This window comes from Pavona decussata, unplaced genomic scaffold (genome assembly GCF_977016875.1).
Source record: "Pavona decussata unplaced genomic scaffold, jaPavDecu1.1 SCAFFOLD_143, whole genome shotgun sequence".
NCBI lineage: Eukaryota > Metazoa > Cnidaria > Anthozoa > Scleractinia > Agariciidae > Pavona > Pavona decussata.
In genome coordinates this window covers 3,046,594-3,149,918 of record NW_028145556.1, presented here as the reverse complement: position 1 = coordinate 3,149,918, position 103,325 = coordinate 3,046,594, and the positions used below count along the sequence as shown (strand labels likewise).

At 38.2% G+C, this 103,325-nt stretch overlaps 3 protein-coding genes across 3 annotated transcripts; all 3 read left to right on the top strand.

Annotated features, from left to right (window-relative positions):
* The first annotated feature begins 4,680 nt into the window (after positions 1-4,680).
* On the top strand, positions 4,681-19,229 carry LOC146466616 (sestrin-1-like). Its single transcript, XM_085127085.1, has 11 exons — positions 4,681-5,081; positions 5,168-5,233; positions 8,756-8,956; positions 10,591-10,620; positions 11,888-12,040; positions 12,635-12,974; positions 13,932-14,184; positions 14,803-14,908; positions 15,391-15,435; positions 16,162-16,236; positions 16,701-19,229. The coding sequence occupies exons 1-8, from the start codon at positions 4,815-4,817 to the stop codon at positions 14,858-14,860; spliced, it is 1,368 nt and encodes a 455-aa protein (XP_084983211.1). The 5' UTR covers positions 4,681-4,814; the 3' UTR covers positions 14,861-14,908; positions 15,391-15,435; positions 16,162-16,236; positions 16,701-19,229.
* Positions 19,230-21,602: 2,373 nt separating this feature from the next.
* Positions 21,603-26,114, top strand: LOC146466615 (fatty-acid amide hydrolase 2-A-like). The gene is made up of 2 exons (XM_085127267.1): positions 21,603-22,362; positions 24,872-26,114. Exons 1-2 carry the CDS (start codon positions 21,666-21,668, stop codon positions 25,819-25,821), a joined length of 1,647 nt encoding a protein of 548 aa, XP_084983393.1. The 5' UTR covers positions 21,603-21,665; the 3' UTR covers positions 25,822-26,114.
* Positions 26,115-29,039: 2,925 nt separating this feature from the next.
* Positions 29,040-62,862, top strand: LOC146466614 (unconventional myosin-VI-like). The gene is made up of 33 exons (XM_085127172.1): positions 29,040-29,243; positions 29,349-29,418; positions 30,659-30,732; positions 32,039-32,168; positions 34,508-34,567; positions 34,864-34,909; positions 36,415-36,476; positions 36,688-36,785; positions 38,284-38,448; positions 38,639-38,819; positions 39,559-39,688; positions 41,101-41,258; positions 41,777-41,868; positions 42,698-42,770; positions 43,089-43,216; positions 43,997-44,092; positions 45,088-45,291; positions 46,857-46,895; positions 47,644-47,810; positions 49,034-49,091; positions 49,586-49,663; positions 51,631-51,760; positions 52,468-52,558; positions 53,328-53,389; positions 53,628-53,716; positions 54,349-54,566; positions 55,019-55,127; positions 55,905-55,954; positions 56,415-56,528; positions 57,220-57,308; positions 57,804-57,944; positions 59,794-59,953; positions 60,415-62,862. The coding sequence occupies exons 1-33, from the start codon at positions 29,127-29,129 to the stop codon at positions 60,653-60,655; spliced, it is 3,720 nt and encodes a 1,239-aa protein (XP_084983298.1). The 5' UTR covers positions 29,040-29,126; the 3' UTR covers positions 60,656-62,862.
* Positions 62,863-103,325: the final 40,463 nt, after the last annotated feature.

Here is a 103,325-nt window from a genome sequence, read left to right as displayed (position 1 = left end):
ATAATAATAATAATAAGTGGGATACTAGTCGCTTAAGTCCACAGAGATTCTGTATTCATACACATATCAAGAACATATCATGGACTTTTGAAATGATGACTACATTTTTAAGGAACTCACATTCATGATTGTTAGAGATTATTAGTCACTAAGTTTTATTTATTTATTTATTTAGCTTTTATTATATATTTTGTACAAAGTCTAGAGAGATTCGCTATTCCTACACGTAGTTTGGGCCACGTTTAACGCCCCAGTCTATGTTTAATCTTATGGCATACATAAGTTTTTACAACTGTCATAATAATAATATAAAAAGTATCCAAGTATAAAGATCTTGAAAAAGGAATCACAAGAATGTGGCAGATGAAGACAGAAACAATCCCAGAGGTCATAGGTGCGTTAGGAGTGATTAAGGAAGGCTCAGAGAAGTTCATCAGTGAAATTCCAGGAAACATTAACCTACAAGAAATTCTATATTATTATTATTATTATTATTATTATTATTATTATTATTATTATTATTATTATTATTATTATTATTATTATTATTATTATTATTCGCCTCCTTATTTTGATAGCTTTCCATGCTTTCCATTCAAAACACAACATTGCTGGGAACGGCCCATATTTTTACGGAAGGTGCTATCTATCAAGTAACAACCAGGACAAAGCAACCCTCTAGTGCACTAGGTTCATGGTTTGGACCCGGCCCTTGAAGAAGAAATACTGTATCATGAACTGAACTACATAATTATAATTATAGTTTGAAGTGAATCGATTGCCTAGAGACGCCAAATTGAGTTATTCTAGATTCCCAGCTTTGAATTTTGCGGCTAGTACGCAAACCCCTTCATTGACAAGATCGTTTTTAAGGTGACGTTACACAAGGCAAAGTTTCGTGTAACTTGAGGCAACAACAAATTTTTCTCGTTGCGGCATTACGGGACAAGTTTATAGTTGCAAATTCTAATTCTTGCAGCGATTGCGGCAATGCTGCGAAGAGTTTTTCAAGGGTTGCGTAGCCTCACATGGCACAGGAAAACATTGCCTGCTGTTGTGCGACCATTTTTTCAGGGTTTCGGTCCTCATAAACTCTTTTAATTTCGATTCCAGAAGGCAAAAAGCAAGTCTGGAGCAAGCAAAAACTAATGTCAGGGAAAGGTCCAAAAGTTTTCCTTCTAGTTGTGCAGGCCATTACCTTTAAAAACTGGCCGCAAAATTAACTAAAATATTAATGCTATTGGTAGCACGAGAACTTATTCCTCATTTTGGCGATTGCGAGCAGAAAAGGGCGATTGTGGTTTCATCTCGGGGGTTTTCAACAATGGAGAGGAATGTAGGGCTGAAAGGCGGGCAAATTAAATACTATATTACATCACCCTACCCTACTATTTCCCATGTATGACTGTGAGAAAATTGCGAAATAACTCTGAAAGATGATCTTTGCGGCAATTTTGTTGTGAAATCTCGTTGACCTTGTGGTAACTGTTTTACTTGTACATGTGAAGGTCGATGCGAGTGGTGGTGTTGCGCTTGTCTCTGCTGAAAATTAAAGAAGCAGTTGGCTGGTCAGTTAGCTTAGGTAAGATAAACTTTTCTTGGATTTTATTTTTAAATTGAATTCTTAAGTGAATTACTCAATGCACTTTAACTTGAATGGAAAGTTGAATCAACAAAAATAACTCAGTTTAAAGGTTGTTTGCATAACCACAACACCAGCTTACAGTTAGTGAGAAATGGAAGCAAAAGGTTTAAGTCTTGAGGAGGGTACTGCATGTAATGAGTGCCTCAGGCCAAGCTTGCATAAAAGCGCAAGCACCACGTTTTGGTGGGCTCGAGCGGCGGGGAGGGGGGTGAAGGTGAGGGGGTAGGGTGGGGCAGGGGAGAGGTTCGGTTAGTCCATATAGTGGAGGGTGTGGGGGAGGCTTCGTTTGAAAGAGGTGCTAGTATTTGAAGGGGTAGCGAAATTTAAATGTTGAATATTTTGATGGGTCGCAAAACTAGACCCGCTCGTGAACCGAAAAGGTTACTTACTTACAATTAGTTCCAAGTGTTAGAATAACGAGAAATACCCGGCAGAAATAAAACCGCAACAACAACAACAACAACAACAATTTATTAAGGTATTCTCATATCTATACAAGGTTTTCCTATCTAAACTTACTAAAGCTCATAACATCATTTTTGCAACAACATATTTTGTCTACAAAAAACGTATAGAAAACCATACGCTTGCCGCCGAGAAAAAATGGTTAAAAAATAGACGGTGTAAATCTATATATTTATTTATTTACTCAAGAGAGGATTGTGATTTCATTATTTATTTATTTATTTATTTATTTATTTATTTATTTTTGGGGGGGAGGTCATTTGAAAAGAATATTCGTTCTGAAGTGAATTGGCTCAAGAAAAGGATTTCTTTTTCTCTCTATATTTTTTTTTGTTGTTATTTATTTACTTGTTTTTTTATTAGGTATGTCAGTGGGTATGTGAAAGGGTGAGCAGTTGAACCTGCGGTCGAGACCTCTCCTCCCCCCTCCCCTCCCTCTCTCATTGACATCTGTCATTCTGTGTTTCCATGAGAATGTATTACGTGACCAAGTGTAATTTCACTTTCTGCTTTGTTGCACTGGGGCTTCCGCACAGCGGGAAAAAAACATTTACTGAGCATTTTAAGTGATTCTAATGTTACCTGTTGGAGGTCCTTTCCGAATGTCATTTGCATGGTGGTCTATGTAATCCGCATGTATATTGCATGACAGGAAAGTGCTGACGTGACCCATACACGCACCTTCACGATCACGAAAACTCAGACTTTTCAACGTTAACTTTTTAAGTAAGTTTAAGATAAGTTGTGATGCACCTCGCCAACATAACAAAATCGAAGTAACTGCAAAAAAAAAAATGAACATTTGTAATATCTTTAAGCACTTGGCCACTTTTTGTAAAATTTATAATCTCTGTGATTGGCCATCCCCTTTATTTTTGGGTTACCTGAACTTTTCAAATGGTGCCGAATGCCCTCTGCCCTTGCATAACAGGGGCAAATTTCATACATATGACAAAAACGTGACTTCGGGACGACTTGCTTTTTACAATCCCTTGTGGTGAAAGAGCGTTCAATTTCCTGTTATGATCTACAATTGTAGGTTTGTTTGTACAAACAAACCGCGAGAACGAGCCAACCGACGACTGGGCAAAGGCACACTCAGGAATCCTCTGCTCGCTTACGAAGATTTTCAGTAAGTCTAAAATAATTGATCCACCAAAATGTGATTGGGAACATTTTGTTAACCAGCGATCAGGCGGTTCTTTTTCACGCTCCGCCGAAAAAAAGAACGCCTGATCGTACGTTATCACTTTGTGTACGTGGTAGGTTGTGTACGTACGTGATTAACTGAACACTTGTACTTCCAGGCAATTGCATTGATTGCGAACACTTCAAGGACACTTCCCTTTATATTATACGTGGGGTTACCCAACACGTAACCTGGAAAGCGTGACAAAATGCCTTTGTCATGCTCCACATTTGTCCTCAATCTAGTCAGTGGGATATTGGAAAATTTCCATAATTTTGTGCGTTATTTTTACAGGCTGAGTTGATGTCTCGGGTATTCTGCTGAATGCTGACGGATATCCGGTTTTTAGCACCATTTTTTACGTGGTGACCCCAGGGGGTCCCTCAGGGGTTTCGTGAATTTCGATTTCGCGTCCGTTCCAGTTCTGAGAAGTTTCAGAGTCGCCCGATTTCTCGGAAATTTGTGTTATACGTGGATTGAAACTTCAGTTGACATCTCTTGTGGGAGAGTATGGGTTTTCCCTGACACACTCCAGTCCAAGTTATGTTTTTTTTTTTTATTTTCCATGCTCGAATGGACACAGAAGTAAATGGAATACACGATCGCTGATCCCTGCTTTCGAACGTTTGAAATCCAACGAGGAAAGGCTAGGACTTGATATAATATAACACGTTCGATACGGAAATAATCAAATAATGCGTGATTATTATGTTTTTTCTCCAGCAATTCAGGGCTCACCCAGCCGCTCCTTTAGGAATGCAGATTTTATAAAAATATAATGCGACCATGCAAATAAGAAGTCAAGCCAAATTTAATTTTTAAAAACCTGAATAATTAACAACACATTCGTCCTTTATCATAATGTGAAAATTTTCTCAACGATGTGTTAAAATATTCTTCCATATTTTTTTAATCTTTGTTAGTACATTTCAGAATTATTGAATTTTTTTAGCACGCTCATGGAAAAAGAAACATTTCCACGAACGGATAAAGTCCAGTCATTGCAACATCAGTGCATGCTGCTGCCAAAATCTAGAACATTATTTTTTCCCATTTTCTATTCAAATTTGAATCGACAGTTCAATTGTATGTGATTCAATATTTATACAAAAGAAGGACAGTTGTCGGTGATAGCTTCTCTGAATTTTAACATGAGACCAAAATATTGAATCTTTAATGCATCTGCCCGAATAATATATAATAACCTAAATGTTTGGGAAAGAATTGGATTTTTGGCCGTGCAGATATGCACAGTTGTTAGCTTGACGTATTTCCTTGGATTTTTGTATAAAATACGAAAATACCTTAAGCCCTATGCCAAATATGGTAGTTTTGGAGGTGTGTCAATGACGTAAATACCGGCTTGTGCTCTGATTGGCTGTTGTAGGTGGTTTCACCACACTTGTGATTGTCGACAGTTCGACAGCTCTCAGCTTCTTGTCCAACTTTTAGATATGTTGTCAGGTTTATAAGGATTTTTCTTGGCTGTTTCGGGCCGAGGTTTATCCTGGAACGATGAGCGATGAAGAAGACATATCCAGTGAGATAGATTCGCTCAGAGATTTGTGTGGCTTGCAAACCAGGGACGAGAACTCTCGGCATCAGTTTCTTGAATCACTTGGAAAAACACTGAAAGCGTGGACAAACAGACCCCGAGAAAACATACAAAATGGATTTGAGAACTTCCCTTCGGACATTTTACCTTGTATTCTACGGCTTTCAGTGAGGAGTCCCTTCTCTGATATCAGGGAAAGTTGTTCGGCGTTGCTCATTGCCGTGAAGGTAACGAAACTTGGGCGAGATTAGAGCATTGTGTCCGTTAAGGAAAATGGCTGTTGACGTAAAATTTCCTCTTCTTCTTGTTTCAGGAAAAAGGAATAAAGGTTCCAAGGCCAGTTTACAAGGGACCTACGATATTTATTCCATCGAAAGAGGTATTTATTCACGTCTGTGTTAGTTGCAATTTCAGCAATTTTCAACGAAGTTGTGTTGGCATAGGATTTCGGGATTGTGAAAGAACATATGGATCCTACCAAATACATTTCCAACGTCGATTCAACGATGTTTATAAGCTTGCTCCTATTCATCTGAAGGTTACGGTAATATAAAAATCAATTTAATATGCTTTAAATGTATCAGGAGGGAGTCTGCTTCAGTTATTTTTCATTATTTTGTTGTTGATCCGAATCAGTTACGTTCAGCAGTTTTGCATCTTACTTTTCTTGGTCAACCTTTTTGTTGAGCTACCGTTGAGCTCTAATCGCAGTGTGACATTGGTTTGAGTATCAACAAATCGCAGGGTAGAAGAAATACCACTCGCAATGAAAATGGTTAATTACAGTTTCAATTCATTGTAACAAATGCAAAGTTCTCACATGTGAGATTTCGCTGCATGACAGGTATCTCATTATGCCATGTCAAGATAAGATGCGATTTCGCTTTGAAAGCATTGGAAAATCAAAACTTATCGTTTCAAATTAAACTAAAATTACCAACTTTTAAGGCCATGACTCTATTTTTGTTCTCAAAGATCAATTAAAATAATCATGCAAATTATCATATTGGACATGTTTTAATTGTGTTAAGGACAGTTGGTTCACCCTGGGGTGACAAGCTTGTGTCTTTGTAGTCAGCGAGTCTGTGTTTGTTTCGGAGCAATTCCTGATTACTGGCTGTGTTCAGAATACATGTAACAGTTTACTGAAAATTTTATATTTTAGATCGGGAAAGGCTGTTTGTTCGTTTTGCCTGTCGTGTTTTTACGGTAACGTTTATTGGGAGATTTTAGCAGATTACAAGGTGTCAAAATAACTTTCATAATGCTCTATCTATATAATACCACCGGAGCAGATGGTGTGAAGTTTTACTCAGTCGCATACTGTTATGGTCTCACGTTAATGAACAGCATATTCTTCTCTGAACAGGAGGAAGGAATTTTGAAAGATAATTCCTGCTTTGAAACAGATTTGTGTTCTGATTTGAACAGCGTGCAAATGTCATTTGCTGGGGGATGATGCAATCGTATTGTGTTCCCCTGGGGGCTTAAATAAGTGACCCTTAAAAGTGCCTTTGTTGAAATTCCTTGGCAAATGTTTACATTCTTCCCCATAATAATTCGTTATTGTTGAATTATAATTATCCGTTAGTTTCAAAGGCAGAATAAACTATAAAGTGACATTGCGGGTTTGCTGTTGAATATTCTTTGTTACACAGAAAAACGGCATTAGCACTAGTGCAAGTGAAATTATCATTCTAAACTTTGGCCTCTCTTTTTGGTTACACGTATATCGAGTTCCAAAAAAAAACACCCATATATCGACTCCATGGAAATTTATGGTGGGGAGTAGGGTCTCTAGCTTTTAAAATAGCTTGGACAGGAGAAAGCTAGATTGGAATTTGCAGGAGAGGTTGGTTGGTAGGGTGGGGGGGGGGGGGGGGGGAGGGTCCAAACTAAGAAACCCTCAGAGAAAGGGCATTTATACTTTTTGGAAGAACACAATAGATGTAATAAATTATAATTATTGTACAGTAACTGCCTTGTCATGTAAACATGCTATAGTCAACGAAAAGCCATAGCTTGTAAAAGACATCCCTTAAAAAAAGCTTTATTCACAGGATGCTTGTTAGCTTTTGTGTTGGTATGTGAAGCATGTTGGAAAGACCTTTTTTCACACACAAAACATCACTTTTGTACTTGTGTTTGGAAAGTGCCACACTTTGCTTAATCATGTACATGTGCACTGTGAACAGTTTGGTGGATTGGCATGTCATAAAGTCTTGTACAGAGATTGGCATATGTTTGTATAGTGGTACAGTGGCGCATTATTGGGGGTGAAATTGGAAAAAAATTGTCATTTGTATTTAAACTCCATTACTGTAATTAAATTTCAGTTGACAATTTATTGGCCCGTAGAATATCTTTTTGAGTTCAAACTCTTGTCTAGAGTGTGAGATACCTATTTCTGCTCCAGCTTAAAACCTGTTGTTGTACAGTTGTTGTTGTTGTTTTCTTTTCTTTTCAAATTATACCTGATAGATTTCTGTACCTGACAAAAGTGAGAAGCTTGCCTCTCTAAATGTCTTCTTCTATAAAATGCTGTCTAATACACTGTAGCTTGTGGCATTAGTTTTTAATCCTCTTTATGTTAAAAAATGTACTGAGTATTGAGGAGGGTCCGAGAGATGTATATAATTTAGTGCCAATGTTTGAGGTATTTCTCTGACTCGATTCATGATATTTTATATGGATTGTATTTTATACAAAAACCCATTTTCAAGAGGACAAAAGTTGCCTTATTTGTAAAATTTGTCACAGGTTTTCGAAATCCTTGTTATGATGAATATCCTTCTACAAACAATAACCTTTATTTTGACAGCCCAGTGAGAAAATGCCTTTCCACAACATTTTTGATTTTTTGATTATTGTGACTTGAGAAACTACAAATGAATTTGAAAAATACAACGTTTTTTTCAGGGCTGTCAACTCTCCCGGATAATCTGGGAGTCTCCAGATTTTGAACTGTATCTCCCGGTCTCCAGATTTATGTGTGTAATCGCCAGATTTTGAGCCATATCTCCTGGTCTCCAGATTTATGTCTGTAATCTCCCGATTTTGAGTCCGATTTCTCCAGATTTTTGTCTATAATCTCCCGGATAATTGACAAAGTTTGCTATTTGTCCTAGACTCGACTTTCTGACAAGAAAATCTGAAATGTGTAGCGTTGTTTCTGTTACTGTTTAATGTACATGTACTTCCCCCCCCCCCCCCCCCCTGAACCCGTGAATTTGGCCTTGATGCAACGCCTCTGTTAGGCGCTTTGTCATTGCTGGCCGGGGAAGTCATATTCTCCATATTTGAAGACATGTGAGGTTGACAGCCCTGTTTTTTGGTCATTTTCTTTAGTACAGGCATGTAGGTCCAATGATAAACAGTTGTAGGATATGTTCTTGTGATATTCACAAAGAGCAGTTTAGCTGTTCACTTAGTCACACACTGTTCGTTTATGTAGTAGGCCACAATGAAAGCATGAGCAAAAAGTTAAAGAAATGACAACTGAAGACAATTTTGAGAAGAACGAACAGTTGAGCAGAGTATAATTCCAGAGAAAAACATATTATTATGATACCAGCCAACAAAAAAATAAGGATGAAACACTTTTGTTGGGCCAATGTCATGTCTGAAGGTCATCAAAAAATTCTCTTGGATTATTTACAATCTATTGCCCATTTTTAGTTCTTCACAAATTCAACATGTCTGCTACTAAACTTTTTGAGATGTTGTGGTGGAAGAAAATGTTATCCTGTGCATGTTACCTGTACATTGTAAGCCATGTCAGTCAACAGAGTAAAGGGGGATGATCATTTTAAGGGGATGTCAATTGTTTTTTAAACATCTTATCACTCCTGCTAAGTTGCCAGAGAAAACGTCTATGTTGATATCTCTTTGTACTTTGCAGGTTATAGCCATGGATACTGATGACGAGCAAGTTCTTAGCTTGCTTGTGGAGTCTTTCCTGTTAAGTGGACGTGTTACAAATATTACTAGCCTGGTTGCCTTCCATCCTCAGTACCTTGAATTTTTTCTGAGGACTGAGTATTTCATGTTTAAAGGAGAAGGCCCCCTGCCTTTTGACTGGAGGTGTTACATTGCTATTATGGTAAGGGAATAATTTACATTTACATACTTTATTTTGCCACACAAATAAAATAAATATACAATATATTAAACAACAAGAAAAGGAAAGTGGTGAGGGGACCTAAAAGAAACTATAGAGAGCTTATAAGAGATCAGGCCCCCTCAAACCACGAACTAAGAGTTGATTGCAACAAATGAAACAAAAGATGGTGCAGAGTCAGTTCATTTTTCATAACTAGTCATTAGTTTACTCTCAAGTACGTTCTTAAAAGAAGAAATGGATGTAGAGTGAATAATGTAGAATTTCAATTGTGTAAGGGAAACAGTTTTGTTTTTCTGAGATTCTCACTGTTTCCTAGAGTAATTTTATGCTGATTCTTGCAAGACTCAGTTTAGCTAAATTTAAGGCTCAAGTTAAAACAAAACATATGCATTTCCAAAGTAAGCAATTCTTATTGTCAAGTTTTGATAGTGTAACTATTTAACTAGCTTGGGTTGGTTGGGAAGTGATGTTAGATTAAAGGGAAGGAATTTTTCTCAAACTTGAAGGAGTTTGAAAGAATTTAAAGGTACATGTTACCCTCTTCTGTGACCTGGATTTTTGTACAATGTATAAACTTCTGAATTTGCATAAACGTCAGTGGCACACAGCTCAACAGTGTTTAGCATTATTTTGTTGCTCAAGAATTGATAAGCTTCTTGCAAAAGAGGGGTGTGTGCATTTGTGGGTTTTAAACAGCCCTGTTTTGGCATAAAGATTGGATTAAAATCGTACATAGTTTCATATTTAGTTTTTGACCTTTTAAAGACCTCAAGTTAAAGAATTAGCTTAGTGTAGTCTTTTTCATGAAAATAGGAGTAAGGTGACCTGTGCCATTTGCAATGTCTCTGTCAATAATTAGTAAAAAAACAAAACAAAAGAACAAAATTTAATACCGAAACAATGCATCTGCAGGTTGTCAGGGTTCAGTGACTATAGAGCTTAGAAAGTTCGCAGGCTGACTGACAATGAGGCAGTAGAACTTTCATTTGCATTATCATTACAAAAGAAATCAACCACACATCAACTCCTTTGTTTGAATTGCTCATAGACAAGTTAAGGAAATCAAATAAAAATTTGAAGTTTAACCTCTTGAATTTAAACATTTAAATAAAAAACTAAATATGCAGCTCTTTTTCTAACTGAACGTCCAGTCTGTACACCTTAACAGAGCCGATTTGGAACAATTTGGATTTTGCATTTCAAGCCCAGAGTTGCACTTGTTAAATGATGTCTAGACTTGTTGGTGCCAATTGATAAACTGCTTGATTTTTTATTTTATTTTGCTGTTTAATTAACGTATCAAAGTGATGTTATTGTTATTATGTTTTGGGTTAACAACAGTTGAAGTAATTTATTATAAACATAAATTATTTTTTTCTTAAATGGAAACTGTGTGATAAACAATAATTTAAATATAAAGATGCCTTAATTAGTTTTTACAAGTGATACTTCACAAAATATATTCTAAAAATTAAATTTAATCAATACATTTGACAATCTTTTTCACAAAGAAAATTGTTGAATACTGGTGAGTTCTCTGTTTTGGTTGTTTTCCTCATGATTTGGGATTGCTGGTCAACAAAGCTAACTGAGTTGTCTATATCCATTTTTAGGCTGCAAGCAGACATCGCTGTTGCTACTTGGTATGTTTCCTCTTTCTGCATGTTCACAAATACAGATCCTTTTTAGGTGTATTGGATATCTTGTGATAGTTTACGTGTGGAAGCCAAGAACTTTCACAACTTACACTAATTTACATGTGACTGTGACTACAACTAGTGTACAATTTTAATATTTTAAAAGCGATTCCAAATTGCCCTTGTGAACTTCTGTCAATTTTATGGTGATTTGCTCTAAATGTTGCAATGAAATCATCACTGGCCTATGATCTCCATTTGGATGATAACCAAAAATGCTCCCTTGGCCTCAATTGCCCTCTTAGGGAAATTTCTTTCAATTGGTAGTTTCCATACAGGTGATTTAAGCCCGCAGAGTAGTGAGTGTCCAGTGATAAGTATTTTGTTAGGCCTGGTTCAGATGCCATTCTTCTCATGAATGGAATCAAATTCAATGAATTAAATTCATGTGAAGTGCAGGATCTGAACCAATTCGGAAGGGCTGATCTGATTTGGATTGGCTCAGCCAGGAGAAAGGGCTGTGGATCGGCTTTGATTGAGACGCTGTACTTCACATGAGCTGGATCGAACGCATTAATTCTTCAGCCACAGTATGCTTCAGTGATTTAATTTTGTTTGAATTAAGTTCGGCATCTGAATCAATTCAGCCGGGATTAATTAATTTTGGTTTGTCAATATTGGAATTTGATTTTTGCTCATGAATGTAAACTACTGAACTAGGCCTTTTTGTCAGAATTCTAGATTACACTGCATAACCATACATGTAGGTTAAGAGTGCAATATTCTCCATTTTGGAATTCAAATGCAGATTGGGAAGAGTTTTTTGAAATTGTCATTTAATCAGAAATTGGAATCCATCACAAGAAAGATCACACTAATGGGATTAGAAAAATTTAGGGACTTTCTGTGGATTTGGGGGATGCCATTTCAGAATTAGAGACATTTGTATGGAATGTGGGCAACCTTTGACAGGTCACAGCCTGGTTATTACGCAATGAAAAATAACTAAACTTGGTAAACTTACTACTCTTTATGTGATCTTTCTTGCAATGAGGTTCATTTCCTCATATGACCACAAATTTGAACAATGTGTAAAACAATTAGGGCCCAGTCCCTTTGTGATCTTCAGAATGGACAGTGGCAGATGCTTTACTAGATTTGTCTTGATGTACCTCTGTATTCTTATAAAAAGTGCACAAAAATAATGTTTAAAACATCAATGAAGGGAGAACATCTGCCTTAACAATAATATTTCATGTATCTGTGTTTGCAGGTGCAGTTGTACGAGTTGGAGTTCCTTAAACAGCAGGGAGACAAAACCTGGTTACATGGGATTGACAATGTTCCGGCAAAACTAAGAGCACTTTGTGAAATTAATAAAATCTTGGCACACCAGCCATGGCTTATCAGTTCAAGTCATATTGTGGTAAGAGAGCTTATACGATCTTGAAAGTGCAGATTTCTCTTCGCATTGAGTACAACTGGTATATTGTACATGTAATAGAATGTTTAACTTAACTTGCAATAGATGTTAATTTTTTCCAATTTTCAACAGATCTTCTCACAATCTTAGAATAATGACAATGTCAAAATATCAAGTTTTCAATTTTTATTATTCATATGTCTTTGCTTTAGCAAATCTCTCTTGAACAATATTTATACACTTGATATTTTTTAAGAACACTCAAGAAGTATAAAAAGCAATTTTCCTTGTTTTTAAAACTTCCTACATGCTTAATAGACATTATAATTTGCAAAATGACTTCTGTTCTAAATTATTCTTTTGTTTATAGTCAAATTAGCTCGAAAAACAAAATAATATTTCACCTTAAACAAGGCAAGAAGAGCTAATTTGAATGCAAACAATTGAATATTAAAATAGAATCCATTTAGGAATAAGGGTTATATAATTCAACGGCGCGTTCAACATGTTTTTTGCTTCAGTCTTTAACAATAATCATAGTCACAGCATACGGTGCATTGCTTGTTATTTTAAATTTTCTGTTTTCCAATCTAACAGAAACTCCTCAAAGGTGACGACAATTGGTCATTATCAGAACTGATCCAGGCCATTGTTATTCTGACCCACACTCACAGTCTGTGTAGCTTTGTGTATGGCTGTGGTATTACACCAGAAATAGACCGTGATGGAGGACACACCTATAAGCCCCCGTCAGTGTCCGATTCCAATCGTGGAAGCATGGATGGAGATGACCTTCCTGTTAATGGGATATACAGTCGATCATGCATGACTGAGTTAGTGGAGAAAATGAAAGAAGTTGAAGCGGAGCACGATGCCCTCATGGAAACAACCCAAGAAGAGTTGTTTCAGCAGTTTGAGAAAGTGGAGAGTGGAGAAGGTATGTAACAGGACGGGAGATATCAAGAGATCTGAGGAGCCTTCTTATCTTAAGAAGGCTTCATGAATCTTCAAAAACTTGTTAATAATCCATAAGCCCATTGACCTATCAAATGGTTGATAGTACATCACGTGCAGTGACTTCATATTGATAAACCTCCTCCTTATTACTATGCAGTATTTTATCAGCTGATAACACTCCATATTAGTATGGGTGCTTTATCAGCTGATAAAACACCCCTCATTAGTATGCGGTGTTTTTCTCGTATGCTAATTTCCAACGTTCACAAAAGTATAATGTTATGAACTTTATTGACACACACTCTTCCAGGAATGATTTTGAAGCCGCTCAAAAAACTCGCAGCACATGTTTTACCGGGGGTGCTTACCATTTACATAGAAAACCCGGAAATTCCAGTTGGAAAATCAAATGGTACGCATCATTCCATTTGGAGCACTTCTGAAATTGTGGGCTTTTTGTCAAAGTGATGCATTTTTAGTACTCCATTTGGGATTTACAGCTGATGCTCATACATTTTGCATGTTATCCATCTTCCAAGACAAGCTAAATCATTTCGTATTTATGCCGAAAATTTCCATCCGGGTGGTTTGCGTAAATGATAAGCACCCCGGGTCTAAAATTACTCGGCTGCACCTCGTGGTTTTAAACCTGATAAAACATCCGTTTTCGTTTTTTAAACATTACTTCAATCAAGCAGTCAATCTTTATTTCTAAAAAATGACATGAGTTAAGTGGGTTGCTTGCTCTGCTAGTTGAGGCAAAGCAAGACAAGCACAAGAAAATGACAATTGTAAACTACTATGACACTAAGTTTCACCTAGTAATGTTAAATTTATACAGATTTAAAGCAATAATAATAGTAAGAAGCTGTTTCTACTTGTTTTCTTTGAATTGCCCTGCATTGGATAAGAACCATGTTTTTGTGTTGTTGTTCAGTGGCTACAGGAAAGGACAAAGTAACTTCAGCTAATGAGACTCCACAGCCAGGAATAGCACGATACCTGGAAGATGCATCATTTGGTTACAGCGACTTTGCCAGCAGAGATCAGGACATGGGTATCTCAACATTCAAAGTCCAGGATTACTCTTGGGAGGAACATGGTTTCTCACTTATCAACAGACTCTACCCAGATATTGGCCAGATGCTGGACGACAAGTTTAGCTGCACTATTAACCTAACATACCACACGTGAGTTGTTAATCATCAAAATTAATTTTTATTTTGTGTTTGTTTTCTTTTAATGAACACTGGGAATCAACAACACTAACAAACAGTTTGGTAAATTTGTAATGTTATTTCATTGAATAAGCAGGTTGTTCCACTGGCATGCAGGGTAACAACAAAGGTCTTCCACTGCTGTCTATCTTAAGCGAGCTTCTTAATAGTGGCCCAGCTGTGGTTTAAGCTTAACAGCTCTGTCATTACAGTTTGTTGTCAAATATTCTTGGGCCTGCCATGCTTGCATCTGCCTTCTGATGTCCTAAAGTTACTCCTACCGTCCTACCGTACCTACTGCCTCTGTCAGATTAAGGCAGACTGACAGACATACAGAATGACTGATATACGGCAGGACAGACTAACAAACTACATGTAACTGACAGACTGACACAGATGTACTTGTAATCTGAATGACAACCTGACTAACTAGAGGTAGACAGAGTAATCTGGACCTAAGAGCAATAGGTGTTAAGAATGCCATCCAGTTCCATACATGTTCCAGTTTAGGCAATTAATTAGTGTCTTTGTAGATGTACTTTGTAGGGGTATTGATTATCTTTGAAATCTAACCACCCTTTCATTTTTCAGGCTTGGTAAAGTAGAGAATGTGGACACTACAACTTTCCGAATGGCCACGTGGAACTAAATCCATCTGATATTCGGTATATATCATGATGACTACCTGTACACAGAGGTAATTTGTCAAAACTCTTCTCCACAAAGTGTATGAAAAAGCTTGTGTTTTCATTACATATGCCATCAAGCTCACTGTACATGTAGTTTATTCACACTTTTACCCCTGATATCAAATAACAAGTTCTCCTATATTGTCCCATACTTTTCTTATAAATGTATTGGGGAGAAGTTATTAAAATATCAAGAAAATTCACCTAGGGTAACCATATCCTTAATTCTCATGACCTCAGAAGTTTAATAAGCATTGATATAATTACAGAAGAAATTTGATGCTGATCACTGTTAGGGCTTAGAAGGTTAAATGTTCCATTTGTTCTTGTTGTATCATAAGTCAATGTGGCCTAGCTAAACAGTTTTGTACCATCTGTGATTCAAGTGTTAGTCGTTAGGTACTTTAGTACTTTCATTACATTTTTAAAATTTTACAAAACAAAATAATGGACTGGACACTTGTGAAAGAGTTGAGTTTTTCTTTTATAGGTGAACAAGCTGTTAGAGAGGTCATATAAAAAATATATTAAAATGGTAAGTTTGGGATAAATTTCCAAGAAGTGGGGTAAGGGATGGGTAGTATTAATAATAATAATAATTATAATAATAATAATCATCATCATCATCATCATCATCAAGATCTCAAGCGTGAGAAAGCAACCACATAGGCTGTGCGAAAGGTTGAGGTGAAACCTGTTGGAAGAGCTTTGGAAACAATCTCAAATGTCTCGATAAGTGGCTTCAGAAAACTTGTATAAGAAAACTGCATTGCTACCACCTGCGACAATACTAAGAGGAATCCTTGAGACATGAAAAGAAGTAGCTAGACCCTCGCCACCCTTGTTTTTTTGCTCTCAAGGCAAGCTCCAATTGACCATCAAAGCTGTGTTTCTATGTAAATACATGTAATAATAATAATAACCTAGTAATATGCCTGCTTAAAATTAAAATTAAAATTAAAATTATCCCTGTAATCTATGGCTAATTAATCTAGTGAGATGTCTAAGATCTGCATCACAAAGTCTGATGACTGCACCAAAATATAACTAAGCTGTAATCAAAGAGTTTTTTTAGTTGCTGCTCTAATAATAATGGAACTCTCTTCCTGAAAACATTACACAGGCATACTCGATGAATTCCTTTAGATCTCTTTCAAAAACGTATCTTTTAATTACAGGGATAATTTAATTAGGTTATTTAAAAATAACGTAAGCGTGCCTCAAAGCTAGTTGATAATCAAATCATATCTCTTTTCCGAAGGTGGCTTGCTACCCTGAGAAAGTAGCTATAGACGATTACTTGGGGTTTATGCCAGATCTCACGCACTCAGAAAAGGTACATGCTATGTCTGTAAAATTAGTCTTAAAGTTTTTAATTATTTTGCGTTTCTATCAAAAATCAAACAAATGAAACAAATCCAGTCATCAGATCTGACCAATCACAACAGATGCTACACGTACTACTGCAAATAGTCAATTTCAAAAATGTGTGTAACTCAAATCACTGGTAATATTTAAGTTCCCTTGCTTCAGATTGGCTGGTCAGAGTATGTGCATACAGATTAGAAACTGGTAATCTAGCAACTGAGGTCTAAAAATGAGACTGCAGAGTGTTCAGGCGCACTGTCCCTTAATCACTGCAACACGTATAATCTCTAGGATAACCAATCGTTTGTTTTTGTCTTTGTTTGTTTTTTTCAGTTATTGAGCTATCTTTTGTGATCAACAAAGAAAACCGTCCTTAACTTTAATTTGAATGCAGTTTTAAGTTGAAGTGTTTTTTTTTTAATTTTTTTACAGGTTCATATCAATTTACTGTTACTTGAGTCACGCCTCCAAGCTGAACTTCTGTACGCTCTGAGGGCAATCATGAAGTACATGACGTAATAGTCATCTTATTATATACACAAAGTTAGATTAATAATAAAGTTTAGCAGACATAGGGGTTGACGCTATTGTTCATCCCAAATATATTTATTGTTGTCTTGGCGGTTTCCTTAACCCTATTCCTTCCTTGAGAACAATCATTCACTTGACAAAAATCACTAGGAATGACAGCCTAGCAAAGCTCTTCTCTGTGGCTTTCATTTGAACGCTCACATGTGGTTACAAATACTGCAGCTCCTAATAAAGACATGGTGCTAAAAGGCATATCTTTGTTGAGCCTTGTTAGCAATACATTGTGCAGCTCCAGAAAGTATCTATACTCTCCCCACAGAAAGTTTTTTGTTTTGCACCTCCACCCCCCTAGGAAATTCCAGTTTTCCTTCATAAAATTTTGGCTTCTAAGACCCCCCTCCCCCTAGGAATTTCAGATGACCTTCCGTAGGGTGGGTATGGATTTTTTCAGGAACTCAGCAAAGGAAAAGCGTTAAGTGTTTGAACCTTAACCAGTTGTGCTTTAAAATAGGTCTACTAGTTGAGGAAATTTTAAAAATAATCTGCCTTACAAGGAAGTGTTAGTATTTTTCTGTATTTTTTGTTTTAACAGCTCATGTTTAGTCTGAAATCACTTGATACTGCCACGTTCCTTAACACATTTATTTATATTTTTAATCATTAAGTGGGATTGCCTACTCATGGTATCGTTAAATTCTCATATGTTTTGATTGTTCAGTAAGTCACTGGGCTTTTCAATAACTCTCAAACTCTATTTTTGGCTGAGCAGTGAACAGCTTTCTTGTAGAGAGATTTACAAGTCTGTTGTAACTGTTTGCTTTGAGCCACTGGATGTCGGTTCATTCTATCAAACTGTTGCGTTTCATGTACATATTGTAGGATAATGCATCTTATTATTTGTGTCAGTGAAAAAAGCTTAAACGTGTTGACAGTGTTTTTATTAAGAATATTTTAGCCATTGTAATGATCATTGTTATCGTAGTCAATTAAGGTTAAGCTGGGATGTTCTCTGAAGAGCTATATTCTGTCATGAAAGATTTATTGTTTGCGGTAGTTGTTGTTGTAAAATCTATTTTCCAGAATTAATTTATGACAGCGGGTTTTATGGTAACTTTGTAACGGCTGTTGTGATTGTTTTCAAGCCCAATCATTATTGGCCACAAAACAGAAAGAACCAATCACAATTTGAAGGGGAACAGGCCAACATTTGAAGAAAAGGGCGGGAAAAATGCTGGAGTCGCAGCTTTGAAAATGGCGCGAAAATTTCGTGTGAGCTACATCGAATGGCGTTTGTCTTTTTTTTCTGTTGCATTTGATTGGTTGCCTTGATCGTCGTCATCTTCATTGGGATTGGTTAGAATCACAATAGAAGTTCTTGGATTATCGTAAAGCCGCTATTAAATGATGTTACAGAAGAGTTGGCAACCAATACTGTACAAAAACGTAAGAGTTTGATGGGCAAGAACCTTCAGCAAATCACTCCCGCGGTGAGAAGGCGTCTCGCCTGCTGGTTGCTCTTCTGTGATCTAAAATGTAATATTCTTTACGTTTATGATCAGGTCCTTTTGGTGCAGGTGAAGGCATGGTGGTTAAACATCTTGTTTTCGCTCATGTGTCAAAAGCGTTTCATTTTAAGTTTAGCAGTCGTGTGTTAGTCTTGGCTCATTGTTACCGGGAACAAAACAATTTCACTCTTGGGGGTCTTGTCGCTTAAGCTTTGGTGAAATTTGAGGTTTAGTTACAAGTTAGCTGACGCGATGGTTCTTGGGTTCCCTTAATTGTTGGAAGTTTAACGAAAAGCTTGTGGATTACCTTTATTGCCGTTGAATGTGCCTGTTTTAGTCTTAAAGAGAAAAGCAGTTGACTTATGTTGCAATCTTAAATTGTGACAAGAGATTTGTAACTTTAGTGCAAAATGGACGAAAAGTCTTCGTGTGTTTCTCAAACATTCTGCGGACGTTTTCGTGCATTTCCAACAGGTTGCAGTTATCCGGTGGAAAAAGTGACATGTTTGTTATATTTTGAGTGAGAAGTAGTTTACTAGGCTTGATCGTTAAATAAGTTAATATATAGTTATAGCATGCAGAAATGTTAATACATGGCTTTTTATTTCGTGGGAAAGAATGAAATGTAGAGAGGTCAACAAAACTAATCTAACTTACTGTAGACTCGTCCAGATTGTGATAAACGCATGCAGTTTATTTTTATATTTTTTGTGATTGTTGCATTTCGTTATAAAACATTTCACTCTCCCCACATAAGGAGCCATTACGTTAAAGTATTAAAGGACATTTTGTTGAGTTAATTCAATTAAATCTCCAATTGTTATACATATTTTTTATTTGAGACACTTGTGCAGCTTAGGAACGACTGAATAAGATTGTCTCTGTAAAGGTAGCGATGAAATATTAAAAAAAATTACAAGTGATATTCAAGCTGTTGTTGTTTCTAAAACCAAAACTCTCTTTTCCCAACATGTCTGGGAATAGAAATCAGCACGACTGATTAATGCCGATCCACTCAATTTCGCTCATGTCCCTCAGCTGTCTTGAGTTCTATTCCCAAATTTAACTGTTTCTCTAAGGGCACTTTCCCGCCAGACCGGTCAATTCGCTAACGAGGTGTGCCAATTTAAAGGATAAGTTTTATGCTCGTTCTTCGAATTTCTTCAAAACAGCGCGTACTGTTTTCCGAGTGATAATTTTTGAAGACTTGGAGCACAGTCGCCGGCCTTCAAAATGTTGCGTTTGATTTAGTGTGGCTGGTCTGGGTCCAGTTCTGGCCAATGGAAAGTGCCCTAATTCTCTGGCTAATCGCCATCCGATCAGGAATGGGTTGGTGAACCTAAGGAAATGAGACTATCACCTGCTGAGATAAATAATATCTTCCTCCGAGCCTCTGAAAAATACATTTATTTCCCTGGCCCCAGTTGTTCAAACAGCGGATAATTTTATCCACTGGATAGGTCGCTATGCTGCAGATGAAATATGTGCAAGAATATCCCTATAGCCCTATAATTTGTGTATAAAGTAAAAGAGTCTAATTTAAGTATGGGATTGTGTGAAAAACTTGCCACAAGCATTGGTTGGAGTACATTTTATCCGCTGGAGAGCAACTTATTCACTGGATAAAGTTATCCACTCTTTGAACAACTGGGGCCACTGGTCTGCAGCTGGGTGCTTCTGTCCTCGGCGTAGACCCGGAAATCCTAAAAGATATTTGCCTGGTCATTCTCTAAGACTTCTTAAACCTTCAAGTTGTTTATAAATGTATTGTAATTAAAAACGCGATGAAACACGGTAAACAAAATGCGCGAAATGGTTGAATCAGTTTGTACGTTGCTGGATTCAAGCAAGGCAAATCACTGAATTTATTTGGCTGCACTGCTACTCAGATCAACCTCAGCAAGTTTCAGCAATGCGACATACCACGATTTTTTAGAGGCTGCAAAGAAGGATTTCCAACTTTCCAACCACTCTTATTGGCCTTGTGTGCTCTAAAGCAAGCAAACAAACGCCTGCATGCCTTGAGAACTCTCAAGTGATGCGGCGTTCCTCCAGATCTATCTCCATGCGGTGTGTTGTCACTTTGTACCGTGGCAGGCCTCGTCTGGCACCCGTCCTTGACTTTAAAACTTAGTGACCAGATTGAAGACATTTGGCGTAGGGCTTATCTATCCGTGCTTGTCTTACCGTGAATGAGAAGCACTTGTCCAACTTAATTTACCTACACTTTACAGGAATAGGAAAATGTACAATTGTACAATGGTTGTTTAAAAAAAAAAAAAGCGTAAAAGCGTACGCGACAATGCCGAAAGGGCTTTTACGGCACTTTTTTTGGACAACCTTCGTCGAAACAGCTGTATACAGATACAGCTATTTTAATTAACGTTGTCGGATCAAAGTATAAAACTATGGCAAGACCTCAAGATTCTGTGGATTTTTTTTTATGAAAAAGGTCATGGAAATCAGCTATGCCTCGTCTGTCCAGTGAAGATATACGATGGCGAGCCAAATGGATGAAAGGAATGTTAGGATATCAAATGGATGAGGTGTCAGCCTCTTTGAAGATGACTTGAAGCTTTAAGCTTTGATCAGACAACGTTAATTGAAATAGTTGTATAAACATCTAATAAAGTTCAGAAGTTCAGGTCAATAAATCTGTGCGGACGTGACCACCAAGACTCCTATTATTTGGATAATTGGACAATAGAGACTGAATTTTTACCTGTATTATTTTATCCGTATTTATACTGTTCAGTTTAAAAACATTTGGTCATGATAAAAATGTTCTAAGAGATAAATATAACCTTTCTTTAGTCGAAACCCATGTTTCCTATAGCCATGATATGGTATGTTCTTAAATTTGAGTTAATCCGCTCAGCCTCAACGTTCTTATAAAAAAGGTTCTAATAAAAAAAAGAGTGTATGTCCATAAAATGCGAGAAAAGGTGATCAGTTAGCATTTTTGTAAAGCCAACACTGAACAGCTTGTAACTTCGAGGAGTACCGGATTCCATTCTCTTAAACTTTCTGCAACTTAAATTTTCGGCCAAGATATCCCAACATCCGCATGCATTTAAAAGGACAAAAAATTAAACGATCTGGAATTTATTCAACACGCTTTCGACAAGCTTTCGACATTTTCAGCACTTTCAACAATGCTGAACGACTTGCTTAAACGCTCCTCGATATTTGGTTCAACAAAGTGTTGAACGCGTTGCCAACCTTATATGACTGTAATGATTATTAAAATATGTTAATGTAATGCATATATTCATAATTAACAAGGGAGCTTTCACTATTAGCATTTTTGGCATTTACAATAGATAAATACGAAACGTGTCGAAAAGTGTACGGCAAAGCGATGGGTCTCATTAAGCTATGTTTATCCGTTTTCTCCTTGGCTTTCAAGGCATTAGAGTCTGTTGGAATTTTGTGGGACATTCGTCTTCGATTATCTGAGTTCATCTACGGGAAACACGGAGTTACAGTCCGCGGGCCGGCGAACAGTATTTTAAAATTACCTGCATGTGTTATTGCTCAGAAGATAAAGCAACGCAACCTGACATGCGAGGAAACAATTCAAGCATTTATCGACAGAATTCACCAAGTGAACCCGTTGCTGAATGCTGTAGTTGGCGATAGGTTTGAGGAAGCCCTCGCGGAGGCCAAACACATCGATAAAGTCCTCGATTCTACCGAGACAGAAGTTAGTCAAGAAAAATTGAATTTATTAAGCAAACCTCTTCTGGGAGTTCCAATCACCGTAAAAGAGTCTCTCGCATGCAAGGGATTCACGCAATCCGCCGGGCTGGTGGATCGAAAACACACGGTTGCTACCAAAGACGCCAGCGTTGTTGAAAATCTTCGGCAAGCCGGCGCTATTCCGATCGCTGTCACGAACTGTAGCGAACTGTGCATGTGGTGGGAGACGGAGAACAATGTGTATGGTAGAACAAACAATCCATACGACACATCTAAGATAGCTGGTGGAAGCTCTGGTGGTGAAGGTGCGATCATATCCGCCGCTGGGTCAGTGTGTGGTGTTGGATCTGATGTTGGTAAGTAAGTGCAATTGTTGTGCAACCTCTGCAAACCACTTCGGCATCAGAATTATTTTGCTCATTACGCTAAATTACTTAACGTAACGTGAGTTTGTACTGTTACAGCTATTATCTGATCACAAAAGATGTTCACTTCATCGTTAACTTTATCTTAAACCATTTTCTTATTTTCTCAGCCCCAAAGCTTCTTATAGCAAGTGATATTCATCTATCCTTACGCGCACGTTAATTAGATATAGGTGGTCTGCATTGCCGCCGTGTTAGTGGACAAAACAAAAGAAAATTTGTTCATAAAGTTGGCACAAAAATGGCAGTAAACTTCCAGAGGAGAAAAATCTTATTGTTCCTGTCCACCAACATGGCCGCCATGACCCATCAATGGTGATCATAGTACGCTGGGCTTCTCTTTAAACGAACAATATATATATATATAAAAAATTCGTAAATCTGCAAAGGCTGTACGAAATAAAACAGTTGAAACACGTTACGTGTAATTACAAACTGATCAAAACTGAATATTTTACAATTGAATGGCGTGAAATACGCTTTCCCAGATCCAATAAAACATTCAACCTTCGTCTGTAGCGGAGTTGAAGTGTCCGCGGTTCATTGTTAACTAGAAGGATTTTATTCGTGTCTCTAAAGATGCTTGAAATGATAAAAAAAAAAAATGAATAAATAAAATAATATGAATAATTTAAACTGGGATTTCAGTGGAAACCATGCTAAGAATAGTTCTGTCACTCAAACAGGTAAGTTATATCACGAAACCGGTTTGACTGTCCAACAGGCTTGAAAAATATGTGATTTGGGCCTCGTGCCCAAAGAGAAGAGATGTAAAATTCTTAACTTAATTTATCTCCTGTGTTTCGAGATCGTTTAATAGCGCCCAAACTGAACGAGTTTTATTATGTTAAACTTGCTGATGCAGCTGGTATAAGCACCCAGCAGTTCAGCTCGATGAAATATCTCTTCGAAAGGCCTTTGCCGACAAAGAAATAATTCGTGCTGAATCGTGATGAAAAACTGAAAATCAGTTTCGGTGCCAAAATGTCACCTCAAACTTTCGTAAAACTACAAAAATAACCTCTTTTGTTTTCAGATGGACAAAAAATACCTTCGACATTGTGAAATTCTGAAGCCAGCTTGCAGTTTCGGAAAGGCAACGGAAGCTTAATTGGAAATTCGAAGACTCAGGGCACTTTACATTTCTCAGAACTGGGCGCAAGCCAGACCGGTCACGCCGTAAACGGAATGTACCAATTTGAAGGATAAGTTTTATCCTACGGCTCTTCTGATTTCTTCAACTCGCCGTGACGTTTATTATAAGAAGCGGTTGAAACCAAAATGGAACTTTAAAAGTTGAAAGGGTTAAACTCGTAGTTAAAATTTCGGGACATATCGAGTCCTACGAAACTCACATTTATCATGATTCTTTGCAGAGGGATTTGTTAAAAATAGTCAGTTATACAGGAAACCTAACTTTTCCAGCTAACAATTAACTACTTTCAATTAAACCAACTGCTTCCGATTGGTGAATTTATTTATTCGTTTATTTATTTACTTTAAAGTTAATAAATAAATAAATAAATAAATAAATAAATAAACAAATAAGGGGAATTCCTTATATTTACCAATAACGGAAACCGGTTCAGTTAAGCAAGCTCTTCACAAAAATTTGACAGGAAAACAGCCATCGCATCCCTTTTTACCTTAATTTCAACTGACTGAGATAGTTAGGAAATAATCCGCACGCACACCAACAGTGATATTATATAAGAATTTAAAGATTATAAAATCGACGCTATTAAAAGAGTTTCAACCGTCGTTTCGGCAATGCTGCCTTCTTCAGGGTACAAAACTATTAATACTATATGAAGAAGGCAGCATTACCGAAACGTCGGTTGAAACTCTTTTAACACTGAGCGTCGATTTTATAATCTTTAAATTCTCATTTAATAACTACGCTGCGCAGTATTTCAACCTTTATTACAGTGATTTTATATATATTTGACGTTTTTATAGATACTAGAGACGCATAATCGTCTGGTTGAACTAGGGCTTGACGCACCGATATGTTTCGTGCGTCTGGTTAATTGAAATGCGTCTTGAAGTTCGTCTAATATAAAGGCGGCCGCAAGATGGATTATGCGTGTCGTCAATCTATCTGCTTCAGTGTGTCTTGAACGACTCACTTTCGAAGAGAGTTCGTCTAGACGCATGATTCGTCTTTGCCCATCGTTGTGCTGTACGAACTACGAGACGCATCTAGTAACAAGCTTGAGACGCACAAAAAGTTTCCGTACACTTTTAAATGTCGCAACCGGTTATGACTTGAACGTAATTTGGCAGTGTATATAAAAAAGATAACAGCTATTATAGCATCATCGTATATTTACTATTTATTCCCCATATTGAGGAGCTGCAAGCGTCTGCATGTCTTCCAGCTTGAAATATCATGCTGGCTTTACCAGAATTACACAAACGTTTCCTCTTTCCTTTGCAGGTGGAAGCGTCCGAATGCCAGCGTTTTTCAACGGAATATTTGGTCACAAACCCAGTCCTTCAATCGTCCCCAATGATGGGCACTTTCCACAAGGCAGCAGTGAGGCCTTCAACGAGTATCTTGTCATGGGGCCACTTTGTAGGTACGCGGACGATCTTGTCCCAATGCTGAAGGCCATGGCAGGCCCTAAGGCTGATGAGCTTCACTTGGATGAAGACGTCGAGTTATCATCTCTCAAAGTTTACACTATGCATGACTCTGAGTATCCATTTTTGACTTCACCTGTAGACTCAGAACTGTTGAGGGGCCAAAACGAGGTTTGTACTTTTCTAAAGGAGCAATTTGGTGCGACAGTTCAAGACGCCAACACGACGCTGTTTCGGTACTCGCCCCTTATTTGGTCGGCCATGATTCTCTCGGCAGAGAACAATAAAATCACCTCGCAGTTTCTGCAGAATGAAAGCGAGGCAGTGGCCATAAACCCGTTTTCCGAGATTTTCAAGTATTTTCTTGGATATTCAAAGTACCATTACGTCACTTTGGCCGTGGCGGGAATTGAGCATCTTCGAGATCCTTTACCCAACTGTTTACCGGATGTTGCGTCGAATTTTATCACGATGGGTTTCAAACTGCGTGAGCAGATCCACGACCTTCTTGGTAATGATGGGATTTTGCTTTATCCATCACACCCTAACACAGCGCTGTCACACCGAAGGCCGTCTCTAGCGCCCTTAAACTTCAGTTACACATCCATCTTCAACGTACTTCATCTCCCCGTCACGCAGTGCCCACTGGGTCTTGACAAAAATGGACTTCCGCTGGGCATACAGATTGTTGCTGCAAGAAACAATGACAGGCTGTCAATTGCCGTTGCTAGGCACCTTGAACGTCAGTTTGGTGGATGGAGCGAGTGGTATCCTGGGAAAATTTCAGACAAGAAGACATTGTAGTAAAACAATAAAATTTATTGAATCATAAGTGGGGATTGAACACCAAAAAATAAACTGTAAAGTTTACCAAACGCAATTATGGGAACTGAAATCTGTTTTTGAAACAGTATCTGTAAAAACACGGGGACGGAGAGTAAAATCGATCGCGAAACTCGGCTTGAGTCAGCTTGAAAAATTTCATAGCTTTTTGAATGTCTGGAAATTCACTGAAAAATGCCACTGAGCTATTTCTCAGAGTAAATATGATTTGAATTGTGTTTAAGATGTAATATATTCTCTTTTGCACAGACAAACGGTTGTACAAGGTTTCATAATGTTGAAATTGCATGATTATCATTTACTTTTTTTACTTGGTAAACAGATGCAGTGGAGGGCCTTAAATATTTTCATGCAGTTTCTGCCTAATGTGGCCTTCGCCTGTTAATAACTAAAATTTGATCATATAACCCCTGTGTTAAAAGTGCCACAATTGTATGTCACAATCTATAGTGTTTTAAGACCCTCAACATGTACATTGCAGCACCACGCTGTTATCAAGAACTTACTATAACCTCTCTGGGTCACCCAACGAGAACACTTAGGTAAAACGCATAAATTGTTGTCTCCAATGTTCCCCGAGATCGCTCTGCGGCCTTTGAAAGTCATGCTCGTGTAACCTTATTCATCCTTTACGGGTAAATTAAGAACTCACAATATGACTAGCTCCCAGTTGGCTCGATAGCTCAGTTGGTAGAACACCACACTGGCATCGCAGAGGTCATGGGTTCGAATCCCGTTTAAGCCTGAATTTTTTCAGGCTTTCTTTTCGCAACCGCTTAAGTTGCGTAGTAACTGCTAGGATCTTTCTTCCATTTGATCTTTCATCCGCAGTTCAAAATATATGTTTCATATATTTACATTTATTCAGTTTGATCTGCTTAGATATGTTTAAAAATTAAAGTTGCAGAAAGTTTTAGAGAATGGAATCTTACTCCTCGAAGTTACAAGCTGTTCAGTGTTGGCGTTACGAAGATGCTAACTGACCTTTTTTCTCGCATTTTATCGAAATATTTGCCCCTCCGAAAACACCAGGAATTAGTTCTCCAGTGTTATGCAATTTTAAATTGTAATTTTCGCGAAGAAAACGTTAGATTTTCTTTTAACTTGTGCGATTGAGGCCATTCTAACAGATATCCACCATAGTGAACCGCTGAGTGCCCCTGTTTTTTTGACGCTGTAAACTTTTAAACATATTTTTCACTCATTCAACCGGTTTAGGTTTAACTTTGTCATTTTCAGTACATTATTTTTATTGTGTAGTGCCATGTAGCACGTGACACTCTTGGTTTTTCTCGATTTAAGCGCTGCCTTTGATACGGTTGATTACGTTATCCTTCTGAGGGCCCTTGGCAGCCTTGGCATTGGGGGAACGGTTATTGAGTGGTACAGGTCGTATCTATCGGGGCGTGGCCAACGTATATCTGTTCATGGATGTACTTCCGAGAGGTTTAATCTAGACTGTGGTGTACCGTAAGGCGCCTGCTTTGGACCTTTGCTGTTCTCAATTTACACCAGTTCTCTGCTGAGTTTTGTCCAAGACCTCTTGCCTACAGTCCACTGCTACGCGGATGACAATCAGCTCTATGCATCTTTCAGCCCAGCAGATGAGAATGGTCAGTGTGATGCTATCGCTGCTATGGAGAGTTGTGTTAGAGTGATAAGGAACTGGATGCACAAAAATCGACTCCTGATGAATGAGACTAAAACTGAGTTTCTGTTGATTGGAACGAAGCAGCAGCTCGCTAGAGTCAATGTAGACCCTGTGATTTCAAGTCGGTAGTGCAGATATAGTCCCGCACTCACCAGTCAAAAATCTCGGAGTGTGGTTGGATTCGAATCTGTCTATGGTAGAGCACATTACTAAGGCTAGTTCCGCAGCGTTTTTTCATTTATATAACATTTGCAGCTGATTAGAAAATATCTTTCCAGGGAAAACACGGAAACCCTGATTCATGCTTTTGTATCTAGCAGAATTGACTATTGTAACAGTTTACTGTATGGTGTGCCTAACTGCCACCTACATAAGTTGCAGCGGGTACAAAATGCAGCCGCGCGCCTTATTTTTGAAGAAAGCAAATACTGCCATGTAACGCCGCTTCTGAAATCATTGCACTGGCTGTCCGTCAAATATAGAATCATTTTTAAAGTGCTTTTAATTACTTTTAAAGCTATTCGCGGTCTGGCGCCCGTCTAGAACTGCGAATTACTGAATCTCAATTAAAGATGTATCATTAAGTAGATATCGCTTGCGTTCAACGAAGTCTTTGACGTTAAACTATCCTGCATTGAAGTTTTTGTTAAAAGTAGAAATAATAATAATAATAATAATAATAATAATAATAATAATAATAATAATAACTTTTTTTAATAATAATAAAAATTTCTATAGCGCAAATTCAACTAAAGTTTTCAAATGCGCTTTACAATTAGTATTTATTAAACAATATATATACTATTTAAAAGTAAACTGTAAAACATAAAAATTAGATCTTGCCGAAAAACAAAACAATTTGATTTCCCAAGATAGTAAAAATTTAGAAACAATTATCACAAAAAAAAAAAAAAAATAACAACATGAAATCGCCAAATCGCCTTTTTTTTGCTTACGATAATGCATGCCTTGTTCGTGAATGTTCTATTGACGACCCTGAGTTTGAACATCTAGAGAGCTATAATACTGATTATATTCAGGTTTGCAACAGATATTCAGGCCTTTTCTCCCAACTTTGAAATTGAAGGATGACTTGTAATAAAAGTGATATTTTAGAGAAGCCTCCTATTGGAAACAATGAAATACGAAACTTGCTGAACTCTGAACCGGGAACTGGGTCTAAATGGCGCTCTGAGAAAACTAGGACCTGACTTAAACTTCCCAATTTAAGATCTAAATAAATGAATCATTGTCAATACAGCCGTTCCAGGAAGACAAAGACCCGACAAACATCCCCAGCTCACAAGCGTTTTCAAAAACTAAATCTTTTGTTGAATTTCTGTCATTCAAATTATCTAGTTGTAAGGTTGCATGTAACTTTTGTTGTGTTTGACTAATATTATCGATATATTTTGTAATACCAGTTCATAACATACACCCAAAAATTTACCGGTATCGCTTCAGCTTCCGCTCGAGGTTGCTATGACGTCATTTGGTTTTTCCACGTGACCCAAAGCAACCCGGCAAAAATAATAAAATAGAGTCGCTTGGTCGGTTGTATCGTTGCACCGGGTTCCACGTAGTGTTCGCCAAGTTTTTAAGCTTGTAGAACATTATGGATGGTGGAAAAAAAGTTTGGGTACCTGACAACGAGCATGGCTTTCGTTTGGGAGAAATTGTTGACCTGGGATCGGATACGATCACTGTTGAAGTCGATGGCCCGAAGGGAAAGGTTAGATCGTGCGACAGTTTCCATAATTTTGTTTTCGATTGTATGGTAAGATTTATTCCCTTTCAAAAATCATTAAGGGAGATAATATTTTTCTTACTCTTACAGGTTGTGACTGCTCCTTATGATCGCGTTTTCCCGTCGGAAAAAGATAATACAAGAGATTTTGAGGACAATTGTAAGCATTGAGGCGCTTGGAATCTAAATGGGGGGGAGGGAAATGTCATACTGTATTTAAGCTCGAGTTTTTAAGCATATAATTTGATGCACTACAATTCAGTACAGCGTTTAAATTAAAATGGTTTGCTGCTTGATATTGTTAGTGTCAAGGATTACTTGTGGATTAAATTTTCTCAGACGGAACAAAAGTTTCTAAAGTTTATTTTTGTTTAGTGATGCATTGGCAACCTGACAGATGTTTTGGCGAGATACTTTCAAATTCTTTGGCTAAATACGAAATTAAATTTTCCCATTCTTTATGCGTTTGTATGTGTGTTCACCAAAGATTGAGGCTTGCCTCAATTTACGTTTAAGGTCATCATTTTGTCTAAACGTTAGTGAAACATAAATCATTATGTAAGGTTCATTTATAGTGTGTTTCAAGTTTGGAAATGCTATTATAAAAAATTTATAGGGATATGACCGCTGATTTGACAGATATTAATTGTGGAGTTTCAGAATAGTTTATTTAAGTTTTAAATGTAGTGATTTACAGTAATCAACTTAGCTGTAAAGGTAAAAATGTTTTGCATATACACTGTACAACAAAAAGCCTCTTCCAACACGCAGAATTTGACAAATAGAACAATAGCAATGAGTCCCTTATTTCAAATCAGCATCACTTAATATGTTATATGAAATAATAATAATAATAATAATAATACTAATAATAATAATAATAATAATAATAATAGTAATAATAATAATTTAAAAATATAATAATACTTTATTAGTAGAAAAACAAACAACAAATACAGAAAGGTGATTAAAAATATCGGTATCGGAAAAAAGAGAAAAACGCTTCATAATTCTGCAGTTCATGCTAAGAATATCCATACAAAAACTTTTTCAAAGACGTTGATCGATCAAATAATATATACCAAGTTAAAAATCTTAAAAAAAGAAATAAAAACCAACATCAAATGGAAGGCTACCGAGAAAAATTAGAAAAACTAAGAAACAATAGCAATGAGTCCCTTAATGATAATAATAATAATAATAATAATAATAATAATGATAATAATAATAATAATAATAATAAAATGAATTTGTCAAACTTAACAAGATTTGTGTGGTACAGTACTTTTAGAAACCTGCTCCAAATTCTGGACATGCAGAATTTTGTTGTAAAATATTTAAATTTCCTAAATTGCTCAAGTGATAATTCAAATGTTATTTTACCTTTTACTTATTTGCAGGTTCTTTGATGTTTCTAAATGAAGCGACTTTGCTACACAACTTGAAAATTAGATACCAGAAGGATAAGATATATGTGAGTGATGTAACTTGGTTGACGTAAAAATGGTTGTGTATGCAAATTTATCTGCTCAAATTAAAGGGTAAATTTCTAACATTCTAATGAGTAGCACAGGTTGTATGAGCGTGTGGAGGGACTTTGTGACTTAATTAATAGAGGAAGGCAAAGTGGTTTTCAAGTGAGGGTTTTATAAAATTGTTAATGTATATCAAGATTGAACATCAATTTATAAAATAATGCTTTCTTTGTGCAAGAGGGGGAAGGGGGACCAGAAGCCAGTGGGTAATGCAAAAACTGACAACAATCTCAACCTACATGTGATGCTAAAGCCTTAGAAGATAAGCATATTATAAGGGCAAGCAAAATCATAAGAAAATGTATTTGTGAATCACAGCATTATTAAGTACACTTTTCGATTTTCTTGGGCTCATCTTACACTGTTTCCCACAAAATTAATAAACACAAGCATATTAGGCGACATAATTATACATGTGCAGTGTTGTTGAGCTCTTATTTTTATGCTTGTACGTAAGAACAAACAGTGCAGAAAGACAAACAAAAGTAAACAAAAGTTATAACATCACTGAGGGAAAGTACACCCTGATTGGTCAATAAAGTGACTGTTTACTATTTGCCCATTTATTTATTTACCAACGTAGCCTACCCCTGGTTGGTGTAAGCTACATTTAGCATTCACTCTGACTGTTGCATGTTAATTTTTGTTAGAAAAAAATTCTGGTTTAGTGTTGGTTTTTTTTCAATGTTTTGTTGGTTAGCAATCTCTCATTTGTATGCATAACCCCATACTGTACCCTGAGCTTTAAATTATTATTAATTTTGTTGATTTCTTTTCTTGTGCTTATGTTGTGCTTATTACACACCAGTTCACAAAATTTTTTTATGTTCATGTTTTTGCTATAAATGTTTGTAAACACTTTTTTGTCGCATAATTTGCACAAGTGTGAGTTAGGCTTAAGTCTGAGAATTGAACCAAGACCATATTGATGAGACAAGGGCCAGTACTGTGTCAGTGGAGAGTAGAAATGAATGTTTGGTTTTGTCCACAGAATTGATGAGATAATCTGGCCAGTGTAAAGAGATTCAAGTGTTGACATTTCGAATGTTAGCCCTTCTGTTTTGAAGAAGGCCTTATAATGTCTGCACTCGAATCTCTTTAAGGTGGCCAGTTATGACCTTATCAACTCTGGTGATAAACCGAAACATTGTTATTGATGAGAGGCCAGTAACCATGTCACTGTACTGCAGATACTGATACATCCAGCTATTATTAAAAAGTGAATACTTGTGTTTGTGCTTTCAGACTTATGTTGCAAACATTCTGCTCGCCGTCAATCCATACCATGAAGTCAAAGAACTTTACTCCAAGGAAAGAATTAAACAGTATCATGGAAAGTCGCTTGGCGTGCTTCCTCCACATGTGTTTGCTATTGGTAGGAATATTAACATCATAATCCAGCTGAAAAATCCTGAAAAAAATTGTTTTCCAAAGCAAAAAATCCTAAATAAATTGTCTGCACACATGCAAAAAAAATTGTCCGCAGGAAGATGCAGCCAGAAGAAAATTGTTTGTCTTAAAACAATTTCATTCCCCCCTCCAAAAAAAGTAATGGTCTCACCCTTAATACAGCATGATGGCCAGCGAAGTGTGACTTTTGTTGGATCAATTGAAGGGCTGGGAGCATAACCGACTTATGTCGAATTTCAGCCCGTTTTCCGAGTTTGCTCGGATTTGTCCGAATTTTTGCATGTGAACTTCAATTCGATTGAAAAACATTGTTCACTATTTTTTTCCGCCGATTTGTGTTTCATATTAATGCCATTGGGAATTGTTACCATCTTCTAAAAAAAAATCGATAACATTATAGTCACTATGGATGACCAAAAGGACAATGCATTGAGTATTAATATTTGTATTAAATAGGAACTTGTTGTCTTTGAACCACGGCACACGAAAGCGGTCTTTCTCGCGGGAGAAACGAAAAGAATTCTGTTACACTTTCATTTGATTGTTACAAACTACTATGTGCGTGACAGGAATGTAAGAAACGCACCTCAGATACAATACGTCATCAAAATGTCCGCACAGTTCTCGGCCACAGTTCTCACCACTAAAGTCATTTATATATGTTCGTTGGCAATGTTTTACCTTTGGCAGCGTGTAAATGCTTTGTTTATCATTAGATCGCCATGTTGAAATGCCTTCCTAAAGGTGTTTCACAGAGGAAATCTATTTTCCAACAGTTCTCACCCCATTACGTAAAAATAATTCAAAATTCAATTAGTTTCTTTATTGCGACATGGGCGAGAACTGTTGCCAAATTACTGAGATGCACTTTTGCTGTGATCAAAAGGGGTAGAATAGAGGGGCAACAAATCTGTTTTTCATTGAGAGAAAAGTTTATCTCGAAACAAGCCATTTCCTTTCCTGCAACACGATTTGAATAAGCGAGAACTGAGGGCGAGAACTGTTACGCATTGAAAGAAAACAAGTTCTATGTCACGCAATGCGTGACTTACGGCCTTACTGGCTTTCAAGAGACCGGTCTTTGTATGAAATGCAGTTATTTTCCCTTACGGTTAAGTGAAAAGTTACAACCATGTTAATGAAATAATGTGACAGTGTTGCTTGAAGTTCGTTATGCTACTAGTTGGTTTTATCGCCCCGAAAGGAAAACACAAAATTGGAACTAGCACTTTTTTGAAATCACGCGAAAGCTATTTGCGCCACACTTAACCTACGGCTAAAAAGAGTACTAACTTTCTTGACTTCGTTAATGCACAAAGCGAAAATATGCACCACAGGACTTGGTTGACCGAAAACCGTAACTTACATTCCAATGTTTCCACTTCCCAAATACGCATGGTTACCTTACAATAAGAACGCGCGGTCCGAGTCTTCTTAACCGACGAGCACGACGTGGACAACATCTCTAACAACATTAACCTTCCAAGCACGTTTACTAGTAAACAAGGAAACCACCACATTTCCCTTCCCCCCCCCCCCCCCCCCCAACTCAATGTTGTTTTCTGGGTCACGAACAGTCTCCTGGCAAGCATCACCTTCCAAATCAACATTGCATAAGGGGGAGGGGGGGGGGGGGAGGGAGAAATAACTGTGGTAGAATTAAGAAGAAAGAAACAGTGAGTGAGTGGTTTCTACATCTGTTTTCGGTTGTCATTGCATAGGGGGAGGGAGTGGGAGAGAGAAGTAAAGTTCTGTGGTAGAATTACAAGAGAGAGAAATAGTAAGCAAGTGGTTTTTGCGCTGTTGGTGTTTGGTTTTCTCAAGGAGTTTTGTACACGATTGTAAAACCGCGAAATGTTTTCAAAACCAGGGAGAGCAAAAATTGGGACAAATGCAAGCGAAATCGTAAACTGGGCTAAAATTCGACATAAGGCGGTTATGCTCTCAGCTCTTCAATTGTTAATCAGAATAATCACTTAATTACACTGATATTTAGTTGCAAATGTGAGTTAAATCAACTTGGCAATTTTAATGTACCTGTCATTGTGGGTGTGGGTTACTATGCATGTGAGCCACAGGTTACCCATGTGGGGGAGCTTAACACAGTTTCAGTGGCACAGGGATACTACTACCACCATGTTTCCCAGTACATGGGTCAAAAGAAATGATACAGATCTGTCAGTTTCTTGTGTGAAGAACAAGGTCTTGAACCTTTGACCTGTCAACTTCCATTTTGCTAACTACTACACCTGTTATTATCAATGGCACTATGTTAAATATTGAATTTATATATTTTATTTTTAGCTGACAAGGCATACAGAGACATGAGAGTATACAAGCAAAGCCAGTCTTTGATTGTCAGTGGTAAGAATCTTGTTTTTACATTCTGGTTTTCAACATGATTTTGCTAATACATCTTGCTACTTCAGTGATGTCTGCTGCTGTTAGATGCTGTCAGTAGTAAGCAGTATTAAACCAACAACTATTCTTTCTGAAAAAATATCATCAGATTTGTTAAAAAACATTACTTTTGCCTCTCTTCTCTCATGCGAGCCATTCAGTTTAATACCTCATCACTAATTATTATAGTTGGTGAGAGACCTGTTAGGTTATCTTTTATACTTTGGGAATTGAGTTTTCTGCTCTATTTTTGTTTTTAGGTGAAAGTGGTGCTGGAAAAACAGAATCTACTAAGTATATTCTAAGGTTTGTATATCAAAACAAAATTTTAAACCAAGTCTCACAGAGATAGTCAGATACAAAGTGAATTGTATTGTTGTCACACAAACCTAGTTTAATAGCTTTAAGCTCCCATGAGTCTCCTGTACACTGTAGTTCAGTGGTAGAGCATCAGGACTAGTGATCAGAAGGTCGTAGGTTTAATTCACTCCTATTGTGAAATCTCAGATTTTATTTATCATGCCTCAATCACTGACTGATAAATACAAGTTATATATTTTTGCTGTTTTTTTTTTTGAAGGAATTTGATGGCTGAACCAAAATTGGTTCTCTGCTTATTAGTTCCCTGTGCAGTAGAATCCTGCACATAAGCTCCCCCTTAATTCAACCAACTCTTTATTACAGCTGTTTTCTTTTGGCTGGACGTAAACTAAGTTATGCCTAAAAAACTTCATTACAATCAACTCCCGCCTTGTTGGAACCTCACTATTCCGGACACCCAGCTAAATCCCTGGCAAAAGTATATTACAGACGTTTGACTGAAATAAACTCCTGCTATTACAGACTCTCGCTTTTAAGGACCCGAGGGTGTCTGTAATAAAGGAGATGAATGTATTCTGACAAGCTCATTTTGTCAACCAAATATTTATGGTCAACACTGTGGTATTATTAAAAGGGCCGTTTCATGGAAACAACCCTTTTAGAGTTTATACCTCTACGAGATTGTAATGATCAACCATGTACACTGAAAAAAGCATATTAATAAAGATTATTATTGTTATTGTTATGGAGATGATCCTGTTTTTTGGTCAATTATTTGTGTAATTTATGTTTCTTTAAATCAGCGGTACCTTGCGCTTACATGGAGTCTTTTGATATCACCAGTGGAATAAAATAAAAGTGAATTTTCAAAGAAACAATGAGCTGCAAATTTTATGACTTTATGTTGTTACCAATTTGATCTTCATTAAACACAAAAGGAAAAAAAAACTTACAGCGCCAGCCTGATTTCCTGAAGTCGGTGTCCATTCCACTGTGGTCATTCATAGCCAGAAACATTTATGAATAGGTTCTGTCTACTTGAATAGCTGTGTTCATAGTTTTGATATCCATACTGTAATTAACTTAGTTTCAAAAACTCATTAATATCAAATGGTCGATAATACATCATGTGCAGTGACTTTATATCGATAAACCTCCTCCTTATAAGTATGGGGTGTTTTTTCAGCTGATAAAACACTCCACATAAGTATGCGGTGGTTTTCTCGTATGCTAATTTTTCAACATTCACAAAAGCATCATTGTTATGAACTCTCTTGACATACGCTTTTCCAGGATTGTGTTTGAAGCCGTTCAAAAAAACTTGCAGCACATGTTTTATCGGGTCTAAAACCACTTGGCCATACCTTGTGGTTTTAACTCCCGGTAAAACACTCCTGCTCGTTTTTTAAACATAACTTGAATAGCTGTAGTCATAGTTTTGATATCCATACTGTAATTAACTTTGTATAAAACTTTCTTTTTATTTCCAGATATCTGACGGAATCATGGGGGTCAGGTGACCAAGGTCGCATTGAGCAGAGGATTATTGAAGGTGCTCTTTAATATTTCAACTTAAAAAACTTTAAAAACTTGTATATTTGTAAGATGCAAATTTTCATAGTATAGTGAATGCAATAACAACAACAATGACAAAACAATTTTAACAAAAAAAACCATTAGTGTCTTTGGAAAAGAGTATCCGTATTTCTTCTGGAACAATGTATTTTTTGCTTACATCTATATGGTTGTGTTGGTCTTCACAGCAAATCCTTTACTGGAGTCTTTTGGAAATGCCAAAACTTTACGTAACATCAACAGCAGTAGATTTGGAAAGTACGTGGAAGTCCACTTTAATGAAAAGGTATCTTGTTTACTTTATATATTAAAACATTCTTGCCGGGAAGAAATATTATCCTCAAGTAACACTCAAATGGATTCGCTCTGACAAAGGGCTAACACTCGAAACATCAGCACTCGAATCTCTTAAATTATGGTGGCCGATTTTAGCACTCAAATGGCTGTGCTGGTCTTACTGAGCCAGGGCTTTTGTAGAAATCGGCTTCTGGTGGTTTAGTAGGTCCCTCAGAGATTTCAGAGGGGCTTTTTTTCACATGAGGGATGCCAAGATATTTCAACTTTTCATACAGAACATATTAAGAAATATAACATTCTTTTAAACAAACATTAATTCTGACTCTTTTAAACAAACATTGATTTTGACACTTTTAGAATTCTTGTCAACATTCTTTTAACATTTTTTAGTTCTTAATTTATGCGTACTGTTCGCTATATTTAAATTTCTTTATATTTCACTTTTCATGCATAATTTTTATCCATTGAAGGTATTAGACAGGCTACCAAAAACTCACAATCTTTTTAAAAATCATTTGAACCAGCGACTGCAGCCCTATACATGTATTATTTTGTTAACAAGAAAACAAATGTAAAAACATGTTACTCTTAAAATTTAAATACTTTTTAAAATAAGCTTTGAGATATAGAACTTTTTGTATTATATACATGTATAAGGTGCTTTGAAAGCAGATTAAATTTGTAACATACTGTTTTCAGATGTGCAGTACAGAATGAAATGAAAATGTTTATAAGAGTCATTGAAATGTTAAAACTATTTGAAATAGGAACATAGTCTTCTGTGAAACAAGTGCAACATGTTTGACGTGCGAGTAACAATTTTATGCACCTTATTATTATCTTAAGGATGGTGCCTACTTTTGCTACTGCATATGTCCATACATTCTGTGCATCTGGAGATACTCGGGTTTCCTATTGATGGTGCCTACTAATACAGGGATATTTTTGTGTGGTCTATGCAGAGAAAGAAGAACTCAGCAAGTGCTCTTGGTATCCAAAAAGAAAATTGGGGGAAACCATGCATTTTTCAGAGATAATGATGTTTCAATTTGGAAAAAAATGCCTTACATTGCTTTGTATTTTATGGCTTTTTAGAACAATTGTTGCTTATTTTAAAAATTAATATTATCTCTATAAAATGTGTGGTAACCCCCAATTTTGTTTTTGTATTCCAATAGCCCTTGCTAAGAACTGCTTTTCCCGCATAGTGGTAAACCGCACAAAAAATACTTCAGTATTAGTAGGCACCATCCTTGACTAGCAAGTGGTGATCTGATAATGGTGTACTGTAGCACAAACCCTGTTGACAATAAGTCTCATATTATTTTCCATTACTAAATTTAGTTTGTGATCTCTCATATATTGCAGTCTTTGGTTGGTTCATTAGCTGAAAGGGTTGGAAAATGTGGAATTTTTATTTAAAACCTAAGATCATGTGAGATTTATGGACAAAACAAAATAATTAAATATTTTTTTCTAATTGACAGGTGACAGTCGTTGGTGGATTTATTTCACACTACCTTCTGGAGAAGTCTCGTATTTGTAAACAAAGTCAAGGAGAGAGGAATTACCATGTGTTTTACAGACTGTGTTCAGGTGCACCTCAGCAGATGAAATCAAAACTTGGAATCACAAAGGCAGAGGATTTTCTGGTAAGTTAATTTAACCTTGAAACAGAAAAAGGAATATTATAGTTCACCATTAAAATTTCCCTTATTCCGATTGGTTAATAAATAGTAATCTTTAGACAGGGTATATTCATCGCAGTAAGTGTTTTTTTGAGTGGCGGTGTTCTGTTTGTGCAGCCTTTAATTTAATTTTCTTCTCATTTGTACACTTTAGTACTTAAAACAAGGATCAATCAAAGACAAAAATCTTGATGATACAGCTGATTATCGCAGAATGGAGGAGTCCATGAACAAAGTCGGTTTTTCAGAGGAAGAGAAAACCAATATCTTCAAAGTTGTTGCTGCTGTGCTTCATGTAGGAAACATTGGTTTTGAAGACAGTGGAGCTAAAGATGGTATCTCACAAATTCTATTCATGTATAATGTTGCTCCAATTGAAAATCCTTCCAAGTGTCATTTCTGTGTAAAACATGTTTACAATGTACTCATTTATGGTCAAGATGAGAATCAAGTACTGATCAACATCTGATCTACTTTTTTGACTACTCTCCTGTGGTGAATCCATAACTTTGCATAAGAGTAGGTTGGGGAGAGGGGGTTGGGGGGTAGAGTACAAACAGAGGGAGGTTGAGGGGGGGGAGGGGAATGCAGATTTGTGCTCTCTCTCAACAACCCCCCTAGAGCTGCTTCTGCTGCCCCTCCCCTACGCTCTACAGGAAATGTAGATTTTCTTGGAAATGTGTGAGACAACAAAACTGATTTCGCTGCAGGAAAGCACAATGATTACTACACACACTGTCTTTGTACTGATTCAATGCTTTGTAGCAATCTGCAGCATGTAATTCTCTCCCTTTTTTTAATTTTTTTTGAGTAGTAAACAATGTCTTTAATGTCCTTATAGTAGTAAGTTGTTTTTTAAATAAAATTTATCGTAAAAAAAAAAAAGAAAAAGATCCGAAATGTTGAGTATGTCAAAGGAATAATGTACATTGTTGAAAATAAAATGTTCCTGGTTATGCTGAAAAAAAAACAACAACAACAACAAAGGAAGAAACAACAACTTACAACAACAAAAAAGAAAACAATGATTACTCCGACTTAGTTTTAAAGATAGTTTCAATTTTTGTTTTTAAGGTGGCTCAGTGGTGTCTGCAAAGTGTAACAACTCGCTGAATTTTGCTGCCCAGTTGTTGGATGTTTCCCCAGAGGAACTAAAAATGTCACTAACGACAAGGATGATGTCAGCTGGCGGGTCTGACATGAGGTCTGATCAACGGCAACATCAACAAATATTGTGCTGTATCATTCCAATGGCTATTCACTACTAACCACAAACTCATTATTAATTAAAATAAATAACCTAACAACAGCAAAAGCAGCTTTTTGAATGCACTAATTACTGATAAAAGTAAAATACAACATTAATGTCATATCTAAAGTAAGTAGCAATGAACAACAATTTATATAATCTGCTAATTTATTTAAAATGCAAATTTCTAACTAAAGTAGGGGGAGGGGAGGGGTTTCTTGATGACTTCTTACTGATAAATATTAAATCACAAAATGTTGGATGGACCTGAAAATCACAGTTTGTGTCAATTTAAATATTGAACTGCCAAATCACAGACATCACTTAAATACACATCAAGACTTTTATGGCATTTATCTGACATTAATATATGCTACCAGATTGAAACAAAATATTGACAGAATTTTGAAATTCATATCTATATCAAAAGTACCTATTTCAAGGTATAAATACTAGCCTAAAATAGAGGATGCTGCTAAACTTGTTTACCTTAGTTTCCTCCATGCGAAACCAAAATTTCATTGACTCCTGAAATGCATAATCGCCTAATATGTAAGACTCAGTACCAGTGTATATATGACATGAAATGGCTCTGAAATGTTACACAAATCAATAAATGCAAATCCTTGAATTGTTCCTCTTGGTTACACAGGCCACCCAAAGAATCACAGGACATCACCAAATTAGGAAAGCATCAAATTATTTGATCACTAGGCTTTATTTAATCAGTGTTGGAGAAGGGGTTCTTTCTTGGAATTTGTTAGAGTTAAATGCAATAACTTACCAAAAAACGAAAATAATACAAGAAACTGAAAAACTAAACCAACCTCAATCTAATGTTAATGCAATCTTATTAATGTCAATGTAAACTTATTATTATTACAGTCGAACCTCTTTACTACGGACACCAAGGGGACAGGGATAAGTGTCCGCATTATAGAGGTGTCCGTTTTAGAGAGGTAGGCTTTATATGGATGTCTGTCTCTCAAGGACCAAGTGAACTGTCTGTAATAGAGAGGTGTCCGTATCATAGAGGTGTCTGTAAGGAGAGGTTCCACTGTATTAGACTTAAGTAATCTTGTAATCTTGGTGGCCATTTGCCGTTAATTACAGGAACTACTTACTATGGCAATTCTACACTGGTGCATGAAGAGACAGCAGTCTTGAAATGTTGTCACACTTCATTAGTTATACTAAAGCTAAATACTGACATTATAATACTTAAACATTAATGCTTTGTACGCAGCGAAGACAAAAATATGTCAAAATATTTATCATGATGATTTTACCACTTAGTCTTACCACAAAAGTAGGTGATTGCAGGGTAACTAACAAAAGCATTTTATTTTATTTTATTTTTTTTTCAGAGTGCCACTGAAGCCAGAACAGGCTTGTGCTGCAAGAGATGCATTGGCCAAGTCACTGTACACCAAGCTGTTTGATCATATTGTTAGTCAGATAAATCAGTGTTTTCCTTTTGAGAGCTCTTTCACTTTCATTGGTGTTCTGGACATTGCTGGTTTTGGTGAGTCAGTGGAAAGAGTGTTTTTCTGTTTTTCATTAAAGGAGCATGTGTTATACTTCACTGCTAACATTCGTAGAATTAAAATCATGGAAATCTTTAATGGAATTTCATATACAAAAAACAAAATATAAATAATCTATAAATAAAACGAATTGAATCCACTAGCTACAGTAGTTACAACTCACAAATGCATGTAAATTTATGTGCTTTTTAATTACTACACCTTTGCATTATCCAGATGCGTCACTTGTATTGTCAATCATTATTGGGTTGTCAGGCAAAGACCATGAAATACAGAGACCAACAAAGTGGATTGTGATCTGCCAATCAGAGCTCACAAATGTGTCCTGCGCTTGTTTGACTAAACTTCTGTGTTTTAAGAGACTTCCAAGTGCATTGTCTGTAACATACATAGCAAGTCTTGTATTTGATAGTTTAAATGTAATTGAAAGCACAGTAATTGTACGTCCAGCCTTGTACATCATATGTGTGACTTAGTTTGTTTTTGCTTTTGGTAGAATACTATGAATTCAACAGTTTTGAACAGTTCTGCATCAATTACTGCAATGAGAAGCTTCAACAGCTTTTTAATGACCGGATTCTTAAACAAGTAAGTACAAGTCTGTAGGAGTGTAACTGATTGAGTTGTAATTTGTTAGCAAGTTAATGTGTTAAACCACTGGTGTAATCAGTAGTGCCAAAACTGTAAGCAAGTGTCAATCATCCAACAATCCAATATCTGTGAATCAAACATCTGTCAATCAACTGTAAACAACTGTCAATCATCCAACATTCCAACATCTGTCAATCAAACAACTGTCAATCATCCAACAATCCAATATTTGTCAATCAAATAACTGTCAATCAACTGTAAACAACTGTCAATCATCCAACATCTGTCAATCAAACGACTGTCACAACTGTCAATCATCCAACAATCCAACATCTGTCAGTCAGACAACTGTCAACTGTCAATCATCCAACAATTCAACATCTGTCAATCAGACAACTGTCAATCGACCATAAACAAATGTTTATCATCCAACAGTCCAACATCTCGAATTGAAATGGGAATTCGTAATTAGATGTAGATGGCGAGAAGGGAGGCCCACCTGTGGTCATATGATGTCCAGACAGTCCAGTCAAATGCTATTTAGATGATAGAAAATCTACCTTTTTAACAAATATTTGTTCACATGTTAAACATAACATTACATAACAGTAATGCATAAAAAACAACAACAACAAAAGTTACAAGGGTTTAAATTTACGTCACACATGTTAATTGAAAATCTACCTTGAGTATTGTTTTGTTCGACCAAAACTGTTACTTACTCGGATATGTGTCCTTTATAAAGAGAAATACATTTTTGCCGCTCTGAATAACCGGTAAAATTGATTGTGTTTTCTTACATACTTGTTTTTTGTTGTGAAAACAGGAGCAAGAATTGTACGACAAAGAGGGTCTGGGAGTGAAAACTGTCACATATATGGACAATCAAGACTGTATAGGTGAGCATGTACACACTGAAAAATGTTCTCTTTTCTAAACGCAGAAACATACTTATGACTATCAGCTACTGTTTTGTTTATTTAAATTCTACTCGATTCTATTTTATTTCTCTCGTAATGTTGACCCGTTGAGTTCATGATGAATTTTGATCCACAAAACAAAATTCTGGTATCTTTTAGGGGCTCCTTTCAAAATCTCTGACATGCCCCCTCCCTTGCCCTGTCACTTTCTATTGCATGGAGTGACTCCAAGCATTGCCTCACTGACTTACTCAATTCAATGTCAACTAATTAATTATTTTCTCGAATTTACTGCAGACCTGATTGAAGCAAAAAAGACGGGAATTATAGACATTCTGGATGAGGAAAACAAGCTGCCGAAACCAACAGCAGAACATTTCACACGGGAGCTTCATCAGAAACACAAAAATCACTTTAGGCTGGCTGTAAGTCAACTTGTTGTCATTAAAATATGGAGTCTTATCTTGTCAGACAGAAATCAGCACACTTTTTCTTGTAAGGAATAGCTGCACTCAGATAACAGGTCGCTCAGATTTCAGTGGATCAAGCTGTCCGCGCCAAGAGCGCCAGTTTCGTGCGGGCTGTTCTCAGAATGGATACTCCAAAAGAAGGCTGGAAACCTTGTGGTGCTTACACAATGTAGTATTCTTGATCTTGATAGACAATTAGAGAACTGAAAGAATAGAGCTCCATTTAGGCAGAAAACATTCGTTCTGGGGGTTTGGCACTGAATCTACGCTATTTGGGCCTTAGCATTGCTTTAAAAACGGTTAGCTGTCATTTGTCGTCACGGCTAACTCTTTGAAATAAGTTTTAAAAAATTGCCATTTTCATCAGCTAGCCCTCTTTGGTCTAGTGGATATTGATAATAAACAAATGACCCGGCTTCGAGTGTGTACACTAAATTGATCTTTTAAACTTCTTTTACCGTCTGAAGTAAGATTCCTGTTGTGTAAATATCATAAGATGTCCAACCTTTTTTTGGAATATCCATTCTAGTAACAACCGTTTCTGGCGTGGTTGACCTCCCTCCCTCCCTCCCGCCATCATGACTCTGCTTTCGTAGCGTCATTGTGCACAGACTTCCGCCTCCTCTCTCTCCCTTCGCACAACCCGCTCCACCTCCACACGTAGCTTAAATAAACGAAACAACAAACCCGTACTTGATTGTTATGTTTAATTAATGTCTTGACGTTCATTTTCAGCTTCCAAGAAAGTCTCATCTAATGTACCACAAGAAAATGAGAGATGACGAGGGTTTCCTGATAAGACATTTTGCTGGAGCCGTCTGTTACTCGACTGTAAGTTCCTTTTTCGTGTGCTTTCCAGCGTTGATTGTATATTTCATTTTCCATCATGCTGTTATTACTTTCATAAAATAAAATTTTTACCTCCGGGCTGCTCCCTTTTGGTTTCTAAAATGAACATGGTTTTCAAAGACTTGGTGGTATGAAAACGGGTATTAGACAGTGATATGCTTTGGTGTGAAGTGGAGTCTGGGTTTGGAGAACCGTGTGGTACACATCTATAAAAGAGGAACTTAAAATCGCGAGTATTACTTCCTCCCCCCTCCCCCGGGGGTTTAATACATACGTTTTTGCTTAGGCTCAAATCCCATAACTCCTGCTGTGTTGTCAACTCCCTTACCTTTGGTAAATGGTTTGAACCCAGTAGTCATGTCCTAAGTACGTAAATTATTAATTAGTCATCCGGGTGAGTGTAGTCCTGAGAAGGACTGTTTGAGGTCACATTGACTGGCGTTTCGACAATCAGATCGTGAATTGGTATGAACTGTCTTCAAATTAAGAAAGAGGATGACAGTTTCACCGTTTCACGTTCTCCACAAAACCTTGAATTTGGTTATTTTCGCCGCTTTTTGGAGAGGACGGCATAGAAATGTATCCAAATTTACAGTGCACGTGTAGAGCGATTGTTTTGCTCATTAAACCTATTATTTTATACCATCAATGCTGTCGCCGGTGTAGTTTCTTTAGGGGTGCTTACCATTTACATGGAAAACCCGGAAATTCCAGTTGGAAAATCAAATGGTACGCATCATTCCATTTGGAATACTTATTGAATTATTGGCTTCTGGTCAAAGTGATGTATTTTTATTACTCCTTTTGGGATTTACAGCTGATGTTCATACATTTTGCATGTTATCCATCTTCTGTTAAGACAAGCTAAACCATTTCGTATTTATGCCGAAAATTTCCATCCGGGTGGTTTGCGTTAATGGTAAGCACCCTAGGTCCCTATTTACAGCTATTAACCGTCTTTTTGCGGTTGTTTACAGGCAGAGTTTATAGAGAAGGATAATGACGCTCTCCACAGTGACCTGGAGGAGCTGATACGAGACAGCAAAGATGTTTTTCTCAAGAGTCTTTTCCCTGGTGTCATTCAAAACAGTAAGAATATTGGCTCAATGACTTTTGGTGGACCTATCAATAGAGTGAGCAGCAAAAAACTTGGATTCATCAGTGTTGGAAGCAAGTTTAGGGTAACGGAAAAACTCTTTCGGTTTATTTTAGAGCGGTGTTCAATTGAGTGTTGAAAGTAATTCGCGTTTGCTTTGGTTTTGTATTACTGCGCTCTGCGATTCGATAGAAAAACTCGCGCCACTTTCTCAACCAATGGGAATCCAAACCAAAACCAATCGTGTTTTGGCCGCACGCGTTTTCCCGCGCTTGGCGTCGGTTACATGTATTTGCTTCGAATTCTGATTGGCTCGTTGTGTTGTTTACATCTGTTGCGATTGGCCAGAGTAACCACTTTGGTTGTGGTTTTACGACACTCAATTGGAAACCGCTCAGCCGCTCTAAATCACAGAATTACCGCTGCAGTGAAAGTTGAGGGGCTGAGGCGAACCCATGAATTCCCTACTGAGCACTAGCGCTGGGAGGGGAATGGGAAAACACACGAGGCAAAAATCTTAGACCTCGATGGGAGTCGAACCCTCGATCTCCGGGTTTAATCATACTCATGGTAGAGTATAATGATTGTTGTGTCGCAGAAATATTGGATCACAGAATTAACTCTGCAGATGACACCATTTGTGTGATAAGTGCTACTGCCATGTAACATTCGTTGTATCTTTTGTTTTATTTTCAGTGTTTCGTTTTGTTTTAATCCGTGTGAAGTAAAAACCAGCCTTGGCCGATTTTTTGTGTGCCCCCTACCTAGCTTGTTCCAGGCCCGCGTGTAGTAGGGGCGGCGAAAAGTTAAAATCACGAAACGAGCACCAAAATTGAAAATTATCTCCCGCTTATTTTTTGTCCTCGCTCTCTGATTTTAGCCCATCGCAAGCCTTACTGTGTGAAGCAGGCCTAGCCCCCTCCCCACTCGGTCCAGTCAATGCTAGAACGGTCGAAACTAGAAGAGCTGTGTTCACATTTATTTACTTTAGTTTATGTATGTTGACATTTATTTTCAAAACAAACAACTGTGAGCTAACTATTGACGCGGCGTAGCTGAGTGGTCTTGGCACTGGATTTGAAACCCCGGTTCAAACTCTTTCACCCTGCCACTAAACTCCTCTGTTGTGATTTGTAAATACCGTAACCTGCTTGTCTGCCTCTCACCAGTTTGGATTCTTAACAAATTTGTTATTTGTTATTTGCAATGTTTGATTCCTGATATAAAAGTGTCCCCAGCTACCACGTATGTGCTAAATACAGTGACATTAAAATAAAGTTATTGGGCTAGTTATTTAAACAGAGTCTAACTTAGGCCGCGGCTTAAGGCAATCAGTGGGCCTCTAAATTGTCTATTTATAAGTGGTCTATTTTAAGTAGATAAAAAGGTTTCTAGTCTGCAACGCAAGCCCTTCTTATAACCATCAGCAGACGACAGTGTTTAGATATGATTGTTGGCCAAATTGAAAATGGTTTAGAACGTGTTTTTGTCAAAAACCGTCGAAATTGTCTTTTAATAACTGACCCATTATTTTTAACTGTTGAACTATCATTTGCCAGGCTACCCTCTATTTGACCTCAGATCCCATTGACTAACTAATGCTACTATTTATTATACAACTATTAAAACCTTTTTTTTTTTTGCCAACAGACCCAACTGAAGCAGCTTATGGAGAAACTCAGCAACACTGTAAGTAAAATCGACATTTCTTCCAGGGTAGATTGTCTATCATTGACAACAGGTAACTAATTAACATCAAGCTACCAACAGGGCAGTTAGACAGTCGGGCAGTTACAGTTCAGTGCAGTTTCACCTTTGTCGTCATACAGAAAGCATACAACTGGATACAATAAATTAGGCCATAAGTTAGACAATAAATTAGGCTATTTCCAAGTTGCTTTGAACCTCAGTATGAAGTCACTTAGTAATGAGGTTCACAGCTACATGAAAATGGCCTATTTGTGTGAACTCTTCCTTTTTTGTTCTGTTTTTTTTTTTATGCCACAGATACAAACAAAAGTTGTGACGCTTTATTTTTCGAGCGAAAATCAGTGGAATCGAGGAAAGAAATTTATTTTTTCTGAGAAATAACTAAATAAAACATCCCCACTTACGCATAGTCCTCAGGCTTCCTGAAGCTGTTTCGAAAATATTTGTTCGTGTTGGAGTGGCCTTTGGAGCTTGTTATAAGTAAGTAAGTAATTTTATTTAAGGTGGAACTCCACTTAGCTTAAAGCTACTTTACAGGAAGCCCACTATAAAAATAATATAAAAGTAAAGTAAAATACTAACTAAATTGAAATGTATGTACACGAATTGAACTTAAATCTAGAAACCCAAAATTCTAAAATTCTATATCATATAATAGCCGTAATCCGGTTTTAGTAAAGTTTGTAGCTTTTTCCTAATAGTTTTTTTTTTAATCCTTTCACTCCAGGGAGCCAGTTTTATTCGCTGCATTAAGCCAAATGGAAAGATGATCGCCCGCGATTTTGAAGGAGGCTCAATTCTGAGTCAATTGGAGTGCGCTGGGATGGTGTCGGTACTGACGTTGATGCAGGACGGCTGGCCATCTAGAGCACCATTCAAAGAACTCTATCAAATGTGAGTTGGTGGTAACTATGACCGAAGGAATGAATATGAATATATGACAACATACAGCATATTTGAACTGCGTGATTAAGATAAAATGATTCAAGATTAAAGGCTTCAAATATATGGTTTCATATATTTATTTATGCATCCTCCACGGGTATACTTCTAATTCACAACATGACCATCTTCCAGTTGGCTCGATAGCTCAGTTGGTAGAGTACTGTACCGGTATCGCATCAGTCATGGGTTCGAATCCAGTTTAAGCCTGATTTTTTTCAGGCTTTCTTTTCGCCATTACATGTCATTACATGTTGAATTTTACTCCTTTGGGAGGCTAAGGTTTCTTTGCAGTTTAATACGTGACTAATTTCAGCCCTATTGCAAGGAAAAACTCAAATCAAGATGTCTAACGTCAAGTTTTGAAAATACTTGGGCCCCTTGTTCCTTCCACCTTAGTACTCCAATTTTTGAGCTTTGGGATGTTGTACCAGTTCTGAAGTTTGGCCTGTGCTCAAGTTTTCTTTGTGCATTAAACTGTCAAAGCTGTTTTTAGGATGATTTGTTTACCAAACCGGGGTTGAAATCATCTGGTTCAGCATCGGGTTCATCGGGTCCAGAGGCCTGTTTCTCGAAAGTCCCGGTAACTTACCGGGCCCGATAAGTGTCTCTGGTGATAAATGTTTGTTAACAGAAGTCAATTTTTGTTAGCTTTGAATACTAAATTTTAAAATCTTATAACTCTATGAAAACATTGGCCAAGTACCATGTCTGTAATCACTGTGTAATCGGCGAAAAAACATTTGTAAATATACTTATCGGGCCCTGTAAGTTACCGGGGCTTTCGAGAAACGGGCCCCAAGTCTGGCCTAGTGGTTGGGGCGCTGGCCTTGTAATCCGGAGGCCTGGGTTCAAGTCCCGCTCTGACCACTTGGATTTGTTTCACGGTAGCCAAATTTTCAAATCCAAGGCCACGCTTTGTAAATAGCTAACTGGTTTGCCTCCCACCAGTTGGGATTCAAGAATGTTATGTTCAGTTTGTGTAGCTAGTTCACTAATTTTTTGTGTCCCCAATTAGCACTACAGTGCTAAATACTTTAATAAAGTCATTTATTTTATTTTAACCATTTAGTTGTGCCCTAAATAGGGCAGTGTGGCATTTTCTTCCCGTATGAAATTATAACCTGTGGTTACAAGTGATCAAAAGCAACGACTCTTTTCCGTGATATTTCCAGGTACAAAGATTACCTGCCTCCTCGACTTGCAAGGCTTGATGCAAGGATGTTTTGTAAGGTTAGCTAAATGTTCCTCTGCTGTTTGTTTGCATCCCTGTATTAGCAGACTAACTGCTTATTTTATTTTCCAAGCAATAAAATTAAAAGATCAAAATTTACTCTTTAATATTGTAGCAAATATTTCTAAAATTTAATCTTACTGTTGTCACCTTACCAACATTAGATCTTCTTTTTCTTTTATTATTGTAAGTAAATCGGTAATACCATATAAGAGATGGGTATACTAAAATAAAGTTGTTGTTGCATTGCGGCATCAGGGTAGCATTTTTTGCATTGTAGAGTGCTTGATTCAGGAAAAATGCCAGCTTATTAGGAAACCCATAAATGACCACTTGTGACCTTAAATTGGTTTCTGGTAGCTGTCGTCGAATTCTGATTAGAGCGTTGATTGCACGAAAGTACGAGAAATAATTGCATCTGCTGTTTCGTTGTACTGTGGTATGTTTTCTCAAGACTGATCTTACTTTCAACTCTTTTCCTTGTTTAATTTAGGCGTTGTTTCATGCTCTTGGGATGGATGACAAAGATTACAAATTTGGTCTTTCCAAGATCTTTTTTCGCCCTGGAAAGGTAAGTACATTGTACAATGATTTGCGAAAAAATTCAAGTTTTTTTGGTGAACAAGACGGTGCATTTTTCATTCTCTTTCTTAACTTGAACGCCACTCCTACCAATTTGGTTCCTGGGTAGTTTGTCGTTTGTGTAGATGTTGAACGAGTTAAAATAACCGTGAAGTAGCAAAAATGAAATAAAGTTATTTTTTCAAGTGACGTTTTCGTCGGCGTTACCGTCGTACGCTCAGGGAACAGACGTCTTTGCGTCACGGACGGAAACCAGAAATTGAATTTTTCCCTTTTTGGAGCGTTTTCACGCTATCGCGTTTGTAACGTCAAGCCACAGTCATCAACAAGAGCCAAAAAAGGAAACATTCGACTTCCGGTTGCCGTCCGTGGCTCACGAACGTCAGTGCTTAAGCAACCATGACGGCGACGACAACGACAACGTCACAAAACAATAGGTGGCTTCACACTAGAGCTTGTAAGTATAATCTAAGTGCACTTGAAACTTACTTCGAGTGTGAAGGGGTAAAACCTACCAACTTGAACTTTACTTAGTGACCATGGAAACGTTCGTAGTTCAAAGAAGCCGAAGTACGCCGCCAAGTATGGCCAACACCACACTTGAGAAGGTACTTGACCAATAGGAAAAGGGAAACCAATTGAAAGCCACGTGCTGCGGTGCCAGAACAGATAAACATTTTGCCGTGAACTAAAATCAATCAAAAAAAAAAAAAATCAAAATGGATGGCTGGAGATACGCCTCGCAGTTTGAGGACTCCGCGTACCAAATCACACAAAGCGTTGAACGTTGGACGAGTCACGCGGAAATGCATTTTCCAAAGCGGATCCATGTCGCGGTTAGCTAAAAGTAGTTTAAACCAATTTTGTGGACGAGGCCATGCCCAAACCCTGTGGCGATTTCTTTGCCGAAAACCACGTTGCTGAACCATTCTCGACAAACACAGAAGATATCGCCTGTTCTTTTGTGTTGTCGCCAAGTTCTCGTAAACAATGAAGTACCTATGCATTTCCTGTAATGTTAAAACTCTCTGAGTTAATTTTAAAGACAAAAAACGAGTAACCAACATATTAAAACGTTTTTCCGTTGCAAAATCGCATTTCTGATTTTACCGCGAAAGATGATTGACAGCTTGTGCTTCAAGTGTATTGTGAAGCCAAGTTTTCTAAACCCCGACTTGAGATTTTCAAGTGCACTTGAATCAAGTGCCTACTTGAAACTAACTTAGCTTGTAGTGTGAAGCCAACAAATAGGTTTAAACAAAAAACAATCGCTCTGCACGTGCGTTTTACATTTTGGTACATTTCGTCGCTGTCCTCTGCAAAACAACAACGTGAAATGACCTATTTCCAGGGTTTTTGGAAAACGTGACCACACGACGGTGAATTTTTTCATTTTCTTTCTTAACTTGAACGCCACTCCTACCTATTTGGTTAGTGGATAGTTCGCCGTTTTTGTAGAAGTTGAGCGAGTTGAAATAATCGCGAAGTAGCACAAATAAAGTAAAGTTATGTTTTCGACTGACGTTTTTGTTGGCGTTGCCGTCGTCGCTGCTTAGGTCCCCCAGTGCTTAGTACTTCGCGATTTATCACAGCTCGTTCAACTTTTACAGAATCTGCGAACTACCCAGGTAGGAGTGAAAAGTGAAAAATATGCCGTCGTATGTTCACCTTCTCCGCAAAACCATGAATTTGGTCATTTCATGTTGTCGTTTTGTAGAGGACAGCAATGAAATGTACCAAAACTTTTAAAACTCACGTGCAGAGAGATTGTTTTTCCTCATTAAACCTAGATTGTTTTGCGGCGTTGTCGTTTCCGTCGCCGTCGTCGTTGCTTTGCATGGTATAGGGAAGCCAAGAGCCCATATTTTCGTTACCCCATCGTGTAGAGAAAACGTATTTTTTAAGAGCGATAGCTTCTGATCGATTGTCCTAAATAAAGTTTGCATCTTTCTTAAGTTTGCAGAGTTTGATGAGATAATGCATTCTGATCCAGAAAGCTTGAAGAATATTGTGTCTAAAGTTCTTACGTGGTTGATCCGAACACGCTGGAGAAGAGCTATCTGGGGAACACTGTCTGTTATTAAATGTAAGCCCAGCATCTTAGAACTTATACTAAAGTCCATCTCTGTTTTATTTCATCTTCCATCATCATTCTGTTTCATAACCAGGGAGGCGTGCTCCAGGCGAGCTTAAGGCCTGGTTCACACTAACAACATAAGCGGAATCGAAATCGGAATCGGAGTCCGAGTCGGACCCGGAATCAGAAGAATCTTGTGACACAGTTTGAATCAATACGAAGGAAGCAGAAACGGAAGCTTTGCTTTCGTTCAAAATGGCGGAAGGCCGCCGCCATGTTTTTCGTTCTGAATCTCGCGTAAAGGGATTTGAAATGAGCTATGTGATTGGTTGATTCTTCTGCTTGCGCTTCCGATCCCGATCAAACAGTTCACACTCACTTATGTCCAGAAATTCAGCTAACCCTGAATTTGGATACTTCATATAAAACAGGCCTTTTTGTCGTTTTCATATGACTTCATGTTTGACAGAATTATGTGTGTTCAGTGAGAATTAAGGTTAGGGGACACCTTGTGATGGCTATCATACAATTAATGAATCTCATTAGCGTGCATTTCTTCACACTCTATCGCAAGCGACGGAATCAGAAGCGGACTCGGAAGAGACTGAAGGAAACATTCTGATCCTTACGCTTCCGATTCTGTCGCCATTGTTAACCAGTCCAAACTCATCGTGACTTCTGAACGGTAAAATTCTTGTTTATTTGTTTTATTTCAGTGATGAAGAAGATTGCTTTCCGAGCAGAAGCAATTATCCGTATTCAGAAAACTGTTAAAATGTTCTTGGCTCTGTGCCGCCACAAACCTCGGTAGGTAGATTTTCTTTCTGTATTTTCTGAACATGCAGCGAATGAAGGGGTCATAGAGTGCTTGGAATACTTGTTGTGAAAATATTCTTTGGACCATAATCATCTGATAATCCACAATTGACTGACTCCGTGATTCGATATCGCTCGAAATATACTGTTTTGTGTTTTTAAGTATTAATGGCAAAACACGACAATACATTTTACTGTTTGACGATTCTTCAGTGAGTTTTGGTTGTACATCAGTCAATTCCAACAGTACATACCTCCCGGGGGCATCAGTGGGGCATTTTCCATCAGTCATTGTAAGTCCGGGGGGGGGGGGGGGGGTTGGGCTTAAGTTTACCCCATGATAATGTCTTCGGCAAAGACGTTAACTTTATGATCCTACATCTAAGGAGGATAAAAATGAGATGGTAGATTTACATAATTAACAGTCACTGGAGTAATATTGAGAAGTATGACTTAGTTGAGACGTAGTTTGGCTCAAATTAGTTTTGATTTGAGTCACTCTAAGCCAAATAAGGAAGATTAGAAATCAGCTTATTTTCTTGACTGTTCCGTGGGGCATTTGAGCAGCTTGTTTGCCCTGTCCAGGGGGCATTTACCCTTTTTTTTAAATCCTTATACCCGGGGATCAACCTGGATAGGGCTGGGGGGGGGGGGGGGGGGAGTACTGCTGGAGTATGTAACCTAGGTAACGCTTATGTTATTAAAGACCTGTCAATTTAGGGAAGAAAAGCATTGCCTTGGAATTTTTTTGTTTTAACAGATATCAAGGAATCATCAAAATCCGAAGATTACAGGTTCAACTTACTCATTTAGGAAAACTAGGTAAGACTCCTTTGCGCAACGGATATTTACATGTAGAGATATAATTAGTGGGCAATGCTACTGGTGGCCCTTTATCAGTATTGTCCGAGTGCGTGAGCGGCGAGAAAGTACTTAAAATCGCCTCTTCGCCATTTCCCTTTCGGCTCCACCGCCGAACCTTTGCCTTCGCCCAAAATCCCACCAGCTTCGCAAGCAAGCCCTTTATCCAACGTTTTATTAATACTTTTTCTTGTTGTAGTGGGATCTTTGAAGAAAGACCAAAATGTACTAAGTAAAGATGTGGAAGGACTGAGGAAGGCTATCGATGATGCTATTGCAAAAGTCAAGGTAAAACAATGACACAGTGAAGAAATGTAATTGGAATATGCTCTGTTACAACAAATTAACATTTAATTGTTTGAAATAAGTGTTATCCAACCCATCTTAAAACTCTTGGAAAGAACGTTTACAAAAAGTGCATTCGTGTATCGCCCATTTGAACTTGAGATTTTATGACGTCATATGGTTGCCAGTATTGTTAGGAAGATGGAGTTCTTGTGTGTGCTACAACTGGGCAACCGTATGACGTCATGGAATGAGAAATGGTGGCGCTTAATCCTGCTTTTCACTACCGACGCAAGCACAAGGGTTTAATCAAAAGCATAAGAGTGCTTATTTCACCGTGAAAACAGCTTGGGCGCAAGCTCAAGCACAAAGGTAAAAAATTTTCCTTCATTTGTACTGGCGCTTGTGTTTCCGTTCGCGTTGTGCTACACGTAAACAGAACATAGCATAAGCACAACGAACTCTATCATGTCAGGCCAATTAAAGCCCTCGTTCCAGCTTTCGCTCGTGTAAGCATCCCCTTTACAGGAAACAAAATGGCGGAAGACTCAGAAAGCTTTGATAATAAAATTTGCCGAAGGTGTACGTAACTCCGAGTGTTGTATAACAAGAATTTTTTTATTGGATGCCTACAGACTACACTGATGAAGCGAGACGCCATCGATGCACTGTACTTTGATCTCGTTGGAAAATTAAATAAACAGCTGAAGGAGGTCGAGCGGCGAGTGGAACAACAAAAGATTGAAGAAGAGCAGGAACGGCTGAGGAAAATTCAGGAGCAGATGGAGCTGGAAAGAAAGAGAAGAGAAGAGGAGGAAAGGAAGAGAAAGCAAGAAGAAGAAGAGAAGAGAATGTAAGTAGTAAGGTTGGCACTGTGAATTGAACTCGTCACGCAATCAGTTATTTTGTCACGTAATTTCTAAACGAAACGAATGCGCGAGGAGATGTTAGTTTCGCAAATAATAAAAGAAAACCAGCTCTTATCGAAACCAGTGAAATCAGTAAAGAGTTAAATCAGTACTCTAATTATTACTTTTAATATTTTCTTTGTTGTAATTTTATTTTTGAGCAAGAGTGAGTGCTAATAAAGATTGATTGAAGTTACTATTTTTGCTCAGCGAAGCAAGGAGGTACACGCCTTGGATTATTTTTCACATGGACCATTTTTCGATGATTTTTGGATAACTTTTTAATCATTTTTCGCATACTTAGAGTGCTAGGCAGGCTAAGGTATAGAGATTTTTCCCTGGAAGTACTTTTTTTAGGCGATTATGGCGTAAGCTATTTGTGTTTTTCGTCACACAGGCGAATGGAAATGGAAGCGAGACGCAAACAGGAGGAGGAAGAACAGCGCAAGCGGGAGGAAGAAGAACGAATAAGAAGAGAAAAAGAAGAGGCTGACAGACAGTTACAGGTGGGCAGACAGACAGACAGTAGAAAGAACATTAAGCGAGACAGACAGACAGACTGAAGGAGACCATTACGTGTGGCAGACCGACCGACTGAAGAGACCTGCCAAAGAAGTTGTCATTTTAAAAATAGTTTTTTAATCAATTCAAAGTTATTAGTGCAGTCCAACACACAAGCATCTTAGATTTTGCGTTCTGGGAAAATGCAAAATGAAATTATCACAAACTATTTATGCTGCCTGTTCATATTTATCGCTGTTGTGTCGAGGTTTGATATCTTAACGTCTTTCTCCATGAGCCGAGAGTTTCGGTAAGGTTTGTAAACTTTTGTAAATTAATCTTAAGGACGGTGCCTACTATTGTTACTGCGCGTACGTTCTGCCCATCTCGAGATACTCGGGTTTCCTATGGGTGGTGCCTACTAATACAAGGACAGTTTTGCGCGGTTTAAAACTACATGGAGAAAGCAGAACTTAGCAAGTGTTTTTGGCATCTCAAAGGAAAATTAGGGGTAACCATGCATTTTTCACAGATAATTAAACTTCAATTTAGGAAAAAAATCCCATACATTGCTTTATATTTTGGCGCTTTTTAGAGATATTATTGCTTAATTATCTCTGAAAAATGCGTGGTTACCCCCAATTTTCTTTTTGGATTCCAAGAGGCCTTGCTAAAATCTGTTTTTCCCGCATAGTCAAAAGCCGCACAAAAATACTTTGATATTAGTAGGCACCGTCCTTAAGCAATAGTTTATTTGAAGTTTGTCATGTACTGACCCACAGGCTCTTAGAGCGGCTGAAGAACAGAAAGCGAGGGAGGAGGAACAGCAGAGGTGAGTTGTACATGACAAAGGAGCAATCTCGTTATTTAGCATTGCACTCATTTTGTACTGTTTAAGAGTTTTCATTTGAATGGTCACACTGTAAAGTTGCCGGGTACCACGTTGTTTAGCATAATGAACAGCACTATAGGTAAGTACTGCTTTCATTCGAATGGCCACACTTTAGGATTACATCCACAGACTCGAACGTTCTAGCTCAATAGCTTTCATTCGAATGGGTAAATTCGAAGATTTCGTTTTCAGACTTTAAGCTGGACTATTTACACACTAATATAACTTTCTTTGTGTGAATTGGCAGATTTTGATTGGTTCAATCGAACCACGCCTCAGAACATGACGAATGCGTCGTTTTGAGCCATGGCTTGGCTACAGACTAACAACTTGAATTTACAGTTGCACTGTTCAGAGAATTGAGGAATTGATCAATGAAGTGTGTCTGTTTTGTTTTCAGATTGGCTATAATTGAGCAGGAGCGCAGGGATCGTGAACTGGCTTTACGACTTGCACAGGGTCCTGATGCTCTGGACGCAGAAGGTCAACAGGGACCCCAGCTTTCACTGCAGAGGTGCGATGGTAATTTAGGTCTTTGTGACGGAATATTCAAGTAGCTGTTATTTACAAATCAAAGGGACATCTTATAGATAGTGAGGTAGCACAACGCCAAAGAGGTGATTAATTTTGGTAAGAGTAGAAGAATATTGAGACAGAAGGCAAATTGAATAGCTTCCTCCCAGAGTTTTTTTTTTTCCTTTTCATTTGAACAAAATTAAGCCGTGAAGCCCTTCTATGGTTCGACGCTGCTTTGCGGAATCAGTTTCTTTTGACGAGGGGAAAAAAACACAAAAACTTCCGAGAGCAAGGGTGGAAAACGAAGAGCTCGTATTAAAAGACCAGCTTTGTCAATGAACACCAGATGCGGGACAGCTTCAGAGGCTGATGAGGTTTTTCAGCGAGATTATCAATAGTATCACGGCTGGATCATCTAAGGCGCGTTTAAGACGCTGTACCTCTTAGGCGACAAAATGGTTGGCAATACTTCGGCTCCAAAATGGTGCCAAATGCATCCTTGCGGAAATTGCTCTTTGGGGAAGATTTTCGTCCTTGTAAAGTCTAAAAAAAAACAAGAAACCTTTGTTGTCACCACAGAATGATTAATGGTTAGTCGATGTAAAAATGTATTTGTGCGCACTTGCATGAGAATCTCTTAGTAAATTTCGTTTTCAGTGCTAATGGTAAAATGCTTTTCTTTTGCGCAGAGCTCTGCCGCAGACAAAAGAGAAAAAGATGCATGATTTGACATCCTGGAAATACGCTGAGTTGCGCGACACAATCAACACTTCGTGTGGTGAGTTTCACTTCACTTTGTTGCTCTCTGAGGGAACTCTGCTGAGGCTGTAACCTTTGTTTCTTTACCAAATTAGTCCGTTTCGAGGAACACAGCAGTACCGCACTTACCACCACCTTTTCGCCTCGAAAACGTTTTGTACATAACCAATTGCCTGGGCCTCACTGTGTGAAGCCAACCCACTCAAGAATAGAAAATATTGTTAAAGATAAGTCTATTGATGATGAACATTTATTGAACACGTACCAAGGGCCCCAGGAATTAAATAGGCGATTTTTGATTTTGTGCTATTTGTTACAACAAGGATGCTCCTAACCAGAGATTTTCGAAAAAAACAAGCGAAAGGTAAAGTTTGTTCAAAATATGCCCCTTTTAAATTCGCGTCAAAAAGCTGCGTGATAGATGATTGCGAGGGGCTGGAAAAAAACTGCTTTTTACACCACGCATGCGTGCGGACTCGGTAATATTAAAGTACTCATTCCGCACTCATCCCAGATATTGAGCTGTTGGAAGCGTGCAGGGTGGAATTCCATCGCCGGCTGAAGGTTTATCACCAGTGGAAGAAACAAAACAAGGCTCGAGTGGCGGAACCACAAGGAGCACCACAACGAGCTCCTCAGGACATCATGCAGGCGGGTGAGTTAGCTCTGGGAGGCTTAACAGTGTACAGAAGTATTGGTAGATACTATATAGAGTTTAAAACAAACAGCACCACACGAAGGTGCCAACCGATAGGTTTGCTTTGAATGCTCGGACGTGACGATTTCATCTGAAGAACATCCTATCCTAAACGAATATGCATGAAACAAACATACCATGAAAATGTACTGTTCAGTAACTTTGATTTGAGTAATTATACTAAAGGATCTCATCCATAACTTCAAAACCTAGAGCCACCTTGTGCCGCATAATAATCAGCACCACAGGAAAGGACTGATCCAAGCTTTCAGTTGAATGGGGCACACTAAGGTATTTCATGCACAGACGTAAATGAAAGAACCACCTTGTGACATGTAAGCAAGCGAAAATTAAAGTTAATAGCCGACGTTTCGGCGTCATCGTGACACCATTCTCAAGGCAAAGTGGATACATTAATGCGAAGATTTGATTTCTATACTTTACAGTCTCTACAATTTAGCATATTAACAAAGGATCACAAGTTCTTCAGGTGAATACCTTTGCGCGAATCGAGTCTGTTTGCACGTTTAGGGATGGTTTAAGTTTTCTTATGAAAAGCATCTCCTTAATTAGGCAATCAAATTTGTTCGAACATTTAGCTAGCACGTGAAATTGTTCTGAAAGACAACGAGGCACGTTCGAGTTATGTTCGCTCAAGTAGTGTTTATAAATAGACGACGATTTTTGTTTGTGTCCATGAACGCGTTCGTGGAGGTGGCCGCGAGTGTAACCAACCACCTTGTGCAGCACAATAAACAGCATCACAGGAAAGTAATGCTCAGTAACTTTCATTTGAATGGTCACACCTTAGGATTTCATGCACAGACTCAAAACTTTGAACCACCTTGTACAGCGCAATAAACAGTATGACAGGAAAGTACTGCTTAGTAGCTTCCATTTGAATGGTCACATTTAAGGATTTCATCCACAGACTCAAAACTTTGAACCACCTTGTACAGCATAATAAATAGGATCATAGGAAAGTACTGCTCCGTAGCTTTCATTTGAATGGTCACACTTAAGGATTTCATCCACAGACTCAAAACTTTGAACCACCTTGTACAGCACGATAAACAGGATCATAGGAAAGTACTGCTTAGTAGCTTCCATTTGAATGGTCACACTTAAGGATTTCATCCACAGACTCAAAACTTTGAACCACCTTGTACAGCATAATAAACAGGATCACAGGAAAATACTGCTCCGTAGCTTTCATTTGAATGTTTGCACCTTAGGATGTCATACACAGACTCAAAGTTAGAATCACCTTGTACTACATGATAAACACTGTATCACAGGAAAGTACTGTTCAGTAGCTATCATTTAAATGTTTACACTTCAGGGTTTTCATAGCTGACGCAGACATTCCTATGTCACAGACCTTTATGGACTGCCAGGGTCGGTTCTTTTAAACAATTAAAGCTGTTAGTTTGCCGACCAATTTTGAAACACAAAATCCCCCTTTATAATAACCTCCCCCAAAGCCCTCCAGAAAACAAGCTTGAGCTAATGACTATAAGCCCAGAGCTTTTATTACAATTTTACTTTTACAGTAGCCAACCCTGATTGGCCAATCTCTGATTAGCCAATCTCTGATTGGTTGTAGAAAAATTGCAGCCTCGTCCTCACTCGTCCTTGGCGGGTGGCCGAGCGTGACGTCACCCGATGAGCTGATCGGAAAGACCCCCATATCGCGTTCGGTCCTAAAGCTTAAACAGCAGCCAGGCTCGCTTGAGTAGGCCTGGGAACGAGTCTGGAAAAAAAATTGATGTTTCATTTAGCTCACTGAGTTTAACGTTTTTTACAGCTGCAGACGCGCCACCCCTCCCTCCCCGACCTGGTGAGAGTGTACAAGTTGAGCCTTCCCCATCCCTCCCCCCGCGGCGCCCGCAGAGGTTCTTCCGCGTGCCCTTCATGCGTCGTTCGGAACAGTATCGGGGTAGTGACTTAAAGAAACAAGGATGGTGGTAAGTGGCGACACACCGAACTAAGAAACGATTTGAAAGATTTTGAAAGTTTTTCTGGAAACTTATAAAAAACAAGTGTTCAAATAATAATTAAGTCACCAACTTGGCATTAAGGTCATTTGTACTAGAGGAATTATGCCGCGATATTTTAAGTCGCGAGTACACGTTCACTGTTTATATGAAGCCTAGGTATTGTTACGCCGCGACCTAAATATAATTTGTCGACGCAATTAAACCCTAAGTTCGCGACTTTTAGCTAAGCCGCGGCTCAGTTCCTTGATACAAACGGTCCAAATGTGCACCGATCCTCACGATGCACAGATTTACGTATTTCTTGAATGCAAATAAGGAGACAAAGGTTTGGGGGTGGATTGCTTTTCCCGGGAAAACTTCAGGCAGTCGACTGTCTTTGAGGTGGGAATGTACTTTGGGGCGATATTAACGCATGTATTGTGTCTCAGGTATGCTCACTTTGATGGTCAGTGGATTGCGCGCCAAATGGAGCTGCATTCTGGTCGTCCTGCTTTGCTCCTGATAGCGGGAGAAGATGATCTGGACATGTGCGAATTAAGTCTCGATGAGACTAGACTCACCTTGCGACAAGGAGCCGAGATAACCGTGAGGGACTTTGAAATTGAGTGGCAGAGAAATGGAGGCGTCCCGCGGGATTACCAGGCAAAAATGTATCAGGCACAGAACTGATTTATGATATATTTATAGTAGCGGGTTGTCACGCAACGCTGAAATCACATGATGCTTGTTTACAAAAGTCTTCATTGAAAATCACCATTTGAAGCATACGTTTAAATTTACAATCATGTGTAAGTATAATCATTTTCCTTAAGTGTAAGACCGAATGCATTTCGCTATTTTAAAACAATACCGAGTATAAAAACAGTGTTAAAACAGTACAGTGTGCGATGCGGATGCGTGGTTACCGTGAGTTGTGATTTCGGTCACGTACCTTGTTTTTTTTTTGTGTAGCGCTTTTCATACACATAACGTATAACGCTTCTGCTGAGGTAACAGTGTTACGTGACCACCCAAAAACGCCTGCGAAGGAGTATGGGATTGTCAAGGTGCAAATTATATTTCTAGCATCCACACAGGAGAATTTTATCACGCCAATCGAAATTTTTCATTGGTTATATTTTTTTCAAATTCTCCTTGCTAATAAGTATTAATTCTGAGAAATTTGATAAACTAGAAGCAGGTATCAGGGCGTCCTCATCTTGGGCAGCTGTAGCAAGTTTTGGCTGCGTAAGAATGATTGTGAATCCTTGTGTAGTGTAGTTTAAGGTGCTAAACTTTGTGGTTTAGTGGTTAGTTTAGGAGTAAATATGCCGGAAATAAAGCCATAAACGCAGAATTAATGAAAAGGCACAATATCCGCATTTTACTCTCTTGGCTATTTTTCCGACGTTTCCTTCTTGTATTTGAATTTGCATTTCTTAATAATGTGTAAATTTTACACTATAGTTAGCTAGGATGGAATTTGGGTTTTCGAATTTTTGAGGAAAATAACATTTGAGAAACTAAATGTTTTAACTGGGAACTTTGCAACTGAGGCTATCATTTTGCATTCTGTTCATTTTACGTTTCAAAATTTTATGAGCTTGATTGAAAGTTAGTTCTGTTGTGAGTTTGTCCAGGAATAATCCGAGAGTTTGAGAGAACCGAAAACGCCTCAGTACCAGTTGATAGTTCCCAATACCAAAACGTGGAACACGATCGTTCATTTAAAAAAATGAGGTTTATTTATAAAGGGTGAGGAAATGAATGTAACCTCGTTAGAATAAAATGAATTCCGAATCTGTACCGTCAGAAAGCAGCTCTCTCTGTTATTCAAATTATACATCGTAACACTAAAAACGTGAGCTAACTTGTAAAATAAATCGAATTTAATTGTTTGCAATGTTCTATTATTCTCCGTGGTTCTAAGTGAAGGTGATAAAATGTTATCGACACGAGAGGGGAAGTTTGAGAGAACGAGAAACTTGTGGAAACGCGGGCCAAAGGCGAGCATCTCCGCTGCTATTTCAATTTCTCCCAAACTTCTTCAAGTTTCTCCGGAACTCTGTTTGTCTACAGAAGTGCAGAGAGAATGCCTTTTATTTCCTCTAGAAAATAAAAGAAAATGAATATTGTTAAACACGACGCGTTTATTAAGGTATTTTTTTTTACTGATAAAGGTAAGGAAGATAGCAAACAGTTGTTTATAATTTCGCCTGTAAGCTGCTCCTAGTATTTGTGGTAAATAGGTGGTGTGAATCGCCGCAATGTTGGTGGACAAAACAAATGAAAATTTTTTCCAGAGTTTGCATAAAAATGGCACCTGTCCACCAACATGGCCGCCATGACGTCACATGCAAACCATCAATAGGCCATTTCCGAGTTGCTGTGAACCTCATTATGAAAGCGAGGATAAGTGCAAAGCTTTTCACTGTATGAAAATTAGTTTTGTTTGCATATGAATGAAAACTAATTTTCATAATAAAAACTTTTCACTTAGCCTCGCTTTTATAATGAGGTTCACAGCAACTCGGAAATGACCTATTGTGACATATCGTCAACCTCGTTCTCAGGCTCTCTCCTCTTAGGGGACGGGAAGAGGAGGAGACCCTGGGAATGAGGTTGACAGATCGTTTGTATGAAGGTGGAAGTCATGTTTAATAGGTTATTTATTTCAATTTATTTATTAGTTCAAACAAGAACTGACGGTTATGATATTAACCTGTTACGGCTGGTTAAACATCTGATAACATGTCCTTTCGATCCAGTTCTTTTGTCGTTTTTCACTTTTAGTCGTAAATTAAAATAAGGTAAGCAGCTTCAGTTCATGGTTTCCTGTGTATTTTTGTCTAGGCTACTTTGAATATTTTGAAATAAAGAATGATTTCTTGCCCTGATTGATCGATTGCCTGATTAAAACGAGCATAAACTTTCATTTGAGGGATTCTCGGACATGTTTGGGCTCGCTTTAGGGTACAGCCAGTACGATTACCTGGGTCAGCGGATGTATTGGCTGATATTGGCGTCGAGGCTCAATCAGGAATTGTATGCGATTTGGAATTCAGCTTCAATATAGACCAATAACGCTTTACGTTTGTGTTGAGGTCGGACTCAACGGAACCAAGAAACTCATCACGGCTGTTCCGCAGCATGCACTTAACTGTTTTGCGCAAGTTTTTTTTAACTTCTTCCTTTGGAGGCTCGAGGGAGATTATTTCAGCTTTTCTCTTAATTAAGTATGGCACCAGACATCTAAGGTATGGGATTCCTTCCCTTTAGCCTCTTGGTCTTTATCCCATGCCATAGAGAATACAGCCAATCAGAAAGCTAGAAACCCGTTGCATATTCTGCGGTATGCAACGGGTAGTATTCCACGAATAAATCCAGGCGTTTCTCGCGGCCTAAAAATTTTTCCCGCCGAAAGAAAAAATTACTGTCAACAACTAAAACATGGAAGAAGAATACTCCAGTTTTGACTTAATTTTGAATTCCTGGAACCAGACGTCGAACAGGAAAATCAATTCAATGAGTGGCATGGAATAAATTAGTCATGCAGTGCTTTCTCATGGCATACCGTGAATATCTCACTTGTGACCTTGATTTTAGTCTGTCCACAAACTCGCCTAAAGGCTCGTGTGTATACTAAGTAAAACCAAGTCACTCGTGGGATATTTCACGGTATGCCACTCGAAAGCATTGCATAACTAGTATGTATATAGTCAGAGACCGCTACAAGAAACGTGTTTTTTCATTGATGCCAGTCAGTATTTATATCGTCATTGGCTATGATCGAAGAGGGGTTAATTGCTGACAGCAGACTCCTTTTGCATAATCGTAGAAAAATATCAGGGTTCTTGGTAGGGCTTTTATAAAAGTGTTAAACTGGAAAATAATGACGCTGTGGTTTGTAAAAAAAGCCCGTATCTTTTGAAAACAATCAGTGTCGGTTACATTGACACGGTTCGGCACGCTCGTGATGACAAGGTCAAGTACTAGTATGTTGTTGTCACAAGTGCGTTTTTTATTGAGTTGTGTCGAGATGGTCGTGAAGGGTTTCAATAAAGGCTAGTTCGTTAACACCCGATGCGCTGTCAATGGAGTACCAGAGGATGTCTGGCAAATTAAATCACCCGAAATTACCATATTGTCGAACTGGTCACAAACTTCATGCAGAAAATTATCGAATACATCCATCGAACTTGGGTCTTCATTGGGTGGCCTTTAGCAAAAACAGAATTAAATTCTTTGACCAGTAAGCGTAGTAATTTCGGCAAAAACGATCTCAAGCTGTTGTTGCTCGGCTTCCGATTCAGGTTTAAATTCTTCGCGGACAGCTTTGAAGGAGGCTGTTTTGATCGCGAAATAAGAACTCCACCACCACCTCGATCAGACTGAGTCTCCTAAATATTGTAAAGTCAGAATGTAATATTTCAGAGTTGCTGATATTTTGGTTCAACCATGGCGTTAACCACGTCCTGGTGGAAGCGATGGAGGTTACACACGGATTGCTAGTTTGTTGTGCTGTCTTTGTGATGACTTTTTGAGCTTCTGGCATTCATCACGAGGCAATTGATCTTTCTAGCAGTCGAAGCAGAAACCGGTCCAGGATTGTATTGATGTCACCAGACATCAAGAGGTAGCATCTGAGTTGTTGTAGTAAACGTGGCACATTTTCATTACATGGCACAGTAATAAGTGTTGAAAAATAGCAACGGCCTTCACAGAGCTCTTGGAGTGACGACTTGATTCCATTAACGATGTCAACAATCCATCGAAGGAGTAACCGTTTTCGGGAAAACGGCAATAAAAATTGTAAGAATGAAATACGGTAAAAGGAGTCCAAGACTAGTGGTACGTCCAAGACTGCAGGTCGTTTGACCACGAGTCATCCTTCTGTCATTATATCGTTTTAGCCTGTGCCCATGCTCAAACCTCAAAACCTACCAAATGGAAAACAAAATGACTACATTGTAAGTCAGTTAGGTGGAACTGAGATGCCAACGAAAGGGATCTGCCTAATATGGTCTAGGGGCCGACTTTTCTCTCCCTCGCTGTCTTGTCGGGGATAAGGTATCAAAAAGCATTGCAAAACCATCTCCAGCTGGAATAAGCGAACCGCGGGCCAAAATCTCGTGGTAAATCGTCATGGTACAACGCTCCGGCAAGGTGTCCAGTTTTCTTACTTTTGGGGGTTAGTAATTCTTACGTTTGGGGGTTAGTAATTCTTACGTTTGCGGTTAGTTTTCTTACGCTTGGGGGTCAGTAATTTTTACGTTTGGGGGATAGTTTTCTTACGTTTGGGAGTTAGGGATTCTTACGTTTGGGGGTTAGTAATTCTTACGTTTTAGGGTTAATTTTCTTCCGTTTGGGGGTTAGGGATTGTTACGTTTGGGGGTTAGTTTTCTTACATTTGGGAGTTAGTAATTCTTACGTTTGGGGGTTAGTTTTCTTACGTTTGGGGGTTAGGGATTCTTACGTTTGAGGGTTAGTTTTCTTACATTTAAGGGTTAGTTATTCTTTTGTTTGGGTGTTAGTTTATTTACGTTTGGGGGTTATGGATTCTTACGTTTCGAGGTTAATTTTCTTACGTTTGGGGGTTAGTAATTCTTGCGTTTGGGGGTTAATTTTCTTACGTTTTGGGGGTTAATAAAACCTACGTTTGGGGGTTAGGGATTCTTACGTTTCGAGGTTAATTTTCTTACGTTTGGGGGTTAGTAATTCTTGCGTTTGGGGGTTAATAAAACTTACGTTTGGGGGTTAGGGATTCTTACGTCTGGGAATTAGGGATTTTTACGTTTAGGGGTTAGTTTTCTTACGTTTGGAAATTAGGTATTCTTACGTTTGGGGGTTAGTTTTCTTACGTTTGGGGATTAGTTTTCTTACGTTTGGGGTTAATAACTCTTACGTTTGGGGGTTAGGGATTCTTACGCTTGAGGGTTAGTTTTCTTACGTTTGGGGGTTAGGGATTCTTACGTTTGGGGGTTAGTTTTCTTACTTTTGGGGGTTAGTAATTCTTATCTTTGGGAGTAGTTCTCTTACGTTTGGGGTTAAGAACTCTTACATTTGGGGGTTAGCGATTCTTACGCTTGAGGGTTAGTTTTCTTACGTTTGGGGGTTAGGGATTCTTACGTTTGGGGGTTAGTTTTCTTACTTTTGGGGGTTAGAGATTCTTAAGTTTCAGGGTTAGTTTTCTTACGTTTGGGGGTTAGTAATTCTTACCTTTGGGGGTTAGTTTTTTTACGTTTGGGAGTTAGTAATTCTTGCCTTTAGGGGTTAGTTTTCTTACGTTTGGGGGTTCGGGATTCTTACGTTTGAGGGTTAGTTTTCTTACGTTTAAGGGTTAGTACTTCTTTTGTCTAGGTGTTAGTTTACTTACGTTTGGGGGTTAAAGCATTCTTACGTTTGGGAGTTAGTTTTCTCACGTTTGGGGATTAGTAATTCGTACGTTTGGGGGTTAGGGATTCTTACATTTGGGGTTTAGTAATTCTTACGTTTCGGGATTAGTGTTCTTACGTTTTGGGGTCCGTAATTCTTACGTTTGGTGGTTAGTTTTCATCCGTTTGGGGGTTACGAATTCTTACGTTTGGGGGTTAGTTTTCTCTACGTTTGGGGGTTAGTTTTCTTACATTTGGGGGTTAGGTTTCTTACGTTTGGGGGTTAGGGATTTTTACGTTTGGGGGTTAGTTTTCTTACGTTTAGGGGTTAGGAATTCTTACGTTTGGGGGTTAGCTTTCTTACGTTTGGTGGTTACGGATTCTTACGTTTGGGGTTGAGGATTCTTACATTTGGGGGTTAATTATCTTACTTTTGGGGGCTAGTAACTCTTACGTTCCGGGGTTAGGGATTCTTACGCTTGAGGGTTAGTTTTCTTCCGTTTGGGGGTTATAGATTCTTACGTTTAAGGGTTAGTTTTCTTACGTTTTGGGGGTTAGTAATACGTACGTTTGGGGGTTAGTTTTTTTACGTTTGGGAGTTAGTAATTCTTACGTTTAGGGGTTAGTTTTTTTTACGTTGGGGGGTTAGTGATTCTCACCTTTGAGGGTTAGTTTTCTTACGTTTAGGGGTTAGTACTTCTTTTGTTTAGGTGTTAGTTTACTTACGTTTGGGGGTTAGATTTCTTACGTTTGGGCGCTAGTTATTCTTAAGTTTTGGGGTTAGCTTTCTGACGTTTAAGAGTTACGGATTCTTACGTTCGGGGGTTAGAGATTCTTACGTTTGTGGCTTAGTTTTCTTACGTTTTGGGGGTTAGGGATTCTTACGTTTGGGGGTAAGTTTCCTTACCTTTCGGGGTTAGTTTTCTTCCGTTTACGGGTTAGTAATTGTTACGTTTTGGGGGTTAAGGATTCTTACGTTTGGGGGTTAGTTTTCTTACCTTTGGGGGTTACAGATTCTTACGTTTGGAGGTTAGTAATAACTACGTTTGGGGGTTAGTTTTCTTACGTTTGGGAGTGAGTAATTCTTACGTTTGGGGGTTAGTAATTACTACGTTTGGGGGTTAGTTTTCGTACGTTCGGGGTTAGTAATTCTTACGTTTCTGAGTAAGCTTTCTTACGTTTGGAGGTTAGTTTTCTTAAGTTTGAAGGCTAGTTTTCCTACGTTTGGGGGTTAGCGATTCTTACGTTTAAGGGTTAGTTTTCTTGCGTTTGGAGGTTAGGCATTCTTACGTTTGGGGGTTAGGGAATCTTACGTTTGTGGGTTAGTTTTCTTACGTTTGGGGGTTAGCGATTCTTACGCTTGAGGGTTAGTTTTGTTACGTTTGGGGGTTAGGGATTCTTACGTTTGGGGGTTAGTTTTCTTACCTTTGGGGGTTAGAGACTCTTAAGTTTCAGGGTTAGTTTTCTTACGTTTGGGGGTTAGTAATTCTTACCTTTGAGGGTTAGTTTTTTTTACGTTTGGGAGTTAGTAATTCTTGCCTTTAGGGGTTAATTTTCTTATGTTTGGGGGTTCGGGATTCTTACGTTTGAGGGTTAGTTTTCTTACGTTTAAGGGTTAGTACTTCTTTTGTTTAGGTGTTAGTTTACTTACGTTTGGGGGTTAAAGCATTCTTACGTTTGGGAGTTAGTTTTCTCACGTTTGGGGATTAGTAATTCGTACGTTTGGGGGTTAGGGATTCTTACATTTGGGGTTTAGTAATTCTTACGTTTCGGGATTAGTGTTCTTACGTTTGGGGGTCCGTAATTCTTACGTTTGGTGGTTAGTTTTCATCCGTTTGGGGGTTACGAATTCTTACGTTAGGGGGTTAGTTTTCTCTACGTTTGGGGGTTAGTTTACTTACGTTTGGGGGTTAGGTTTCTTACGTTTGGGGGTTAGGGATTTTTACGTTTGGGGGTTAGTTTCGTTACCTTTAGGGGTTAGGAATTCTTACGTTTGGGGGTTAGCTTTCTTACGTTTGGTGGTTACGGATTCTTACGTTTGGGGTTGATGATTCTTACATTTGGGGGTTAATTATCTTACTTTTGGGGGCTAGTAACTCTTACGTTCCGGGGTTAGGGATTCTTACGCTTGAGGGTTAGTTTTCTTCCGTTTAGGGGTTAGTTTTCTTACGTTTGTGTGTCAATAATTTTTACGTTTGAGGTTAGTTTTCTTACGTTTGGGGTTATAGATTCTTACGTTTAAGGGTTAGTTTTCTTACGTTTTGGGGGTTAGTAATTCGTACGTTTGGGGGTTAGTTTTTTTACGTTTGGGAGTTAGTAATTCTTACGTTTAGGGGTTAGTTTTTTTTACGTTGGGGGGTTAGTGATTCTCACCTTTGAGGGTTAGTTTTCTTACGTTTAGGGGTTAGTACTTCTTTTGTTTAGGTGTTAGTTTACTTACGTTTGGGGGTTAGATTTCTTACGTTTGGGCGTTAGTTATTCTTAAGTTTTGGGGTTAGCTTTCTGACGTTTAAGAGTTACGGAATCTTACGTTCGGGGGTTAGAAATTCTTACGTTTGTGGCTTAGTTTTCTTACGTTTTGGGAGTTAGGGATTCTTACGTTTGGGGGTAAGTTTCCTTACCTTTCGGGGTTAGTTTTCTTCCGTTTGCGGGTTAGTAATTGTTACGTTTTGGGGGTTAAGGATTCTTACGTTTGGGGGTTAGTTTTCTTACCTTTGGGGGTTACAGATTCTTACGTTTGGAGGTTAGTAATAACTACGTTTGGGGGTTAGTTTTCTTACGTTTGGGGGTGATGAGTAATTCTTACGTTTGGGGGTTAGTAATTACTACGTTTGGGGGGGTTAGTTTTCGTACGTTCGGGGTTAGTAATTCTTACATTTCTGAGTAAGCTTTCTTACGTTTGGAAGTTAGGAATTCTTACGTTTGGAGGTTAGTTTTCTTAAGTTTGAAGGTTAGTTTTCCTACGTTTGGGGGTTAGCGATTCTTACGTTTAAGGGTTAGTTTTCTTGCGTTTGGAGGTTAGGCATTCTTACGTTTGGGGGTTAGGGATTCTTACGTTTGTGGGTTAGTTTTCTTACGTTTGGGGGTTAGTTTTGTTACGTTTGGGGGTTAGGGATTCTTACGTTTGGGGGTTAGTTTTCTTACCTTTGGGGGTCAGTAATTCTTACGTTTACGGGTTAGTTTTCTTCCGTTTGCGGGTTAGTAATTTTTACGTTTGGGGGTTAGTTTTCTTACGTTCGGGGGTTAGGGATTCTTGCGTTTGCGGGTTAGTTTTCTGACGTTTGGGGGTTAGGGATTCTTACGTTTCGGGGGTTAAGGATTCTTAAGTTTAAGAATTAGTAATTCTTACGTTTAGGGGTTAGGGATTTTTACGTTTGTGGGTTAGTTTTCTTACCTTTGGGGGTTACAGATTCTTACGTTTGGAGGTTAGTAATAACTACGTTTGGGGGTTAGTTTTCTTACGTTTGGAAGTTAGGAATTCTTACGTTTGGAGGTTAGTTTTCCTACGTTTGGGGGTTAGCGATTCTTACGTTTAAGGGTTAGTTTTCTTACTTTTGGGGGTTAGGGATTCTTACGTTTCTGTGTTAGTTTTCTTACGTTTGGGGGTTAGTTTTGTTACGTTTGTGGGTTAGGGATTCTTACGTTTGAGGGTTAGTTTTCTTACCTTTGGGGGTTACAGATTCTTACGTTTGGAGGTTAGTAATAACTACGTTTGGGGGTTAGTTTTCTTACGTTTGGAAGTTAGGAATTCTTACGTTTGGAGGTTAGTTTTCCTACGTTTGGGGGTTAGCGATTCTTACGTTTAGGGGTTAGTTTTCTTCCGTTTGCGGGTTAGTAATTTTTACGTTTGAGGGTTAGTTTTCTTACGTTCGGGGGTTAGGGATTCTTACGTTTGTGGGTTAGTTTTCTGACGTTTGGGGGTTAGGGATTCTTACGTTGGGGGGTTAAGGATTCTTACGTTTAAGAAGGATTAATTCTTACGTTCAGGGGTTAGGGATTCTTACGTTTGTGGGTTAGTTTTCTTACGTTTGGGGGTTAATGGATTCTTACGTTTGGGGGTTAGTTTTCTTACCTTTGGGGGTCAGTTATTCTTACGTTTAGGGGTTAGTTTTCTTCCGTTTGCGGGTTAGTAATTTTTACGTTTGAGGGTTAGTTTTCTTACGTTCGGGGGTTAGGGATTCTTACGTTTGTGGGTTAGTTTTCTGACGTTTGGGGGTTAGGGATTCTTACGTTGGGGGGTTAAGGATTCTTACGTTTAAGAAGGATTAATTCTTACGTTCAGGGGTTAGGGATTCTTACGTTTGTGGGTTAGTTTTCTTACGTTTGGGGGTTAATGGATTCTTACGTTTGGGGGTTAGTTTTCTTACCTTTGGGGGTCAGTTATTCTTACGTTTAGGGGTTAGTTTTCTTCCGTTTGTGGGTTAGTAATTGTTACGTTTGGGGGTTAGTTTTCTTACGTTCGGGGGTTAAGGATTCTTACGTTTGGGGGTTGGGGATTCTTACGTTTGGAAGTTAGTAATTACTATGTTTGGGGGTTAGTTTTCTTACGATTGGGGGTTAGTTTTCTTACGTTTCGGGGTTAGTTTTCTTACGTTTTGGGGTTGGGGTTTCTTACGTTTGCGGGTTAGTCATTCTTACGTTTGCAGGTTAGTTTTCTTACGTTTGGGGGTTACTAATTGTTACGTTTGGAGGTTAGCTTTCTTACGTTTGCGGGTAAGGAATTCTTAGGTTTGGGGGTTAGGGATTCTTACGTGTGGGGTTAATTTCCTTACGTTTGAGGGTTAGTAATTCTTCCGTTTGGGGGTTAGTTTTCTTACGTTTGGGGGTTAGAGATTCTTACGTTTGGGGGTTAGAGATTCTTACGTTTGGGGGTTAGTTTTCTTACGTTTGGTGGTTAGTAATTCTTACCTTTGAGGGTTAGTTTTCTTACGTTTCGGGGTTAGCTTTCTTACGTTTGGAAGTTATTTGGGGGTTATTTTTTTCACGTTTAAGGGTTACGAATTATTACGTTTGGGAGTTAGTTTTCTTACGTTTCGGGGTTTGTGTTCTGGCGTTTGGGGGTTAGCGATTTTTACGTTTAAGGGTTAGTTTTCTTACGTTTAGGGGTTAGGCATTCTTAGGTTTGGGTGTTAAAGATTCTTATGTTTAAGAATTAGTACTTCTTACGTTTGGGGGTTTGGGATTCTTACGTTTTCGGGTTAAGGATTCTTACGTTTTGGGGTTAGTTTTCTTACGTTTGCAAGTTAGTAATTCTTACGTTTGGGGGTTAGTTTTCTTACGTTTGAAGGTTAGGGATTTTTACGTTTGGGGGTTAGTTTTCTTACGTTTGGGTGTCAGTAATTTTATGTTTGGGTTAAGGGTTAGTTAGGTTTAGTTTTCTTACGTTTGGTTTTTAGAGATTCTTATGTTTGGGGGCTAGTTTTGCTACGTTTTGGGGTTAATAATTCTTACCTTTAGAGGTTAGTTTTCTTACGTTTGGGGGTTAGAGATTTTTACGTTTCGGGGTTAGTTTTCTTACGTTTGGGGGTTAGTAATTCTTACGTTTAGGGGATTTAGTTTTCTTTTGTTTGTGCTTTAGTAATTCTTATATTTAAAGGGTTAGTTTTTTTACGCTTTGGGGTTGGCGATTCTTACGTTTGCGGGTTAGTTATTTTACGTTTGCCGGTTAGTTTTTTTACGTTTGGGGGTTACTAATTGTTACGTTTGGAGGTTAGCTTTCTTACGTTTGGGGGTTAGGAATTCTTAGGTTTGGGGGTTAGAAATTCTCACATGTGGGGGTTAATTTCCTTACGTTTGAGGGTTAGAGATTCTTAAGTTTGAAGGTTAGTTTTCTTACTTTTGGGGGCTAGTAATTCTTACGTTTGGGGGTTAGTTTTCTTACGTTTGGGAGTTAGTAATTCTTACATTTAGGGGTTAGTTTTTTTACGTTTGGGGGTTAGTGATTCTTACCTCTGAGGGTTAGTTTTCTTACGTTTAAGGGTTAGTACTTCTTTTGTTTAGGTGTTAATTTTCTTACGTTTGGGGGTAAGGATTCTTACGTTTAGAGGTTGGTTTTCTTACGTTTGGGCGTTAGTAATTCTTAAGTTTCGGGGTTAGCTTTCTGACGTTTAGGGGTTACGGATTGTTACGTTTAGGGGTTAGTGATTCTTACGTTTGTGGCTTAGTTTTCTTACGTTTGGGGGTTAGTTTTGTTACGTTTGAAGGTTAGGGATTCTTACGTTTGAGGGTTAGTAATTAATACGTTTGGGGGTTAGTTCCCTTACTTTTGGGGGTCAGTAATTCTTACGTTTAGGGGTTAGTTTTCTTCCGTTTGCGGATTAGTAATTGTTACGTTTTGGGGGCTAGCGATTTCTACGTTTGGGGGTTAGTTTTCTTACCTTTGATGGTTACGGATTCTTACGTTTGGAGGTTAGTAATAACTACGTTTGTGGGTTAGTTTTCTTACGTTTGGGGGTGAGTAATTCTCACGTTTGGGGGTTAGTAATTACTACGTTTGGGGGTTAGTTTTCTTACGTTTGGGGGTCAGTAATTCTTACGTTTGGGGGTTAGTAATTCTTACGTTTCGGGGTAAGGAATTCTTTCATTTGGGGGTTAGGGTTTATTACGTTGGGGGGTTAGGTATTGTTACGTTTGGGGGTAAGTTTTCTTACGTTTGGGGGTCAGTCATTCTTACGTTTCGGGGTTAGTTGTTTTACGGTTTGGGGTTCCTTTTCTTACGTTTGAGGGTCAGTAACTCTTACTTTTCGGGGTTAGTTTTCCTACGTTTAAGGGTTAGAGATTCTTACGTTTTGGGGTTAGTAATTCTTACGTTCAGGGGTTAGTTTTCTTGCGTTTGGGGTTAGAGATTCTTACGTTTGGGGGTTAGCTTTCTTACGTTTGGAGGTTAGGGATTCTTACGTTTGGGGATTAGGGAGTCTTACGCTTGGGGGTTAGTAATTATTACGTTTGGGGGTTAATTTTCTTACGTTTAGGGGTTAGTAATTCTTACGTTTAAGGATTTATTTTTCTTACGTTTTTGGGTTTAGAAAAACTTACGTTTATGGGTTATTTTTTTCACGTTTGGGGGTTAATTTCTGACGTTTTGGGGGTTAGTAATTTTTACGTTTGGGGGTTAAATAAATTTCTTACGATTTGGGGGTTTGGGATTCTTACGGTTGGTGGTTACGTATTGTTACGTTTAGGGGTTAGTTATTCTTACGTTTGGGGGTTAGTAATTCTCACGTTTATGGGTTAGTTTTCTTTATTTGTGAGTTTGAGATTCTTACGTTTGGAAGTTAGTTTTCTTACATTTAGGGGTTAGTAATTCTTACGTTTGGGGGTTAGTTTTGTTATGTTTGGGGGTTAAGGATTCTTACATTTGGGGTTTAGGAATTCTTACGTTTGGGGGTCAGTAATTCCTACTTTTTGGGGTTAGTTTTCCTACGTTTGGGGGTTAGAGATTCTTGCGTACGAGGGTTAGTTTTCTTACGTTTCGGGGTTAGTAGTTCTTACGTTTAGGGGTTAGTTTTCTTACGTTAGGTGGTTAGGGATTCTTACGTTTGGTGGTTAGTTTTCTTACGTTTAGGGGTTAGGGATTCTTAGGTTTGGGGGTCAGGGATTCTTACGTTTGGGGGTTAGTTTTTTTACGCTTGGGGGTTGAGGATTCTTAAGTTTGGTTGTTAGTTTTCTTACTTGTGGGGTTAGGGATTTCTACGTTTGAGGGTTAGGGGTTTTTTAATTTGGAGGTTAGTTTTTTTACGTTTGGAGATTAGGGATTCTTACGTCTGGGGGTTAGTTTTCTTACGTTTGGGGGTTAGTTTTCTTACATTTGGGGGTTACGGATTCTTAAGTTTGAGGGTTAGTTTTTTTACGTTTAAGGATTAGGGATTCTTACGTTTGGGGGTTAGTTTTTTTTACGTTTTGAAGGTAGGGATTCTCACGTTTGGGGGCTAGTAATTGTTAAGTGCTGGGGTTAGTTTTCTTACGTTTAGGGGTTAGTATATCTTACGTTTGGGGGTTAGGGATTCTTACGTTTCGGGGTTAATTTTTTTTATGTTTGGGGGTTAGGGATTCTCACGTTTAGGGGTTAGTTTTCTTACGTGTGGGGGTTAGGGATTCTTACCTTTGGAAGTCAATTTTCTTACCTTTAGGGGTTGGTAATTCTTACAACTGGGGGTTAGTTTTCTTACCTTTGGGAGTTTGGGATTCTTACGTTTAAGGGTTAGTTTTCGTACGTTCGGGTGTTTGGGATTATTACGTTTGTTGGTTAGTTTTCTTATGTTTAGTAATTAAGGATTCTTACGTTTGGGGGTTAGGAATTCTTACGAGTGGGGATTAGTTTTCCTACGTTTGGAAGTTAGGGGTTCTTACGTTTGGGGGTTAGTTTTCTTACGTTTGCAAGTTAGTAATTCTTACGTTTGGGGGTTAGTTTTCTTACGTTTGAAGGTTAGGGATTTTTACGTTTGGGGGTTAGTTTTCTTACGTTTGGGTGTCAGTAATTTTATGTTTGGGTTAAGGGTTAGTTAGGTTTAGTTTTCTTACGTTTGGTTTTTAGAGATTCTTATGTTTGGGGGCTAGTTTTGCTACGTTTTGGGGTTAATAATTCTTACCTTTAGAGGTTAGTTTTCTTACGTTTGGGGGTTAGAGATTTTTACGTTTCGGGGTTAGTTTTCTTACGTTTGGGGGTTAGTAATTCTTACGTTTAGGGGATTTAGTTTTCTTTTGTTTGTGCTTTAGTAATTCTTATATTTAAAGGGTTAGTTTTTTTACGCTTTGGGGTTGGCGATTCTTACGTTTGCGGGTTAGTTATTTTACGTTTGCCGGTTAGTTTTTTTACGTTTGGGGGTTACTAATTGTTACGTTTGGAGGTTAGCTTTCTTACGTTTGGGGGTTAGGAATTCTTAGGTTTGGGGGTTAGAAATTCTCACATGTGGGGGTTAATTTCCTTACGTTTGAGGGTTAGAGATTCTTAAGTTTGAAGGTTAGTTTTCTTACTTTTGGGGGTTAGTAATTCTTACGTTTGGGGGTTAGTTTTCTTACGTTTGGGAGTTAGTAATTCTTACATTTAGGGGTTAGTTTTTTTACGTTTGGGGGTTAGTGATTCTTACCTCTGAGGGTTAGTTTTCTTACGTTTAAGGGTTAGTACTTCTTTTGTTTAGGTGTTAATTTTCTTACGTTTGGGGGTAAGGATTCTTACGTTTAGAGGTTGGTTTTCTTACGTTTGGGCGTTAGTAATTCTTAAGTTTCGGGGTTAGCTTTCTGACGTTTAGGGGTTACGGATTGTTACGTTTAGGGGTTAGTGATTCTTACGTTTGTGGCTTAGTTTTCTTACGTTTGGGGGTTAGTTTTGTTACGTTTGAAGGTTAGGGATTCTTACGTTTGAGGGTTAGTAATTAATACGTTTGGGGGTTAGTTCCCTTACTTTTGGGGGTCAGTAATTCTTACGTTTAGGGGTTAGTTTTCTTCCGTTTGCGGATTAGTAATTGTTACGTTTTGGGGGCTAGCGATTTCTACGTTTGGGGGTTAGTTTTCTTACCTTTGATGGTTACGGATTCTTACGTTTGGAGGTTAGTAATAACTACGTTTGTGGGTTAGTTTCCTTACGTTTGGGGGTGAGTAATTCTCACGTTTGGGGGTTAGTAATTACTACGTTTGGGGGTTAGTTTTCTTACGTTTGGGGGTCAGTAATTCTTACGTTTGGGGGTTAGTAATTCTTACGTTTCGGGGTAAGGAATTCTTTCATTTGGGGGTTAGGGTTTATTACGTTGGGGGGTTAGGTATTGTTACGTTTGGGGGTAAGTTTTCTTACGTTTGGGGGTCAGTCATTCTTACGTTTCGGGGTTAGTTGTTTTACGGTTTGGGGTTCCTTTTCTTACGTTTGAGGGTCAGTAACTCTTACTTTTCGGGGTTAGTTTTCCTACGTTTGAGGGTTAGAGATTCTTACGTTTTGGGGTTAGTAATTCTTACGTTCAGGGGTTAGTTTTCTTGCGTTTGGGGTTAGAGATTCTTACGTTTGGGGGTTAGCTTTCTTACGTTTGGAGGTTAGGGATTCTTACGTTTGGGGATTAGGGAGTCTTACGCTTGGGGGTTAGTAATTATTACGTTTGGGGGTTAATTTTCTTACGTTTAGGGGTTAGTAATTCTTACGTTTAAGGATTTATTTTTCTTACGTTTTTGGGTTTAGAAAAACTTACGTTTATGGGTTATTTTTTTCACGTTTGGGGGTTAATTTCTGACGTTTTGGGGGTTAGTAATTTTTACGTTTGGGGGTTAAATAAATTTCTTACGATTTGGGGGTTTGGGATTCTTACGGTTGGTGGTTACGTATTGTTACGTTTAGGGGTTAGTTATTCTTACGTTTGGGGGTTAGTAATTCTCACGTTTATGGGTTAGTTTTCTTTATTTGTGAGTTTGAGATTCTTACGTTTGGAAGTTAGTTTTCTTACATTTAGGGGTTAGTAATTCTTACGTTTGGGGGTTAGTTTTGTTATGTTTGGGGGTTAAGGATTCTTACATTTGGGGTTTAGGAATTCTTACGTTTGGGGGTCAGTAATTCCTACTTTTTGGGGTTAGTTTTCCTACGTTTGGGGGTTAGAGATTCTTGCGTACGAGGGTTAGTTTTCTTACGTTTCGGGGTTAGTAGTTCTTACGTTTAGGGGTTAGTTTTCTTACGTTAGGTGGTTAGGGATTCTTACGTTTGGTGGTTAGTTTTCTTACGTTTAGGGGTTAGGGATTCTTAGGTTTGGGGGTCAGGGATTCTTACGTTTGGGGGTTAGTTTTTTTACGCTTGGGGGTTGAGGATTCTTAAGTTTGGTTGTTAGTTTTCTTACTTGTGGGGTTAGGGATTTCTACGTTTGAGGGTTAGGGGTTTTTTAATTTGGAGGTTAGTTTTATTACGTTTGGAGATTAGGGATTCTTACGTCTGGGGGTTAGTTTTCTTACGTTTGGGGGTTAGTTTTCTTACATTTGGGGGTTACGGATTCTTACGTTTGAGGGTTAGTTTTTTTACGTTTAAGGATTAGGGATTCTTACGTTTGGGGGTTAGTTTTTTTTACGTTTTGAAGGTAGGGATTCTCACGTTTGGGGGCTAGTAATTGTTACGTGCTGGGGTTAGTTTTCTTACGTTTAGGGGTTAGTATATCTTACGTTTGGGGGTTAGGCATTCTCACGTTTAGGGGTTAGTTTTCTTACGTGTGGGGGTTAGGGATTCTTACCTTTGGAAGTCAATTTTCTTACCTTTAGGATTTGGTAATTCTTACAACTGGGGGTTAGTTTTCTTACCTTTGGGAGTTTGGGATTCTTACGTTTAAGGGTTAGTTTTCGTACGTTCGGGTGTTTGGGATTATTACGTTTGTTGGTTAGTTTTCTTATGTTTAGTAATTAAGGATTCTTACGTTTGGGGGTTAGGAATTCTTACGAGTGGGGATTAGTTTTCCTACGTTTGGAAGTTAGGGGTTCTTACGTTTGGGGGTTAGTTTTCTTACGTTTGCAAGTTAGTAATTCTTACGTTTGGGGGTTAGTTTTCTTACGTTTGAAGGTTAGGGATTTTTACGTTTGGGGGTTAGTTTTCTTACGTTTGGGTGTCAGTAATTTTATGTTTGGGTTAAGGGTTAGTTAGGTTTAGTTTTCTTACGTTTGGTTTTTAGAGATTCTTATGTTTGGGGGCTAGTTTTGCTACGTTTTGGGGTTAATAATTCTTACCTTTAGAGGTTAGTTTTCTTACGTTTGGGGGTTAGAGATTTTTACGTTTCGGGGTTAGTTTTCTTACGTTTGGGGGTTAGTAATTCTTACGTTTAGGGGATTTAGTTTTCTTTTGTTTGTGCTTTAGTAATTCTTATATTTAAAGGGTTAGTTTTTTTACGCTTTGGGGTTGGCGATTCTTACGTTTGCGGGTTAGTTATTTTACGTTTGCCGGTTAGTTTTTTTACGTTTGGGGGTTACTAATTGTTACGTTTGGAGGTTAGCTTTCTTACGTTTGGGGGTTAGGAATTCTTAGGTTTGGGGGTTAGAAATTCTCACATGTGGGGGTTAATTTCCTTACGTTTGAGGGTTAGAGATTCTTAAGTTTGAAGGTTAGTTTTCTTACTTTTGGGGGTTAGTAATTCTTACGTTTGGGGGTTAGTTTTCTTACGTTTGGGAGTTAGTAATTCTTACATTTAGGGGTTAGTTTTTTTACGTTTGGGGGTTAGTGATTCTTACCTCTGAGGGTTAGTTTTCTTACGTTTAAGGGTTAGTACTTCTTTTGTTTAGGTGTTAATTTTCTTACGTTTGGGGGTAAGGATTCTTACGTTTAGAGGTTGGTTTTCTTACGTTTGGGCGTTAGTAATTCTTAAGTTTCGGGGTTAGCTTTCTGACGTTTAGGGGTTACGGATTGTTACGTTTAGGGGTTAGTGATTCTTACGTTTGTGGCTTAGTTTTCTTACGTTTGGGGGTTAGTTTTGTTACGTTTGAAGGTTAGGGATTCTTACGTTTGAGGGTTAGTAATTAATACGTTTGGGGGTTAGTTCCCTTACTTTTGGGGGTCAGTAATTCTTACGTTTAGGGGTTAGTTTTCTTCCGTTTGCGGATTAGTAATTGTTACGTTTTGGGGGCTAGCGATTTCTACGTTTGGGGGTTAGTTTTCTTACCTTTGATGGTTACGGATTCTTACGTTTGGAGGTTAGTAATAACTACGTTTGTGGGTTAGTTTTCTTACGTTTGGGGGTGAGTAATTCTCACGTTTGGGGGTTAGTAATTACTACGTTTGGGGGTTAGTTTTCTTACGTTTGGGGGTCAGTAATTCTTACGTTTGGGGGTTAGTAATTCTTACGTTTCGGGGTAAGGAATTCTTTCATTTGGGGGTTAGGGTTTATTACGTTGGGGGGTTAGGTATTGTTACGTTTGGGGGTAAGTTTTCTTACGTTTTGGGGGTCAGTCATTCTTACGTTTCGGGGTTAGTTGTTTTACGGTTTGGGGTTCCTTTTCTTACGTTTGAGGGTCAGTAACTCTTACTTTTCGGGGTTAGTTTTCCTACGTTTGAGGGTTAGAGATTCTTACGTTTTGGGGTTAGTAATTCTTACGTTCAGGGGTTAGTTTTCTTGCGTTTGGGGTTAGAGATTCTTACGTTTGGGGGTTAGCTTTCTTACGTTTGGAGGTTAGGGATTCTTACGTTTGGGGATTAGGGAGTCTTACGCTTGGGGGTTAGTAATTATTACGTTTGGGGGTTAATTTTCTTACGTTTAGGGGTTAGTAATTCTTACGTTTAAGGATTTATTTTTCTTACGTTTTTGGGTTTAGAAAAACTTACGTTTATGGGTTATTTTTTTCACGTTTGGGGGTTAATTTCTGACGTTTTGGGGGTTAGTAATTTTTACGTTTGGGGGTTAAATAAATTTCTTACGATTTGGGGGTTTGGGATTCTTACGGTTGGTGGTTACGTATTGTTACGTTTAGGGGTTAGTTATTCTTACGTTTGGGGGTTAGTAATTCTCACGTTTATGGGTTAGTTTTCTTTATTTGTGAGTTTGAGATTCTTACGTTTGGAAGTTAGTTTTCTTACATTTAGGGGTTAGTAATTCTTACGTTTGGGGGTTAGTTTTGTTATGTTTGGGGGTTAAGGATTCTTACATTTGGGGTTTAGGAATTCTTACGTTTGGGGGTCAGTAATTCCTACTTTTTGGGGTTAGTTTTCCTACGTTTGGGGGTTAGAGATTCTTGCGTACGAGGGTTAGTTTTCTTACGTTTCGGGGTTAGTAGTTCTTACGTTTAGGGGTTAGTTTTCTTACGTTAGGTGGTTAGGGATTCTTACGTTTGGTGGTTAGTTTTCTTACGTTTAGGGGTTAGGGATTCTTAGGTTTGGGGGTCAGGGATTCTTACGTTTGGGGGTTAGTTTTTTTACGCTTGGGGGTTGAGGATTCTTAAGTTTGGTTGTTAGTTTTCTTACTTGTGGGGTTAGGGATTTCTACGTTTGAGGGTTAGGGGTTTTTTAATTTGGAGGTTAGTTTTTTTACGTTTGGAGATTAGGGATTCTTACGTCTGGGGGTTAGTTTTCTTACGTTTGGGGGTTAGTTTTCTTACATTTGGGGGTTACGGATTCTTACGTTTGAGGGTTAGTTTTTTTACGTTTAAGGATTAGGGATTCTTACGTTTGGGGGTTAGTTTTTTTTACGTTTTGAAGGTAGGGATTCTCACGTTTGGGGGCTAGTAATTGTTACGTGCTGGGGTTAGTTTTCTTACGTTTAGGGGTTAGTATATCTTACGTTTGGGGGTTAGGCATTCTCACGTTTAGGGGTTAGTTTTCTTACGTGTGGGGGTTAGGGATTCTTACCTTTGGAAGTCAATTTTCTTACCTTTAGGGGTTGGTAATTCTTACAACTGGGGGTTAGTTTTCTTACCTTTGGGAGTTTGGGATTCTTACGTTTAAGGGTTAGTTTTCGTACGTTCGGGTGTTTGGGATTATTACGTTTGTTGGTTAGTTTTCTTATGTTTAGTAATTAAGGATTCTTACGTTTGGGGGTTAGGAATTCTTACGAGTGGGGATTAGTTTTCCTACGTTTGGAAGTTAGGGGTTCTTACGTTTGGGGGTTAGTTTTCTTACGTTTGCAAGTTAGTAATTCTTACGTTTGGGGGTTAGTTTTCTTACGTTTGAAGGTTAGGGATTTTTACGTTTGGGGGTTAGTTTTCTTACGTTTGGGTGTCAGTAATTTTATGTTTGGGTTAAGGGTTAGTTAGGTTTAGTTTTCTTACGTTTGGTTTTTAGAGATTCTTATGTTTGGGGGCTAGTTTTGCTACGTTTTGGGGTTAATAATTCTTACCTTTAGAGGTTAGTTTTCTTACGTTTGGGGGTTAGAGATTTTTACGTTTCGGGGTTAGTTTTCTTACGTTTGGGGGTTAGTAATTCTTACGTTTAGGGGATTTAGTTTTCTTTTGTTTGTGCTTTAGTAATTCTTATATTTAAAGGGTTAGTTTTTTTACGCTTTGGGGTTGGCGATTCTTACGTTTGCGGGTTAGTTATTTTACGTTTGCCGGTTAGTTTTTTTACGTTTGGGGGTTACTAATTGTTACGTTTGGAGGTTAGCTTTCTTACGTTTGGGGGTTAGGAATTCTTAGGTTTGGGGGTTAGAAATTCTCACATGTGGGGGTTAATTTCCTTACGTTTGAGGGTTAGAGATTCTTAAGTTTGAAGGTTAGTTTTCTTACTTTTGGGGGTTAGTAATTCTTACGTTTGGGGGTTAGTTTTCTTACGTTTGGGAGTTAGTAATTCTTACATTTAGGGGTTAGTTTTTTTACGTTTGGGGGTTAGTGATTCTTACCTCTGAGGGTTAGTTTTCTTACGTTTAAGGGTTAGTACTTCTTTTGTTTAGGTGTTAATTTTCTTACGTTTGGGGGTAAGGATTCTTACGTTTAGAGGTTGGTTTTCTTACGTTTGGGCGTTAGTAATTCTTAAGTTTCGGGGTTAGCTTTCTGACGTTTAGGGGTTACGGATTGTTACGTTTAGGGGTTAGTGATTCTTACGTTTGTGGCTTAGTTTTCTTACGTTTGGGGGTTAGTTTTGTTACGTTTGAAGTTAAGGGATTCTTACGTTTGAGGGTTAGTAATTAATACGTTTGGGGGTTAGTTCCCTTACTTTTGGGGGTCAGTAATTCTTACGTTTAGGGGTTAGTTTTCTTCCGTTTGCGGATTAGTAATTGTTACGTTTTGGGGGCTAGCGATTTCTACGTTTGGGGGTTAGTTTTCTTACCTTTGATGGTTACGGATTCTTACGTTTGGAGGTTAGTAATAACTACGTTTGTGGGTTAGTTTCCTTACGTTTGGGGGTGAGTAATTCTCACGTTTGGGGGTTAGTAATTACTACGTTTGGGGGTTAGTTTTCTTACGTTTGGGGGTCAGTAATTCTTACGTTTGGGGGTTAGTAATTCTTACGTTTCGGGGTAAGGAATTCTTTCATTTGGGGGTTAGGGTTTATTACGTTGGGGGGTTAGGTATTGTTACGTTTGGGGGTAAGTTTTCTTACGTTTGGGGGTCAGTCATTCTTACGTTTCGGGGTTAGTTGTTTTACGGTTTGGGGTTCCTTTTCTTACGTTTGAGGGTCAGTAACTCTTACTTTTCGGGGTTAGTTTTCCTACGTTTGAGGGTTAGAGATTCTTACGTTTTGGGGTTAGTAATTCTTACGTTCAGGGGTTAGTTTTCTTGCGTTTGGGGTTAGAGATTCTTACGTTTGGGGGTTAGCTTTCTTACGTTTGGAGGTTAGGGATTCTTACGTTTGGGGATTAGGGAGTCTTACGCTTGGGGGTTAGTAATTATTACGTTTGGGGGTTAATTTTCTTACGTTTAGGGGTTAGTAATTCTTACGTTTAAGGATTTATTTTTCTTACGTTTTTGGGTTTAGAAAAACTTACGTTTATGGGTTATTTTTTTCACGTTTGGGGGTTAATTTCTGACGTTTTGGGGGTTAGTAATTTTTACGTTTGGGGGTTAAATAAATTTCTTACGATTTGGGGGTTTGGGATTCTTACGGTTGGTGGTTACGTATTGTTACGTTTAGGGGTTAGTTATTCTTACGTTTGGGGGTTAGTAATTCTCACGTTTATGGGTTAGTTTTCTTTATTTGTGAGTTTGAGATTCTTACGTTTGGAAGTTAGTTTTCTTACATTTAGGGGTTAGTAATTCTTACGTTTGGGGGTTAGTTTTGTTATGTTTGGGGGTTAAGGATTCTTACATTTGGGGTTTAGGAATTCTTACGTTTGGGGGTCAGTAATTCCTACTTTTTGGGGTTAGTTTTCCTACGTTTGGGGGTTAGAGATTCTTGCGTACGAGGGTTAGTTTTCTTACGTTTCGGGGTTAGTAGTTCTTACGTTTAGGGGTTAGTTTTCTTACGTTAGGTGGTTAGGGATTCTTACGTTTGGTGGTTAGTTTTCTTACGTTTAGGGGTTAGGGATTCTTAGGTTTGGGGGTCAGGGATTCTTACGTTTGGGGGTTAGTTTTTTTACGCTTGGGGGTTGAGGATTCTTAAGTTTGGTTGTTAGTTTTCTTACTTGTGGGGTTAGGGATTTCTACGTTTGAGGGTTAGGGGTTTTTTAATTTGGAGGTTAGTTTTTTTACGTTTGGAGATTAGGGATTCTTACGTCTGGGGGTTAGTTTTCTTACGTTTGGGGGTTAGTTTTCTTACATTTGGGGGTTACGGATTCTTACGTTTGAGGGTTAGTTTTTTTACGTTTAAGGATTAGGGATTCTTACGTTTGGGGGTTAGTTTTTTTTACGTTTTGAAGGTAGGGATTCTCACGTTTGGGGGCTAGTAATTGTTACGTGCTGGGGTTAGTTTTCTTACGTTTAGGGGTTAGTATATCTTACGTTTGGGGGTTAGGCATTCTCACGTTTAGGGGTTAGTTTTCTTACGTGTGGGGGTTAGGGATTCTTACCTTTGGAAGTCAATTTTCTTACCTTTAGGATTTGGTAATTCTTACAACTGGGGGTTAGTTTTCTTACCTTTGGGAGTTTGGGATTCTTACGTTTAAGGGTTAGTTTTCGTACGTTCGGGTGTTTGGGATTATTACGTTTGTTGGTTAGTTTTCTTATGTTTAGTAATTAAGGATTCTTACGTTTGGGGGTTAGGAATTCTTACGAGTGGGGATTAGTTTTCCTACGTTTGGAAGTTAGGGGTTCTTACGTTTGGGGGTTAGTTTTCTTACGTTTGCAAGTTAGTAATTCTTACGTTTGGGGGTTAGTTTTCTTACGTTTGAAGGTTAGGGATTTTTACGTTTGGGGGTTAGTTTTCTTACATTTGGGGGTTACGGATTCTTACGTTTGAGGGTTAGTTTTTTTACGTTTAAGGATTAGGGATTCTTACGTTTGGGGGTTAGTTTTTTTTACGTTTTGAAGGTAGGGATTCTCACGTTTGGGGGCTAGTAATTGTTACGTGCTGGGGTTAGTTTTCTTACGTTTAGGGGTTAGTATATCTTACGTTTGGGGGTTAGGGATTCTTACGTTTGGGGGTTAATTTTTTTTATGTTTGGGGGTTAGGGATTCTCACGTTTAGGGGTTAGTTTTCTTACGTGTGGGGGTTAGGGATTCTTACCTTTGGAAGTCAATTTTCTTACCTTTAGGGGTTGGTAATTCTTACAACTGGGGGTTAGTTTTCTTACCTTTGGGAGTTTGGGATTCTTACGTTTAAGGGTTAGTTTTCGTACGTTCGGGTGTTTGGGATTATTACGTTTGTTGGTTAGTTTTCTTATGTTTAGTAATTAAGGATTCTTACGTTTGGGGGTTAGGAATTCTTACGAGTGGGGATTAGTTTTCCTACGTTTGGAAGTTACGGGTTCTTACGTTTGGGGGTTAGTTTTCTTACGTTTAAGGGTTAGTAATTCTTACGTTTGGAGGTTCGTTTTTTTTCGTTTGGGGGCTAGGGATTCTTACGTTTGTGGGTTAGGGATTATTATGTTTGGGGGTTAGTTGTCTTACGTTAAGAGGTTAGTAATTCTTACGTTTGGGGGTTAGGGATTCTTACGTTTAAGGGTTAGGGATTTATACGTTGTGGGTTAGTTTTGTTACGTTTGGGGCTAGCTTTCTTAAGTTTGGAGGTTAGAATTTTTTTCCTTTGGGGTTAGGTTTCTTACTTTTGAGGGTTAGTAATTCTTACGTTTGGGGATTAGAGATTCTTACGTTTGAGGGTTAGGGATTCTTACGTTTGATGGTTTGTTTTTTTACGTTTGGGGATTAGGGAGTCTTACGTTTGGGGGTTAGTTTTCTTACGTTTGGGGGTTAGGAATTCTTACATTTAAGGGTCAGTTTTCATGCTTTTGGGGGTTAGGTATTCGTACGTTTGGGGGTTATTTTTCTTACGTTTTGGGGTGTGTAGTTCTTACGTTTGGGGGTTAGTAAATCTTATATTTAAAGGGTAGTTTTTTTACCTTTGTGCGTTAGTTTTCTTACGTTTAGGGGATGGGGATTCTTACGTTTATGGGTTAGTTTGCTTACTTTTGGGGGTTAGGCATTGTTACGTTTGGGGGCTATTTTTCTTACGCTCCGGGGTAACGGATTGTTAAGTTTGGGGGTTAGTGTTTTTACGTTTAAGGGTTAGGGATTGTTACGTTTAAGGGTTAGTTTCCTTACGTTTAGGCGTTAGTTTTCCTACGTTTTAGGGTTAGGGATTCTTAAGTTTGGGGGATAGCTTTTTTACGTTTGGGGGTTAGAGTTTCTTACGTTTAGGGTTTGTAATTCTTACGTTTGGGTTTTAGTTATCTTGTGTTTGGGGGTTAAGGATTCTTACGTATGGGGGTACGTTTTCTTAGGTTTGGAGGTTAGGGATTGTTAGGTTTGGGGGTTAGGTTATTTACGTTTGCGAGTTAGGGATTCTTACGTTTGGATGTTAGTTTTCTTACGTTTTAAGGTTAGGGCTTCATACGTTCAGAGGTTACTTTTCTTACGTGTGGGGGTTAAGGATTCGTTACGTTTGGGGGTTACTTTTCTTACATTTAAAGGTTAGGGAATCTTACGTTTGTGGGTTAGGGATTCTTACGTTTGGGGGTTAGTTTTTTACGTATCGGGGTTAAGGATTCTCACGTTTGGGGGTCAGGGATTCTTACGTTTAGGGGTTAGTTTTCTTACGTTTGGGGTTAGTTTTCTTACATTTGGGGGTTACGGATTCTTACGTTTGAGGGTTAGTTTTGTTACGTTTGAGGATTAGGGATTCTTACGTTTGGGGGTTAGTTTTTTTACGTTTTGAAGGTAGGGATTCTCACGTTTGGGGGCTAGTAATTATTACGTGCTGGGGTTAGTTTTCTTACGTTTAGGGGTTAGTATATCTTACGTTTGGGAGTTAGGGATTCTTACGTGTGGGGGTTAATTGTTTTTATGTTTGGGGGTTAGGGATTCTCACGTTTAGGGGTTAGTTTTCTTACGTGTGGGGGTTAGGGATTCTTACCTTTGGAAGTCAATTTTCTTACCTTTAGGGGTTGGTAATTCTTACAACTGGGGGTTAGTTTTCTTACCTTTGGGAGTTTGGGATTCTTACGTTTAAGGGTTAGTTTTCGTACGTTCGGGTGTTTGGGATTATTACGTTTGTTGGTTAGTTTTCTTATGTTTAGTAATTAAGGATTCTTACGTTTGGGGGTTAGGAATTCTTACGAGTGGGGATTAGTTTTCCTACGTTTGGAAGTTAGGGATTCTTACGTTTGGGGGTTAGTTTTCTTACGTTTGCAAGTTAGTAATTCTTACGTTTGGAGGTTCGTTTTTTTTCGTTTGGGGGCTAGGGATTCTTACGTTTGTTGGTTAGGGACTATTATGTTTGGGGGTTAGTTGTCTCACGTTTGGGGGCTAGTAATTCTTACGGTCTAGGGTTAGTTTTCTTACGTTTAGAGGTTAGTAAATCTTACGTCTGGGGGTTAGTTCTCTTACGTTTAGTGGTTAGGGATTCTTACGTTTGGGGGTTAGGGATTTTTACGTTTAGGGGTTAGTTTTCTTACGTTTGGGGGTTAGTTTTTTTTACGTTTGGGGGTTAGGGATTCTTACGTTTGAAAGTCAGTTTTCTTACGTTTAGGGGTTGGTAATTCTTACGTTTGGGGGTTAGGGATTCTTACGTTTAAGGGTTAGGGATTTATACGTTGTGGGTTAGTTTTGTTACGTTTGGGGGTTAGTAATGTTTACGTTTGGGGTTAGCTTTCTTAACTTGGAGGTTAGAATTTTTTACCTTTGGGGTTAAGTTTCTTACTTTTGAGGGTTAGTAATTCTTACGTTTGGGGATTAGAGATTCTTACGTTTGAGGGTTAGTTTTTTTACGTTTGGGGATTAGGGAGTCTTACGTTTGGAGGTAAGTTTTCTTACGTTTGGGGGTTAGGAATTCTTACATTTGACGGTTAGGGTTTTTTACGTTTAGAGGTTAGTAATTTTTACATTTGAGGGTAAGGGTTTATTACGTTGGGGGGTTCGGTATTATTACGTTTGGGGGTCAGTCATTCTTACGTTTAGGGGTTAGTTTTTTTATGTTTGGGGGTTACAGATTCTTACGTTTGGGGGTTAGTTTTCGTACGTTTGGTTTCAAAGAATCTTACGTTTAGGGATTAGCTTTCTTACGTTTGGAGGTTAGGGATTCTTACGTTTGGGGATTTGTGAGTCCTACGCTTGGGGGTTAGATAATTATTACGCTTGGGGATTTATTTTTCTTTCGTTTTGGGGGTTAGGAATTCTTACGTTTAAGAGTTAGCTTTTTTTACGTTTGGGGGTTAGTAATTTTTGCGTTTGGGGGTCAGTAATTCTTCCGTTTTGGTGTTATTTTTTTTTGCGTTTGGGGATTAGAGTTTTACGTTTGGGGGTTTGTTTTCTTACGTTTGAGGGTTAGTTTTTTAAGGTTTGGGGGTAAGAAATTCTTACGTTTGGGTGTTAGTAATTCTCACGTTTATGGGTTAGTTTTCTTTTTTTGAAGGTTAGAGATTCTTACGTTTGGGAGTTAGTTTTGTTATGTTTGGGGGTTAGGGATTCTTACATTGGAGGTAAGGGATTCTTACGTTTGGGGATTAGTTTTCTTACGTTTGCTGGTAAGTAATTCTTACGTTTGGAGGTTAGCTTTCTTACGTTTGGGGGTCAGTAATTCCTACTTTTTGGGGTTATTTTTTCTACGTTTGGGGGTTAGAGATTCTTACGTATGAGGGTTAGTTTTCTTACGTTATGGGGTCAGTAATTCTTACGTGTAGGGGTTAGTTTTCTTACGTTTGGGGGTTAGCGATTCTTACGTTTGGTGGTTAGTTTTCTTACGTTTAGGGGTTAGTAATTCTTACGTTTGGGGGTTAGGGATTCTTAGGTTTGGCGGTTAGGGATTCTTACGTTTGCACGTTAGTTTTTTTACGTTTGAGGGTTAGTAATTCTTACGTTTGGGGTTAGCTTTCTTACGTTTGGCGGTTAGAGAGTCTTACCTTTGGGGATTAGTTTTCTTACGTTTAGGGGTTAGTAATTCTTACGTTTGGGGGTTAGGTTTCTTACGTTTAAGGGTTAGCAATTCTTACGTTTGGGGGTTAGTTTTCTTACTGATCGGGGTTAGGGATTCTTACGTTTTGGGGTCAGGGATTGTTACGTTTAGGGGTTAGTTTTCTTACGCTTGGGAGTTGAGGATTCTTACAATTGTTGGTTAGTTTTTTTTTACATTTGGGGGTTAGGGATTCTAACGTTTGAGGGTTAGTTTTTTTACGTTTAAGGATTAGGGATTCTTACGTTTGGGGGTTAGTTTTCTTACGTTTTGGAGTTAGGGATTCTCACGTTTGGGGGCTAGGAATTCGTACGGTCTGGGGTTAGTTTTCTTACGTTTAGAGGTTAGTAAATCTTACGTCTGGGGGTTAGTTCTCTTACGTTTAGTGGTTAGGGATTCTTACGTTTGGGGGTTAAGGATTTCTACGTTTGGGGGTTAGGGATTCTTACGTTTAGGGGTTAGTTTTCTTACGTTTGGGGGTTAGTTTTTTTTACGTTTGGGGGTTAGGGATTCTTACGTTTGAAAGTCAGTTTTCTTACGTTTAGGGGTTGGTAATTCTTACATTTGGGGGTTAGGGTTTATTACTTTGGAGGGTTAGGTATTGTCACGTTTGGGGGTAAGTTTTGGTACGTTTTTGGGTCAGTCTTTCTTACGGTTAGGGGTTAGTTTTTGTAAGTTTGGGGGTGAGGGATTGTTACGTTTGTAGTTTAAGGATTCTTACGTTTGGGGGTTTGTTTTTTTACGTTTAAGGGCTAGTAATTCTTACGTTGAGGGTTAGCTTTTTCACGTTTGGGGTGAGTTTTCTTACGTTTGAGGGTTAACGATTCTTATGTTTGGGGGTTAGTTTTCTTACGTTTGAGGGTTAGTAATTATTACGTTTGGGGGTTAGGGATTCTTACGTTTGGGGGTTGGTTTTCTTACGTTTGGGAATTAGGGTGTCTTACGTTTGGGGGTTAGTAATTGTTACGTGTGGGTGTTAGTTTTCTTACGTTTAGGGGCTAATAATTCTTTTGCTTGGGGGTTAGGAATTCTTACGTTTGGGGGTTAGTCTTCTAACGTTTAAGGGTTAGTAATTCTTACGTTTGGGGGTTAGGTATTGTTACTGTTATTGTTATTGTATTGTTAAGGGTTAGTAATTATTACGTTTGGGATGTAGGGATTCTTACGTTTTGGGTGTTAGTTTTCTTTTGTTTGGGGGTTAGTAATTCTTAAGTATAGGGGTTAGTTTTCTTTCGCTTGGGGGTTAGGCATTCTTACGTTTGGGGGTTAGGGATTCTTACGTTTGGGGGTGAGTTTTGTTACGTTTTGGGGTTAGCGATTCTAACGTTTGGCGGTTAGTTTTCTTACGTTTAGGGTTAGGGATTCTTACGTTTGGGGGTTAAGGATTCTTTCGTTTGGGGGTGAGTTTTGTTATGTTTGGGGGTTATGGATTCTTACATTTTAGTGTTAGTGATTCTTATTTTTGGGGGTTAGTTTTCTTACGTTTGGATGTTAGTTTTCTTACGTTTGGGGAGTAGGTATTTTAACATTTGGAGGTTAGTTTTCTTAAGTTTGGGGGTTAGGGATTCTTACCTTTGGGGGTTAGTTTTTCTACGTTTACGGGTTAGTAATTATGACGTTTGGGGGCTAGGGATTCTTACGTTTTGGGGGTTAGTTCTCTTTCGTTTGGGGTTAGTAATTCTTACGTTTGGGGTGTAGGGATTCTTAGGTTTGGGGATTAGTTAGTCTTACGTTTAAGGGTTAGTTTTCTTATGTTTGGGAGTTAGTAATTGTTACGTTTGGGAGTTAGCTTTATTACGTTTAGGGGATAGGGATTCTTACCCTTGAGGGTTAGTTTTCTTACGTTTTCGGGGTTAGGGAATCTTACGTTTGGGGGTTAGTAATTCTTAAGTTTGGTGGTTAGTTATCTCAGTTTTAGAGGTTAGGGATTCTTACAATTGGGGGTTAAGGATTCTTACGTTTGGGGGTGAGTTTTGTTATGTTTGGGGGTTATGGATTCTTACATTTTAGTGTTAGTGATTCTTATTTTTGGGGGTTAGTTTTCTTACGTTTGGATGTTAGTTTTCTTACGTTTGGGGAGTAGGTATTTTAACATTTGGAGGTTAGTTTTCTTAAGTTTGGGGGTTAGGGATTCTTACCTTTGGGGGTTAGTTTTTCTACGTTTACGGGTTAGTAATTATGACGTTTGGGGGCTAGGGATTCTTACGTTTTGGGGGTTAGTTCTCTTTCGTTTGGGGTTAGTAATTCTTACGTATGGGGTTAGTTTTCTTATGTTTGGGGGTTAGTAATTCTTACCTTTAAGGGTTAGTTTTCTTTCGTTTGTGGGTTAGGCATTCCTACGTTTGGGGGTTAGTTTTGTTACGTTTTGAGGTTAGTAATTCTTACGATTGGAGGGTAATAATTCTTACGTTTAGGGGTTAGGTTTCTTACGTTTGGGGGTTAGCAATTCTGACGTTTAAGGGTTATTATTTTTACGTTTGGGGGTTAGGGACTCGTACATTTGGGGATTAGTTTTGTTATATTTGGGGGTTATGGATTTTCACACTTAAGGGTTAGTGATTCTTACCTTTGGGGGTCATTTTTTTTTACGTTTGAATGTTAGTTTTCTTACGTTTGGGGGGTAGGTATTTTAACATTTGGGGGTTAGTTTTCTTAAGTTTGGGGGTTAGGGATTCTTACGTTTGGGGGTTGGTTTTCTTACGTTTGAATGTTAATAATTCTTACGTTTAGGGGTTAGTTTTCTTACGTTTCGGGGTTGGGGATTCTTACGTTTGGGGGTTAGCAATTCTGACGTTTAAGGGTTTTTTTTCTTACGTTTGGGGATGAGTTTTGTGATGTTTGGGGGTTATGGATTCTTACACTTGGGGGTTAGTGATGTTACGTTTGGATGTTAGTTTTTCTTACGTTTGGGGTTAGGTATTTTAACATTTGGGGGCTAGTTTTCTTTAGTTTGGGGGTTAGGGATTCTTACGTTTGGGGGTTAGTTTTTATATGTTTCGGGGCTAGGGATTCCTACATGTGGCGGTTACGTAGGGATTCTTACTTTTGAGGGTTAGTTTTCTTACGTTTGGGTGTTAGTAATTCTTACGTTTGGGGGTTAGTAAATCTTACATTAAAGGGTTTGTTTTCTTACGTTTAGGGGTTAAGGATTCTTTTGTTAGTGGGTTAGTTCACTGACGTTTAGGGGTTAGTAATTCTTACGTTTGGGTGATAGTTTTGTTATGTCTGGGGGTTACGGATTCTTACGTTTAGGGCTTAGTAATTCTTACGTTTGGGGGTTAGTAATTCTTACGTTTAAAGGTTAGTTTTTTTACGTTTGGGGGTTAAGGATTCTATCGTTTGTGGGTTAGTTTTGTATCGTTTAGGGTTTAGTAATTCTTACGTTTGGGGGTTGGGTTTCTTACGTTTGGGGATTGTTGTTGTCTTACGTTTGGGGGTTAGTTTTCTTACGTTTGGGGGTTAGGGTTTCTTACGTTTAGGGGTTAGGAATTGTTACGTTTAGGGATTAGTTTTTTTACTTTTGGGGGTAGAGATTGTTACGTTTGATGGTTTGTTTTCTTATGTTTAGGGGTCAGTTTTGTTACGTTTGGGGGTTAGGGATTCTTACTTTTGGGGGTTAGTTTTCTTACGTTTGGGGGTTAGGAATTGTGACGTTTAAGGGTTTGTTTTCTTACGTTTGGGGGTGAGGTTTCTTACGTTTCGGGGTTAGTAATTCTTACCTTTGGAGGTTAGTAATTCTTACGTTTTGGGGTTAGTTTTTTTACGTTTGGGGGTTAGGGAGTCTTACGGTGGGGGTTAGTTTTGTTATGTTTGGGGTTAGTAATTCTTACGTGTAGGGGTTGGTTTTCTTAGGTTTGAATGTTAATAATTCTTACGTTTAGGGGTTAGTTTTCTTACGTTTCGGGGTTAGGGATTCTTACGTTTGGGGGTTAGTTTTCTTACGTTTGGGGGTTAGTTTTGCTACGTTTGGATGTTAGTTTTTCTTACGTTTGGGGGGTAGGTATTTTAACATTTGGGGGCTAGTTTTCTTAAGTTTGGGGGTTAGTTTTTTTATGTTTGGGGGCTAGGGATTCCTACATGTGGCGGTTACGGATTCTTACTTTTGGGGGTTAGTTTTCTTACGTTTGGGTGTTAGTAATTCTTACGTTTAAGGGTTAGTAAATCTTACGTTAAAGTGCCACTACGACGAAAATTTTTATTTCTATTTTCGCCCTTTTCGTGTTCCAATCCATTTAATGAGTTCGAAATTGCAAAAATAGCTATTAATTAGCTTTATACAAGCTTACTGATCCTGGGAATAAGTGGCCGAAAACCATCGAAAAACCCGTCCGCCATTACTCCGACGGCAAAGTGACGCCCGTGGTCATTCTAAAATGCGGTTGCTTGTATGAGATCTTTGTGTGACGTCATACGCGCATCGAACATCGTGCGGTCCTTGCAAGAACTCAGTAAACCTCAGTAATCGAAAGTCCTAAAGTAAGTGAATAGGCAAGATTATTTGTAAGATTCGCCATCCAGTTTGGTGAAAAGCGATCTAAAGGACAATTTTATCGAATATCTTGGATAATAATTTCCTTGGCGGTGGATTTGGAGTCGTATGACGGCAAAGAATACGCTTCGAAGACACGCGAACAGCTCATTCAAGCCTGGGATTTACATGTAAAGCCGAAGAAGAAACGAATTCACTCCGGCATTTTTTACTCAGCAACTGTATTGGAGGTATATGGTTATTTAATATTCTGGGTATGTTTTCTATTTGGGATTAGTAAACAGAACCTAATCACTATTCGCAGAAGCACTTGAGCAACAAATTATCTAACAGGATGGATAACTCCAGACCAATACATGTTAATGTTATGTTGGTGGCGTGTATAGTGTTCGCAAGTATCAATCAAAGCTGCATAATGAGTCAAGAAAAAAAGAACTATTAACCTCGTTTTTTTATAGCTCAATAAAGCTTTGACAAAACTAAAATGATGTGTAATTAACTTCAGTTGAAAAGTGGGTAGCTATAGCTGTAATCTACAGAATATTTGCAATATTACAATACTACAGGGCTGTAATCTACCAGGTATTACCTGGTTAGATCCCTTCCTCATTCTACAACTACTTTCAAGCAGTAAATGAAGTAATCATGAGGGGCCTAATATTTTAAAGCCACAGTCCAAGTAACATTCAACAATAAATTGTTGTAAAGCCCTCAAATGCAGCTGGAAAACTAAAGATTAATAAGAAAGTTTAGGAGGACAGCTAAGGAGGAAACCTTGGTAGGCTTGCATCATATCTCATCCATATTTGTTATTTTAATAATGTTTGTTCCTTGGTCAATGAGGAGGTGTGAATCTGAGTGAAACAAGCAAACCAGGCTCTTATCTCATCTAAAACTGACATTATAATATTGTAATCATTTTACATGTTGAGTGTGAAGAGCCAGCATAACACTGTGCTGTAACAGTATTGTATTTTCCCACAAATCATACAATGTTCACAGACATAAAATTGAAATATTATAGTATATTATAGTTATGAAAGAATGACCATCCTTTCCACAAATATACCTTAATTATTCTTGGAGATTCTACCAGAAATGAGATTTAATGTCTTTTTTCTTTGGTGTTTTAAATTAAGAGCCAATTATTACTTTAACCTTAGTTTTCACACAAACCACAGCTTATTTTTTGTTTTTGTTCAGCGACATGAACTTCATTTTAATTTTTTTTATCTTGTAAGTTTTATCTTACATGACCCCACAAACATTTTCATGCTTTATACTTATACTATGTGTTTTGTTGTTTTTCTATTCTGTTGAGCTTTTTTCTTCTGTCAAATAGCCCTGGCTTTCTTATGTTGGATGTTCTTTTTTTTGTTGGGTGTTGGATGTTGATATCTGTGGGTTTTTACTTTGGCCTTCAGAAAATAACCAGAACTAAGAACAGGGCCAGCTTTAAATATCAAAGCCATTTTTTATGCCAATAATACCACGTATTTTACTTTATTTCATTTTATTATTATTATTTTTTTTTTTTGGGGGGGGGGGGGGTTGTTTCGTTTTTGTTGTCGCTGTTATGACATAACACTCAAATCTCCCTCACTATGAACAAGCCAACAAAATAATTGGCCATCAGTAAACAATTTCCATAATCCCTTCACTGTTTATATTAATGTGCTTGACCTATATCCAGGATATTTTTTTGAAGACTCTCCTATCAACTATGTTGGCAGTTTCTAAGATCAAATTTAAAGTTATGCCTTTTGCTGTGGCCCTCTCTGATAACCATTACAACAATCAGAATACTCAGAGCACAAGAATGCATGCCATGATCCCACTGGCCAAAAACCTTCCCTGTATAAAGATAAGTGTAAGAGTATATTTTAAGCTATTTTAGGGTTAGCCATTTGGCATTTTATTTAGGGGTTTTTTCGACATATTTTATTAAACGGGTGCCGCCAAGAAGAACTGACATCTCTGAAAACATAATTGCTCGCAAATAAAAGACAACTAAACAAACAGCGACGCTGGGTTCATCAAACATCAGAGATCCAGTTCTTATTTGGCAGCACCTCGAATTTCCTTTTATTCATTCATATTTATCCGCATTTATTCATATTTACTGATTTTGGGATTTTGAAATAATGAAATAAACTTAGGGATTTAGATAATCGGTTTAAATAATTTAAAGCGTCGAACTTCAGTGATTTCTTGTTGAACATTATGAAAGTATTGTTTCCTGAATTGTAATTTCAAGTTGTAATTTCTTAAACAATCTTTTCTTAATTTCAGAGTGAGTTTCAGCTGTTCAAGTTTTCTAAAGAAATGGTTTATTTTAATTTAGCAATTTGCGTAAGATGAAAAGCTTTCTAAACAAGCAATTTCCTTTCAATAAAATTTTAACGAACTATTTATTTTTACCCGCGAAACATTCGCACTTCTTGACGAAAGTGCGCATATTAATATATTTTCTGTACACTATTAAAACCTAGCTTTCCTCCATGTTTTCAACACCTTCTAAGTTCTTTGTTCTCAATTCGTGAGCTCAAGGCCTGAAAACGGTGCTTTTCATAATTCAGAACTTAACTTTCTTTTGATGGCAACTTTGGAAAAGTTGACATCTTCCTATAGGACCGTTTACTTTGTTGTTTAAGAATTCCTTATGTGAGTTATTCCTTGAAGTACATAATTTTGCACAAGTAAATATAACTAGCCTCATTTAAGATTCTTTTATCTCATGGACCTTGAACAGCTGAAACTACCTAATAAGACCTAAATAATGTTGTTGATTTTTAGTGTTAACCGATCGAATTCATGCATATGTAATGTAAGCATAAATAGAAGCGGCTTTCATGAACAAGCAAACCTTGAGAATTGTACTAGCAGAAGACGCATTTACTCACAGAAGACGCATTAAAATCTGATCTTAAAATCTGTTTGGTGACATAAGTTTACCCTTGAAGTCAGAGGCCAGTCTTGCTGTCTACTCTCACCTTGCCTGCAGCATCGTAGTTCTTGATGACATGGGTATGACAGCAACTTTTAAAAAAAACCACACACACACACAGTCTGCATTACCAGTACCTACTTGTCATATTGATATGATATCAATGCTAAATATTGCAAAAATGTGCTGGTAGTTCTCCTCCTCTCCCTTCCATTTATAAATTTGCACATTATGTACAATGTAAACCTTAGTGTAAGATCCTGGCCCATTCTTCTGGACAAGGTATCTTCTGTAACTGTGAAAAATGCCTTCATGCTTCCCTAAACTAACCCTAATAATACAGATCCCAGTATTTTAAGGTTCAGGAAGTGTCGTTGACAGATCTAAACTAAAAGCTAAGTGAGATTTACTATGGCATTATTTACCGTGGGTAGTCCTATTTACCATGGTGTGCTTTCGTGACCTTGTTGACGCCTTTGTACTGTCTCTGGTACATACCAAAACAGTGCAATACTTTTTTTTAGAAATTTATTATGTTGTACAAAAAATGCTGTAAAATTGGCTGTCCATATAACAGACTTTGCCAAGAAAACAAAAGAAGGCACAAATTCAAAATTAATAATTCAAACACAAAGATGAAATTTACCAAGCACTGGTAGTTTTCCACACTCTTTAGAATAGGGTATTGGACAAAATACTGTCTCATAATTTTGTCAGTTTGGTTCATTTGTTCTCTTTAGTACAAACTAATGTGGTTTAAATTGTAGATATTATCTTGACTTGTCCCACAAGATAACTTTCAGCATAATATTCACTGCAAGTCTGCACAAAGATGCAGTCAAAGCATATCTACAAGTGATATTTAAAAAAATTGCTCAATAATAGTATTATAATTAGTTAATAACACAGACCAAATAGGATTGCTACAAGACCTTCTTGACTCACAGTAATCAGTGATAGCTACATTAGAGAATTCTGCAAGTTGGAGTGTCAGCAGGTCCACATCAGCTGGAAAGTTGCCTGCAAATTTCTTCTGACCTGTACTTTCACATAGTATGTGATTGTTTCAATATATAGAGATTAATTTTCCATGTCAATGTCACAATCAGTTTAATTACAATTGCTCATTTAATACAGATCGAAAATCTCGCCTTGCTGTGTATTCTACAGTCGGCATACAAGTCTTTCAGAAATGTGTTGGGTGCTTTGTACGGTATCCGGTCGACCATGGAACGAAACGACCGTAATTCCTTTGTACGAAGAGAGCATTCGAAAAACTCGAGGCAGTTGAGTGTCAATATTTATTATACCACAAGCAACTATTATTATTATTTGAATAAAATGGAGTATCTATGCACTTTTATTTTACCAAAGCATGACACTTATAGGAAGTAGACGTAATGAACACTGGACAAACAAAGCATTACAATGAGCTATAAACAAAACATACACACCACCACTCCGCGCCACTTCGGCTTTCATTGCACGCATTCACGAAAACAGTTCATTTCCGATTAGTTACCTTGGCCTAATCGCTTTACTTAGTCCCTCGCTTTACCCTGGAAAAGTAAGCATCGAGGCAGTAGCATTGCATGGCAGTCCTTGCGTTTGAGTTTCCCTCGAAGCAGCTGTCGAAGTCGTCGAGAGGATATGTCTTTACAGACTTTAGTACTTCGGTGCGATGTACAAAAAGACGATTTGTCTGAAGAAATTACTCCCTTTTGACGTATTTCAGAACCATAAATGTTCAAACAACCACCATTAGGTTTCTTTCGGTTGCCCACAATACGTGTGCGTTGTAAAGACGGCCCTTGAGCCACTAAAATAAAAAGAAGTGGCTTCTTTCAGCGAGATCGAACATTCCAAGCAGGCCATGTTGTTGTGCGCGTATGACGTCATATTGCTGTCGGTGCAACTAGATCCAGCTCTCTATATAGTTCACGGCCATTTGTCGTTCGAGTAATGGCGGCACAGCGAAGCTGAACTTCGCGTTTAAAATAACTGGTCTTCCCGTTGGAATTTCGATGTAAAATTTGGCGTGGTTAGTATTTATCACTTCTACTTTCCAAAGCTGAAGAAAAAAAGGGATGCAAAATTTTGATCGTAGTGGCACTTTAAGGGGTTTGTTTTCTTACGTTTAGGGGTTAAGGATTCTTTTGTTAGTGGGTTAGTTTTCTGACGTTTAGGGGTTAGTAATTCTTACGTTTGGAGGTTAGTTTTGTTATGTCTGGGGGTTACGGATTCTTACGTTTAGGGCTTAGTAATTCTTACGTTTGGGGGTTAGTAATTCGTACGTTTAAAGGTTAGTTTTTTTACGTTTGGGGGTTAAGGATTCTATCGTTTGTGGGTTAGTTTTGTAACGTTTAGGGCTTAGTAATTCTTACGTTTAGGGGTTGGTTTTTGTTACGTTTGGGGATTGGGTTGTCTTACGTTTGGGGGTTAGTTTTCTAAGGTTTGGGGTTAGGGTTTCTTACGTTTAGGGGTTAGGAATTCTTACGTTTAGGGATTAGTTTTTTTACGTTTGGGGGTTAGAGATTGTGACGTTTGATGGTTTGTTTTCTTATGTTTAGGGGTCAGTTTTGTTACGTTTGGGGGTTAGGGATTCTTACTTTTGGGGGTTAGTTTTCTTACGTTTGGGGGTTAGGAATTCTGACGTTTAAGGGTTTGTTTTCTTACGTTTGCGGGTTAGGGATTCTTACGTTTGGGGGTGAGGTTTCTTACGTTTCGGGGTTAGTAATTCTTACCTTTGGAGGTTAGTAATTCTTACGTTTTGGGGTTAGAAATTGCTACGGTGGGGGTTAGTTTTGTTATGTTTGGGGGTTAGTAATTCTTACGTGCAGGGGATGGTTTTCTTACGTTTGAATGTTAATAATTCTTACGTTTAGGGGTTAGTTTTCTTACGTTTCGGGGTTGGGGATTCTTACGCTTGGGGGTTAGTTTTCTTACGTTTGGGGGTTAGCAATTCTGACGTTTAAGGGTTTTTTTTCTTACGTTTGGGGATGAGTTTTGTTATGTTTGGGGGTTATGGATTCTTACACTTGGGGGTTAGTGATTCTTACGTTTGGGGGTTAGTTTTGTTACGTTTGGATGTTAGTTTTTCTTACGTTTGGGGGGTAGGTATTTTAACATTTGGGGGCTAGTTTTCTTAAGTTTGGGGGTTAGGGATTCTTACGTTTCGGGGTTAGTTTTTATATGTTTCGGGGCTAGGGATTCCTACATGTGGCGGTTAGGGATTCTTACTTTTGGGGGTTAATTTTCTTACGTTTGGGTGTTAGTAATTCTTATGTTTGGGGGTTAGTAAATCTTACATTAAAGGGTTTGTTTTCTTACGTTTAGGGGTTAAGGATTCTTTTGTTAGTGGGTTAGTTTTCTGACGTTTAGGGGTTAGTAATTCTTACGTTTTGGGGTTAGTTTTTTTACGTTTGGGGGTTAGGGATTCTTACGGTGGGGGTTAGTTTTGTTATGTTTGGGGGTGAGTAATTCTTACGTTTGCGTTTTAGTTTTGTTATGTTTGGGGGTTTGGGATTTTTACATTTGGGTGTTATGGATTCTTACGTTTATGGGCTAGTTTTCTTACGTTGGGTGGTTAGTAATTCTTACGTTTGGGAAGTAGGCATATTTACCTTTAGGGGTTAGTTTTGTTAAGTTTAGGGGTTAAGGAGTCTTACGTTTGGTGTTTAGTTTTCTTACGTTTAGAGGTTAGTAATTTTTACGTTTGAGGGTCAGGGATTCTTAGGTTTGGGGGTTAGGGATTCTTACGTTTTCGGGTTAGGTTTTTTACGTTTGTGGGTTAGGGATTTTTACGTTTGGGGATTAGTTTTCTTACGTTTGAGGGTTAGTAATTCTTACGTTTGGGGTTTAGGGATTCTTAGGTTTGGGGATTAGTTAGTCTTACGTTTAAGGGTTAGTTTTCTTATGTTTGGGAGTTAGTAATTCTTACGTTTGGGAGTTAGCTTTGTTACTTTTAGGGGATAGGGATTCTTACCCTTGAGGGTTAGTTTTCTTACGTTTTCGGGGTTAGGGAATCTTACGTTTGGGGGTTAGTAATTCTTAAGTTTGGTGGTTAGTTATCTCAGTTTTAGAGGTTAGTGATTCTTACAATTGGGGGTTAGTTTTCTTACTTTTAGGGGTTTAGGGATTCTTACGTGTGGAGGTTACGGATTCTTACGTTTGGGGGTTAGTTTTCTTACCCTTAAGGGTTAGTGTTTTTACGTTTTGGGGTTAGTAATTCTTACGTTTGGGGGTTAGTTTTCTTATGTTTGGGGGTTAAGGATTCTTACGTTTGGGGGTTAGTTTTCTTATGTTCTGGGCTCAGCGATTCTTACGTTTGGTTGTTACTTTTCTTACGTTTGGGGGCTAGGGATTTTTACGTTTATTGGTTTAGGGATTCTTATGTTTGGGGTTAGTTTTCTTACGTTTTAGGATTAAGGAATTTTACGTTTTGGGGTTAGTTTTCTTACGTTTGAGGACTAGTTTTCTTACGTTTGGAGGTTAGTGATTTTTGCGTTTAAGGTTTAGTTTTCTTACGTTTGAGGGTTATGGATTCTTACGTTTGGGGGTTAGTTTTCTCACGTTTTGGGTGCTAGTCTTCTGACATTTAGGAGTTAGGGATTCTTACGTTTAAGGCTTTGTTTTTTTTCGTTTAGAGGTAAGGGATTCTTACGTTTGGGGAGTAATGATTCTTACGTTTGGGGGTTAGTTTTCTAACGTTGGGGGTTAGTAATTCTTACGTTTGGGGATTAGGGATTCTAACGTTTGGGGGTTAGTTTTCTTGCGTTTGGGGGCTAGAGATTCTTACGTTTGGAGGTTAGTTTTCGTACGTTTGGGAGTTAGGGATTCTTACGTTTGAGGGTTTGTTTTCTTACGTTTAGAGGTTAGGGATTCTTACGTTTGGGGATTATGGATTCTTACGTTTGGGGGTTAGTTTTCTAACGTTTGGGGGTTAGTAATTCTTACGTTTGGGGGTTAGGGATTCTTACGTTTGGGGGTTACCTTTTTTACGTTTGGAGGTTAGTAATTCGTCCGTTTGGGGGTTAGTTTTTTTACGTTTAGGGGTTAGGGATTTTTACGTTTAAGGGTAACTTTTCTTACGTTTTGGAGTTGAGGATTCCTACGTTTGAGGGTAAGTTTTCTTACGTTTGGAGGTTAGGGATTCCTACCTTTGGGGGTTATTTTTTTACGTTCGGGGGTTAGGGATTCTTACTTTTGGTTGTCAGTTTTTTTTCGTTTTGGGGGTTAATAAATCTTAGGTTTGGGGGTTAGTTTTCTTACGATTGGGAGTTAGGGATTCTTACATCTGGGGGTTAGTTTTTTTACGTTTGAGAGTTAGTTTTTCTATGTTTCGGGGTTAGTAATTCTTACGTTTGGGGGTTAGTTTTCTTATGTCTTGGGGTTAAGGATTCTTACGTTTGGGCTTATGGATTCTCACGTTTAAGGGTTACTTTTCTTACGTTTAGGGTTTAATTTTCTTTCGTTTGGGGGTTAGGGATTCTTAAGTTTTGGGGTTAGTTTTCTTACGTTTGGGGGTTAGTTATTCTTACGTTTGTAGGCTTTTAATTCTTACATTTATTGGTTAGTTTTCTTATGTTTGAGTGTTAGTAATTCTTACGTTTGGAGGTTAGTTTTCTTACGTTTATGGGTTAGGTATTCTTACGCTTGGGGGTTAGTTTTCTTACGTTTGGGTTTTAGGAATTCTTACGTTTGGGGGTTAGTAATTCTTACGTTTAGAGGGTTAGTTTTCTTACGTTTAAGGTTAGGGATTTTTACGTTTGAAGGTTAGTTTTCCTACGTTTGAGAATTAGTTTTCTTACGTTTGGGGGTTAGTAATTCTTACGTTTGGGGGTTAGTTTTCCTACGTTTTGTTCTTATGGATTCTTATGTTTATGGGGTTACTTTTCGTACGTTTGGGGGTTAGGGATTCCTATCTTTAAGGTTTTTTTTTTACTTTTAGGGGTTAGGGATTCTTACTTTCGGTGGTTTGTTTTCTTACGTTTCGGGGTTAATAATTTTTACGTTTGGAGGTTAGTTTTCTTACGATTGGCGTTTAATAATTCTTACGTTTGGGGGTTAGTTTTCTTACGTTAGAAGGTTAGTAATTCTTACGTTTGTGGGTTAGTTTTCTTACGTTTAAATATTAGTTTACTTACGTTTCGGGGTTAATAATTTTTACGTTTGGAGGTTAGTTTTCTTACGATTGGCGTTTAATAATTCTTACGTTTGGGGGTTAGTTTTTTTACGTTAGAAGGTTAGTAATTTTTACGTTTGTGGGGTTAATAATTCTTACGTTTGGGGGTTAGTTTTCGTACGATTAGGGTTTAATAATTCTTATGTTTGAGGGTTAAGGATTCTTGCGTTTGAGGGTTACTTTTCTTACGTTTTGGGCTTAGGGATTCTTACGTTTTGGGGTTAGAAATTCTTACGTTTTGGGGTTACTTTTCTTACCTTTAGGGGTTAGGGATTCTTACGTTTGGGGGTTAGTTTTCTAATATTTGGGGGTTAGTAATCCTTACGTTTGGGGATTAGGTATTTTTACGTTTGGGGGTTAGTTTTCTTACATTTGGGGGGTAGTAATGCAATACGTTTGAAGGTTATTTTCAAGGTTTTTATTACGTTTGGAGGTTGAGGATTTTTAGGTTTGGGGGTTAGTTTTCTTACGATTGGGGGTTAGGGATTCTTACATTTGGGGGTTAGTTTTTTTACGTTTGAGAGTTAGTTTTTCTATTTTTCGGCGTTAGTAATTCTTACGTTTGGGGGTTAGTTTTCTTATGTTTTGGGATTAAGGATTCTTACGTTTGGGCTTATGGATTCTCACGTTTAAGGGTTACTTTTCTTACGTTTAGGGGTTAGTTTTCGTTCGTTTGGGGGTTAGAGATTCTTACGTTTTGGTGGTAGTTTTCTTACGTTTGGGGGTTAGTTATTCTTACGTTTGTAGGCTTTTCATTTTTACGTTTATTGGTTAGTTTTCTGATGTTTGAGTGTTAGTAATTCTTACGTTTGGAGGTTAGTTTTCTTACGTTTATGGGTTAGGTATTCTTACGCTTGAGGGTTAGTTTTGTTACGTTTGGGTTTTAGGAATTCTTACGTTTTGGGGTTTGTTTTCTTACGTTTGGGGGTCAGTAATTCTTACGTTTAGAGGGTTAGTTTTCTTACGTTTAAGGATAGGGATTTTTACGTTTGAAGGTTAGCTTTCCTACGTTTGAGAATTAGTTTTCTTACGTCTGGGGGTTAGTAATTCTTACGTTCGGGGGTTAGTTTTCCTACGTTTTGGGCTTATGGATTCTTATGTTTGGGGGTTAGGGATTCCTATCTTTAGGGTTTTTTTTTTACTTTTGGGGGTTAGGGATTCTTACTTTCGGTGGTTTGTTTTCTTACGTTTCGGGGTTAATAATTTTTACGTTTGGAGGTTAGTTTTCTTACGATTAGCGTTTAATAATTCTTACGTTTGGGGGTTAGTTTTCTTACGTTAGAAGGTTAGTAATTCTTACGTTTGTGGGTTGGTTTTCTTACGTTTAAATATTAGTTTACTTATGTTTCGGGGTTAGTAATTTTTACGTTTGTCGGGTTAGTTTTCTTATATTTAGGGGTTAAGGATTCTTATGTTTGAGGGTTAGTTTTCTTACGTTTGGGGGTTAGTTTTTTTA

Excerpts from the sequence above, each read along its gene's own strand:
- LOC146466616 (XM_085127085.1), top strand. The coding sequence starts at position 4,815 with ATGAGCGATGAAGAAGACATATCCAGTGAGATAGATTCGCTCAGAGAT. Across the intron at positions 10,621-11,887 it reads GACATCGCTGTTGCTACTTG|GTGCAGTTGTACGAGTTGGA; the intron begins GTATGTTTCCTC and ends CTGTGTTTGCAG. Across the intron at positions 14,185-14,802 it reads ATTAACCTAACATACCACAC|GCTTGGTAAAGTAGAGAATG; the intron begins GTGAGTTGTTAA and ends TTCATTTTTCAG.
- LOC146466615 (XM_085127267.1), top strand. The coding sequence starts at position 21,666 with ATGGGTCTCATTAAGCTATGTTTATCCGTTTTCTCCTTGGCTTTCAAG. Across the intron at positions 22,363-24,871 it reads TGGTGTTGGATCTGATGTTG|GTGGAAGCGTCCGAATGCCA; the intron begins GTAAGTAAGTGC and ends TTTCCTTTGCAG.
- LOC146466614 (XM_085127172.1), top strand. The coding sequence starts at position 29,127 with ATGGATGGTGGAAAAAAAGTTTGGGTACCTGACAACGAGCATGGCTTT. Across the intron at positions 57,309-57,803 it reads CACAATCAACACTTCGTGTG|ATATTGAGCTGTTGGAAGCG; the intron begins GTGAGTTTCACT and ends CACTCATCCCAG. Across the intron at positions 59,954-60,414 it reads TTAAAGAAACAAGGATGGTG|GTATGCTCACTTTGATGGTC; the intron begins GTAAGTGGCGAC and ends ATTGTGTCTCAG.